Below are 117,448 nucleotides of genomic sequence, written 5' to 3'. Positions count from 1 at the left end.
CCCTTACAGCCCCTGTGCCACACTCCTAGGGCTCAGCATCAGATCTCCCGGGGTCTGCGCAGGACTCTGTGACAAGTGGCGATGCTTCGTGCTTTTGGGTTTTGCCACATCTGGTCATTGTTACAGACATGACCATGGCGCAAAGAACTCAGCATCACACCCAGGGAACAACTTGCTCAGACTAAGGAAATGGGCTTCCTTGTCCTACTGTAGGGCCAGCAAAGACTCCCACTTGCTCCTGCTGGAGCTGGTCTCCCCTTTCACATGTCTGGGTATCCGTCGCCCAGTCAGTGCCTCAATCTTTACCCACAGTACTGTTGGGTCATTTGTATAGAGGATCATTTGAAAGGGTATTTCACCCTAGATAATGGCTGCAGCTTTAGATGATGCCTTAACCTTACCCCGCTCCAAGCAGGCACACACGACACTGGGCTCAGATGCACAGTTTTGCACACTGCATGACCAGGAGCCAGACTGCTGCTTCCAAGAGGGATTCCCCTCCACCCCCGGCAGCCCCAAGGAGCAGTGTGGACAGCAAAGATGTTTTCATTAAATCCTTACAGAGCAAATGGCAATGTACAAATTTATGCCCCAGCAGGAAAGTAGACCGGGTATGCCCAAGGGATGGGGGAGGTACACTGCTGCAGCTGACCCCTCAGGTCATTACACCCAAACCCCCCTGTTGTGGCAGCTGGACACATCAGGCCGTCATCACCATGTCCATGCTTGTATGTCACGGCTGTTTTGGGGGGTGACGTAAAGCACATAGAGGCATGTTCCACATCTGGGTTCTTGGTCTTCACAGGCATCTATGCCACCTACCCTGAACGGGGTCTGCTACATCAGTTGAACTAGTCACTGTTTGGTATCGTAACTTGGCTTTCATGTCTGGCAGCGCTTGTGGCAGCGTCTAACAGTTTTACTTCCTAATTTCTAATGAGGGAAGCTTTTTGGAGTGGATGCACCATGCTCTTTTGATCTGACTAAGATAAAAGGTTAGAAATTGCCCACAATATTTCAACACTTCCCAATCATTCTGATTTACCAGAAACAGATGAGGATAACTGCATAGCGAAAGGAAGCTCAGAGTCAGGGCTTTGGCATGAGGTTATGGTAACACTAAATGTACAGAAGGATGGCAGCAGCTTCAGCAGGGCCAGCTAGCTGTGAGCACCTTTCAGTTCAGAACACACTGAGGGCAGAAATCTGAAGTAATAAAGAAAATGTATAAAGAGCACACACGATACCAGGGGGAGGGGTGGTTTTTTTGGTTTTGGTTTGGTTTGTTTTTTCCCTTGAATCGTATCTGACTGTCTACCTGTTTTGCTGCAGGGATTTTCTTCTAGAGCAAGGGAGTGGGAGGGGAAGGAGACATAACAGAGGAAAGGAACTGTTGCTACAGGCAACTTCACTCTTGCACAATGGTGCAATTTCTGTAGGAATTATAGTACAATTTAAAACTACCTACAGTACACTATTTCGAGGAAAAGTTATTAAAAATGTAAGATATTAGACTAAACCAGGACCCCTTGATATATAAAAATTGGAACCATATCAGCATTATTTTATACATGCAGTATCATTATTAGGCAACATCGTTTTTGTAATTTTTTCCGCCTCCTTCACCTCTGCTCTCCAGCTGTCTCTTTACTGCATGCATTAAATGTATTTTCTGGAGATGGCAAGGGGCCTATTCTAAACCCTCTGTTTGTTGGTTTGGGGTTGGTTTGTTTTTTTCTTTTTTCTTTCTGAAAGCCAGCATTTTTAGAACATGCTAGGAGAAGGAGGCGATAAAATGGTAACAACCCAACTGAAATGAAGGCTGCTGTATGAAGGAAATACATAAAAATCTGCAGTTCTTCCCACACACACTATGGAAGCTGGACTTTAAAGTTATTTAGAAGATCATCATCACCACTACACCATACACTCTGCAATTAAGCTTATATTGCAAACACTCACCTAAAGCTAAGGTAGTCAGCTACCTTGAAAATAAGAAATCAAGAATTTGGTGCGCAAGCTGAAGTCTTCTTAATCAAACTTCTGCACTGAGCCACAGAGGTGTCAGGCACGACTGGCTACAACAATTTAAATTTAGTCTCATACTCAATTCTCTTTCATCATATTTAACATGAGTAACTGTAGGATTTTAACATTTGCTTATTCGATATTGGTCAGGAAAGTCAATGCTTTCACTGCAAAGAAAGCACGGGCAGGCAAATTTTAAGTGTCAATGAAAAAGAAGTAATTGTATGTAAATGACCTTTCTTCCTGCATACCAAGCTAAGAACAACCAAACAGAATGGAAGAGGGCTTGAGTTACACAATGTAGAATTTTATGTGCTACGATAAGTTCTATGGTTTTCCACGTAGGCAATAAAAAATGTGACAGAGGACTCAATGGCAGATAGACACATTTAAAACAAATAGCATCATATTTAAAGACAACCGGACTCTCATTTGAAATATTCACTTGCTTTGATGCTTTATTAAAAAGTGAGCAACATCAACACAACTTCTGGTGTTACTATTTATATTTCTATCATTAAAAAGCAGACCGCATCTCTCAGTAGTTCAGAAGTGTTAGTTGCAGTGGGGATCTCCTGCATACCACTGCCAGGAACATTTACCAAAGTGTCCTCCTTAACTGTTGTTAACGGCTCGTCTTCTCTATCTGTGCATGGGCTGTGGCGTCCTCTCACTGGTGACAGCTCTCAGTCTCCAAAGCAGTCAACTTACCTTTCTAGCAGGGATCTTGCAGCCCAGGTTCATCTGACAATGCAAGATATGAGAAAGAAAACACAAAAATAAATATATTGCAGTCAGTTTTTTAACAGCAAAACTCAGCAGGCAAAGAATTAAAAATAACAGTTTAAAAACTGTTTAAATAGTTCTGGAATTTTGCTTTACTCAAGAAGGTGTGACAAACTGATCAAGCTTTAGATTCTCTGGAATGAGCACAGTTACAGCATTGGAGACTTCCCTTAAAAGTTTTTCTACAAATAATGACTGCAAGCCTTCAGAAAAGCAACACGAGCTTTGTAAAAGCCAACTGTGAGTGCCTGGGGGCTTGAAATGCATGTCTGACAAAATTAAGTAGCCGTCTTTCCTTAGCAAAGACTGTAGAAAGGTGTCTCCTTCCTGGAGTGTTGCTACGCAATATCAACATAATTATATGTTGCCATCAATTTATTGCTATCAATCAGTAAAATTTATCAATATTATTTTAACAGAGCAGCTCAGCAGTGCAGAGGAGTCACATCACACAACACTTTCGTAAGAAAACAGCCACGAGGCAGCAGAACTGAGGAACAGCACTCAGAGCATGAGCTGCTGTGCCAGAGGTTCCGGTGAGGCTCCTGGGTAATGCTGCGATACCCGCCTGCCAATACTGTTCCCAACACACCTTCAAGAACATGCTGCCTGCCACTGCCAGGATTTCACAGGCTTGATGCCCTCTTTAAAGGCTCTTCTACAAAAAGTCCCATTGCCTATAGAGAGGATAAAAGTGACATGTTGGAAGTAAAGAGCAAACAAACATGCTTTCCCTTTAACACCTTGCTGCTTCTCTGGACATTTTCCCATCCTTGGGATTCTGCCTTGGTTGAAATTAGTTTCTAGATTGCATTGTTGACGGAAAACCAGCGGGAGACAGGCACCATCCGATGATGATCATCAAGTCTCGTTTATTGGCAATTAGCAAATATCTTTTATACCGTTCGTTAATTAGCTCATACATATTGCAAAAGCACAGCTCATCATTGGCTGGGAGGTAGATGCCAACTCCTCCCATGCTTATCTCTTGTGTTCAGCCTTGCAATTAGCAGTTACTTGTTTCTCACACTCCTTTACCAGTCAACAACAGCTGGGCCCAAGGTCGCTCCGACCCTGAGCCTGTCCTCCTACTTCAATGCCCGCTTTCTGCTAGCCGTTCCCGGGCTAGAGTCTCCCACATTTCCCCCTTTTTCTTTTTGTTCCTTGAGAAAGGAACACGGCACTCATACTTCTTTCCATCATTCGTTGCATACATTGCGATATACAAGGGACACACATTAATATAATAATAAACAGTATAAATATTATTAATCCCATCTGCAAAATACTCTTGATCCAATTGCCAATGCCCCATCCATTAAACAAGCTGTTAAACCAATGCCATGGATCATCCTGTCTTACAGAGTCTACATCTAGTAATAAGTCAGATAATGCCTTTGATGTGGCATTTGTTTGCTTAGCTAGCCAACACCCTAGCTTGTTTAATGTCGTGAGGCTTTGAGCAGCACCAACTCCAGGAGCCAAGAAGGAAACAGCTATGATCTTTGTAGGATTCCAAAATTCAGCTGTAGAGTCACAGTTATCCTCAAACTTATGAGTGCTCCTTTCGCTTCTCATCTTTCTATGATGTTGATAAATCATTGAAGTGTTAGGGGTAAGAAACGTTAGGCGACCTATAGAGCAAGGCCCTCCCTTTATATGTGACGGGATGCCAGGCCAAGCCCCATCTCCACAAATTAAAAACAAACCTGCAGGTAGCACAATAGGCATATTGTTAGAGCGTGATATATTTACAGAGGTATAGTTACACCAAGCAGTAGCATTAAGAGAGCCCACAAGGGCAAGCTCTTGTGGTTCTGGGCCTACGGGGAGTACATCATCCCAGATATCATACTCAACAAACACCGAAGGGGCGTCACGCCACTTAAAGGGACGCTTCCGAGTTATATTATGCTGCTGTCGCAGCTCTGCTACGGACTGGGTAAAGGTCATAAAGGTTGCATTACTTAAAGGCACCCCAATAAGACATGTGACAAATGGGGAGTCAGGCGTTGCTAGGCTGGCACAAAAGCTAGTTGTATTCAATGATCTAGCTAGCGTGACCCAGATATTTTCTCGTGGGTCAAAAACGTTAGGTACAAAGGCAGTGCTACATACACTTAAAAGGGCTAATACCCATAATTTCTGTTCAGCAGAGCTCATTATCAGTCCGCCTTGTATTCTCGGTCGAAACCAGACCAAACCTCGGGCGCTATGCACCCTCTGGGACCTTTGTTCCTCCTGGACCGTGGTTATTCACTGGTGAGTGCTGCACAGCGCTCCTCTGGGGTTCCTTCCGCTGATCCCAGCCGTTCGGGTGCTGCTTCGCCTGGTGCCGCGGTGGGCAACTGTTCTGCGTCGCGCTGTGTGGGGGAGGTGGCGGGTCTGGCACATCTAGCTGGAATCCATTGTGGCCCTGTAGGGGTAGAAACACAGAGATACCCCCTCCCCCAATATAAAACCTCCACAGGCCCTGACCATACACCCGTATGCGGGTCTTTATATTTGACCCAAACTCGGGGTAGCTCCCGTTCGTCCTTTTTCTGTCTATAGTGAACGATGACAGCAGGCACTCCCTCAGAGCCAAATACACACAAATAGTTTAACACAAACAGTGCTTTTACCAGCCGCTCTTGCGGGTCTTTTATATCTGCATACTTTTGAACATAGGTTTTCAGCAACCCATTAGCTCGTTCCACTATTGCTTGACCCGTTGGGTTGTGAGGGATACCTGCAATGTGTTGTACTGACGCACCCACGCAGGAGGGTTATCGTGTTCTGCAAATAGGCATAAGTGATTTAATACAAACAAAACTTTTGCACAAACAAAACTTTTGCCATTCCAACACCCTTATCTTCTCCCCCTTTTTCTTTTTGCACTGAGTAAGTGCACCCAAAATGTGAGTAGAACCATGGAGTATGGTGAGATCGATGGGGAGATCGGGGTCCAGGCGGTCTACTGCTCTCTGGACGATCTCGGAGCTAAGACGTTGTATCATAGTGTGTTGTTCAGCAGTCGGTCGGACCGGCGCGGCAGGGTCAGTGCCCTTGAACATTGGGCGAAAAACTGAGAGTCACTGATGCGCCACCCAAGGTATTTCCATACCGATGAACGTTGAACCTTCTCTGCTGCTATTACTAGGTCGTGTAGCTGGAGCTGTTGCTGTAAATATAATTCTTGCTGTGCTGAGAAAGGTTGTACTTGCGCAAACAAGATGTCATCCATATAATGGTAAATTATAGTGTCCGGCCATTGCTGCCTCACTTCTTTCAATGCAGCATCTACGAAGAGTTGACACAGAGTAGGGCTATTCTGCATGCCTTGTGGCAATACTGTCCACTCGAAGCGTAAGTCAGGACCCTCTCTGTTGATTGCCGGTAACGTAAATGCAAATCGCTGGGTATCCTGAGGATGCAGCTTTGTAGTAAAAAAGCAGTCCTTTAAGTCAATAATTAGTAAATGCCAGTCAGTTGGTAGCATGGCTGGATTTGGAAGGCTAGGCTGTAAAGCCCCCATCACTTGCATTTGCTGATTTACTGCCCGTAGATCATGTAACAGCTTGAGATGTCCTTGATCTAATTGTTGTTTTATTAATATATGGGCTTGTTGTAGACTTTCCCGTTTGAGCGGTCACTGCCCGACCCATACTGGCTCTTCTGTGAGCCATGTCAGTGGGATTGGGAAAGTCCATGTGGCAGTGACCCTCTTTGGTTACTGTTGAGAGTTTTTGGCTGGACCCAATGGGGCGAGAGCGGCACAAACTTGTTGCTGAACGTGTACCATTCCCTGCCCAACTTCCCTCAGTGCTTCAACTAACATAGCTCGGGGGCCGGGAGGTACCCGACTCATGCGTTCAAGCATCACCTCAATGCCTGCGTCTAGGGGAAGTGTAATTAAAATGCTTTTAGTAGCATGGTTGGAGTTTTCCATAACACATTGACGCAGCAATGGGCCCTTCATAAAAATTTTCCAATCAAGAGGATTGTGGTGTGCGAATAAATTTTGATTGTTAGCAGGGTCCGGTTGATAGATGACAGGGAAAGCCTGAGCTAACAAATCGGCGGTCCCTAGGTCCCCGTTCTGTAATGCCTCTAACCCGATTTTTCGCCAGTCAACCTGGCTACACACAGCAGGCAAAAAACGGTGACTAGATGTGCTCGGCTTATTTTCCTCCACCGGAGAGACTACATCACATAAATTTTCAATATCTTCACCTCCCTTTCCCAAGCTTATTCCTCCTCCGCTAGTTTCTACAGATGTAGATTTATCAGGGGCGGGAGGGGGGGGAATAAGGGGCTTTCGAGGTACGACAACTGGGATCCCCGAGAAGGGAGGAGAGAGATTGTCTAAGCCAATTCCAATCTTTCCAGCATCGGGGTCACAGCTGTCTAGCCGATCAGAGGCGGCTGTTGCTAATCTTTTTTCAGTTTTATATTTTTTTCATACAGTTAATCACTTCCCGCCAAGGTTTCATTAACTTTTCCGCTGTCTTATCGTCATCTATCACCCAATCCCACAAACAATCACCATAGGCTCCCCACTCCTCTACTTCAAAAATCGACTCCGGTTCTTTAAAAAACTCTTTCGCTTTACCCACTGCAACTAATCCTGACAAGTCTTTTAACTGACTTACTCCCCGCTTTTCTAAAAAGCGCTTTAATAATTCGAAAGCTACCTCGACCTCCATCGCCCAATGTGAGGAAAATCAGCGTCTTTGTACGGCTCTCGCTCCCGGGTTAGCTTCAACTGCGGAAAGCGGATCCCCTCTTGAATCCCGAGGTTGGATCCAGGCCGGAGGGTCGGGACGTATCAGAAATGATGCATAAATCGACTCCTCTTTGCCCCCTGGCCACCGTCTGCCAGTGCATCTCCGTCTCTCGCTGCTGTATCCGAAATAATCCTTTTCAGGTGTGGGTTACTAAAGTGTCCTTTCTCGCATCCCCAGCTTATGAGCAATGGTAGTTCTTTGCGTAGATCTATACCCTTAATGCTACGCCTTTCTAAGAGGGATGTAAAGAAATCATATGCTGCTTGCCTCTGCGTTGTGCTCGTCGGCGCCGTTGCAGCTCCCAAGGTCTCGGCAGCACGTATCGGCTGAGCCCACCTATGTGGTCGCCCAGGGCACGCAGACTGAGCCCACCTATGTGGTCGCCCAGGGTACGCAGACCAGCTGCGCTGTCTGTTTTGCCGTCCCTCTGCTTGCAGGACCCGAACCCTACGCTGGACCGTCCGTGGTATCACGTCGGGGTCACCATTTGACGGAAAACCAGCGGGAGACAGGCACCATCCGATGATGATCATCAAGTCTCGTTTATTGGCAATTAGCAAATATCTTTTATACCGTTCGTTAATTAGCTCATACATATTGCAAAAGCACAGCTCATCATTGGCTGGGAGGTAGATGCCAACTCCTCCCATGCTTATCTCTTGTGTTCAGCCTTGCAATTAGCAGTTACTTGTTTCTCACACTCCTTTACCGGTCAACAACAGCTGGGCCCAAGGTCGCTCCGACCCTGAGCCTGTCCTCCTACTTCAATGCCCGCTTTCTGCTAGCCGTTCCCGGGCTAGAGTCTCCCACACATTGTCACAGGCCTGTAAAGCCACCAGGAATGTATTAACTTCTATGATAATTTTTATCATATAAGCAGCCAGGTAAGGAATTACCTTTGCTACTTTACCACCAAAACAGACCAACACAAAATAACCCTTTGACCTGCACTTAATAAAAACCTGACCTTCCTAAGGATGAACGTCAAGCAAATGAAGAGCTCAGTTCAGAGCTTCTTTCTAAAAATGTTCAAGATCTGAGACAACTGAGTGCATGCAGGATTTTACAACTGCCTGGTAATCTTCTTAACCACAATAATCATACAAGAAATTCCCCCTCAAAAGCACACAGAATAGCAGAATGTATCACCTCTGTCATTTAGACTGAGTCTTTGGGGGTCTCCACGGATATTTCTGTTATTTACTGGGATTTTTCTATCACTCACCTACTGCAGTTTTATGGGTGTATGCAAGAGTAGAACTTTTTCTCCCACCTCTTATCACATATTTTATTTTGCTGGTAGGATTCTAGCACTCCTTTCTGAATACTAAATACCAAACACTAAAGACAAACCCATTGAAACTACACTCAGCTTACCATAAAGATATTTTTTCCCTTCATCAATTCCAACCTGAGACATAAACCACATTGTTCAGGATAACTACTCATCGCATGTCATCCACCAAGTTCCTGGAATGCATAGAGGACTGTTTCATGATACAAATGTTAGATGTGCCAACCAGGAATGAGGCACTGCTGGACTTGCTATTCACAAACTGAGAAAACCTGCTTTGTAATATCTCGGTTAGTGATAGCCTTGGCTGAAGTGGCCACAGTATTGTGGAGTTCAGGATCCTGCTGAGTATGCTGAAGGTCAGCTCTAAGACAAGGGTTCTGGATTTTAGAAGAGCAAACTTCAGTGCGCTCAGGGCTCTGTTGGGAGGGATTCGATGGGAAGCTTCCATGGAGGACAAAGGAGCTAGTGAGTGCTGGGAGTTCTTCAAGAATTCTCTATTGGAAGCACAAAGCCAATTTATCCCCTACAAAGGAGAAGGAAGTAAGCGGAGCAAGAAGCCCCCATGGCTCAGCCATGACCTCCTGGGTCTACTCAAATCCAAAAGGGAAGCACACCAGAGATGGAGAAGTGGAGGATTGTCCATCGAGAGCTACAAGGGCATTGCCAGAGCGTGCAGAGATGCAGTTAGAAAAGCAAAAGCCCAGCTCAAATTGAAACTGGCCGTAGATGTGCCGTGGTTTAGCAGCAGCTCAGCCCCACACAGTTGCTCGCTCACTCCCCACCGGTAGATGGGGGAGAGAATCAGAAGGGTAACGCTCGTGGGTTGGGATAAGAACAGTTTAATAATTAAAATTAAAAGAAACAACAACAGAAATGCAATGTAAAGGAGAACAACGAGAGGCGCAAAGCCCCGGGGGAGGGGGAAGGGAGGGAACAAACCGCCAAAACAAACCGCACGTGCCGCAGCCACCCGCCGACCCGATGCCGCGCCGCTCCCGAGCCGCCAACTGCCCCCCCTTCACTGGTCATGGTGTCACACGGTATGGAATGAACCTGCCATTGGCCAGTCGGGGTCAGCTGCCCCCCCCCCCCCCCCCGCCACGCGGCAGAGCGCGGGAAGCTGGAAAGGTAGCCGACCCCCACAGTGAGGAGAATTAACCCCTTCTCAGCCAAAACCAGCACAGATGTCAAAAATAACAAGACAGGTTTCTTCAGACATGTCAACCACAAGCAGAAAAAGAAGGAAAACACAGGCCCACTGTTAAACAGAAAAGGAGAGTCAATCACCAACGATGCTGAAAAGGCAGAGGCCCTCAACACCTTCTTCACCTCTGTCTTTACCAGCACTGTAGGGTCCCAGGCTTTGGGAACAAAATTGCCAGTTGATCCAAACACCGACCCACCATCAGTGAAGGAAGAGTTAGTATATGAATTACTACAAGAGCTTGACCCCCACAAATCAATGGGCCCTGACGCCATCCACCCGAGGGTGTTGAGAGAGCTTGCTGACATCATCGCAAGGCCACTCTCCATAATCTTTGAGAAGTCATGGAGAACGGGGGATGTCCCAGGGGACTGGAGGAAGGCAAATGTTACCCCAATCTACAAGAAAGGCTCGAGGGAGGATCCGGGTAACTATAGGCCCATCAGCCTTACTTCAATCCCTGGGAAAGTTATGGAACGAATCCTCCTGAGGGCCATCACAAGTCAATTGAAGCACGTGATTGGGAAAAGCCAACACGGCTTCACTAAGGGCAGATTGTGCTTGACAAACCTGGCGGCCTTCTATGACAAAGCGACTTGCCTGGTTGACATGGGGCGGGCGGTGGGCATTGTCTACCTGGACTTCTCCAAGGCTTTTGATACGGTCCCCCACAGTCTCCTCCTGGAGAAATTGATGTGTTATGGCCTAGACAAGTGGTCTGTGCAGTGGGTGGGGAACTGGCTGACAGGCCGCACCCAAAGGGTGGTAGTAAATAGCTCTTTTTCAAAGTGGCGACCAGTCACAAGTGGGGTCCCCCAGGGATCGATATTGGGCCCAATGTTATTCAACGTCTTTATAAGTGATCTGGATAACGGGATCAAGTGTAACCTGATGAAGTTTGCAGATGACACCAAGTTGAGTGGGGAAGCAGACACGCCAGAAGGGAGAGCTGCTCTGCAGGGAGATCTGGAAAGGCTGGAGGAGTGGGCCACTCTTGAACATTTTATGTGTTCAAGAACCTTATGAAGTTCAACAAGGAGAAGCGTAAGGTCATGCACCTGGGAAAACATAATCCAGGAGTGCAGTACAGACTGGGATCCACCTGGCTGGAGAGCAGCTCTGTGGAAAGGGACCTGGGGGTCCTGGTGGACAGAAAGCTCAACATGAGTGAACAGTGGCTGCTGCGGCCAAAGCGGCCAACAGGCTGCTGGGTTGCATCAAAAAGGGCATCGCCAGCAGAGAGAAAGAAGTCATTATGCCACTCTACTCAGCGCTCATCAGGCCACACCTGGAGTACTGTGTACAGTTCTGGTCCCCAATGTACAAAAAGAATGTGGACAGGCTGGAAGGGGTCCAGAGAAGGGCCACCAGGATGATCAGAGGACTGGGAAGCTGCCGTACGAGGGTAGGCTGGGAGAACTGGGTTTGTTCAGCCTTGAGAAAAGGAGGCTCAGAGGGGATCTCATCACCTTGTACCAGTACTTAAGGGGTAGTTACAAAGAAGATGGAGACTCCCTTTTTACACGGAGTCACATGGAGAGGACAAGGGGGAATGGACACAAGTTGCTCTTGGGGAGATTCCGATTGGACACCAGAGGGAAATTTTTCACAGTGAGGACAGTCACCCATTGGAATAATCTCCCCAGGGAAGGGGTTGACTTGGCCACGTTGGACACCTTTAAGAGTTGTCTGGACAGGGTGCTGGGCCATCTTGTTTAGACTCTGCTCTTCCTCGAAAGGTTGGACTAGATGATCCCGGAGGTCCCTTCCAACCTGGGATTCTGTGATTCTCATGACACTAACAGCTCTTTTAAATTCAGGAACTTCTCACCAGAAGGTACTTTCACAAGATGCACATACTTATTCCTTATTAAAACTTTGCCAACCCATCGAGTAATGTACAACAGCTATTTTAAAATCTCACAGCAACATGCTGTTTAAGACAGGAAGGAAACACAACATCCATTTCAACTGTAAAGGGCTCTAGAAAGACGCGACTGAAAACCCCATGTAGAAATTTAACCAGAACATGATTCATTCGCACACAGTGCCAAGACAGCATTTGTCATCATGATGGATGTGACTCCATTTTAAAGCTCATAAGAAGTGCACCCAAGTACGTTCCCTTGAAGATCATTACCACTTCCTGGAGCACCCGCCTCCTCCCTGGTATTCAGTCACCTGCCTGTGTCATCATGAGCATTTTCTGGGCATAAATAATTATTCCACTTGGTTTTTTTTCTTTTTATCTGCTTTTGCTTATAGTGAGAATGGGAAGAACAAAAACTGATGCCTCTGGAAATGCTATGCCTGAAGATTTAATTTATATTTCAAATCTTGTACTTTTGTAATTGTTGCATTTATACATTACAATGTACAAATTGTACATTACAATGCCAATTACATTGAATTGTAATGTACAATTTCATAACTAAAAGCAAAGTCACATTTTCAGGAATTCATGAAATAATAACAATGGAAACAATCTAAACATTTCATCACCTGGCGCAGCACTGAAAACAGTATTTGCCCACAGAAAAAAAGCTCGACTAATACAAAACCTTGCAAGTAAGCCCATAAATGTATTTTTGAAAAAGAGTCAGGTAATTAGGCACAAAATAAACCAGCATAGAATAAGTTCAACAGCTAGATCAAGTATTGTTGAAAAAAACTCGTTGCAAATGTTAAAAATGACAATAAGTATGTCTGAAATCAAAAGCCTCACATAACAATTTATCTTGCGAGGAAAGACGTTAACCTCTTCTACATGGTCATGTACATCAGACCGTACATCCAGCAGTCCTCCAGGTGTATTTTCAGAGATGGCTGTAGCTCTGCTGTTGGTTTCATCACCTTCTCTTCCACAAGTTTGTTGCTTGTTCCCTCTATTTTTATTAGCCTGTGAATGAAGACTGGATTAGTAGCTAAGTTCTTTACTATTTAGGAAGACATCCTTAATAGCATTTGAGTTAAAAATCCTATTGTCAGTTGTTTGTCAGCATAAAAATCTTCCCAAAATTGTTCTACTCCTGTCACTATAGCAATTATTACAGCAGCTGGCAGTAGTGGACTAAATTTATTGCTGAGATTTGCACCTCTAATTCACACAGAACCAATGCCCATGCTAAAAGGTTTGCTTTGTCAAGCAAAAGCTTCTGCTTGAGTATCTGTCACGCATTCAGCCTGCTGCAATATCCAACAGGTAACATTAAAACGTTACTCTTTGCAAAGATAGGATCTCTGCAAAGACAGTGAAGTTCTTCCAATGGCAAGAAGTCTTTCATAAGAAAAGGCAATTTGAGACTCTCCTACAGTCTTTGTGCTCTGCAAACACAAACTGAACTGACATCTGGCAAAGCTGAGCGACACACTTATGCGGGGATCACACCTGGTTATCCCAAGAGTTCGCTCACTGCAGTGAACTCGCTTAAAGCATATATTTCTACCACAATTTTTCTTTCAGAAATGCTTCTGAAAGATCTTTGACTTGCTGTGCACACTTCTAGAACATAAGCAAGATCTGTCACGTTCATAACCCTACAAACCTATCCCACCTTCTGATGGCTCCCGGATATGTGCCACACATGCACCTGCTCCTGTGCAAGAGACATCACAGAGCTCACATTGAAGCTGGTTTTGAATCCTGTGGGGCTCCTCTTTCCTCGGTTTCCTGTCTTCTGAACAACGTCTTTCTTCTTGTGCTTTTGTCATTCTAAGTGCTCCTGGTAAGCCTGCAATCAAACAGGGCAACATATTCTTTTCCCTTTCAATGACGGTACTGTTTTTCTACTAAAACACTAAATGGCTTCTGAAAATAAAGGGAAAATTTCCTGAAACACTCGATTAAAAACAAAAAAAGCCTCCCTTTCGAGTCACATTCAAACCTGCAATGTATAAAAAGCTCACAAGTGCTAACAGTTTGATGAATTTCTCCTTTACTCCCTTGCGCTACTGCAAGCACTCACACAGCCTATTCGTTTTAGGCTTCTTATACAAGTCTGGTATTGGCTGCAAGACTTGCATATGGCCAAACATGTCTACCGATGAGCTTTTTGTGGATTGTAGTGAAAGGACTAAACCCCTGACAGTCCCTGACTCAGACCTAATTGTAAACATCCTTGTTCTCCCTTGCAAAGATAGTGTAAGGTATTTGAAGAATGTAACTTGGTGCCTGATAGGATTAAAAAGACCTTGAATAAGCTTGTAAATTCATTGATAACGTAGACTCAGGACATCAGTGCCGAGATAACCATCAGCCTCTTGTGACAGTCTAAGGCCAAAGGACTGATGAGCTAATTCAGTGACTGCATATGGGCAAAGGAAACCCAAAGTTCAACCAGCTGACAGGTGAGGAAGACCATCAGAGACCACTGGAGGACCCCCGAAGACCACTAAAAAGACAACTATGCATGCAGCTTGAGCTTTTACATATGTTAATGAATCCTCGGGAGCCTTATGACTATGTATGACTTTATAGCATATAATCTTTGGAAGTTTACTGAATCACTGGAGCACTCATGGTGGATCAATCCCCAGTGCTGCCCAGCGCTGTAATAAAGGATGCCTGCTTAATAGTGACTTTGTTGCTATTGAGTTTTATTTCGGGAACTTTCTGGATACTCCGCTTCCTCTTATGGGGAAGTTCGGACTTTGAAGGATAGTATCCGCGAAGTTTTGTATCAGTTTTGGCGACCCAGGTGGGACCATCTCTGTCCGGCTGCAGGACCCCTGAGCCGGAGACTCCCTTGGCCGCCCCCAGAGAATTCTCTGGAGGGACTCCCCGATTTGGCGGATCCGTGCAGGGGCAGACAAGGACCTCTGGTAGAATAAGGCATTCTTTTTGGTTTTGGGGACCGGTCATTTGAAGCTACCCACCAGTCGCAGTTTGTGAGAACCCCGCAGGGTAGCATACAATTGCATGTACGATTTGTATTAATCACTTGGTTACTACGTTGCATGGTTGTATGGATCAATTGATTAGTATGGTCGTTTGTTTGTGCATTTGTATCTGATTTTGGTTTACATATGCGTGTGTGATATACGCTATATGTTTGGTATACACGTATTTGAAAGTTTCTGATCAGCCTATGCCAGCATTTGTTATCGGTGGGAGTAGTAGTGGTTATTGTGTCTGTGCTAGTAATTGTTAATTGTGTGTGTTCGTGCCCTAGTCTTTGTCCTTGTCTTTGTGTTGTATAAGTTTTAGAATGGGGAACCAACAGGGTGGAGTTCTGAAAAAGAGCCCTTTGGGCTGCATTTTGGCCCACTGGAAAGATATCGGGGAAACACCTGGAGGGAGTGTGGATCGTAAAACCTTGATAAAATATTGTAATCAGTGGTGGCCTTTATATAAGCTAGATGAAGGAGAGAAATGGCCTTTTAACAGAACTTTAAAGTATAATACTTTGTTACAACTCATTTTATTTCTAGGCCGCGAAGGAAAATGGGATGAAGTGGGTTATGCAGATATGTTTTTCACCCTGCGGAATCACCCTGAATGGCAGAAAGAATGTGGAATCAATCTAGCGCCCCAGGACCCTATGGTTCTGGTGATAGAAAAAGAGAAAAATAAGCAAAAGACAAAATTAAAGAGGTGTTGTTCGGCGTGTAGCATTGGACAGAGATGTTTAAAAGTTGGCTCACAGAATGAAAGGCTGGAGGACTATTTGCCTCTGCCAGAGAGAGAAGGTGATAGGGAAGGAGATGCTGGTGCGGTCGGGGTTAAAGAATCGGAGGCAGGAGTCAGGGAAGAAACTGATATTGGATTTTCTCCCATCACTGCCAGAACTCGGAGTAAAATGGGACCTATTATACAGGCCCCTCTAAGGCAGGCAATGGGAGTGGGAGGACCTGTTAGAATCAAAGTGCCTTTTACTTTAGCAGACTTGGACAGCTGGCGAATTACTGCAGGGAGTTATCAGGACGATCCTGAAAAGGTTGCTAAAGGATTTGAATTGATTGTGAAAACTCAGGACCCCGATTGGGAGGATGTGGATGCAATGTTGGATGTGGTGTTTAGTGAGTTGGAGAAGCAGATGGTTGTGAGAGCAGCCAGAGCTCAGGTACAGGCTCTGGTTTTGGCTGGAACCCTGCCAGGAATGGTGGATAATTATGTTCCAGTTACCAACCCTGGCTGGGACCCCAACCAAACAGGAGCCAGGGATTTATTAGTGAGGTACAGGGAATGGATCGCTTATGGAATAAGAAATGCTGTCCCAAAACCAGTAAATTGGTCTAAATTGTACGAGATAAAACAAGATAAAAAGGAATCTCCTACTGATTTTTTGAATCAGTTAAAAGAAGGAATGCAGAAATATACTCCTTTAGACCCTACCTCCCAGGAGGGAAAGGGTCAGTTGATATTCCTGTTTTTGGGACAGTCAGCAGATGATATCAGGAGAAAGTTACAGAAGGTGCAAGGAACAGATGCAAGAGATTTAGAAAAATTGCTGGAGACTGCTTGGCAAGTGTATCAGAACAGAGACAGTCAGAAAGAGAGAACGATGGGCAGAACAATTGCTAATGCTACAGTGGCTGCCTTGCGCACCACAGGGGGTCAGATAAACAACACTAATGAGGGGAGAGGAGCTATGAGAAGTGGTGTAAGTGCCCCACCCCGAAGAAATCAACCCCTCTTGAGAAATCAATGTGCTTATTGTAAGCAAATGGGGCATCGGAAGAAGGACTGCCCGAGATTGGGCAAACCGGTGACAGTTGCCAACACGGAAGAAAGTTGATGGGGACCAGGGGAATCTTCCCTAGCGGAACCCTTGGTAAAAATACAGCTAGGGAAAGAAGAAAAACCTGTAGAGTTTCTAGTAGATACAGGTGCCACGTTTTCAGTATTAAATCAGGATTTATTGCCCGTAAGTAAACAAAATGTGAATATTGTGAGAGCAACCGGACAGGTCAAGAAAGCTTTCTTTTTGAAACCCTTGAAATTCAAAATTGGGAAGTGTGTAGGGATTCACAAATTTCTCTACCTGCCTGAAGCTCCTAGACCACTTTTGGGAAGAGACTTACTAGAACAATTGAATGCTGAAATAAAATTTAATGAAAGGGAAATTGAATTTAAAATACCAGAAGAAAACCACATGGAAATTTTAAGTTTGACCCTCACTGAACCACAAGTTAGGGGAGAGGAAATTCTACAAGAAATAAAAGACCAGGTATATCCAGGAGTATGGGCCTCGGGAATGCCTGGAAAGGCCAAAAATGCAGAATTGGTTGTTGTTAAACTCAAAGAGGGAGCACAACCTGTCAAGGTAAGGCAATATCCCCTGAAATTAGAGGATAGGCGAGGAGTGAAAAGCATTATAGAAGAATTCATAAGATTTGGATTATTGATTGAATGCTCTTCAGAGTATAACACTCCTATTTTGCCTATCAAAAAGCCTGATGGCAAAACATATCGATTGGTACAAGACCTGCGGGCAATAAATAAGATAGTTGAAGATTTATACCCGGTAGTGGCGAACCCATACACCTTACTGACCAATTTAAAAGAAACCTATGAATGGTTCACAGTATTAGATCTGAAAGATGCATTCTTCTGCCTCACCTTGGCCCCTGAAAGCCGCAATTTATTTGCCTTTGAATGGGAAAACCCTGATTCGGGACAAAAAACCCAACTAACCTGGACAGTGTTACCTCAAGGATTTAAAAGCAGCCCCACAATCTTTGGAAATCAATTAGCTAAAGAATTAGAGGCCTGGGAAAGACCTCCAGGAAATGGTACCCTTTTACAATATGTAGATGATATTTTGATAGCCACAGAAAAGGATGAAGAATATAAAGAATGGACTGTGAGTTTGTTAAACTTTCTTGGGCTAAGTGGTTATCGAGTCCCATTACAGAAAGACCAGATCTTGAAGAAAGAAGTAACATACTTGGGATTCATGATTTCTAAGGGACAGAGACAGCTCAGGAATGACCGGAAAGAAGCCATTTGCAGGACTCCAGAACCGACCACGGTAAAAGAGCTTCGAATCTTTCTGGGAATGACAGGTTGGTGCCAATTATGGATCTATAATTATGGACTTCTGGTTAAACCTCTGTATGAATTGTTGAAAAATAGCCTGAAACACATTGTATTAGGGGGAAAAAGTGCATCCCTCATGAAATGGGGGTCTTGGATCAGCATGACATGCAACACCTTCTTTAGTTGTCCAGTTATCCTGACAGCTGCCTGGGGGCTGCTGGCTTCGCACCAGTGGCAGGTCAAACCAAACACCCCGGCACCCTGAACGGCTGTTGGCCACCAGCCAGCAGACATACAAGTCATCAAGAAAATCTGTCTGCTCTCAGTGATCTGAGAGCAATAAGCATCTCCGAAAGGCAACTCATCCTGGCTGTTGCTTTCTGTTGCCTACAGAGGGAGCCTAGACCAGCTTGCACAGAAGGCAGAGGCAACTTCAGCGAAATGAAGCCCACACAGAGAAGAAAATCATGCAATAGTGATAGAGCAACTGTGTGACATCTATCAAAAAGGTACTATCTGGCAATAGCACATTCAGGTCTATGCAGCGCGGCATTCTGTCTCCAATGGTGCCTACAAGCAAACGCTGAGGGAAGAGGCAGTACAGAATACTCCCTTGCAAGTCCCTCTGCTTCAATTGTCAGCCCCAAGAATATCTCAAGCCTGACATAATTTGTCCTTTGGTAACTCTCAAAACATCTCTCAAATACTTGCTCAGCCTCATTTTTCCCCCCTTTAGCTTTTTGCAGCTGCAGCATCCTTGAGCAAGACTCCTACAGATCTACTGCCAATTGCAAGGATCGTCACCTCCTCTGGTTTGCTTTGAAGCTAGCTCCTCACAGCTTCACTTGCAAACCTGAGCTCATATAGTACTGGAGGAGACAGTGGACAGTCAGTTCCTATCCAGCTGCTTCATCCCATTTCAGATTCTGTAAACGTCTAGTATCTGCTTTAAATCATCTCTGCCAGGCTGCAGAGCCCCAGCCCACTCAAGTCATCCTTGCTGTGAAAGCTGGGCTCCGCTTTTGATCCTCTCTGTCACCAGCCTCAGGCCCTTCCCAAGTCCTACTGTATCCCCTCAAAGACAGGAGGAGCAGAGAACTGCACATCATCGGTATCCCAAGCACAGCAAGCCACTGTCATACAACACAGCAGCATAATGTCTTCTGTCCTCTATTTTTGTTCTCAATGCCTAAGTTTTTATAAGCTAATGCTCAGCACTATCATAAACTCCAAAATTTTGCTCCTGAGCCAGCACAGCTCCTTATATTGTGGAAGAGCTAGGACAGTTTTCCCCCAAGTTTTACTTTGGTACATTAACTATTCAGTCATGCATGAAGTCTTCCTATAATTCCTCTTGTTCTGCCTGACATAACATTAGATTAAGTCACCTCACTGCTCATCTTTTTTTTCAGACAATGAATATACTGACCCACACTTCACTCTGCAGAGTTTAAAAACCATACTGTCCGACTCCTGCCACACCGTATTGCCAGTACTATCCACTATAATCTGGCAGAAAACATCTCCTCACACAAGAGAGGAATTTCAACCTACAATCAACTAGAAAAAAACCCAAATCTCTTCATCTCCAACCGATTAATTCCAAATTTCACTGCAGTTCTGACTGACATTAGTGCATAGAGCCAACTGTGTGCTGGATCGCAGCACCTCCTACAGCAGGAAATTAAGATTCAATTATCATCATACTTATTACATAACCGTAAATGATACAGGTATTCTGAGAAAAAAAATACATACAATTCCGCTTTCCTAACGGTTCATGAGAATTATGGGAGTTGCGCAGTTTTCAGCATCGGAAAGGATTTCTCCCTGTACGAACCATGCAGTTTATTCCAAGAGCTAATCTGGTGGCCACCATAATTCTCATCCCCATCCACACTTCAGCAGGTGTATCCAGCATTTCAAACAACTAAAAGCCGTAACATTTCCAGCTTAAAAAGCTTACTGACAATCTTGGTTTGGGGTAAGAATAGAGAAAGGCAGTTATGTTTAGGTCATCACAGCTACAGACTTGCTATCACTGGTATTAAACATGTACCAGCAAAAGAGTTGCCGCTGTGGGCAGAAGGGCTTATAATTGAGAAACTTGTTTATTATGGGAGGTGGATGACAGCCCTGTTCTCCCTCCGTCCTCCACAGAATGGCTCATCGCTTTCGTTACCATGGAGCATCTAGCAAGGATTACCAGTATTTTCTGCTCAAGCACGAGCGTGTTTACATTTGACTCGAGCTCCTTGGCAGCTCACAGGACTCCTTCCTCCTTCAAACATCCTATCCTGCACTCAGTGGTAATTTGGTACTTGGCCCTACAAATACATCCTTTGGCTTAGGACAAACACCTAAACTGTATTTTCCTTTTATTTTACTTCTTGTTATAACTCCACCTTGTCACCTTCATGACAAAAGATGAACTAGGTCATAAATAAGTATATCAAATGCTAATGACAGAATGGGTCGGAGATGTTACTGCACAGTTTGTATCGATGGTCAGTCTAGGAAGTTTTCTACGCTCCCAAAGCTTCACAAGTTGATATTTCTTCTTCAAGATGTCAAATTTACTCCTTTATCAGCGCTACCAGTCTGCACCTGGTGCAGACAAGCATCACTTTTTCAGTAGGAGAATAAAACAATGATGTATCCACACAGACTAAAAGGTGCTGATGAATCTATTAATCCATGATGCCAAAGCCAAAGTATACCTATAAAATTAAATAATCAAAAGGCTCCCATGAGCACCACTGTCTGCTGAAGTGCTCTCAGTACATAGATTAAAAAAGTAAATCAAAGCAACTTCCTAGTTAAGCAAGCTCCCAATCAGCCTACTAGTTCAAAGCCACAAGTCTGAACAAAAGATCTGGGGTTCTTTTGTTCCTCCCTCCCCCACTCTCCCCCTGCCTCGGAAAGCATTAGCAATGTATGTCCATAATAAATCATATGAGATGTGAAGACAATGACTCACTTCATTATCTTTAAAGCATGAGAACAGAATACTCTACTGAGACAAAAGTCCCTAGGAAATGCTGATATCAGCTGAACTTTGCTCTCTGGTAGCAGTCTCAGCAAGCAAGAAACAATAAAATGATTCTGACAAACTACTGCAGAAACAGTACCGCAGAGGTTGTATGATTTTAATCTGAATTTCTGTGTTATACATGGCCATTTTATACAGTCACATGGCCAGTTATAGAGTCACAAAAAAGCTCCCTTTAAGTAGTAGGCCTGCAAATTCAACCCAAAGTCTCAAAATTAAATACAGCGCAAGGTCAAGGAATAAACATGCCAGCAAAACAAGTTCTGATGGCCAGAGAAAAGTAACCTCTTGGGACACAGCAATCGTTTCTGTTGATAAATCATAGTGGTTAGGTTCAGTACATTCCAAAACCGACACTTCTACTATGAGTAATAAAAACCTGCAAAATCTTCATAACTTGATACGGTGCCAAAACAGGAAATTCCTAATTTAATTCAACCAGAGCCCTCTCTGCCTACAAGCCACATCGCTTTTTTCCTGATGCAGCCTGAGTCCTTATAGTGGACAGGGCTGTTTTATGTGCTCTGTTGGGCAGAATAATGGCCACTGGTGACCAGAACTAATTTCTCCTAGAATGATCAAAAATCCTGACCCTAATCCATGAAATAAACTTAGCTGATGAAAGCTCAGAAACATAACCATAATTCTGTACGCACACATGCCGTGTAGCCATTCCCGAGAGGCAGCGCTGCTGGCGAGGCATTCTCTGCCAGGACTCCTGGAGAATTACTTGCCAGAGCCTAGACCAAAAGCTCGGATTTTTGCACTGCCTATGACTTCCAAAGTTACCTGAGGAGGAATATTCAGCAGTAAAACTTAAGTTCCATTAAACAGTCGTGTGGCAGAGGAAGCTCCAGAATTGGATTTTCGTTTCATTATCCCATCACCCAAAATCCACATTTGAATGCCTGAATGACCTGCATAGGCACAAAGAAAACTGAAGGTAGTGAGGCTTTGCAATTAAAGATTAGACACACAGATCATAAAGAATCTGTCTTGGCTGTGCAATTAGCATAAGCAAATACCATCAATACAGGTTGTCAACTAAAATCAGGTATTAATCCATGTCCCCTTGAAAGTTTGGTGTTAGGACAGGCTGGGGAATAAGTTCCTGCTGCTGACAGGCACAACCGCAGCCCTGCCCCGACTGCGTTCTGACCCGGTCCAGGGGCGACAGTGCAACCAGCCTGACAGCCCATACTCTAGGAGGTGCCCACATGGGAGTTTGCTCCATGGTACAGCTCACTCTGCTGATGGGACACGATTAAACTGTGATGGCTGAATGCTTTAAAAAAAAGAAACAACTGAGAAAAAGTTTTATTTAACAGACCCAGCTTCTATGCATAGAATTTACTGATACCACATTGTAATATCACCCTGCAGGCCAGTCAGCTTACAAAGACTGACTAATGCAGTTCACGTCCATGATATAAAATTAAGGCCATGACTGCTTAGACTAAGATAAAGTCACACAAACAAGCCAGAAAATGCCAATCAATTAACAAAGAGCTACTGATTTCCTAGTAATTAATGTTTTCCTAGTAATTAAGTAACACCAACATATGTATTAGCATAATATATCCAGCTCTGGTTGCCTCACTGATTTTAGCTCTAACACTCTGGGATGCTTTGCAGTCCAAGTAACTGGAGATCTAAATGTGTCATCAATTCTACTTGAATTCTAAAACAATAAAGTGTCAATTCCTTTAGATTTCCAATTTTGAATAGTGTATTTTTCGTCTTTCTTTTTTTAGTAGTACTTGCATTCTCCCAGTAGGACACATGATACTGAAGAGATTCACCTGTTTCAGGTCCCAAAGGGGGTGTGACTCTAATGAGAGGTGAGTCAGAGCTTACAGTCCCACTGTTCACTTTAGGGGACCCTGTAAGAGTACTTCCCTCTGCCACAAATGGATGTTTCCACCCAGCCAGAAGTGGCTTGCCCTAGCTCAGCCCTCACACACAGAACAGCCCAGCACTGCTGCTTAAGTGACTGGGGAACCTGCATTCCATCTGGGAGATACAGGTGCAGTTCATCTCATCCCACTGGTTAAAGATGCCTGTTTTAAAATGGACCGTACAGAACACCAAGCCTTTAACAGGAGAATGCCTCAGTGTTACTTGAAATTGCTAAAGGGCTCCTGCCCAGTGTGACAAGCCCAGCACTGTTCTCTTACTTAGTGTGCTATAAGTTAACAAATGTTGAATTTCTGTAGTGTCATGGTTTTAGCTGGGATAGAGTTAATTTTCTTCACTGCAGCTGGCATAGTGCTGTGCTTTGGACTTAGTATGAAAACAATGTTGAGATAACACACAGATGTTTAGGCTGTTGCTGGGTAGCGCTTGTGCTAGTCAAGGACTTTTCTAGCCTCCCAGGCTCTGCCGGGGGCACAAGAAGCCGGGAGGGGAGGGGGCACAGCTAAGAGAGCGGATTCAAACTGGCCAAAGGGATATTCCATATCATGTAACGTCATGCCCAGTATGTTAACTGGGAGGGGCTGGCCGGGGGAGGGAGGCAGCAGTCACGACTCAGGGACCAGCAGCATCAGTCAGCAGGTGGTAAACGGTTATATTGTTTATGTTTCTGTTTTTTCCCCCCACTTTTTACTATATTATCATTATTATCATAATAATCAATATTATTATAATTTTATTCTAATTATTAAACTGTTCTTATCTCAACCAACAACTTTTCTTTTTTTTTCTTTTGCTCTTCCAATTCTTTCCCCCATCCTACAGGGGTGGGGGGAGTGAGCAAGTGGCTGTGTGGTGTTTAGTTGCCGACTGGGGCTGAACCATGACATGTAGGTACTATTTCAATCACAAAAAAGCTGCTCTCTTGTCTATGCAGACATAACAGCAGTAGCTCAGGCCCCATGAGTCACCATAGCCAATGCCCATGTCCCCTGAAAGAAAATACAACCCTTCAATTTCTACCTTGTGAAAGTTTTATTGCAGACCTGGTTTAGAAAGCAAATACATTTTCTTTTCATACATCCTTAAGCCATTAGCTTACAACCCTATTTCTGTATTCAGAAGTTTTAGTTTGCTGTTACATTTAAATTAAAGCATGAGCCACACAGTGCAGATAAGCTTCCCCGCTGCAATAAACCAGCTTATACCACAGAGATCCAAAACCAAAGGGAGAAAAATATTATGGTTCATTAGTTGTAACGACTAACAGAACAAGTTCCCTAAAATGACACTGTTCAACTGCATGAGGAAAACTGACTTAAGAACTTGCTCTAAAAGCCCTTATAAGATCATACACTTTCTCTCTTTACCAAGGAAGTTAGAAGACTATTAGAGCATTCCTCCTCTCCCTATACCTCCATTGCCTGTGCATATATTATTCTGAAGTCATGGTGCACCTTAACATCCAAATAAGAGAGCTTTTATTTTTTAAAAGTCAACATTTACAAAGATTTTTTTTAATAGTTTATAATGCCACTTGTTTCCACACTCAGTTATTTAACTACATAGGTGAAATTATGGTAAACAAAGTCACTTTTTCCAACTTCAGAAACCATTAAAATGGAGAGTCACTGGCAATAGCTTACATTTAAACTGAAACACTTTAAAATTCGGTCCTAGTATTACTTTAATAATTACAAGCATTAGTTTCCATTCAGTGAGACAAGCCTTGAAGACAGAAACAAGAATCATCATGCCTTGTAAAGATACTTCAAAAGATACGGTAGAGTTTGTACACTCAAACATTCATAAACTCAAAAGCATCATGCCACAAGTCTCAAACCCCTAACAGCCTCCCATCCTCACCAGAAGCAGAATTTCGTCATTCAGAAAGAAAAGCTGAATCTATATCGTGGCATTGACTTAAGTTTATTATCAGATTTAGCTCTTCAAATAAACCAAAACTTTGAAGTGCAGGCATCTTCTAGAGAACAGGTGAACCCTTTAAAAAATAAAGTAATGCATAGGTGAACATCATCTAACTTTTATCAAAGATTAAATTTTTTTAGTCACATTGGCTTTTTTTTTTTTTACACAGTACTGTTCTCAAAAGATGTTTTAGAGTATTATCTTAGAGGGTATTAACCAGAGTGCACAAGCTTAACACAAAGTAGGGCAAAAAGTATTCTTTATTGTTGTCAGGTAGATCCTAAAGCCTGAAGCATCATGATTTCTCAGGAGAGAGACTTACTTTCTCCAGAAGCTTACTGCTCACCCAGTTCAAACTATAGTGAATCTTTTCCTACACCATGTCATACAGGCAGCAGAAGCAGCACCTACATCTACTGCTGAACTTTGGCTAAAACTTGAGCAGTCACATTAGAACTCAATCATAGTTACAGGACAACTAATTACCAAGTCATGTAAGACCACTTTAATGTAAACATGCTACAGCAAACTCAGCACAGTTGGGGGAGAGAGAGACCTTCCCAATATCAATAGTGGGATGTAACGATATCATCTGAAGGCCACACTTGATATGCCTGGGGCCATTCTGAATTGGTTTTGGTCATACCTGTCTGAGTCCTCACACATGACCATGATATGCCTGAACTTAAACTGGGTATGCATTTTCCCCAGTTTTGACTCCAGTGCTTTTTGGCATCTCTAAGCTGTTCTTAGGAGGGATTTTTGAAAGACAGGGCTTGGGCTGTTGTTATTACGCTGATGATACATACCTCCTGACAGTTGTAACACCCAAGATACTCAGGATTAGATGACTAGAATTTCTGAAGTTAAACCCTTTAAAAGGCACAAATAATGTGAACCTGTGTGAGTAGATATCCTTAGACATCCTGCCTATTAAAAAAGTGTTCAGCCCGTAAACATATACAAAGTATAATATTGGAAACAGAAAAAACCAAACCAGCTGTCAGGCACACTGCTAGAGAGCCACACATCAGCTGGCACTTTGATCGGTTGACTGACAGACAATCCCTGAAGATCTTGCACTTCACTGTATAATGCATTAAGCTAAAGGATTATCTAAAGCACTTACCTTGAAAATGCAAAACTCTACATGTTTGGGGATAAAACCAGATCAAGACTACATGTTGCTTCACCATTTGCTGCAAACTGGTATGCTTAGCACAGCAATTACATTATCCTTTTCCACCAAGATTCTGATGTAATTTGACGCTCCAGCTTTCTCCAAACTTCAGTGCCTTGCAGAGACTCGTGTTGCTACAACACGAGACTCAACAGGGCTTTGAGGTTTCAAACTTTCAAACATTTTTAGGTATAGTCATGCCTTTCTCCATAAAGCCCTGGTGTGTGGAATTTTTTTTGTTGATTTAAGTGAAGTTTGTGAAGACTGTGGGATGAATGTATATTTTAATGACAAAGTTTCTCTTCAAAATCTGAAATACATCCTTGAAGTAGACACTCAAATTCTAATAACACAGTAATTCTGTAATGCATCATGGCTTCCATGATGGCAATAAGAGACACTTAAAACTTCTGCAAGTGCCATAAATGTTCAAGCCAACTAATTACTTCATAAAACCCAGGAAATTCCTATGGTGTTCATATCGCCACATTTTCTGTATTTAAGACCATTAAGAATACATGCTCTGGAAACCACAAACCTCTGGCAGTGAAAGCAAACCATTCACATCAAACGTATTAAAATATATTAAAAACACAGAGCACTACAAAATTGTTGTTGGTTCAAACAATCTTCGAGCCAATTTTGGCAGTAGTATGACTTACCATTGCTGAAGCATGCAAACTAAATTTGTGGCTTCAATAAGGCAGTTACATCACTGTGAACATTTGAACCATATAAGAACAGATCAGAAAATCTATTTCCATGTATTTGTTTTGGTGGCCCGCCGCCGCCAACACCGCGCGCTCGGGCGGAGGCCGCGCGCAGGACCCGGGGGCACGCGCCAGGCCGCCGCCGCGCCGCGAGAGGTCCGCCCCTTGACGGACGGACAACCGAGCCAACGGGGCGCGGGACACGTGCGCGCGGCAGCCAACGGGGTTCGGCGGGCAGGGCGGGGGCGTGGCCGGCGGCGCTGCGAGCGGCTCGTTGTCCGCGCTGCGGAGCCCTTAGCCTCCCACTGCCCAGGCTCTACCGCGCCGGCGACAGGTGAGGCCGGGCAGCCGCGGGCTGCGGGGCGGCGCCTGCTGAGCCCCCCGCGGCTCCCGCGAGGCGGGCGCGGGCAGGAGCGGGTGGCGAGGGCCGCGCCGGCGAGGCCGCAGGCCTGGGCCTGCAGGGAGAGAGCTGGGGCATGTGGGGGGAGGGGCCAGCCGGCGAGGAGCGCGGGCTCGGGGCGGCTGGGCGGCGGGCTCGGGGCCGCGGCCTGCGGGGCCCTGCCGGGGTGGATGGGGCGTGGGAGGCCGCGGAGGGGCCCGAGGCCTTCGCGCTCCTGGGCGAGAAGGCCGTGGGTCTCGCCGCCCGGCGCTGGTGCGGAGGGGGCCGGCCCTGGGCGGCCGGGGCGTTGCTGGGGTCCGCGCGTTACCTCGCAGCCTTTCTTCTTCCGGCGAACGTCCTTGTCTTTCGTATTTACTTTGCCCGTGTCTGCACGAGTGCAGCTTTTAAATCTCTCACATTTGTTAAGACTGGCGCGTCTTTATTGACTGGCAGTCTCTGAGGGTGGGCTTCCTAATGAGGACAATATGCGTTAATACTGATGCTAATTTAGGCCAGCTAGGAGCAGGGTTGAGTAATGCTGTGCTAAGTGCTTTTGGCCGGAAGAAATCGTCACTAAAGTAGCAGTCCACTACTGTTAGTACTCGTGGGAGGCTTTTAAAAGTATAGCATTTTACCCCTTTCTAGTGATTGGAAGAGGCAGGAACGTACTGGGGGGCGTTCGGTGGGAGGAGGTAGGTGAAAGGAACGTGGGTAGAGGTAGCCTGGAGGAAGGGCCGCTGGGCTCGGGGGGAGCAGTTGTGTGTGGAAGGGTGTGCTGGCTACCATGGTCTGTAACGCCGGGTACTGGGGTTGGGCAGGAGCTTGTATCTGAGACTTGCTGAGAAGGGAAGCGTGTTCTGCTGCATGAAGGATTGGAACTGTGATCCTGTGAGCCACTTAATGAGGCACCTGTGGAAAATAAAGGAGGAAAGAAATGGGAAGGGTAGAGATTCATTCCCTTTATTAATGCCTGTTGTTGTTGAGATTTGATCACTTTTTGTGGTCTCTGTAATTCTGTCCCTTTTTCCTTTTATGCCCTGAACGTAGGTGTCGATTGCTCATATCAGTCAGCTCTTACCTCTTTACCAGCCTGGTGTTCCCCAGTACTCAGGTTTTAACCACTTTTTTTTTTTTCTACATCTGTGGGAACAGTGTTCTCTGGCTTGTGTCTCTCTCTTTAAAACTGGGGCGATGCTTACATTCCATAGGCTTGTCGTGGTTTAACCCCAGCCAGCAACTAAGCACCGCACAGCTGCTTGTCTGTATGGTTGATATGACTTCTTAGATTTCTGTTGTCTCTTGGATTATGTCTGTGTTGTGCGATAGATAATAAAGTCTAGATTCCTGAGCTTGGAAGTCTATGCAGCATGACATGTTACTCTGACTGTCCTAGTTTTTGTTCTGAAGCAGTGTAACTGTATTTGTATAATGATGCAAATGACTCTGGGACTTCATGATTCAAAGTGTTCAGCAGTCCTGAGTTATGGAACTGTGACCTCTGCTTGCAGTAGGCTCTCCCCTTGGCTTGGTTGGAATATGAACAAGAACATCTTAAGCTGGTATGGTTGTTAAATATATTGTATAGTGAGTTGTTAGCCTTAGTTATTTAGCCCTGATGTGAGTGGGTTTGCAGCAGCAGATAAATGTGGCTGTACTGCTTTCCTGTGAGTGGTCCTAGGCAGTGCCAGGTTTGTGGGAACAACAGTAACATAAGTACAGTCTAAATGGAGACGTGGGTATTGTGCACGGCATCTTTCTTAACAATGTCTATTGAACATGGCTGGTGTCTAGTGCTGACATTATCTTACCGTGAAATGTGTTCTGTGCTCCTAATTAAAGCACTTTATTTTCTGTTTGCTGGTTCTTGCATGTTCTGTCACTTTTTCTTCCTGAAAAAAACCCTCCGTCTTGACCTGTCAGAGACATGTCATTTTACTTTCAGAATCTATTTCTTTAAGCTGTTGTGCCAGCTTGCTTCCTGAAGCTTTGGTCTCTGTCTTGTTTCTTGCTTGCTTGTTACGAGCCCTCTGTGAATTGATTACAGTAAAATGTTGTTAGTTGTTGCACTGACTGCATGTCTTCTGGATAACCCGCCTGGGAAGGTGGTAGACTTTTAGCTACAGAAAACTCAAGCTTGCTGTATTTGCAGATTTCAAAAAGATGTGTAGAGAAGCTGCTGTTCTTGCAGTTCCAAATACTTTAGAGAAAGCATGGAAGGGAGCTGCAAGAGATTATTCCTGCCAATTTAAGCGTTTAGGGAGAGTGACATAGTCCAGCAAACAAGAGGTGTTAAGTTTTGCCTTTTGTTGGAAATTGGTATGGGCACTTCTTTTTGATGTGCAGCGCTCTCTGTGATCTAGGCACCTGCAAGCTTCAAACTGCTGGCCTAAATGATCCATTTGATTATACAACCTTGTTATATGTAGGCGATGTATGCAAAAATAGATTTTAAGCTGCTTTTGGGTGTTTTTTTTTTTGGGGGGGGGGGTGGGTAGGGTGAAAATAAGCAATGCTGAGAAGGCAGAGGCATTCTTCATGTGTGTGGTTTTGCTGCCTTTTTTTTCCCCCTAATATTAGTAGCAGTGGTATAGTAAGTATAAAGTATAATTCTCCTCTCATCCGCTGCTCCCATGGCCTCTTTGCAGGAGTGCAGTAGCAAGTTGTGGTGTCTCATCAAGCCTTTGGAGCTGGATTTCCAGCTACTTGTTTTGTGCTGGTGAACGAGTTGGGTGCTGTCTCCTCCTCCTGTTACTTCGCTTGCCTTCCTGTCCCACCAAAGTGAAAGTACCAGCTGCTAATCCAAGGATGGATCAATGCGTAGGGCAGCTGTTGTCAGAATATGTCTGGAATCCATACCTCTTATGTCTACTTCTCAACTACTGCAAGTCTCCTGTGTGTAGGAAAGGAGTTGCTCCCTCACAGCGCAGTCCTTTATCTCCAGGTGTTTTTTTTGTAGGTGAAAAAATTACCAGAGGCAATTGCTGGACAGGCTGACACTGTCTAGAACAAGGAAGAGAATAACTTATTTCTTTTTTTTTTTTGGTATCTGTTTATTGTAAACCTGTCCTTTTTAAATTAGCAGTGCAGAAGGTGAGATAGTCTCAGCTGCAGAAAGTTGTCCAGCTGTCTCTTTTCTGCTTAAGAACTCTCTCATGTTAACTGTTGGTGTCTTTGATCCAGGGACAAAACATCTGTGGAAGGTGTTGACGTGAAGCTCTGAGCAGAGCTCTGAGCCTGCTTTCTCTGTCAAGGCTAACTATTAACCTTGAAAGATGGGGAAATCACAGATCTAGCTGCAGATGGTTAGTATCTTGGCTGCACAGTTTCCAACTAGCCCTTGTTTGTACGTATCATGCAGAGATGGTGTCGGGAGGCCCTGATCCTCCCCCTTGTGTTAAAGCAGCAGTGGATGGCAATCATGGCCGGTTGGTATCTGATTTCTGACTGCATCCTAACTATGATTAATTTTGTTCCTGTGAATTGAGTGTAGTTCATCAGTCTGATGGTAAAATGAGGTCATTCCTCTGGAGAATGCAGCTTATTTTTGGCCTCAAATACTTCTGTCTCTGAATGGCAACATAAGCATTGACAAAAACATTTACCTTGATGTCATTATATGGATGTGAATAAAAACAACTAAGAGAAGCATTTAAAGGCTTTTTAGACAAATCTGATTGTTAAAGAGTATGTAAAACTACTTTGTTAAAATATTAAAGTTAAGACATTTGAGATTTGTTAGATGAGTAATATGCTTAAAACTAAGTTTATGCCCAATGTTATATTTTAAGCTCTTTTTTTTTGTTTTATGTTGTACTAGAAATCGTTGATTGCGTATGGAAATAAGGTTTGTAGCTGGAGTTTGTGTGTGGTAGAAGATTTTTAATAATAACCAGTTCTGGTGTTGAGAGATTTTTATTGTCAGAACTGACAAAAATGTTGGAATCTTAAATTTAGTCAAGGTAAGAAGAAAAAGGGCAGTGTTTTCATTCCAGCTTCACAAAGGAGGAGATGAATCGATAACAAAGATGAGATCTATTAACCCTGAAAAATGTGAAGGACCGGCAAGCAGAAAGGATTTATTTGGTTGCCAGATTTACAAACAGGACTTACACACTAGCGTGGAAGGAACATACATGTACAAGTTAAGCAACTTATGTGGTTTAACACTTAAAGTTTCAGTGTAAAAGAATCTTCCTGTCTAAAGCAAAACTATATTTTTTTTTGTGACATGCATGCATGTTTTTTTCATGCATGTTTCAGTAGACCGAGTTGCTCTCATTCTTGGAGTGGGGAGAGGGAGGAGAGTACAAATGCCAAATGAATCCAATGGGATATTGCACTGAAATTTCTCCTGTTCAATGATTTAAAATATTGCGGCTGTGGGTGAGAGGAATTTGGATGAGACAGCTACATGGGAGAGAATACGGGTCTATTGATTGCTGTGGGATAATAAAAAGAGAAATAGGGTAACAGTACAGTTTGTGGGAATCAACCTCTGATGCCTTGCTTCCTGCCGTAAGTTTCCTGATGTACCCAAACATCATGCATCAAAGTTCAGGAAGATGGCTATTCCAAAAACCATAAGATTCATGCTCAAGAAATACAGTAGCTGCTGATCAACCTAAGTGAGCATAACAAGCAAGAAAAAGTGAGATCAAGATTCTTCCTTTGTGTTGTGGACTTGGTTTTTGGAAACAGCATCAGGCAACTCATCTATTCTTGAACTGAAGAGAGAATCTGTGGATTTTGTGATTTCCCCTCTCTCCTTCCCCCCAGTTGGCTTTTGGTGTTTGGTCAAGATTAAATCCTCTGCTATTTGAAGTAATGTTGTATGAATGCAGTGTGAGTCAGATAGCAATGGGTCTTGCACTGCATTGTCATTGACCTGTCATCTGTATGGATGTTCATGGGTGCAGCGTGGAGAGCTGTTGGGGACATGAAGGGAGTTTGTGTAAAGAATAAAAGGGGTTTTCTTGGAGATTATGGGGAAGGAATCTGTCTGGATTGAGAGAGATGTATTCTGGTTGTGGAGCATTGGGAAACTCCCCCCCCCCGGAGGCATGTAGGCCTTGTGGAGGTTTTCCTGCTGGCATGGCTTCTAAGGTGGACATATTCAGTTCCTTACAGTGATTTCTGAGAAGAAAATGTGGGTGATGTGTCGTGTCCCTCCCCTCCACCCCAATCTTTGTCCCTTCAGGGTCTGGATTAAACTCTTGTTTCTCAATACTGCCTTGACAGCCGGCTGCAGTGCACCTCTGCATCTGCCTTTTGCAGCTCTGTGGAATGGTTTGGCACTTCCCTTGATGTAGTAGTGTCCTTTTTGTTCCATTTCAGGTGTGATCTCCAAGGAAGACTGCTCAGCAGCTTCAAAATTGAGTGGTAGAGCAGTGTCCAAGACAGATAGCTAAATTGTCCAAGACAGATAACCCCCGAATCAACCATGAATTGCAGAGGGGGGGGATGTCAACAAGTATCATCCATGTACTGAAGAAACAGGAGGAGGTCTCTTCTTTGTATAGCCCTGAAGCTCTACTTGAAGAACCCCATCAGGATTCTTGAGGTCAGCCAGTGTATTTAAGAATAAACGCTTGAGACTGAAGTCTGAGTCAGTCAAGACAGTTCACCAGCAGAACTCTGCCACATTACTTGTTTCAGTGCAGGATCCCTGTGCATTTATCAGTATTAGCCCCAACAAGGAGACTTAATCAGTTTAGGGACTCTCTGGGACGCTGTCTCTTGAAGCACTTCCTGTGTAGCGCGTCCCAGGTGACGCTAACTTGTGCTTCATTGCAAAGAGAGGCTGAGGTGTTGGGCCAATAACCCGTGTCAGCAGCTTCAGTTCTTCTGTGGTTGGAGAACCGTACAGTGCTCAGTATGGCCTGTTCCCAGTGTTCCCGTGGAGGTGCCACAACTCTGTGCCATGATAACGCAGTCATCTGGCTCTCTTTGGCCAAGTGTCAGGTATTGGGGTAGTCTGTGTGCTTCTGGTAGCAAAGACAAGAAATAAGTTCTGAGGTAGCTCTGCCCTTCCTGTGTTCAGCACAGCTAGTGTTAGCGCTCACCCGTGCATCTGCAGCGCTGCATGGCTTTCACTGTCCAGAGAACTGTATTGCATGAGTGGTATCAGGTCACTTGCTGGAGGGATAAGATCTGCTGCCTGGATGTTAATGAAGGTGCTGATTGTTGGCATGAAGGAGCACAGAGCTCATTGCTCCTGGAAGAATTGCCTGTCTTAAGTTTTGTAGTAGTTAAAATGTTCACATTATCTTCTATCACCTGTTTAGGTGTCTACTTTCAAGCTTGTGATCCCAGTAGTGGTCTGGTGCCTTTGCAGACCTGTGAACAAGATGAATAGTATACTAAGCCTCTTGCCTGATCTTGGAAGACAGACGAGTATCTTTCTTGCTAATGTTTCTGTTTCAGGTTATCTCCTCAGATTTGTATAAGTCTTCCTTCTTAGCAAACATTTCATAGTGAAAGACTTGATAGCATGGTATCCTAGAATTCTGGATGGAGATGCTGAGTGTCATTTGGAAAAAGCTTTATTGGTCTGTTGCCAGAACCATTTGTGTCATTTTTCTCTTAAACCTTCTGGGATCTTGTGCACCTTTGTGAGAAGGTGATTGTCATGGTCAGTGCCACGTTTCTGAAAAAAATACCTCGGAGAGCCGTTTCAGTCCAGTCCTGAGAATGCAGACCGGGCTGTTGGTGAAGGAGCAATCTTTGAAGCAGGTAAGTGCTGGGCTATGTGAATTTGAGCACTTCCAGAATTAATGGAAGGCTTGGGCCCAGTACGTAGGGTTCTCATCAGTTGCTCGATGCATCCTTGGCATCATAAATTTGAGGGCATCTCATGCAAGGAAGAAGGAGGCTGCCTTTTGAAACAAGCTGTTGCAGGGTTTGGTTATTTAAAAAAAATTCTCATTTTAGGAACTGCAGTGCAAAGGAACTTAGTCTTAAAATTTCTGGTTTTTGGGACATAGAATTGAAGGCTGCTTTTTTTTGGGGGGGAAAAGGCTGTGAAGTCCCAGTCTCATTACAGGTAGCCTTCCCAAATGGAGCTGTTAGGTCTTTTTTCCATCCTTGTTCTGTCTGCTGAGAATATAAGTGCGTTCAGACTTCTGATTGATGTCAACGTGGATTGACAAACGTCAGTTAATGAAGTTATAGATCCAAGTTAGTTTCTAGGTCTGGTTCTCAAGTCTGGAATATTTACTGATATATTTTGATTGTTCCCTATTTGGTAAAGAAAGATCGGGCGATTCCCTCGACATCTCTCAGTGAGAGCAGAATACAAAGCTTGCTTTCTTATGTAGCATCTCTCATTTAATCTATACTATTTTATACTGCTTTTTCTTTTTGGAATTCTTTTCAGTATGCAAAGGTTGACAGTTCTCCAGGGGCTGTTTTTGTTCTCACTGGCATGAGAACTGTTCAGTGCAGTGGTTTCCCACTAACTTCCACAATGGCCAGAAAGTGTTAGTCTTGCAGTAGATTGTGTAAGTTCTTGGTGAAAGACTAGGAAGGACATAATCTTTATCAGCACTCTGCTCCTTTTCCTCTTCTCTACTATACCTTTATTGCTTCTGCATGCTTTATTCCTGGTTGCCTGTGAAAATGTTTGCCAGGCCTTTATGCAAGGGCTTCCTATAATTTTTTTAATGTCTGAAGAAAAGCAGATGGAAGGCTTCCTTTGCAGTTCTAATTGCCTCTGAATCACCAGTGCCCTAGGTCCTCCTCGTTTATCATGGGGAGATAGAGATGGTAAGTACTGCAGACAGTGAGATTAGAGGTTGCGGGAAAATGATTTAAAGTTGATAGCCACTTGCCAAACTCCTGTCAATTTTGCTTAATGCCAGATATAAGTCTGGTAACTTGCCATCACAGTGTGCTGGGGAGTTTCTGTGCTTGGTGTCTAGCTGCGCTGCTTCCTTTTTAGGCAGCAGATATACCTTGGAGGATAAGGAAAATAGATGTATTTTTAAAGCTTTTGGTTTTGGAAAGTGTTAAAATATATAGCAACTTCTTAAACTTGGCAGGGGGAGAATCTTGACAGCAGGAAGGATTTGTATTGTATCTTTGGCAAATTTGGTTGAAGTGATGGAAACTTAAACTTGTAAAGCTGGAAAAATCTCAACATTTCTTCCTTTACTTAATAAATATTTGTAATTGTACTGTACGGCTTCCATACTCATTAATGTATTGGTGCATGGTGCTTGTAGGGCTTGAATTTTATACAGGACAAAGGGAAGCAAAGTTGCCTTCCATTAAAACAATTTTGAAAATGTAAGTCATCTGGTTTTGTAGCTTGGAGATGTTGAACAAAGATGGTTCAGCAGTTTGAGTGTCATTTAGCAGAACAGGAAACTTCTGAGGTTGTGCTCAGACGGTTCTGACAGAGCTGGAAGGGAACGAGTGTTTAATGACGCAATTTCACAGTACAACTGAGACGACCTGGCAGCTTCAAATCATCTGATGGGGGGAGTCTCTTCCCCTGCTTCTAGCTTTGCAGTTTCTCCTCTTGGTCTCCTATCCTCTGGCATTATCTCTGGTCCTTTTCTTGCTGCAAGGAAGGCAGATTAAAACTGCTGACACAACAAAAAGTGCTTCCCTCCTGGTGTAGTTTTCCATTGCTTTCATGGTATAAATTGGTTATCCTGTGGGCAGAAGGGTGTTGGATTGCTTGTGTTGACATGTGAAACACAGAAATGGAGGGTAGAAGGCTGATCGGGGGAGCAAGACCTCTCCTTCTATAGAAGCTGACGGCTGTTAATGCTTCAATGCATACTAAAAAAAAATTCAGTTTAAGCTTCTACTGTGCTAAATCTCAAATTAACCTAAGTCTAGTTGTGGTTTATTCTAAAATGGTGTACTCTGTTATTGCCATTTAAAACAAAAATCTGACCTTCACAAGGAGAAAGTATGAAATGAAACGCCAAATGTGATTTAACAATGGCTACTGGGGAGGGGACCGAAAGTCCCTTCCTGCAGGTGGCAATTCCTTTCTAGACTCAGGATTTCTAGCTGCTGTTCCTGACTTTTTCCATTATTCAACTTCTAGTTGTCAGTAGCGGTGCAGTCCCAGGAAAGGCTCATCCTTTAGTAGATCCTGATCTGTAAAATAAAGCCGGGTACCATTGCTGCTCAGGCCCTTAGCACAGAGGGCAGCAGTGCCTGGAGTTTCACAGAAAACACAGTTGTCTTGTGGTGTTAATGGCTGTAAGTCAAAATCACCTTATTTGAGAATCATATGTGGTTGTATGAATGCTTCTGACCCATCTTAATGCAAAAATAAATTGGCAAACGTATCCAGTATTAACTACATGGTGCTGTAGGGCTTGCTGGCTCGCTCTGCATTGAGATGATCTAGAAGCTTTTGCATCCTCTGAACACCTGACCTGATGTTTTCGTGATGGCTGAGAAGCAATAATATCTTAAACTGTTCTAATTCAGCTCAGATCGACTATCCCCTGAGGCAAGGTTAGCACTGTGCTAGTGATACCTGCTTCAGACAACATGCTCGGTTCTCAAGCAAGCTGCAGCTAGAGGAATTTTAATACTAGTTGCTTATTTACAGCATCTTATACATTATTCTTTTGGCCAAATGAGTGTAATGGCCAGAAGTTCCATTAAAGTAAACGCAAAGTTCATCTTTGAGCCTGTGGTAATTCTTCTGCAGTGGCACTGGGAGATTCACCAAGAAGCAGATTTCATGGTGAACTTGGAAGGTTTATGCTAAACTTTAAGGTAGACTTGCAACTAACTCCCTCTGAATTTCATCCAAAAATAAGTGTTTGGTCTTATGCCAAACACTGGTGGAGTCTGAGTTGGAAACACATTCGTACTTAGACATTACTGCAACTTTATGGTGTAAATGGAGACATCTGTATGCTGCCAGAGTGTTTGGATTCTGTGGTAAAATGCACGAAGAGTGATGACTTAAGAGGAGGAGCGCTGAACTGAGCATCAGGAGGCCATGAATTAACTTCAGGGTTTTAGCAGCTTTTCTGTTAATTCTGTGTGCTTCACAGCGGTTGTTAAGAGCTGTTAAACAAAACCATGTTGTTCTGGAGCTAGAGATGTTTAGCACTCTTGGGCTGAGAGGATGAACAAAGCCGCAGCAGCAAGCTTGAGAACCAGAGTCTGGAACCATACAAGAAAATAGCTTCCTGGTGGTGGTGTTTTCCAGAAAGAACATGCCAGTCCAGGCTTCTTGAATTTGCTAGACCTCATTTTTCTCCTGTTGCAGGAATAGGGTTTAGGTATCCTGATATTGACAATTTCAAATTAGTTGTAAAAGTGCTTTAAAACCTACTATTCTGGCAGGCCATGAAGGAAGAGTGGCTTGGGTCTGTTGTGAGTTGGAGTTGTAGATGTCCCCTGTATCTGAAATGTCAGGATTTGGTCCCTGCTGATGGCTGACTAAGCCAGAGAATATCTTCTTGTGATGGAATTTCTGGATGTTTTCTCAAGGCTTTCTTTAAAAACGTGCAAAACCAGGAAATTTAGCAAAAACTCAATATGCACAAAAGTTAGTGTTCCGGTACAGATTCATCTGTTTCGTGTATGCAATTAAGCAGTCACCCAAAGGTAAACATTTAACAGTAACGGGGCCTTAAGATGCGTGATAAGCAATGAGTAAAGGAGAAACATTTAGAAAATAAATAGTCTAAAGTTGAAATACTGAACTGGGTCTAGTAAATCTGGCTGCTGCTACTCTTTTAAGAGTTCTGGGCATAAGGTTGTAATTAAGGTTGAGGTGGCAGTTTTGATTCTGGCCAGCCAAGTACCTGGACATGGGGAACCTGATTTTAACTCAGCTGTTGTGAACAGTGTTTACATGAATATGTACAAAATCTGTCTGGATGGTTTTTGTGAACATGGGGGGGGGGAACCAAACCCTTAAGAGCTCTTTAATGGTACATAGCTTTGTAAAATGCCATGCTTGTTTGAAAGAATGAATTGTTCTGGAATTTTCAACAAATAATGTTTTGTTTTTGTGAGTGGAAAAAATGCGTAGTTGAAACAGTTGCTTGTTCTCAGTTCTCTAAAAATAAATATTCAAACTTATTTCAGGTGGAGAAAGTTTGGCTTATTGAAATACAAAGATCTAGAACTTATTTGGCTTTTTTTCTCTTTGCAGATATTATAAAATGTCTAATGGTTATGAAGATCACATGGCTGAAGATTGCAGGGATGATATTGGTAGAACAAATTTAATTGTGAACTACCTCCCTCAGAACATGACGCAAGATGAGTTACGGAGTCTATTTAGCAGTATTGGCGAAGTTGAATCTGCAAAACTTATTCGGGACAAAGTTGCAGGTATAATGTAGTATATAAGAAATTTTTACTTTGTGGTAGACTGCTCAAGCAAATACTTAATTGAATACAATTTTAATGTAGAAATATTAAATATTTGTGTGTGTAATCAAACTATTGAAAACTACGCGTATAACTAGAGTAATGCCAAGACTAGGTATTGAGTATTTGGAAGATAGAATACTTAAGGCTAAGTTAATGACTGTTTTGTATATGGTTAAGCACTCCAAGACGTAGAGTTCCTAAATTTGAACATCAATAGTCATGTCCAAAACTAGTTTGAATTTGGTGCCCAACTTATTTATTCTTCCTACAGTCTGAGCATTTTTGACTCTACCAGAGTCCTGAATATGCAAACAAACCTTTTGATCTGATTTTGATCGGTAAAATAAAGGCGTGGCATGCGTCTGAAATGGCTGTAGGCCTTATTGCTCTTCAGGAATTTAACTTGTAAGTTCTTTAAATAGGATTGTTAGTAGTAGCTTTAAAAAAAATGACAGGAATTAATTGCTCAGATTTGTGAAACTTAATGTTTCGTTGAAAGCAAACAAATGCTGGTAGAGCAATTTAGTTGCAGGAGCTTTTTATCTGCTCTGAAGATGTTTTAATCCTTGCACAGTTAAAAATCTTTATTTACAAATTCTGGTTATTCTTGTAAGAATTCACGGAATCTTAGATTTAGTGGGAGAGCATGGTTGTTTCTGTAAGTAGAAGTAATTGTGTTGTTAACGCGCTATGCATGCATGCTTGTTCTCAGCCTGCGGACGATTGCCTTGTGGAATTTTCTGCTGCACATGCTCAATCTTGTATTTTAGAATGTAGCAGTACTGACTTACAGATTAGATAATGATCTAACAAAACAGGTCTGAAACTACTTCACCATCTGTAAAAACTGCATGGAAGCTGATGAAAGACGTGAGAATCCTTTGTGTGTTATCTTAACTGACTGTAGTACTTCATTTTATACGCTTGAGAATAGGCATGACAACTGAATAATTAAAAACTTTAGAATTTACTTTCAAAATGGCTTCACTGATTCCCATGTCTTTAGTTTTCCTAATTTCTTTCAGATGAAGTTTCATGTGATAGCTGTCTATCTAAATCTGTACTTACGGAATGTGTATGTAAAATCATTAACTAGTTAACATAAAATACTGATTTCTTTGATAGCCTTGATGTTGTCATACAGTTTGAGATGCTTACAGGCTTGCTCTGGAGGCTACTTTTGCAAGGAAATAAGATCACTTGTTTAACGCTAGCAAGCCATTCATCAAATGTCACGGCTGATCCACACTTTAGACTTTCAAATAAGCACAAAATTGTCTGTGTGGGAGGTAAGGGTATTTTAAATGGGAAACAAGACACATCATGACGTGAAGTTTGAGCCTACTTCACACTGTTCCCTATAGCATCAAATACTTGGTAAAGTCTGGCTGGCTTCAGCTTGGAACTTGACAGTGCTGAGTAGTTTAAAGTCCAAAGCGTATGCTTGTGTGCTTCAGGTTTTTCTTAACAACTCTCTGAAGAATCAAAAGTAAAACTCCTGTTAGTGTTGCGTAGAGCCCTTGAGTGCCTGTGGACAAAATACTCCTTTTTCTTTACAGTGATTGCAAGTGTTTAATGCTGCATGGCTACGTTGGTCAGACCACTTCATTCTGTTGCTGCCTAATTTTTCATTCACTTGCAACACTGCTAGGAGCAGTTCCCAGTCTCTCTCCATGCTCACTGATAGGTTTGGAATATCAGTAACTAAAAATTGGCTTCTTCAGGAACCTTCTAAAAGTACCACTTTTTTTTTTTTTCTCTTTTTTTGCTTTTCTTTCCGCCCCTTCACGTTTGCATCAAGATTTGTGTTGTAAAACTCCACTCTAAGCAGATCTGATGTTTGGCTGTCCCTGAAAAGAACAGTCCTGTGGCAGAGTTCAGTTTTCCTTGTGCCACCACCTGCATTTTTCCAACCCTGTGGCAGACCAGCAAACTAGAGCTGCAGCAAAACCTGTGCAGCTTCCTGACCTTGGTTTCTGTGAGGTCAGATAAGTCATAATATCGGCATGTAAGACATAGTGGGGTTGAGTGGCCTGGACAGGAGGGAGGTAATATCTCCTTTTGTTGGAATTAGACTTTTTAGACCAGTTTAGTTCTGTTCAATGAAATCACAGGTTTGGTGCCCCCCGGACATTCTATTAAATGAAAACATTTTGCCTTTCGAGTTGTCGTTATAGACTGTATTTGAGAGTTAAAATCAATGTTTGTTTGATAATGCTTATTTTTTTTGTAAAATGATGATATGTATTTTTTTCCTCAATTAGTTCTCTATTAAAGAAACATGTAGGGCAGAAAATGTCTTCTGCCTGGAATGCAATTTTTCATGGCTTCTTGAACTAGCCTTAGCTTTCTGGACACTATTACTTTGGTTCAAGAATCGATTTGAAAGCTGAAGTTTTGTTTTGTTTGAGCAAAGTGTATTTCGTGGTGATCAAAGTATATCTGTTGTTGGGTTTTGTCTCAAATACAGGGCGGTGCTGAACAATCTTATGTTCTATATTAGATTGTGTTTATAAAACTTAGAGAAACTTTCTGAAACCACTAGACTACTCATCCTTTATTTTGTTATTGGTGAATGCTATAGGAAGTCGAACGTCGCAGCAAACAATGGTGTCAGTTTACATTCCTCACTGAATTTTCTTTGTGTACACATGGATCACAGCAGTGACTGTATGCATACAACTGCATTTGTTTTGTTTTGAGACATGATAACTTTTTCTGTTTTTTCCAGTAACTGTAAAGAGAAGCTTGTGTACAGTAGATGAATGTTAGACAGGGTGTAGTGTCCCTTTAGCTCTTCCTGATCGTACTGGAAAGACAGGGTGCCAGTCTCTTCATTCTCCAGTTTGTGCATTACATTCCTAAGCACTTCCAGACATGGCTTTGCTTAACTTGTCATGAGTGAGTCAGTACTTGGGGTCAGTGGGCAAATGTTGGGTTGTTGCTCTGTTACTCTTGTATTTATGGTGAGTATGTCTTAGGCACCCACAAGTTTTGTAAGAGAGCTGTAGAACTCCTGTTGGAGATTGTTCTTCCTCTTCTTCCTCATCTTCCTTTAGACTAGCACTAGCCATACCTTGGGGCTTTGAGCCCTGGGGAAACATTAGACTTGACCCAGTGCCATACTATATTGGGAAGCGACCCTCTAAGATGTAACTTTTCACTGTTGTATCTCCTGGCCTTTTGTGGTAATTGCTGAGGCTTGTGAGTAGCCATTGACCCAAATTAGCTGATGAAATCTGCTCTTCCTGTGGCTCTGGCTCATGAGGCTGAGAGCAAGGGAGAGTACTGGGGTTTGCCTGATCAGCCTGCACTGGTCAGACTGCAGCCCTCTAGCGCTGCCTTCAGACACAGGGGTGTCAAACTTGTGCTCTGTGCTGATTTCCTACCCAGCAATGGGTATAGTGTTAAATGTCCTCTTCCTTGGAGCCACTGCCTCCTACCATCCATGATTCAACAGAAGAAATAAGTCCTCTACCGTATTTTACATTGGGGGTGCTTGACTTTGCTGGAACATTCAGATTCTGGGGTCTGGGTTTCCAGCTAATATGCTGTGCTGGACTCCTCTTACAGGTGAATATTTTTAAGGTATTTCTCCTCTGTCAGTACCTGTTAAAGCAGAAACCCAGGCCTTTGTGCCACTATAGTCTTGCTGAATTTCTTGCACCACAGATGCGGACAACTCATTGTGTCAGGACTCTGCACAATGTGCATGCTTCTGATCAATATCTGTAAATATTCTCAGAGAACTTTGTCATATTTAGTCTGCTGTTCGTGCAGGTGTATGCAGACTTTTAGTCCTTCTGGACCAAATGCTAAAGTTGAAATTCTGCTGTGAGCGTGATATTTTTCTGTTTTCCCCTTTATCCTGCTGAAGTGTTGGTACTTTCAAACTTGGCTGACCTAAAGCTTTGAAAAGGTTGGGTTAAACTTTTCCCATGTGTTTAGGGTCTGAGACTGCTGTGGGATCTGTTTACTGCTTGTGACACCCATAGCCCTGCTCTGAGTACCTGCGTGCACCTCTCTAAAAGTGTTATGTCTGATGGCAGTTGATTTTGTTAGGGAGACACTGAACTTCTTGAGGGTTCTTGTTCCCTCCCCACACTTTCTGTGCTGCTTGAGCAGGGAATAAGGTATCCCTGTGATACTCAAGACAAAATACTTGTGACTTTCTACTTTAGGAAATCTGGGATATGATCCTTCAGACTGTGCTAAAGGCTCTGTGTGTACCCATCAACTACCAAAACACTGCCATCTCTGTGCAGACACTGAAAGGAGACAGTGGGCTTCCTGTGAGCTGCCTGCATTTGTTTATCATACAATCATCGAATGGTTTGGGTTGGAAGGGACCTTTAGAGGCCATCTAGTCCAGCCCCCCTGCAGTGAGCAGGGACATCTTCGACCAGATCAGGTTGCTCAGAGTCTTGTCCAGCCTGCCCTGGAATGTCTCTAGGGATGGGGCCTCCACAACCTCTCTGGGCAACCTGGACCAGGGTTTCACCACCCTCATATAAAAAATTTCTTCCTTGTATCCAGTCTAAATCTAGCCTCCTTTAGTTTAAAACTATCACCCCTTGTCCTGTCACAACAGGCCTTGCTAAAGAGGTTGCCCCATCCTTCCTGTAGTCTCCCTTCAAGCACTGTAAGGCTGCAATAAGGTCTCCCCGCAGCCTTCTCCAGGCTGAACAACCCCAGCTCTCCCGGCCTGGCCTCACAGCAGAGGGGCTCCAGCCCTCGGGTCATTTCTGTGGCCTCCTCTGGACCTGCTTATGTACAATTGAGCTCTGATGGAGCTTGCTAATGTTGGGCTCCTTGATCAGCAGCTATCAGGGATAAAGGCATCGCTCCACTGTTGCTGAAAAATGTGGAGCAGAATGGATGTTTTGGGGTGATTTGTTACGGTTGTGTGCAGAAATCTGGGGTCCATCTCCAAAAACCCCATTGTTATGGCTCACTTGCACTGCAGGTGTGCATTGTGGCATGTTGCTTACAGGACCAAAAAGAAATCACTTCTAGGTAGCTGGAGTTCTCAGGAATCGGGGGTGCAACTTCACCTTTTCCCTGTCTTTTCATGATGTCTTCTCTGGAAGACTCACAGAAATTATGCAGCTGAAAAAGAAATGAATGGCTGTGTCCTTGTAAGCTTTTAAAGCAAAAAGGGAAGGAAGATTTTATTGCATCACTTTCAGATGATGAAAGGCAGTAAGTAGCGCTCTAGCTCACATGACAGAGTAACTCTATTCATGTCACTAGTGCAGTGGACTCGGGTCTAGAAACAGAATTCTTAAATACTTTCCACAAAACAAGAACATTTAAGTATTCTCTTTGGCTGAAACTGTTTCCTTTTGCATGGAAAACAACCGTGAAATTGCTTATGCAGTTTTGCTGTTAACTGTTGTCATGGTTTTAGCAGGGATAGTTACTTTTCTTCACTGCAGCTGGCATAGTGCTGTGCTTTGGACTTAGTATGAAAACAATGTTGAGATAACACACAGATGTTTAGGCTGTTGCTGGGTAGCGCTTGCACTAGTCAAGGACTTTTCTAGCTTCCCAGGCTCTGCTGGGTGCACAAGAAGCCGGGAGGGGAGGGGGCACAGCTAAGAGAGCGGGTTCAAACTGACCAAAGGGATATTCCATATCATGTAACACCATGCCCGGTACGTTAACTGGGAGGGGCTGGCTGGGGAAGGGAGGCAGCAGTCATGGCTCAGGGACGTGAGGTGGTGAGCGGTTGTATCGTTTGTGTTTCCGTTTTTTCCCTTTTTTCATTTTCCATTTTATGATCATTACTGCTATTATAATAATAATTATTGTATTTATTTTTATTGTAATTATTAAACTGTGCTTATCTCAACCCACAAGTTCTTTTGCTCTTCCGAGTCTCTCCCCGATCCTGCAGGGGTGGGGGGAGTGAGTGAGCGGCTGCGTGGTGTTTAGTTGATGACTGAGGCTGAACCACGACAACTGTGTAATTGGAATGCATCATTACCCCTGGATTTTTTTCCTAGTCTTTTAGTCACATTTGGTTGTATGTAATTTCTTTAAATGTGCATTCAAGAATGCCTAGCAACAATGGTTAACTTAAGGAAAAGTGCAAGTGGTTTGTAAACAAATTGGCCAGATGCTGAGAATGTTAACACCCTTCTAGCTTTGCTGGCTTCACTTAATTTCCTTTATCATAAGGTTGGCCATATAAACTATCTCACAGGTAATAACTGAGTTATAGCAAGGGTATGGGAATACACTTAATATAAAGGTTGGTTGGGTTCTTTAAGCGGGTTCAGAGCACACCTAGCGGAAGCAGCAGCTGGTGCAGCAGTTCCTGGGTTCTGCTTCTAAATGTTCTGGGAACTTCTAGGATTGCCAACGGACTTCTGATAACCCTTTGAACAACTGGGGTGCTTTCTGCTGCCAGGAAACAAGCTGTAAGGAGACCTGGACTTCTAGCAAGGAGCTCTGAGCTCTGTCAGGTGTACTTGATCAAAGAGAGGTTGGAGCTTTTGTTCTAGTTGACCCCTGGTTAGGGAGGGCCAAGCACCTTTTTAGCTATTACTTAGGACAGGCCTGTATAACAGCCTAGCCTAGAGCATAGCTCCCAGAGTGCTGCAAACAGGCAGAGCAGCACAGATGGAGACCATGGACTGTATTGCGATCAGCCTATATGCACTCAGGAGCAGTGGTGGCATGCTGCACGATCTCAGCAGTCATTGTAGCAACTACCCCTGTAACATCAGAGGCCTTGACCAAAAAAGGGGGTGCAGCTCTGCAGGTCTTGGACTGCAGGGAGTGCCTGGGGCCTCTCACTTAGGCTGGGTACAGAGGTGTGTTCTTATCGCTGCAGGCGGAATTCCATGCTGGAGGACCTGTGGTTGGATTGAAAACCAATCTCTTAGGTTGGTGATGAGCAGCACAAAGTCCAGCTGAAGGCCAGCCGCTAGTGAAGTACCCAAAGGTTTGATATCAGGTCCAATTCTGTTTAAAACTTTCTTTCATGACACAGATGATGGGACAGATTGCGCCCTAGCATGTTGCAGCTGATACCCCACTGGGAGGAGTGGCTGGTGCACCAGGTGGTTGTGCTGCCATTCAGAGGGACCTCAGCAGTGTTCTCTGGAAGCTTTAAGGGAGGGCTGGCATAATGGAGGATGACTTCCTACTGTTTTAGGGTTGTGGGTATCCTTTTACTCTATCTGGAGACATTGAGTGTTAAATATATTAATGCTTAGTATCCCTCCTTATGATACATAGGTGCATGAAGTCAAAAAGGCCAGCGCAGTTGTACTAGCCATTGCATGTAGCACTCTGCTTTACAAAAGCTGACATCTTCACTCTGTTTGCCTTTCTTTTTCCTCATCAAGCCATAAAAATGAGCCATACAGCAAAATCTTCAGTTGTACTCTTACTATTTCTCAATGTGTTTTTAGCGGGAGTATTCCTACATGTATTCCTAGAATACATGTTTCTGCAGAATTTAGTTCAGCTTAACCTGTGATTGTGTTGACTCTGAACACTTGCTGAGGTTTTGCAGCTAAAAAAGTGTCATTATTTGAAAGCTGAAGTGTCTTCCTCAGGAGATGGAGGAAGTGGATTTTTCAGCCCTCAGCATCTTGAATAATCAGGTTTCTGTTCCAATCACAGATTAACAAAATCTGTCCTAAAGTTTAGAGAAATGAGACCTTAGAGTAAGTGGGCAAGGCTTTTTCCTCCCAAAGACTTCCTCAAGAAATCAGCTTGTGTTTGTGCACAATTTTGGGCATGGTATTTTCTGTGTTCACTTTACAAATCCTTTTCACTTCACAGCATCTAGGATGCTGGCAATTCATTTGGAAAAAGAGCCCTGGAGCAACTTTAATTTTGATAGAAAAATGTTCTGGAAATGAGAGAAAGGAAATAAATATAAAGAGAACATATAGAAATAAGTATGTGGAAGGGTTTCATTAAATGAAATGAATTACTAAAAAAAGTAAACCTTCTGTTTTCAGGATTTAAAGCTGTCAGTCTTACTGCATATGGTTGAATTTTTAAAACATTGTGGAGATAGTGAGATCCCTGGAAGCTCTCTTTGCCAGTAAAGAGCAGACATGTCAAGTTAGCTTTGTAGCTTTTGACTTTTTTCTGAAGAAGTGTCTGTTTGAATTGCTTGTAGTCGTCTTTGTTTCAAGGCAAATGCCATTTATTTTGCAAATGGAGGAGAGGCCACTTCATTTGTAATTCATAATGTTTTCCTGAGTAGTTTGAAGATCAGGCTTTCCAAACCTGTCAAATGTGACTTTTGCCCTTAAACTTCCATAAATGAGACTCTTCATCCCTTGGCCAGGGACCAGAAAGTGGCTTGTGTTCTGGTTGATAAAGCCAAATGAAGCAGTGGGGACATGTTCTGTACTTGAAAATTGTTACCAGTAAAACTAGATATTATTTTCTTTGTTTTATTTCTAGTTCTTTTGTGTTGCAATCAAAAGTCTTTCCAGTAAGATAGCAATCTGTCTTAGGCAGAGAAACTGGCTAAGTTTTGGCTCCGGGCCCCAACATTTGTTGAGCTACACTAGATTGCATTAGTAACATTTAACTATTTATTCCCTGAATCATAGTGATTGAATACTTGAGATGTTTGTTCACATCCAAAAATATCATTTGACAAAAATCCTTCAGGAAGCTGTTTTTTTTTTTTTGGTAAGGACACCTTGTAGTATGAAAACAAAAACTGCCAAGGGGGTAACAAATAGCAACTGCTTGTCCCCAAAGTTGAGCCAAGCAGTGCATGTAGAACATGTCAGGGTCTGAAGTTGGCATTTGGAATATTGAAGTGAAAGAGTGGTTAACAGTTACAATGTGGAGCAGGTTTAATATTGGGCTGAAGGACATAAGGAGGAGCTAGAGACCAGTGGAGAAAAAATGACAGAAGAAAACTAGTGGACACCTACAGAAATGAGTTTTCACTCAATTAAAAAAACTGTGGGAATGGGTGCTTCCAGAAATGTGTGACAGAATAACTCGTCCACTGAAACTTGGCAGAGTCTGTGTTGCTAGCCATGTAGCAGTTTTGGTAATGCCAGGATTTGGCTGAAGGGCTACACTAGAAATAAACTAAAAATTTAGAAATGGTTCCATGAATGGGAAAAATTACTGTGAGGGAAAATAGCTGGTAACTGAAGAGTGTGTCTCAGGGAGCTGGGAAAGGAAGCAAGGACATGGACAGAAAACCAATTGATGCACAGAAAAAAAAAAAGAGTTCCCCCTTTCATGAAAGGGCTTTTTATCATGGACACAAAACTAGATTCTTTCTGCTGAAGGAGTATAGTAGTTTGCTTAAAACTAGGTTTTATGGTCACTTTGTTAATTATTCATCCAGATAAGGACCTTCTTGTTTCTTTTTTTCATCTTTGTCTCTTGAGTAGATTTGCATGTATGTATACGCAAACTTTTGAAAAGTTGGGTTTTTAATTACTATCCACTAAAATAGTTTGAAAACTGTTCCATTACTGCCTTCTTTAGCACAACAGGTTTCTAGCAGGCTCTTAACATCATGATAAAGCGAATAACTTGTCCGCTTGCCTGGGATAAACGCTTGACATAAATCCTAATGCTGTATGAATGTCGATTCCGTATGTATTTTCTGGTGTGTTCTAGAAGGAAGGTAGGTTGTCCTGTTCAGGAGGAAGGAATATGGACTATTCCCGAAGAGTGATCTGTCAGGGGAACGGTGTGTTAGATATCCTAGCTTGCTTAGAGGTGAAAACTAGTAACTGAACAGTAGAAGATGGCTGAGACTGATGGTATTAAGTATTTAGAGCAAGATAAGTTAATATATGTTGTCAATTTTGCGTGGGTTGGCTTTTTTTAGCATGTAAGGACTGTAAAGTCATGTTATACTGATGTAATTTAAAGGTGCGAAGTATAGGCTAAGAGGGAAGGTCCGTATTCTATTTTTTTTGTAGCGAAAGATAGGTAATTGATATTAACTTTTACCTGCCACTAGATAACAGGACTATAATTTCTGGGTTTTAGTATGAACTTACTGTCAAATGCCTACAGGGAATATGAGAACACCTGGTAAGTGGTGTAATCCTGCCACTTCTCAGACCCTTTTATTAATATGTGTTTGTTTCTGTCAACCCCGTTACATTCCTGCTCTCTTTTCCCAGGGCTTTCAAATCCTTTGATAAGGAATAGTCATTGAGCAAATTAGAAGTAGAGAACGTGCAGAATTTTGCTCAGACAAAAACAGGAAAGAAGGCCAAGGGGATATGGTCACTGTGTGTGCTCTGGGGAACAGGCACTGGAAGGATAACCCCTGCTCAAGGGCAGCACTTGCACAGGAACAAGTGGATATAAAGTATGGAGACCTGCATTTAGAAAAGGAAAGCATTGGAGGGGGTTGTAGAACATGCTCAGAGTGTCTGGGACAAAAATCTGATTGCTTTTAATGGGAAGCTTGTGTACATTCTAGGGAAAGGGAATATGTGATTACAGGGCCAGGACCCTTTTGGTCCTGTGTGTCAGTGAGTGCTGTTACTTACATACAGGATAGACCCAAAACTAAGTAGCTTAATCTTCCTTGTCACTGATCTCAAACAGTGCATAGACATAAAACCTGTCTGATGCTTTGCAAGCAAGCTGCTGGGTGGGTAGTGGTTGCACACCTACTGTGTTCTCTGGGAATCTGCAAGAAAATAGTGAAGAATACACACTTGCACTGGTCATAGGCTGAGCCCTGATCTCCATGACTCAGAGTACTAAAGATAGCTTAATAAATTTATATGGTGTGGAATTCTGCTCATCCTCTGCCAGTCACCCCTTCCCCAGTGCAGCGCCCACCTGGGGAGTGACAGCCCTGACTGCCGGGGCTCAGTGGCTCAGACTCAGAGGGATTAGTCTTGTTGAAGTCTCTTTCCCTGGTCTTTAAGGGCCGAGTTCCGTAAAGTTTTTTAGGACCTGGTTCTATTCAGTAGTTTGCTGGAATATTTGTGTTTATGTAGCTTTCAGGACAGAATGAAAATAATCTATGAAGCAGGTGGTGCTCTGAGCCTTCAGGGCAGGTGCTGGCATGCTGTACCTGTGAGCAGTGTTAATGTCTGCAAAATCCTGATCAATGTTATCTGTAGACCTTTAAAGGTGTGGAGGCTGGTGTTTAAGATCTTGCTTTTCTTGCATGCATTTGTTTCCTGTGCAGAGTTAAATCCTGCTTGGCTATTGGAGTGGTTTGCTGTTGCAGTTGTGCAGAGGCTATGGCATCATGAGGGTTTGATCTCTGTTAGTGGAGATGTGTTAACACTGGGTCTGTAAGAGAACAGGATATTGTTCCTGTACGAGGGTTGAACACAAAGGGGATCTGTCGTCTTTAAGAGCTTTAGCAGACAGTAAAAATTAACTGGGACTGTTTATACAAGGAGAGTATTAGGAAACAGGCAGTGACATTATTTGGGTTTAGATGAGTTACTGGTTGTCGTGGTTCAGCCTCAGCTGGCAACTGAACACCACGCAGCCGCTCGCTCCCCCACCCCCCCACCCCTGTGGGATGGGGAAGAGAATTGGACGAGCAAAAGAACTTGTGGGTTGAGATAAGCACAGTTTAATAACTACAATAGAATGATGATGATAAATGATTATGATAATAATGACAGTAATGTTAATATAATAAAAGGGAAAAGGAAGGGAAAGGGAAAACAGGGAACAAAACGCAGAAACACGACCGATACAACCGCTCACCACCCGCCGACCGACGCTGCCCGTCCCCGAGCCGCGATTGCTCCCTCCCTCCCCCGGCCAGCCCCTCCCAGGTAGCATACTGGGCATGACGTTACATGATATGGAATATCCCTTTGGTCAGTTTGAATCCACTCTCTTAGCTGTGCCCCCTCCCCTCCCGGCTTCTTGTGCACCCAGCAGAGCATGGGAGGCTAGACATGTCCTTGACTAGTATAAGCGCTGCCCAGCAACAGCCCAAACATCTGTGTGTTATCTCAACAGGTTGTTTTTTCCATGCTAATTTCAAAGCACAGCACTATACCAGCTAGAGTGAAGAAAATTAACTCTAGACCAGTGTCATGGTTTCAGCTGGGATACTAGGATTCACAACAAAGCAAATGCAAAGGATATGCCAGGGAGTTGTGCTGCTGCAGTTGTTCTGCAGTCAGTCTGTCAGGTACGCTGTTAGTAATAACGCTGTGAGGGTTATTTGGAGCTTCCTTCCATCCCTTGTGTCTTTTCGACTCGTAGGTCTCAAATCCTTCAGTAGTGTCTGTTACAGCCCCTTTCTTTAGCCCTTCCTGACATTTTGTGCTAGAATAATCACCACTTCATTCTCTTTGTCGTTTTTTTTCCCTTTGGTTTTCTGAAAACTTCCTTGCCAGCTAAGGCTATCACGGAGCCATATTGTGTGATTAGGGCTACGTTTCAGAAGAGATTCCTCTACTATAATGATTAGTTGTGTCTTCTACTGTTCTCAAGCCTAACAATGGACCTTAATAGTAACTTAAAAATAGTATATTTTAAAAGTAAAATATCGCATTCTCCTATGCACGCTTACAATTTTCTTCAGAAAATCCCATAGATCTGGCTGAGACAAGGAGAAGTTGTCTGAAAAAGGTGTGTCTCTTGTTGAACAGGAGTCGTTTTATTGTACTCCAACAGTCTTGAAAGTATTTTAGTTATTTTTAGGTCTACAGTGATAAGAGCTTGGGAAACTGCAACCCAAAATAATCTTAGTGTGCAGTGTTATAATTGCTAGTAGCATCTGTGGAGGTTGGAGATAGAAGCAGAACAAATAAATGTCCTTTGCTGTAAGATTTGTAGTATTATGCTCAGATTCTTTTTGTAAGCATGAATTGTCTGCGTTAAAGAGAATTTTTCACTCTTCAGTTTCATCCTGTGTTTGGGAGACTTGCTGCTCATTAGCTATATGAACATATGAAGGATTGAAAACTTTTCCCCTCTTGTCTCCAGGAGAGAAGGTTGGAATAGCCACACAAACGAGTAGCCTGATGATTTCTTACCCAGCAGTTCATCCATTGACACTTGATCGCTTTCTGCCTCTTATCCACAAGAGTTTGTACTTGTGAACTTTAAGTTCTTGCCTTTGTTCCACGCCCATTAAGTTCACAAGACTGTTCAGAGTTGGTATTTTAGCCTTGAATATCTTACTGTTGATGGATCACCTGCGGCTGTCTGATACACGCTGTCCCTGAATACAGAGGGATGTCCAAAGTGGCAAATGCAGTAACTCAGAGCTCCTTCATGTGATATATGCCAGCCTTGACAAAATTCTTTGGCTTATTTAAATATTTGCTGTGTGGATTATGTTTATGTTGAGTTCACTTTTTCTCATTTGCATTTCCTTTAATTTTGATGATGATAACTTTCTTTTGTTAGGATTAATTTAAAAAATGTTCTTCCATGTAGGACACAGCTTAGGCTATGGCTTTGTGAATTATGTTACTGCAAAAGATGCTGAAAGAGCAATAAATACACTGAATGGCCTCAGACTTCAGTCAAAAACTATCAAGGTAGGATGTCTAAATTTTTTTCGGTCTTCTATGAAAATGGCATTCTAATGAACTTCATTCTGGTGGTAAGGCTTGTGTCCCTCCAGCTGCAAGAAAGGTGGAATCTGGGAGAAGAGTAGTAAAGTGAGCTGCTTGAGCCTCTTGGGTTTTGTAACAGCTTTGTATTCAAAGATTCCCCTTTTTTCACTCCCACCATTTTTCCCATCCCAGCAGTAGGTGGGATCATTCCAAATTGTTGCCAGGCTTTTGAACTCACCTATATTTCAGATACTTGATGATCTCTATTTTAAATCGTGTTAATACACACGCGCTCCTTTTCCAAAATAGCTAGTACTGTATGTGTAGGAAACCACACCTGCATAGGTGATATTTGTAACTTTATCTAGTAGCAGAAATTAAGATAGAAACTGCACTCTAGCTGGTAAAATCTTTTTATGAGGCTTTAAAAAAAATATACTGACAGCACAAGCTCTTGGTGTGATCTGTGGTTACTGCCAGGTCCGGTATCCGAGTCAGGACTTCAGACAGGGATTCTTCAATGTAGCAAATCCATTTGTTGGAAGCGTTGGTATTAGTCTTCTGCTGTCTCTTTATAGCAATGCCTCTATATTCTTTAGCTGTTGGATAAGCCCAAAATTAATGGAGTGACATAGGGACATCACTCTTCCCTTTTTTCCTGGTAATTTTCCTCCACCTTCTCCCTGTTCTGCTTTTTGGAACTCTGATAAAAAATGCCTGCATTGTTTAGTGGGGAATAAATGAAAGTGACTCATGACAAAATAAATGACTCTCTGCTATTTACACCCTGAACATACTCCCCCCCCCCCCCCCCCCCCTTCTTTTTAAAGGTTTCCTATGCTCGCCCAAGTTCTGAAGTTATCAAGGATGCTAACTTATATATTAGTGGACTACCAAGATCAATGACACAGAAAGATGTAGAAGATATGTTTTCACGTTTTGGACGCATCATCAACTCACGTGTGCTTGTGGATCAAACTACAGGTGAGTTCTGTTGCACCAGCTTCGTAAAACTGTAGCATATAGAATGTTTAACATTTTTCAGAGACTGGTAGTTCCTAAACTTAGACTTTCACAAACTAACCATGACATCTGGTGTCAACCACTGAAATAATTTTACTGGTGTATCCTTTTTAAAACACAGAATGACTTGTGCTGCCTCCTTTGCTAGCTTACAGTCTAAACCTCGTATCATATTTTATGTTCTTGTAGTCAGTTTTACCAGGCTGAGCTGCTGACTTGCTAAATCTACTCTCTTTCTCTGACACTTGATATTGCTGTAGTGCAGTGTGCTTCTGGGCAATGTTTGTAACCTGGAGTGCTAACATTACCTTTACACAAATGCAGCTATTATCCACAGGTAAATTCCAGGCCATAGTTATATATTAAAAAGCAAAACAATAATGTGTTTTGGCTTTTATACCTGCTTGGAACTCACTCACACGATTTCCTCATATTTTAAAATATTTGAGGTGTCTTGCAGTCAGTGCTCTGTGGTTACTGCTAACCAAAAGAATGAACTTAATACACTTAGTGCTACCCTCTTGAATTCTCTGAATGTATTTTGTTTGTTTGTTTGGTTTTTTTGTTTTTTTTTTTCTTTTAAAAAAAGGAAGAAAGAAAATGGAGAAGTTGCTTAGTTAAGTACTCTGCTCAGGAGAGACCAAAGTTAAGGATTTCCTTTATAATGTTAATTCTGACTCACTGTTACAATGTGTTTTCACAGAGTTTTAATTTCCTGCCTAATTATTCAAGACTGTATAACTGAAGAGTATGGCTTGTAACCTTAGGCATTCTGTGGTTTTTTTTTTTTCCAGTAGCCCATGTCATGTATGAATTTGGAGAGAACTTCCGCAAATACACTTTTTCATTGATTATGCATGTCCTATATTAGAATAGAAGATAATCTAATTCTAGCAATTGCACATTTAACACTTTTATATGGTAGTATGGACATTTATACACAGTCATTAAGCACCAACTTCTGTGCTCTTTGAGGAACTTACTGTAAGGTAGAGTAGGCCATCAGCAGCTTTTGGTGGGATTGATGCGACTGAATGCTAAAGTCTACAGTGTTAAGTATCTCCATCAGAGGTAGCTCCTTGCATAGGTGCCTGCTTTTCGGTGTTTTGATTTGCTCAGACAGCACTGTGAATGGGATTGCGTGTAAGAAAGGAAAAAAAAAAAAATCTGAGGTGACCAGGTGAGATCTGGGTACTGACACTGTACATACATGTTGAGCAAGGAAAATCCTATCCTTCCTTTCCTAGAGAGAAGGATTCATTTTGTCCGACTGATACCTGTGTGGTTCTGTCTCTAGAGCCAGTTATCTAGGTGAGAACTACAGGTAGAAGCAAGAAAGACTTCTAGAGCACAGAAAACTTATTAACACAAGTGTCCAAAATAGTCATCTGTCTCTGGCTGCCAGTGGAGTATAGATAGCGAGCATCTGTCTTTGGCGGAGCTGTGAAATGAGATGACAGAAGTCATACAACTAAAACCTCTCAGGAATAATATAGTTTTCATTGAGTGTGCTGAGGCATGATTCTGTCTAATTCTGTGTCAGCTCAGAATATACTGCTTGCTCTCAAATAACCTTAATAATGTATTGTTTGAAGAATGTATTCTGTTTATGTTATAAAGCTTAATGCATGCACAGCACTTTGCTTCAAGAATGTAGGCATGCCTTGGCTTTAAAACCTGTGTTTCCTATCTTGATCTAGTCCCAGTTAGGACAAATTTTAACTTGTGCTACTAGATGTACCTTCTCAGCAGAGGCTGTTGTCTGCCTTTTGAGAATTAATCTGTTTTAAAATATGCTTTCTAGGATATTTATACTTAACCCTATGATATGTCAAGAGACAAATGCTAAGATGAACAGTGTGGAAGTGGAGAAGTAACAGTATGTTGAGCTTTTGGGATAGTCCCTGCTGGCTTCTGGGTGATGCTGCTGTCCTGTGCCTTTCCAGGGTGGGGTATATGCTTCCTCCCAGCACAGAAGGGTAGTCTCAATGGTATTGGAGCATATAGTGCCATCAGCTCTAATTTGATGAGCCAGTCTGGTACAGCCCCCTGGTATGGAAGTAACCAGCAAGAAATAAAAAAATGAAATAACTTCTTCCCAGGTGAACTCCTTTCCAGATCACTGTAGAAACACCAGCTGCACAGTTGGTGCTAGCCATCTCCCACTGTTCTTCTGCAGTTCTTGTCTTCAGAAAGTGCAGTGACTTAGGAAGTAGGCTATCTCTGTGTGACCCTGCATACTTAACAACATGCAGTAAACAAGATGAGTTGTTATTTATGGAAGCTCTCCCAGTGCCCGAAATGAAAACACTCCTTTCCTAGAGACCATTCTATGGGTAGTCATAGGGGCTGGATTCCCTTTTGCTCAGGTTTTTGTCATGCTGCATTTCCTTCTGTGAAATACAGGAAATAATGTTCAATTGTTATAAACAACTTTTTGATTTATCATAAGCTTAAACACCTTCTGTAACAACCTCTGAAGATTGCCCTACGTGGGTCTAGAGTAGAAACAACATGAAAGTATTTGACATGGCCCTTTCTGGAGCAGAGCTGGTAAAGTCCTAGAATTAGTCTAGCCATAACACCTGCTTTGGAATGAAAGGTAAACAAAATGTACCCTTTTAGCATCACTGTGATAAAGAATATTTCCAGATTTGTGGTCAAGTCACAGATGAGAAGGGATGGGGGGTGGAGGTGGGAGGTGGGAAGAGATAAGGCGTAACCTCTACCTCAGTCGGAAGGATAACAGCATCCAGGGCTTGAGGTCTGGGACTGGAAAAAAAAAAAGATGCAAATATTTAACGGCAGTGTAATTGCTTCAGTACAGTTACCATGAGGTAATTCTTACCTTATTTTTAATTCATTAAAAATTGATTATGTGACAGCTAGAAATAATGGCCATGATGTAGATGAAATTGTGATCCCTTCATTACAGAAGGTTAAACTACTTCATTAGATGAGGGCATGAAGGTCTGACTCTACAAACCAGAGTGTGTTTTCAACATGGAAAACTGAAAGCATTTGGAAAAACCAGTGTCAATTTTGTGCTTGCAGATGCTTTTTAGTGATAAAGTAATCAAAGCTAAGGGATTTGGTTTTGTTTTTAACTGACTGGAATTATTTTTTTTGTGGAATTCATTTTAAATGTTGGGAGGCTTTTTGTTAATGGAAATGTCAGCTGGTGATGGATTTCATGGAATTCTACTGTATTGTTTTTTATTTTTAAGTGTTTTAGTCACTGTGGTTGTTATAGCTGAAATTAATGTGTTAATTTGTGTTTTATTTCTTAATTTTGTACTTTATCCTCTAGCTGCTGAAGAAACATTAGTAAATGTGGAGAAATTAAATATTTCTATGGTCACAGCTTTCAACTTTTTTTTTTCTTTCAAAGTTATTTTGAGTTTACCCTGAACTTCAATATATTTTTTTTTTTATTGGTTTGGTTAAAAGGTTTGTCCAGAGGGGTCGCATTTATCCGGTTTGACAAAAGGTCAGAAGCAGAAGAGGCAATCACAAATTTCAATGGTCACAAACCCCCAGGTTCCTCCGAACCCATTACAGTGAAGTTTGCAGCCAATCCTAACCAGAACAAAAATGTGGCACTGTTATCGCAGCTGTGTCATTCACCAGCTAGACGGTTTGGAGGGCCAGTGCATCACCAGGCGCAAAGATTCAGGTAGGTTAGGAAGAATAATGCATTTAAGGCTGTCCTACTATTCCTGTGTCCCTCTGGGAAACTGTACTCATGCAGCTGTGCAGTAATAACTTCATTGCAGCATGTGTGAATGAATATAGTGCACTATATGTCCTGCAGTGTTATGTAAATAAATTGTTGAATTAAAATATGATTAAAGTAAAATCTTATTGTACAATTTATATTGAAGTTAATTATGTAAAGGTACATACACTATGGTGTCTATTTCTACAACTGAGTGTATAGTGAGACGGTAGATAGCAGCCAATTCCAGATGGGTGTTGGTAGATGCCTGTCTCAACAGATCCCCATTCTGTAGTTCATATCTCCGAATGCAGATACAATTTAGCAATGTAATTAAAGCTCTGAACCATTGGTTCCAGCAGGGAGGTGCCATAACAAAATAGGAAAATCTTATTTCTGATTAAGAGATTCTGTGGGATTTCTTCCTACATCTTGAGCTGTGCAGTGTTCTGTCTTTCCTGGATTATTGAGTAATTGCAACATATTGTCTGCTTCCAGAGCTGTGGAAGATGATATGCATTTTGCCTTTGAGAATTGCCTTAGTTGCTTTGAAAATTAATTGCTTGAATTTGAATTGCATTAGTTGCTTAGAGGAGGGTGTTGATAGTTGGTCTGTGTTCTGGAAAAGGCATTGTATTTACTGTCTTGCACGTAAGTAATTGGCTTTGTTTTGAGATGTGTTCATGAGTTTCTGAGAGTAGTGTTTCCCTGCTGAAAACTTTTTTCTTTTCCTCCTCTGAGCTATCCAATTAGCCTAGCAAAATTGGACTAAAAACTCAAATAGCTTTTTGCAGTGCTACTGTTCCAGTATTGCTGTGACCTTTCCATAATGCTTTAGTTCAGCATTTTAAGAACAGCAGGTGTAATGTGTCTCTAGTGAGAATTACTACTTCATAGTCATCTGTTGTTTTACACTAAGGGTGATTGAACAGGTTGCCCAAAGAGGCTGTGGAGTGTTCATCCTTGGAGATGCTCAAAACCTGGCTGGAACGGGCCTGAGCAACCTGCTCTAGGTGCCCCTGCTTTGAGCAGGGAGGTTTACTAGAGGATTTCCAGAGGTCCCTGCCAACCTCAGTTGTTCTGATTCTCTTCTGCTGTAGCCCAGGCAAGTTTAACGCAGGCAGCTCCTCAAACAAGATTTAGTTTCCCTGAAACACTTGTCCAGATCTCTGCACCCAAACCTTCTAAGCCACACCGAGGAATGAAATTCTACACTGTTGGCAGTTAGGTGAACTATTAAAAAACTTACGCATTTGTCTTTTGTGTCATCCAGGGCTTCAGTGTGTGCTGGTCCTAGTAAAATCTTGAGGCTTACGTCTCATGTTTTCATTCTTAATGTAATTGGACATTTTCATCACCATTCTTGCCCTTAAAAACAATAGCAGACTTAAGATCTATCAGAATAAGCAACACAAATAACTGTCACATCCATAACTAAGATACCAAATAACTTTAATTCTGTCCTATAATGATCACTCAGTAATAGTAAAAATGATTAATGTATATGTTAATAGCTGCAGGTGAAACTAAATTTTAATGACCAGTTAGAATCATAGAGGCATAGAATTATTTAGGTTGGAAAAGACTTTTAAGATCATCAAGTCCAACCGTTAACCTAACACTACAGGCTCTGCCTCTAAGCCATGCCCCTCAGCACATGTTTGTGTCTTTTAAATGCCCCCAGGGATATGACTCACGCACTGCTCTGGGCAGCCTGTTCCAGTGCTTGATAACCCTTTTGGTGAAGAAATTTTTCCTAATATCCACCCTAAACCTCCCCTGATGCAGCTTGAGGCCATTTCCTCTCATCTTATCACTTGCTACTTGGGAGAAGAGACCAACCCCCCCCTCACTACAGCCCCTTTTAGGCAGTTGCAGAGAGGGATAAGGTCTCCCCTCAGCCCCCTCTGCTCCAGGCTAAACAATCCCAGCTCCCTCAGCTGCTCCCCAGCACACTTGTGCTCCAGACCCTGCCCCAGCCCCGCTGCCCTTCTCTGGACACACTCCAGCCCCTCAATGTCCTCCTTGTCCCGAGGGGCCCAAACCTCGAATGCTGGGCTCAGGTGGGGCCTCCCCAGGGCCGAGCACAGGGGCCCCATCCCTGCCCGGCTCCTGCTGGCCACACCAGTGCTGACACAAGCCTGGATGGTGTTGGCCTTCTTGGCCACCTGGGCACACTGCTGGCTCATGTTCAGCTGGCTGTAGATGGACACCCTCAGATCCTTTTCCACCAGGCACTTTCCAGCCACTCTGCCCCAAGCCTGTAGCGTTGGGTGGGGTTGTGACCCAAGTGCAGGACCCGGAACTTGGCCTTGTTAAACCTCATAAAATTGACCTCGGCCTGTTGATCCAGCCTGTCCAGGTCTCTCTGCAGAGCCTTCCTACCCTCAAGCAGATCAAAACTCCTGCCCAACTTGGTGTCTTCTGCAAACTTACTGATGGTGCACTCGATCCCCTCGTCCAGATCATTGATAAAGATATTAAACAAGACTGGCCCCAACACTGAGCCCTGGGGAACACCACTTGTGACCAGCTGCCAACTGGATTTAACTCCATTTGCCACAACTCTTTGGGCCCAGCCAGCCCACCAGTTAGTTTTTTTTTTTTTTATCCAAGGGTGAGTATGCTCATGCAAGCCATGAGCAGCCAGTTTCTCTAAGAGAATGTTGTGGGAAACTGTCAAAAAGTCAAAGGCTTTACTAACATCCAGGTAGACAACATCCACAGCCTTTCCCTCCTCCACTAAGAGAATCACCTTGTCATAGAAGATCAGGTTTGTCAAGCAGGACCTCTCTTTCACAAACCCATGCTGACTGGGCCTGATCGCCTGGTTGTCCTGTACATGCTGCGTGCTGGCACTCAAGATGATCCACTCCATAACCTTCTCTGGCACCAAGGCCAGACTGACAGGCCTGTAGCTCCCTGGATCCCCCTTCTGGCCCATCTTGTAGATGGGCATCACATTTGCTAAACTCCAGTCAACTGGGACCTCCCTGGTTAGCCAGGACTGCTGATAAATGGAGAGTCACTTGGTGAACACTTCTGCCAGCTCCCTTGGTACCCTTGGTGGATCCCATCTGGCCTGAGACTTGTGTGTGTCAAAGCGGTGTAGCAGGTTGCTAACCATTTTCCCTTGGATTATGGGGGCTTCATTCTGTTCCCCATCCCTGTCTTCCAGCTCAGGGGGCTGGGTACCCTGAGAATAACTGGTTTTACTGTTAAAGACTGAGACAAGGCATTAAGTACCTCAGCCTTTTCCTCATTTCCTCATCCTTTGTCACTATGTTTTCCCCCATATCGAAGAAAGGATGGAGATTGTCCTTAGCCCTCCTTTTGTTGCTGATGTATTTATAGAAACACTTTATTGTCTTTTGTGGCAGTAGCCAGGTTAAGTTGTAAATTTTCTCCCTGCATAACCTCAAAACATCCTTGTAGTCTTTCTGAGTTACCTGCCCCTTCTTCCAAAGGCCATAAACTTTTTTTTTTGTTCTCTCTCCTGCGTTCCAGCCAAAGCTCTCTGTTCAGCCAGGCCGGTGGTCTTCCCTGCCAGTTTGTCTTTGGGCACATGGGGATGGCCTGCTCCTGTGCCTTTTAAGACTTCATTCTTGAAGAATGTCTAGCCTTCCTGGACTCCTTTGCCCTTCAGGACTGCCTCCCAAGGGACTCTGTCAACCAGTCTCTTAAACAGGCCAAAGTTTGCCCTCTGGAAGTCTAAGGTAGCAGTTCTGCTGACCCCCCTCCTTACTTCTCTGAGAACCAAAAACTCTATCATTTCATGATCGCTATGCCCAAGACTGCCCCCAGCCATCACATCACCAGCAAGTCCTTCTCTGCTCGCAAACAACAGTCCAGTGGGCACCTTCCCTAGTTGGCTCCCTCACCAGCTGTGTCATGAAGGTCTTTTCCACGCACTCCAGGAAACTCCTAGGCTGTTCCATCTCTGCTCTATTGTAGTGGTAAGTTCAAGTCCCCCACGAGAACAAGGGCTAGTGATAGTGGGGCTTCTTCCACCTGCTTATAGAATATTTCATGTGCCTCTTCATTCTGGTTGGGTGATCTATAACAGACTCCCACCATGATACCTGCCTTGTTGGCCTTCCCCCTCATTCCTACCTATAAACACTCAACCATGTCGTCACCATCAAGTTTTAGACAGTCACAGCACTCTCTAACATGCAGAGCTACCCCACTGCCTTTCCTGCCTTGCCTTGCCTATCCCTTCTGAAGAGTTTATAGCCATCCATCGCAGCACTCCAGTTATACAAGTCATCCCACCATATTTCTGTGATTGCAACTATATCACAGTTTTCGTGCTGCACAGTGGCTTCCAGCTCCTGCTGTTTGTTGCCCACACTGTGGGCGTTGGTGTAGATGCACTTTGGTTGGGCTATTGATCCTGCCGCCTTTTTTTGGGGAGGAAGTCCTAGTTCCTACATGACTGTTCTCAGGCACTTGCATGGTTTCTAATACGTCAATAACCCTTGTATCTTTGCTGTTGCATGGATCTCCATCCTCTACCTCCACTGAGATGGCAGACAGAAGGACCTTGTTAGCACACCGACCCTCAAACATTGGTGTGCTGCCCTCAGGCTTATCTCTAGCGAGCCTGGTTTTATCCCTTTCCCTCTTTCAGATCTAGTTTAAAGCTCTTTCAATGAGCCCTGCTAACTCCTGCGCAAAGATCCTTTTCCCCCTTCGAGACAAGTGCGCCCCATCTGTTGTCAGCTGGCCTGGTGTCATGTAGACGGACCCATGATCAAAAAAACCCCAAATTCTGCCAGTGACACCAGGCTCAGAGCCAGGTATTGATCTGCTGGCTCTGCCTGTCTCTTCCCTCATCCTTCCCTGCAACTGGAAGGATAGAGGAGAACACTACTTGTGCTCCTGAGCCCTTAACCAGTCATCCCAAGGCCCTGAAGTTTCTCTTGCACTCCAACTTCTTTTAGCAACTTCATTGCTGCCTACCTGAAAAGTGAATAATGGACAGTAATCTGAGGGCTGTGTCAGGGCAGGAAGTTTTTTCTTTGCATCTTTAATCTGGGCTCCAGGGGGGCAGCAGACATCCCAAAGAAGGTGGTCTGGTCAGCATGTTGGGCCTTCTGTTCCCTTCAGAAGGGAGTATCCTATGACAATGACCTGTATTTTTTTTCTTTATGGAAGTGGTTTTGACGCAGGCCATAGGCCAACTTAACCTCGACGACACCTCCAAGCTAGACGAACCATTGTCCTCGCCATTGTTTGGTTCCACTTTGGTTTGTTCGTTGTTCTTTTATTGTACCATTAAGAGCAGCGTTAATGGTATTTGCGTGCATTTTCTGTGTTTCTACAGGCATGAGTTTTCACAAGTAGGTATAAAATAAAAGGAAATGTTCTGTCTCTCTTTCATTCCTGCTTCTGTGGTAGCTACGTCTGCTTAAGTTGTCTGTGCCCAGTGCTTATTTGTGAATGCATTTTGGCCAACTTCTGCTCCTAGTTGTAGGCTTGCTGATGGAGAAAGAGGTGAAGATTTTTAGGTTGGCACAGGTTGATTCATCAGTTGACTCGGACAAGAACTGTCAGTCTCTTTGTGTCTTGTCACAGACTTGCAAAAGCTTTAACACTTACTCTAAAACGTCCTTTCCTCAATCACATGGGCATGCATGCACTTATGCACACATATGCACAACGCATGTACCATCCCACAGCCCTTATTTTTCTTCCTGCTTTTGGTGTTAACTGCAAGTTTTTTCTAGTGAGTTTTCCTTAAAGATGCTGAACTTTGTGAGTTATAATTATTCATTCTGTGGTAGAGTTTAGGAACCTTAGCTTGGACTGAGTCTTGTTTGTTTTGTGTAGTGAACAAAACATGATGGAAGCATAAGCTGCTTCTGAAGAGCTCACAGCCTGTATAAATTACAATTGTAGTCTCTGCTATGTAGAGGTTGAATACTTAAACTGACATTTTGATTACACTTCATCTCATTCCATTGTATCCCCGTAAATCCGGGATTAAGCCTTTAGTATCTCTAATTTGTAATTATTAACTTTCTACAGATACTGATCAGACACTTTCTTTAATGTTTTGTTAATCTGTTGTAGTTCCAGTGGTATTTGTGGCTCATATCAGGAACTGATTTTAATGCCTTGTCCCTCTGCAGTGCTAGGTTGGCCTGCTAATTCTGAGACATGGTCCAAAGCGCTCTTTGCTTCCATGCAGGAGGGTTGACCCTGCAGCATGGGATTGTTTGGAGGATAGATAAAACACCTGGGGTGTTTTGTGTGTGTGTGTGTGTGTTTGTTTTTAAGTTGTTTACTTAAATGGAATAGCAGGTCTTTTGGTGTTGAATTCTGATGAAATTAAGGAGTTTCCTAAAGCTAGAGAAGGCTGGCCAAAGTCCCTAGAAGTCATGTGCTTGTACAGTTCACCAGAGCTTTATGCTAGAAGAATGTTTTTTCAAATCTCAAAAATATTCCCAGTTCAGCTGGCTTTGCTTTCAGACTTGTTCAGGGTTGGTGCCAGTTCCCACTTATGCTAATGGCCATGCTGCTATTGATACCAGAGTCCAAATGCCTGAAGGGGAATTGTTATTTCTTGATAATTCTTTGGTCAAGGGAAAGTATGAGAAGACTCTAGAGTGTTCAACCCTGTCACTGACATTATTGTCTGGATGGCTCCCACGCACCTGTGTTGTTTCACTCCAGTGAAACTGTTCAAACTTTCAACTTTTAAGTCAATTTGTAATTTGGATGCACGTTGTCTGTGTTGGGGATGCTGGGAATGTCACATAAGAAAACATTTCAAGCAGAGTAGTATTTCATCTGAGTTCTAGAAGAACGTGGTGCTGAACCCCCTTATTTCGATTGCTGCTGCTCTCTGATACATGGCTGTTTGATTTAATACCCTGTTATTTCAGACTTAAAGCTTGTGTCACTCAATACTTAACAAGACTTGTTCTGTACAGAGTAGATCATTCCTGTCTGCATCAGGTTATAGGGGAAAAAATTGCTTGTGGGGAAAACACTGGACATGGCCAGTGTCAGTGTAGTTGAACTCCTGATTTTTGTGGAACTAGTCAAAAATAAAAAGATGCCAAGCTCATGTGCAAAGGCAGTGTAGGCTACTATTAAAAATAATATTATTGCTTATTAGCATTATGTAAGCTGTGGGATTGCTTCCACCTGTGATGCTGTGTATAGCTGTTCTCAGATTGCAGTGAAAAGAATTCAGCAAAAAGAATTTAGAGGACTTTCAGAGAACTAAAAATAAATTGCTAAGAGCGTCACTTCTGAGACATGTCCTCTAGTGTGTTAAAGTAATCCCAGAATCTATTAAATGAAGCAGTCTGTCTCATAACAGCAGAGCAAAAGGTCGCTCATATGAGAAGCTTATAAAGTGAAAAATATTAAAATTTTAAAAATACTTATACTGTGTTAATACTTAATGTCACAAGATGTTGGAGTTTTGAGGTTAGCATGACTTAAAAGAACCATCCATAGACAACATCATCTAGAGATGCTTAGGGAGGATTGAAAAAGCAATGTGGAAGAGAGTATAAAAATAAATGCAACTAAAATGAGGACACCAGCAGTAAGTGTAAGACTGAGATTGTTCAAATTACAGTATTAATGGAATTTAAAAGAAGTTTTCTCTGAAACACCTTGGAACTCTGTGGGCTTTAGTGATGTTTGCCCAAATCAGACAGGCTTTTAAACATACCTGACAAGTATAACTTCCTAAGAGTCATCTCAAATTTGTGTGGTCGAAAAGATCTTTTCCTGTAGGACAAAGAGGCATTACGTACCTGGCTACGCACAGGCTGTTATCCCAAGCTAACCAGGAGGTCGCACGTCCGTCTTGTGCGGGCCTTCAGTCCGGGCTAGGCACAGAGATTTATTGGGTCAGTGGAACTGCAGTAGGAGCCCGCTTCACTCATCGTGTGAGTGGTCTCACTCATGCTGGGTGTCTTGTGTGATGCTTCTGGCTGGATGCAAGTCTAAACGTTAAATTTAGCCTTCCGTATAGGTCTAATCCTATACCACGTTTACTGCAGCTTTTGCAAATTTCTTTTTTGATGGTTGATTTTTAACTAGCTGGAAACTTCTGTGAAAGGTTTCTTTGTCATGTGAACTTGCAAAGTATAGCTTCACTTTAGAATTGTGGTAGATCTGGGTAAGAGAGAGATTGTGTGTGAGGTGATTTTTCCTACGGTTGGTTTTTTGAAATGACTTTTCAAGTCTTCTAGGGGTGGTTTTACCCCCCCCCCCTTTTTTTTTTTTGTAATAAACCTGTAATGTTTTTGAGTCAAAGCAGGAAGAGAGGAAAATCTGTTAGAAAATCAGTGTATCCAAAGAACAGAGGTACTTTGTATTTTAAATTACTTTGCCTGTAATATGCATTTAGATTTGTTGTCTTCCTGCGTTCAACCCCCAGCCGCTCTTCTACAAGTGTTTCCAATCCTTGAAGTACTGTTGATCTGGGCTTGTGGGCAGACCCTGAGGCTTTATAGCAAGCAGGTTCAGAGCTGCGCTGACTGCTGGAACCAACGTCATGCAATTCTGAGCACAGTGATTTTCTGCTCCCTGTACTTGTGAGCAGGAACCCAAGACTGGTGATCTGTTGAGATGAAAACTTTCCGGATATTAAGATAAATACATCCTACTATCATTACTCAAATGGAAAGAAGCTAGAGAGCTGAAGGTGTCTGTCAGAAAAAGTAAGCGTATAAAGCATGCAAACACAGGAACACTTTATATAAAAACAAAATAAATAGTAGATATGTCACATAATCATTCAATCACACGGGTTAGTGTGTCTCATTCACATTCTGATACTCTTAACTGCTTTTTCAGTTTTACTATAGTACAAGGATTCCCAAACTTGGATTTGCTTGGGGCTGGCCAACAGTGGCAGCGGCAGTGAGTATGTGCAGCATGAGCTCAGGTGTGTCTGCACTGTGCTCTGGAAACACCAGCATCAGGTAGTGGCTGGGCTGCAGCCTGGCTGAACCAGGTCAGCTCTGGCCAACTCCAGGCAGTTGGCAGCAGCTATGCTGTGATGGAGGGGAAGGGGGTCTGTACTACCTAGAGTCCCCCTGCTCTGGGTACAGGAGGGCCTAATAGCTTAGGAGTCCAAGGAAATGAACTCTGAGCACTGGAGAACCTGGGGTGGGGGAGACAGTGACTGAGTGGTTCTCTTGTATGAGTGCATTGACCAAAGTGCCATGCTGAACATGAGCTGACTTCCCTGCGTGAACGTGTGTGCTGCTGCAGCTCTGCTCCCCTTCCTCTGATACACGTTGCCTTGAGCCCCACCCTTCTATATAAAGACAGCAGCAGCTCCTATCTTTATGCAGGGCAAGAAAAAGTCAATGGGGAAGTGTTTGGCACTTAATGCGGTATTCACTGCCCAGACATCCATTCCCTGTTTTCTCCAGGTCAGCAGAGAATCAGGAACTGCCACCGCCATGTTCTTGGCAGAGAGCAGCACGTGTACCGCTTTTAAGTGGTTTGCATATCACCAGTGGTACACCACAGTTTGGGAACCCCTGGTATAGTATAATTATATTTCTACAATCACATGACCTCAGTTTTTAAATAATACATAAGCACAAGGGAACAAATTGAGTTTTTAACTTGTAACTTTCACATTTCCTGACCTTTGAGTGCTTAGCTGTGCAACCGTAATATTGCATTGAAGTACTCTGAAGCTTTTAATTTCTAGGATGGAGACCAGAAATAGAATAAAGGGGAATTAAAGAGGTGGGTTATAGGTTAAAAGAAAATAATACAAAGCAAGGCATAGAAAGGAGAGGGGTTTTGCTTTTTGTTATGTATAAATACTGCTGGGGTATTATGTAGGAGGCAGAGTTCAGGAAGATTGGGTACGTGATTTAAAAAAATCTACTTCAGAAAATTTTTCTTGGTATGAAGTTGGTGTAAAGCCAATAAGAAGAAAACCATATATGCATACTGAAATTGGAAAACTGTATACTTAAACATGGTTTACTAATTTGATGTTTGGCAGCTACTGCAGTTAAAATAGCTGCATAACTGGTATTAAGGAATAAAACCCCAAGATTTAAATTCTGTAGCTAGAGATGTGGGGCATCCCAGCCACTGAGAATTGACTGAGGAAGTGCCAATATTTCCTTAGCTGCCTAATAGCTGTGAGTATGCATGACTGTGGCTTATTTAGTAGCCTGCTGGTATTGGGAGTGTTTGCCTGCACCTGCTGCCTTTATGGTGGGAAAGGGAGTAGGTTTTGTTCTGTTCCACAAAAAAAGAAATTTCACTTAAAACACATCAGCTCTACTCCTAAAAACTAAACGCACACCCACACCCAAACCCAAAGAAACCCTTTGACTTAAGAGTTCCCAATGTTTCTTAAGGGCAAGAAAAGGAGGCTATGGGGGTGCAAACTACTTGAGTGAAACAAGTTGGAGATGCCTGAGGGTGGCTTGAAGCAAGCTGGGGCCTCTGGGGAGGTGCTGCCCGTTATCTTCACTGGAGCGATTCTGCACCGATGCCATGGAGCACTCTTAGTGGAAACCCAGCCTAGCTGAGTTTCAAAGATCGATCCAGGTCCCCTGTGAAGGTGATCACGTAATCTTACCTTGCAACTGTTCTGTTGCCTACCTATTTCTAAAGATAGTTCCCTATTGATACAGTAGTTGGAATACTTAACTTTTTTTTTCCTGGCAGCTGTCAATTTGATTGTCAATTTGAATGGGGAAACATTTCTTTCTGGCGGTTTTGATGTCCATGTAGAAAATATTCATTCTCAGTTGCTTCCCATTCAAGTTTATTTGCTTAATTGAATTGAACTTTTACATGAAATATTGTGCTTTTTATTTGCTAGGTTCTCTCCTATGGGTGTAGATCACATGAGTGGGCTTTCTGGTGTAAATGTTCCAGGAAACGCATCTTCTGGCTGGTGTATCTTCATCTACAACCTTGGTCAAGATGCTGATGAGGGAATCCTCTGGCAGATGTTTGGCCCCTTTGGTGCGGTTACCAATGTGAAAGTTATTCGAGATTTCAACACCAACAAGTGCAAAGGTTTTGGTTTTGTGACCATGACAAACTATGAAGAAGCTGCAATGGCCATAGCAAGTCTTAATGGCTACCGCCTGGGGGACAAAATCTTACAGGTTTCCTTCAAAACCAACAAGTCCCACAAATAACTTGCTCGTGCTTTTTGTATGGAATAGATAATTGAGTGACAGAAGTAGAAACATTTTTGTTAGTGTAAAACTCATTTTGCGCCAATTTTCACAAGTGTTTGTCTTAGTCTAAATGAGAAGTGAAAAAGGTTTTATATTCTGGGATGCAACTGACATGTTCAAATGTTTGAAATCCCACAATGTTAAACCAATTTTATGTTCCTTTAAGTTATTTCATTTAAAACATGTTTAAAATCCCCTGAAATCTTAAGTAGATTGCATTAACTAGACCCTCTGGATGGTGGTAAAATTGAAGCATGCTTTCACTTATGAGACTAACACTTGTTCCATTGAATGTTGTCTGCAAAAACTGGAATTTTCTGAAAAATATCAGGCTGAATTCATTAATTTTCTTGGGTTTTATGTTGTTGTTTTTCCTACCCATTCCCCTGATCTTCTCTACCCCAGACTCAGTAGTATGGAAGAAAAGTTGAGAAATACTAATGTTTTAGTTGGCAGTAAATTGTTTGATCAATTAATATTCATTACTACATATATAGTTGAGGATTAGGCCTTTAAAAGTCAAGGTCTTGTAAGTAGTAGCATGCCAGCATAACTTTTAACACCATTGATGAGGTAAGTCACACTGAGCAGTGGCCAAGCTGTCAAATTCAAAGGTTTTAGAAACATTACTTTTAAAGTCCACTTTCTAATAGGAATGGACCAAAGAGTTTCAAAGAAACTCCAGGAGGATTTCAGAGTCAAAATGAAACTCCAGAAAGAGAGTGAATATATGTTGCTACTTTATCAAACTGAATCTCTTCTGTCCAAATATTTAATGCATGGTGCACTACTTACTGGTACATTATAATGCAGCCAAGATACTTACTCATTTTCAAAGAGCATTATAGTTTGAATTCCTTTGGTAGTTCTATTTTGTAAAGAAAAAAGTTATAAACATTTGAGCATTGTATTTCTCGCATCCCTTCTAATGAGTGCTAGATTTTTCTATTTTAATAGGATTTTGTTTTGACAGCTAGCTTTACTTATTGAACACTCAGCAGAAAAGTACTTACTACTTGCAAGTTAGATATTAACAAGAAACCCTTTGATTTGTAGATTTAAAGATTAATCCCCCAAGTTTTCTGCAGACTGCCTTGAAACTTTGAGTTGTTCTGTTTCTGTTAATTTTCTTTTGCTTTTTTGTGTTTTTGTTTGTTTTTACTTTTGCATTTAAGAACATTAAATTTGATTTTGTTTTGCTCAAATTTTGTTTTGTTTTTTTTTTATTTTCTGTTATTTTTTTGCTAAGTATTGCACAAAGTGTCCAGCTTTCAAAGAGTGTTGTTTTAAAGAACTGTAGTTCCTCTTTAAGAGTTTTCAGTTGCTCCTTTGACAGTTGAGTAGAAGAAAAAGGGTTGTGAAACAAGAGCACTACAATAAATCTGTCACATAGAAACTATGTGCCACAGGCTGGTGTGACCCTGCAGGTGGTGTTTGCTGAAAAGGGCTGCTCTGTCAGGCGAAGGCTGTGTAAGGATACTGTGCACGACTAGAGACTTAACCTGGGCAGATTTCAGGTCTAGTGTTTATGTTCAGTTGCCTGAAGGTAGAGCAAACGTGCAGATGGGGAGAGTGGCAGTTTTAGTGCAGTGTCTCCTTTTTTTACGTGAACCTCTACCAGTCCCAAAATTTACCCGCAAATTCCAGAGGCCGTTCCATGCTGCCTGCTCGTATCGCTTCATCCCGAGCTGACCTTGCCTTGTGCTTGCAATTGTTTCTCTTCTTCCTGTGATAGGATTTGCCATCTTGCATAGCCCACCAATGTCTGCATCAGCATCTCTGTGTGCTGTCGCTGAAGGGTGGCTGAACTAGCTGCCCGTTGCCATGAATTAACTTCAGTGCTGCCTAGGAAACGCTGTTGCTGATATTTCTGGAACTGCATATGGCACACTCAAAGTCATATAGATAGGCCTTGGCAGAGTGAGCAGCCTCCCACTGGTTTTGAGCTTGTGTGCAGCGAATGTAAGTGGGATTTTTGCTATTAATACATTTAGCCTTGCCTTACCTGCCAGTCTGGCTCACTCTACCATCTTTTGAGAAGCTCGATGGTTGGTAAAACGGCAGCTGTGACAAAGCAACCAACTCCAACCCCCCAAAGTGTCCGTTCCAGTGTCTATTCCTGTCTCGAGACAGAGGTCTCCTGCATTTCCCATGAGATGCAGCAGGCTCACTAAGGTGGGGAATGTGAGAAGGTCTTGATTGCTGCATTAGGGCATGATCAAATTTGAAAGACTGTGGATTTGATGGTCCATACTAGCGATGTGCTACAGAAAATAGCTGCAGCGGGAATGTTTTGGGGCCCTTTAGAATAGGGTAGAACCCCCAGGCACCTGCTTCTGAAGGATCAGGTATAGTTCCTGATGAAAACACAGAGTTACGGCCATGCTGCTATTGCGGGGTCTTGTGTGTAGATATCGAAAAGAATCATGACAGGGCATGGTTTTTTGTGCCAGCATTTTGGAAGGGACCGATCTGGCTCTTGTGAACCTGCAGTTTGGGTCACACCGTTTCCTATTTACACTTACTTGATCAGTCAGAAAAATATGGTGACAAAATGAGAAGTTTATCTGCCTGTGTTTAAAAAGAAAAGGGGAGAGAAGGCATTTTCATTAATCTCCTGGGGGGTTGGGGTAGCTAGCCTCAGAGCTGAAGGTCTGCCAGGTGGGAATACGAAGGGGAGATACTGTTGTCAGGCTTCGTCTGGGCTCTATTTTCCAGTGGACCTGCTTGCTTTGTGTCTAAAACTCATGTGCTTTCCAAAGAGAGAACTTGTTTGCATGTGAATGCTTAGCATTTCAGCAGAAACTGGCCTTTGCTTCTCAGCTTTTTCTGGTGAGTCGCCCTGGGTTTTCAACTTGGCTGGCCGTGAGCTGTCCTGTTGGGAAGGCAGTCTGCAAATCGGTCACCTTTGAGCCTTGGCTTCTGTGGCAATAAAAAGGCTCACAATGCAAGGGCAGGATCATATGTCAGGACTTGATCAGCCTTCAGGACTTTGAATGTGAAGCCAATTATCTTTTTCAGGTAATTTTACCAGCTGTTGAATGTCTGGTGTTATTCTAATTATTGCTTTGTCACTTTTAGCTTTAAAATCACTTTGTTTTATCTTGGTATTTCTTTTGAAAGGGAAGCTCTGCTGCTCCTATTTGGTACATCTCCTTTCCTCCACTTTTTTCAAGTACTTGTATCTGGCACTCCAAGAAGGCTCTTGCCAGGCCAAGGCATGGCTGCCTAAACACTCTTGTTATGGGGCTGCTTCCAAAACTGCATGTGAGCAGTCTCTGTTCTTTGCAAGACTGTGGAGTTTCACTCTAAAATGAGACAATGCCTAGTTCAGAGCAAAACTGTCCTGATGGTGGTTGAAGACCGCTCTGAAGATGTTCTGGGCTTTAGTTGTGTTGTAAGAATAAAGAAAAAAAAAAACCAAAACAAAACTCAGACCAAACAAAAAATTAAAATAAATGAATTGGATTTTCTTAGTATGTAAAAAAAAATTTGAGTTTTGTCAAAATGAAAATTCCCTGAAGGCTTTATTCAGACTTGGTCTTTTCCAGTCTGTTGATTTATTAATAAGTTTTTATTCCTGCTCAGTAACTTACATTTGCTTCCCAGATTTCTACTATGAATGGAGTTCACCCCTGTGCAGAAAGCTAGCCACAAGCCTAACCACAGTTTAAACCTTCTGTTAACCATTTGCAGATAGGGAAATCTCACAGAAAATAGAGAAAAGGAAACTCTAATGTTGCTGTGTACTTTGTATAAGCTGGCAGAGGCAAGTACATTCCTTCAGATGAGGAGATGGCAACATCAGAAAAGCTGTAAACATGAGCAGAATCAATGGAGCTTAGTGTGCTTAGTTCTCTTGTGATTCCATTTTAGACGGTGTCTGTGTACTGAAGTGTTGAATTTATTTTGTTCTTCAAGCTATGCCATCATAAAGTTTGTTTACTTGAGATGCTGTGCTCTACTCTGCTGTGTAGAAGGAAGGGAACCAAGCCACTGCAGTTAATGTTGCATCCTGTGCCGAGCTTGTGCCAATCCCTTCGCTTCTGCTTTAGATCTGGGACTGAGGAGGACTTGAGGATCCATCTTTTAGGGTGGAAGAAGTCAGGAAACACCACTGTCCAGAGCAGCATCCCCATAGTGGTGTGTGTCCACGCATCTTTTTCCTTCCCTTTGGTTGGTTGTGGTTTTTCAGTACATCTGTATCGTGATAGCATGAAACCCATGGAAAATTCACATAAGTTACTAAAGTAGGACAAATTTCTCACTGCAGTAAGTACTAGTTGGTCAGTTTATGGTCACTTGTCCAGATGACCAGAGGGTGTCAGTATGGAGAGGACACCTATTTTTGCAGGGGCCTTGAAGGTTGGAGTAATGTTGTTTATACAAAGCAATTAAAAATCTTTAAAAAAAAAAAAAAAAAAAAATTTGGCATAGCTACATTTATAGAAAGAATGTTCAGCAGTTAAAACCAAAATGAGGAAATAACTGTAAAGGTGATCCATTATTTTGAATGTCAAGTTTTGGAACTGAATAGTCCCTAAGGTCCTTAAACATTTATTATAATTTTATGTTGCTTTAATGTTCTGGGTAAGGTCAATAAAGTAGAGCTTCAAATATTTCAGGAGAGATTTTTTCAGTGTATTCTAAACTAATAACTACAGTTACTTGTTGGATAGTTTATAGTTACACACGTGCTTTTTAAAAAAAGAAACCACACAAAACCATGGAGAATGTCCCCACGTTTACTTTTTTTAACAAAATAAACAGGTCTTATACTAAAATAAACTGTTTATTGAAAGTAGATCCTTTGATATATCTACCTGCAAAACGCTAGGGTGTTTGGGAGGTTTTTTTAACATACAGCTTTTTGTGAGCTGTTGACGGTGATCTCGTGGTTCAGCCACACAAGTCAAAAACACAGAGCAGTTTGTCCTAATGCTACCTCTGTCATAAGGTTACCATATTTTTGACTTCCATAATGAGGAAATTTGTCCTTTGTAACACTGTCAGTGAAGCACCTTATTGTAGCATTTCTACTTTTAGGCTCCTAAGGATACCTTTAGGGTGAAGGGACCAAATTCCCATTTAGCATAAGAAAACACAGCTCCCTTTGAGCTCCCTTAGTGGAGCTGCACTTGGTTGGGTTCCTTCCTTCCTGCCCCCCCCACCCAACTGCATTTGTCACCCTGGGTACTTTAATCTCTGTATTTGGAAGCAGAAGAGTCTTTGTGTCATAGGCAAGTTCCTCTGACGTAGCTCTGCACTTCAGTGTTGGATGCACAATAGAACTGATATGTATGAAGATCAACAGGCTAGTGTTTATTTTCTATGTTTATTATACCTTATTGGTTTTCTACTTATTAATTTTTAAAATATGGAGTTTGTAAGAAGGGTCGTGATTACCTCCCTCTTGCCATTAAGAGGGGGTACCTGTGTACTGAACGACTTCTCCATGACATGGCTGGCAGGAATGGAAATTGCAGTTAATTTCTAAAAGCAGATATTCTTAGATCCATCAGGTACAGACGAATTTTTGTGATTACTTTTTTTGTAGTAGTCTTATGTAGTAAAACTAAACAAAACTTTAAGTGTAGCTTTCTCCTTCTGCATGATTTAAAAACCAGTCGAAGCTGTTATGATATCTAAAGCAAAACACAACACCCAGTGAATGGATTTGACTTTGAATCCTGTCATTGTTTTTGTCAGTCTTGCTGCAGTTATTTGTTATATATCACACTTGGTAAAACATTTACAAAGGTTGAACTAGAAATATTTTTCTGTTGAGTGGAATTTTTAGAGCTTAAATTTTTTTTTTATTGATAATGATGGAAAATCAGTAATGGTAGAACTGCCATCTGAAACCTGGAAAAATTGCTACTGTGTTCACGGTTTAGAATCTTTTTCCTCATACTATTGTTTTTAAACATTTTTGAGCAACTTTTCAGTGGTACGGCTGAACTTTTTCACTTGGTCATTGAGAAGAAAATTACTTGAGACACTGGAAACAATTTGGGATAAACCTTTATTTGACCAGTCATTTTGAATAATACTGTACTTCTAGTATTTTTATTGATTTAATTTCCCTTAACTTATGTAATCTTTTGTTTATAAATTAATCTGTTTGTGGGACGGAAAGCTTTATCAATTGTTTTCCATACTGTACAGTATATGGTTAAACATTTTGTATATTTAGTGTGTTTTTAAGTTATTGATTTGTTTTATATCAAATAATTTATTTTTCAGGTACCATTTTCATTTAAACTTTGTTTTTACATGGGTTTATTTTAAATAAAGTATGACACTGCTTTCCAAATGTCTAAAATGAAGTTGAATCCCCTTGTGTTATTTTGAGACTACTTATGTAAATTAACTTATTTTAGAAATAACTGCAAAAGTGTACCAAGTTCATACTTTGCTTGTGCTTCAGTTCAAGTGCTTGGAAATTTTCTGCAATGATTTTTGAGCAATTTGAGAAATTGGAATCTTCATATTGAAACAGTTCAAAAATTTGTTGAATGAAGTAGCAGCTTTGTAGACTCTTGTGGATGGAATTATGAGCATTGTTTTCTACACGATATTTTCAAAATTAAATGAAACAATGCCTAGATCTTTTACGCTAGTGTTAGTCCTTAAATGAAGTGATCTGTCAGTAGCGCAAAGGAGTTTTGTACTTTTGCCACATGTTCGTTACTGTTTTTGTTGAGTACGTGTTTGGAACATGCTCATGTTTTTAAATGGTCCATGATGAAAGGGTGATGTGCTTTGAAATAGAATTAGGCTTTTACGTAATTGTTCATATTTTTGTCTTTTTTTTTTCCTGCAGGAATTGGATTATTATTGTGCAATTTGGAATGACATTTGTTTCAGAAGAATCTGAACTGTGTTCATGAATAGGCTAATCAAGCTTGCTCCACTAAAGATTTTGTTACTTGTAGCCTTATTAGAAAGATGGAATTAAAAGGTGGCACACGATTTCCTTTTTACTTTTCAGGGAAAAAAGTTGTGTTCTCCATCTTACGGTGTTCATCCCGATTAAACCAAAACCAAAGCCCAGCTACGCTATTACTCAGAAATATGTATTGAAACTTTTCAAGAGAGCTCTTGAGAACAAGAAATAGTCAGTCTTCAGGTCAGGCAGGGCACTCTGGTTCCTCTTGGCCACTTGCAGCTCCGAGGCAGGATAGGCACCCTGACGTAACGGCCGCAGGGGAGGTTGTGTAAGTGACCTTTTTAAGGAATGCTCATGAAACTGTGTCTCTTCAGCCAAAGGAACCTGGATAATGCTGTTGGCTCTGAACAGATGGTATTCGAGTGTTACTCCCTTTTTCAGCAACACTTTAAAAAGTTTTGATAAATTGAAGTTAGCTCCGGCAGCGTTTCAGCAGGTGCCTTGCTGCTGCATTCTGTAGTCACAGAAATTAGCCATCTCTTTCAGAGCTGGGCTAATTATCGTACCTTTGGGGCATTGGCTCTGATTTTTCTCTTACCTTAATGACTTACCTGTGAAAAGGGATGTGAAATAAGAAAAAAAGTGTCTCACGGGATAATATGGGATGGATGACGATACTGTGTCAGCTCAGGCATCTTGATGCAGTGGAAAACCGGTTTTCCAGTTATTTTTCTCTTGTTATGGAAACTGCTCAGCCCAGCACTGTGCACCAAGTTAGAATTACTCTTTGTGCTAAATTGGTGTAAAGAGCAGAAACGAGTATTTTCTGTTACTACCAGTATAACAACAGATTGTTGAATGTGCAGCATCTGTTGTAATCGGGAATGCTTAAGCACCAGTGCAGAATTTTAAACCTTTCCTGGGTTTTCCTTTGGATGGAGCTGGGGCAACTTTTCCATTCTTACTCCCACCAGATGCTAGCCCTGTGTTGATTCACTTCGTGCAGGTTTATTCTGCCCACTGTTGTATTTTCCAGCTTTTTCTTCTATGAAAAATCATGAGCAAAAACGTGTATTAACCACCAAAAAGCTTAATAACAAAATACGGCCATGTGAAGTATGGGCCCTGCTCGGAAATGGCTGTTTTTTCAAAAGCAAAACAAAAAGCTTCCTGTAGACCCATTAAACCCCAGGTGGAGGTTCTGTTTTTGCAGAATTCCCTATAGACTCCCTGGCTTTAGATTCTTCCCCTACTTGCTCTGCCACGAGGACTGCTGGGCTAGTCTACCATTGTTTCACCCCCTTCATTTCCAGAGTACCAGGGGAGGGGAAAAGAGGAGTTGAACTGCACTGATTTCTGTCTTGCTGGTACATCAGGAAACAGTGGAAAAATTTTCATCCTGTCTTTTATATTTTTCTCTGTATCTCCTACCTTAAAAAAAAAAAACATGGAAAAATACTAGTATAAGGCATGTCCTCCTGGGTCATGTTAATGGTGCGCGTAGGTCAGGATTTTGTCTCCAGCAGTGGCAGTAAGAGAAACTATTTAAGGAAAGCACGTTACGCCTGGCACCATCCCACCATCCCTGCATTTCCCCATGTGCTTCCCCAGCATGCACAGTAGTTGGATGTCAGAGGGGCCCTGCCTACTCCCATTATAACTCCTCTCCTTTTGCTGCTTGACTTTTGAAGCAACCCTCCTTTTCCTTCAGCTGTCTCCTGCTTTCACCACTTGCTGGCAGCAGGAGGCTGGAAAGAAAAGCGGGACGTTTGGGTTAACTTTTTTACGTGTGTGTTCCCAGTGCAGTTGAATGAAGGTGAATAAATAGTGATGTTTTACGCTTTGCACTGTGACATAATTTCTTTTTTTGAAGTATTTATGTATAGAAGCAGTGAATTTAGCAAAATGGGAATCTGAACCTAGTTTGTCAGAAGATAACTTCTACTAACATCTCATCGGCAGATATTTTTTTCTTTGCCACAAAATTAATTTGAATAAAATTTGGCAAAGTTAAAATGCAAATTTGATTTGTTTGAATTTGAAGTACAGCATGCAACGCTTTAAATGTTGAACTTTTCAAAATGGGTTGACTTCTTTTTGCAGAGCTGTAGCTGGAGCGCTTATTAAAGAACATGTTCTCAACTTAAACTAGAACTTACAGGGAGCTTGACTGAGTTTAATAAAAATTTAGCTTGGTCCTTCCTGTGTTCTTTGAGTAGATAGCAGTGGACTTCTTAAACTTAGTTTAACTGAAATTCTGTTTGAATGTGTTGGAACAGATTCTGCCCCCAAGTCCAGACCATGCATGCTACAGAGAGAGAGCAAAGCAGAAATTGTTTGGCTTAGGAGCAGTGTTGAGTTGGTATAAACAGTGCTGAGCTGCTGCCTTCTCGTAGACCTCAGTAGGCTCCAGCTCAGGTATCATGGAAGGAAGGTGCACTCGTGCGTTCAGGATTTCAGGGATGTATTGCAGCCTACGAATGGCGATGATAAGTAAGCTTGTGTCTCTCTGGAGTTGTGGCATAACTGGGCTTGGTCTCAGTCAAACCAGACTCGCAAAAGTTGGGGTGAAACACTTTTGCGACCGTATATCCTACTTCACCTTTCTGTCCCAAATTGTTCCTCTGCTTTGCATTTTTCAAGAGATAGTGTACATATACATTTATGTGTATACACACATGTAATACCTGTATGTGTGTATTAAAATGTATGTAGACTGTAATCAGTTTGTTTAGACTGCATTTATGTATCTGTTAATTGTAGGTATTAGCATTGTGCATCTGCTGTATATGCATATATACACTATTTCATGTGCCTACACACTATAGAAGTAATTAATATAAAGATGTATAGCTTTAAAAATCCAAGTTTATAGAAAACTTTATAGTTATATGGTATTGTTAACAATAGTACAGTAAAGCTATTGAAGTTTTAGAAAATTAATCTTCAGCTGGGTAAAAACCTCCAAATTTTTCCAAACTTTCTCTTGAAATAACTCTAGAGAACAGCCATGTTCTATGTATTGTATCTTAACATCTCTCTGCAGTGGTCCTGTAACACGCAATATTACTGCTTTTCAGGGAACACCTCCCATTCATTTCTCCCTGTGAGACAAAATGCTGTCGCTTCTTTGGGAGTCGGCGACTTCTGAAATTATTTTCATATTGTTTTAAGCCACCTTTACTACATTTTTTTTTTTCCCCCTTGCTGTTTTTACCATATTTCCTGGGCTGTAATATTTTAATCCTTTCTTAATGCAGGAATGGAGGAAGGAAGACAATTCAGCTTCGAGAAGGATTGTGATTCTAGTGAAATGGCAGTGACTGACCGTGTATGCTGTGGCACACAGCGTAATAGCCTGGGGTGCACCGCTGGGCCCTGCTCCCCCCACCCCTATCACTGGATTCCAGGATACACGTCCTGGCTGCTTGTGCTAGCTTAGATAAAACGTATTGAAGCCTTGCCCAAGTGTCTTAAGTGCTTCTTTTCTGAACAAGGCAAAGTTAAGATGTGAGGTACGACGCACTTTGATGTCTGTGCCTTGTTCAGTCAGGCAGCTGGGTTATAAGGACTTGCATCATTTGTCTCCTTCCTGGGTAGCCGTGTCTCCAGTGCTGTGGTAGTTCCTGGGGAGTGTTTTGGCTGTCCTGATTTGTATCTTAGGTTACTTAAACACAGTAATTCTCAAAGGCAGTGCAAGAGATGCAGCACAAGATGGAGTTTGTTTTGCAGCTTTGTGCTTTCCTCCCCGTCTCAGCGTACAGCATGCTCAGCTGGGCAGCTTTGAGCCTCGCGTGCTGTTGGACTCCGGTGGCCTTGATGAAATAATGTTTGCCCTGAATCGGGCCTCTCCATGTTCCTATCACAAATACTGACCTTACAGAGGAACAGCTCTAACATCCACTGTGCAGAATCTGATTTCCCAGTTCCTTTGTCAGCGTTCATTCTAGGTTTGGGTGAGGGAATAATGGAAGCTGGTCACATCCGAGAGAGAATAAAAAGGGAAAAGGACAGATGTTTTATTTAATTGGTGAGATTAAGGTGGGCTGATGTGATTTGTGAAAGGCTCCTTCTGCAAAGAACAGCCCAGTGACAGTCTCGTAGCTGCCGCGTATTAAACGCAGCGAGAGGAAGGTCTCTCCGTGCAGGAGCATTGGTGGTGTTCTGGGGTGGGGTGGACAGTCCTTTGGATGGACAGCAGAGGTGTTCCACCCCTTGGCTCAGGGAAGAAGGTGGGCGTCATCTAATCCTAAGCAAACTTTTTGTTGCACAAGATGGAGGAGGAGAAGAGGTGTGACACCCTAACGTGAACAAAGATGAAACGTTTTTGCTCGGAAATGTTTTCATCTGGTAGTACACATGCTAGGTGGGTTCGTCTCCCCTGCTGGCCAGTGCTGCTGCTGGAGCTAAGCCCCATCTATCTCCTGCTCCTTACTGGAGCTCGCTGAAGGAGAAATTCCTTACAACGCTGCCCTTTCATACTGTCGGTGCTCAGATCTGTGTGAAAGCTTAATAGGTTATTAAAATGATGTGATATGGCTTCAAAAATGTTTTTGTATTGCGAGAGGATTTTAGATATTCAGGTCCTAAAAAGAACCCCCAATAATAATAATCAAATGTCATAGATATACATAGATAATATAGATGTACATAGATAAGACCCCAAAGGTTGAGTTCTGGGTATAGTTTTAGGTGATGGTGTCACTATGAATGCTCCAGTCTCCAGGATCTTGTACCAACCCTCCACCATCATCTTATTTGTGCTGATAAAACTGTTGGTAGGACTTATTTAAATGAAAGATAAGCCTTACCCGTGGTTACATTAGACCTGGGTCAGTTCTTGGATGTTTTCCATGTAGTCCCATGGGGGTGTACGTACCAGCATCGCTAAAGGGGCAGTTACAGGATGGGATCAAACAGCTGAGCTTGGGGCTGCTACAGTGGCCCTGTCATCAAAAGGTGCACTTGACCATGCTTTGGGTGATGGAACCATAGGAACTATTCAGGGAAACCAGCTAGTCTACAAGGTGGACTGCACGGACCTGAAGGACAGTTGGAGTTATTTCAAATGCAAAAGGGAGGTGGGGGAGGACCGGTGAGCAACAAAAGATCGGTGTAAAAGATCAGGGAGTGAAGGAGTTGTTCACGATGCTGTGAGGTGGGGTAGAGGCTTCATTTTCAGCCAAGGTGAGAGTGTGGTGTATTTGGCAGAAGAAGGATGGGTGATGAGAGTAAGTGTAACTGCAAGGAAATGACTATGCTAGTGGGTGCAAACCAGAAGAGACCAACGTGTTCTAATGTGCAAGTGCATTGTTAACGCTGGAGTTGTGGTAGTAAATATATAAACTTGTCAGTCCTGATGGTATCTTACGAGAGGAAAATGGCAAATAATTGGCAAATTAGGGGAATGTGGCACGGGCAAGTACAACCCCATTAATCTGATGGCTGCACTACGCGACATGTTTCAATAGACAGGGCTTTTGTCCCTACAAAGTGCTAAACCTAGGAAATGAAGGCTGTGGCAGCCTCTTCCAAGGGGCTGTGCGCTGAGGAGGCTTGAGCCCACCAAGGCGTAACCTAAAGAATTATTGTAAAGCTGTATACTTCAAATTTTGAATAACAGATTTAAAGATCCAGAGGTAAATGAAATAGCTCAAATCCATTTTGTCAGAGATTGTCACAGATTTTATCACAGACTCATTAATTTGGTGGGTTTCTTTGAGAAGTTATTTATAAATAAAAAAATTTCATAAATATATAAAATGCAGTAACTCCTATTGCCTGGACTCTTGTAAAGCTTTTGATATGGTATTGCATAACACTAAACAAACTTGGATAATCACAAATACAGGAAATGTAAGGTGGGAGTCGCTTTAAACAACAACAGCGGCAGGGAAGGTTAAACAGGCAACTTTCAGCTGGGGGACACCATGAATTTCTCAGCTCTTTGGGATGCATTTTTAGCATTTACTTATATTGAAATATCCCTTATGTGCTATGAAATCCTCAGGTGCAAATTGCCGAGAGATGCTGTAGCTCTCTCCTAACTTCCCCCTCCCTCACCCCTCTCCAGTATTTCTTGAGTATGAGGAGAGATTCTGGAGAGGCATGAAAAGTATGTGTTCTTGCACAGGGCGAGGCTCTGATGTGATGAAGAGGAGGGCACGGACATGCCCATTCAGGACCTGGGTGTGCAGAACTACTGCCGGTGATAACATGGATGTGGAGCACTTATGTGAAGGGGAACCTTTGGGTGTAAATTGTGCAGGGACCTGTAGGAGTGGGAGAGTCCATGTGATGAGTCAGGCGAGCTCAATTGTGGCATCTTGTGGCACACAGGACTGAAGCTCTCAGAAGATGGTAGTGTGAGGGGGTCAGTTCACCTCTGCCATTGGTCTGTGTCCTGTGGCTGGGACATGCATGAGGCTGGGAACAAGGAAATTGTTCTGGGACAGGATTTGGCAATCTACTGTCCACCTCATCACGTGTTCTTTCATGAAAATCTAGTGGAAGGCTGTTGATGAGAACTTAGAAATCTCAATGCATCTGCCTGGTCGGGGTTTGTCACGTGGGTGGCATGGGAGTGTCGGAGTGGCCTGTTAGCAATGTCTCTCTTCTAAACAGGCTGGTGTCAGCCCTCGCAGAGAAGCTTTTTGGATGTCCTGTTCCCAGGTGCAGTGCATAACAGTGCCGTTGAGCTCTTCTTGCTTACGAGGGAATAGCTAGAAAGGCCCAAGCCTTTTGACATCCTGTTCGTTTTGAACTGAACCGGCCTGCTTTTCTTACCCTATCAATGAACCAGCTGAGCAATTTGGTGGTTTTCTGGCTGGGGCTCGAGTGGAAGTGAAGGTGTCGTGTAGGTTGAGGATGCAGTGAAATGAGTTGTGCATGCACAGAAACCTATTGAACTGCCAAAATTTCAACTTCAGGCAGTTTAACACCTCTCTGAAGTGAAGTTAGCGATGGCATTGCAGTGATAACAGGCACTGTTGTCTGCTGTCCAGAGCCAGCCAAGGAGTTGAGGTGCTTGTTGTTGAATTAATATCCTTCTCAGAATTATCTTTGTAATATCTGGTTCAAGCAGTGTGTTCCTAATTGAGCTGCAGATTAAAACCAGCTGGAGGCTGTATTTGGTGAGGAATGCAGAGGCTTGCTTAGCTAAACATGCGTCTTGCTGTGTGGGGCTGCTGGGGGTGGCAGGCGCTCGGTCGTACAGCCCCATACGGCCCAAGACCTGCTCACCAGAGATGGTTTTTTCTCTGCCCGTGACTCATCGCCATAGCTGGGTCAGTAGAGGCGCCTCAGCCTGGATTCTTCGTTACAGAACAGGGTGTTGTTACGAGACTGTTTTCTCTGGGCACCAGGATGCTGGAGTTTCTTGTCCCCAATCCCAGCCTGGCTCAGAGTACCTGCAATCACGTGGCCATTACACAGTCAGCGGTGTGCATTCTTGGTGGGTTTGAAGGTGCTGCGGTCCTCTTATGACTTCCTGATTTGTTGCTGGTGGTGTTTTTCCCCCTCCTCTTGCTGTGATCCTGGCTAAAACACATTATTGCTATTTGATTATTTTAAGTCCGATGGCTGTCACAGTTAATCTCTTTGTATAATGATGGTGAGTGGTAGTCGTAAATCCAGCTGTCAGGGCATTCCAGGTGCCTTTGTATCTCTGCTGATTTTCAAATAAAAGTGTTTTCTGTAGAAGCATAAATGCTATGCCTTTCTAATTCCTTGCTGAGCTGTACCTTGTTATGCTAGCAAGAGCATATAGAAACTCAGAAAATCCAGAACATCAAACAGAGCCAAGGTTTGTTCTTTGGATTGCACTATTTCTTAAGGATATTGTCAGACTTTTACATGTTTTTTGTAAAATAAGGCTGCCTCTATGAACTTCGCTTCTGTTTTATTAGGCCCCTCGATCAGCTTCCAGAAGTTGATGCTGTAGTTTTGAAAGCCAGGACTGTAGAGCATAAGATTTAAGGGGTGGGTGGATGTTTAACATTTTTATTAAAACAAGAATCCATGCAAATGAAGAAATAATCTTCAAATTCTTTGAATGAAGAAATAGGAAGATACCACTTGTAAATTAGGAAATGGTAGAAATTACGAGCTTGCATAACTGAAATGCTGAGCGCTTCTGTGTTTTGAGTAATTCTACATGTTCATAGACTAGTTTTGTTGTAGTTTTTTTTTTTTTACTTCCATTCTCAAGAACTTTTGTTCAATAAGGAGGTTATATGCTTAAGTCAGTGACATCTGAGAGCTGTAAGCAGGGGGTCAACTAAAGCATATACTTTGGTTTTGAGTCTGGGCTTTAGAGTACAGGGCAGTAGTGCTCTTTCACACCAGTGAGTTTGAATAGTAATGTCAGAGGCTTTTACCTTAATTTTACATTTTCCACCAGGGTCTCCTTATGTAGTACAGGCCAAGCTACCTGGATTCTTCTGATTTCCTCTGTTTCTGACATGTTAGATATTACAATCTGATTTTTTCCTATCTTCCAGAGTTGGGGTGTGGGTTAATTGTTACAATCTCGTTAGTACTTTGAACTTAATCTTTTAGTTCAGGTAATGGTTGGTAATTAGAATAACACACAGTTGAGGAAGTTATCTCCAGACTGCTAAGCCAGCGCATACAGCTCTGGTGCCTGTGTTCATCCTGTTCCCAGCCTCCGTCTTCTGTAGGCGGAGGGAGCAAATGCACCTTCAGCTTCTCCCATAAGGTATTTTCAGTAGTTGTCTCCGGAGATGGGGAGCAGTGCGCTGCTGCTCAGTCGCGTTGATCTCACTAGTGCGCTGGACATTCCCTGTGGGGATGTGCTAAAGAGAAGCAGTCAGCAGCCCAGAGCTTCTGCTTACGTATCGGGAGGTGAGAAAATATTATCTTGGGAGAGCATATCTTCTGTTGGGCCTTATGTGAAGAGCTGTGTGTTTGGATGTTTTGAGGAAGGGATGGGGGAAGGAGGAGGGGACGTGGTTGTTTCATGTCTGCCTGTTTACGGGGGTTTTGCACCTTTCTCTGTACATCTGGTCTGGCACTGTTGAGGCAGGAGCTGGCAGACTGAAAGTGCCCTGGTACAGCTGCTTGAGGAGCTCCTGGTGTTCAACCCTGAACAGCGTGACTCGGCCGGCTGCATCTGTTGTCTGATGTGGCGATTCCCGACACAGACTCCATATTCATGCACAAGCAAAGCCAAAAGCTGTTTATTCACAAAAGAGCAGCCTTAATATAGTCTGCCTCCTGAGCTAGTATTTTTCCCTTCTCACTGCCTCTGAACGTGTTCTATCGCACTAGCTCCACGTATGGTATAGACACAGATAAGCGTGCTCTCCTGCTTCGGTGCTCCAGCTGTGCCCCTGACCTTCTGTCCCACATATCAAGGCCTCAGTTCTGTGTTTTTGTGGGTTGTTTTTCTATCCCACGGCTTGCGTCCAATAAGGGCGATGAGATCTCCGGTGCTGTCACAGGAGGCCACATTCACTTACTCCACAGTCTGATGCCCTGCCATGTCACAGCCACGATATTTGCCTTGGCTCCTGCACACTGAGTTGCTGCTTTTGCTAGGTTATGAGATGAAAGGGGAAAGGGAGGTTCTACGGTTGCAGATTCAGAAGGTGAAATTATTCTGGTCCATAGGTGGACAAACATTCTTACTAGTTCCTTGAATGTATTTTTTTGTACCTGGTTGAAAAAGCGAGGGTGTGAATGAGTACAAAGAGAGATTTGTGCTTTTGTAACTCCAGTTGAGAGCAAGTGAGTAATTGTTACTTGCAAAGGGATACGTGTGAATGTTTTCATTCATTCATTTCCTACTTAAGACTTCATGTACAGGAAATGCAAATTGGTGCTCAGGTTGGAAGAAAGCATGATCTTGAAGACCAACTAATCTGAATACCAGATGACTGGATGCAGGAATCCTCTCAGGAAGAATTGCCAATATATGAGCAGTAGAAGCTAACAATTAAAGGTCAGGATTGGCATTTTGTTGTCATTAGGAGGAGAATCGTGAGGAATTAATCCTTACTAGAGCTGTGAAATCAGCAGCAGATGTCATCTGCCAGGCTGTCAGTGCAAAGAGCATTCATTCTGTCTGTCTCCAATGATTGCAGCCTGTCAAAGCAAGTAACTGTTTGGGATCTTGCATTTGGAGGGCAGACAAAAAGACAGCAAAATGGAGTTAAGATATCTAGAGACAAGACAGTATTCTGAAGGTGTAGGGGTCGTGATGCTGCTGTTGTTAATACTTTAGCACCAGAATGTGGTTTAAGGGGATGCTTTGCAGATGATTGAAGACTTCAGGAATACTGAAAGGGAAACAAGGAGGAGAATGGCCAAATACCCATGTTGTGGTTCTGCTCAAGAAAGGACAGTGAGTAGATGATCTCTGAGGTGAGACAGCCAGGTAAGTGAAGCAGCAAGTTTTGGGTTGGGTGTAATGCTTCAGCCCTATCGTTCATTCTTGTCTGTGGTGAGCTGTGGTTTGGGTAGTCCATGTCTCAAAACCAAAGCCAAAACCTGGTCTTACAGAGTTTGAAGGCTCAGTATTCTAAAAATAAATATCTCTGCTCAAACATGTAATTCAGAGTGGGATTCACCTTACTGACTCAAGCAATTAAAAAATCTTAGCACCCAGTCCGAGCCCGTCAGTGAGAGATTTCAGAAGACAATCTGCTCCTAAAATACGTGAGATTGTAAAGGCGTCTGTCTCTCACTGTCATCCGCAGGGGACTTCATTTGTGTAGTCTAAATGAGGTGCATAACTTCTAGGAAAGGTAAGTGTACACGGCACACTCAGGCACCAGGACGTCTGCGCTTGCACAAGACGAGCTGACTCGTGACAGGGATTTTGGAGCATCTTAAACCTGGGATGTTTTGGCTTCCTCCCTACATTGAGAACCTAGGAGCCTTGCAAACAGAATGGCGAACCCAGTGAGATGCAACCCGGTGCAGAATTGCCCAGGCTGGTCAAGATCCAAGCTAATGAGTCTGTAAGGAGTCTCTGCATGGTGCTCTGTGCTTAGCTGAGGACTAACGCACTCTGCCGGGTGGCTGCTTCGCTCTGCGTGGTGCTGGTGGTGATCTGAACATAAATCCTGGGTGCCGAACAAAGTTGCAGGTGCATTTGAATGCTGCATAAAGAAGGTATAGATCTGAACTGTTGTTGTGAAACAGTTTGCAGATTATATTATGAACGGAGGCGTTGCCGTGCCAGGTCGTACCGCTACATCCTCAGTAGGATCTGCTGAATTATTTGTGGGGGGAGTAACTGGTGGGTCATGGGGTGAGGAGCACACAGGAGGAGCCTGCAGTAAGGACTGAAATGATTTATTCAGATTTTCTGGAAAGTTTTATTATCACATGAGCAAAATGAGACATTCCTTAAGGAAATAATAAATACGTACAGTAAATCAGAAGGGAAGCAGCAGAGACAGACAACTCCCAGCGCACAGGAGGTATTTACTCCTTAAAGGAGTGTTTAGTGTAGGTTATGTGCTGCTAATTTAAAAAAAAAAAAGTAGTTAAGCCATGTGTATTGCTTAGAGCTGCGTTGGAAATCTGATTTTGCAGAGGAACCTGGTGTTTTAATAGATTTAAATAAAGACTAACCTTTGTGGAATGGAATTTTCAAAAAGTTATTCTAGAAAATTCGCATGGAATAATTTTGAAACCAAGAGTATTTTAAATTAAAAAATGGGAGTTTTGGGCTATTTTTCACATGTGATGTTTTGATTTTATTTTGCCATATGCTACAACATTGAGTATTTTGTTCTTTTTTTTTTCAGTTTCAGTAAAACACAAGCCAAGGTACATTTTGATTTAAAAGACAGGAAGGTAGCAGTGCACTCTACTGACTGTAGATACAATTTCAAATGTTACTGTGCTACGCTGCTGCTATGGTCACTCTATAAATCCTAAAAAGATGTAAAAAAAAAAAAATACCGAAGTGAAAGTCCCTGATCAAAACTCAGGTATGTAGAAATAATTCATGCTCTGGAAGACATCTCATAGCACAGGAAGGAACCTGTTCTTTAAGATGAAGGCAACTTAATAATGGACTGCAGAGACAAGCTGGTGTCGCTTGTGTAAAGCTTACACTCGAGCTCAAGGGTCAGTTTGATGCAGATTCATTTAAGCTTAGTGTTTATGGTTTATCCTGAAATTCACCAAAACCTTTGGGGAAATGTCGTTCCCTAATCAAAGCTCGTATGGCGAAATAGGTGTGTTTTCTGCTGGTACTTGGGAGGGGCCCTAAAGCCAAGGGCTGCTTCTACTTTTCCTTTTGTTTAATAACCACACAAAGCCCATAAGTATCTTTCAGAGAGATTCTGGTTTACAGAAGTAACTTTCTGTAATGGTTTTCTCAGTGGAAATAACACTTGTGTTAACAACCAAGTTCCTTTCCACAGTTGCTCTCCAACTTTATCACGATATTATACACACGAGCCATAATATGGAGAAAATCTATATCGCAATGTCAGCTGAGATTTTTGTATTTGTAAGGAAAACAAGGATTTCCAAGGAAGAAACTTAGTTTTGGAGCTTGCGTTCTTTCTGAAGAGTGGATTTCAGTGTCTGTTCGGTATGTGTGCCTTGCGCTGCATGTACGGCCTCCAGTTGCATGGAAATACAACAAACAGATTTACGCTTCCATTGCTAGAACGGAGAGAGGCACCTTTTTTTTTTTTTTTCCCTTACAGGTATCTGGGAAAATAGTCTAAAATACTATGAAGGTGCAGTGGGTCAGTTGGTAGGATTTAATCATATTTGACCTTTTTTGAGGCTGGATAGGTAGTTTTCAATTTGCTGAGCAATATGCCTTGATTTGCCCAGTGTGGAGCAACATGACTTCGCCTCCCTCTGCTCCTGGTGCTCCTGAATGTAGTCAGGACAGAATAAAACTCCTTCAGATGATGCCCAGTGACTTCGTCCAGATTCTGGTACTTCCTTGTCTTCCAGAAATCTCTTCTGGAAATCTCTTGTCCCTCAACCACTGACAAGTTTTCATTATTCTGTGTACATAAGGTTGTGCAGACATTTGAGGGTTAGATGGGTGCCCACCTGCTTCCACTTTTGGCAAACCGAGGCTGCTGTTCCCTGCTGAGCAGCAGGTACAGACTGGTGTCAATGGTCCCCAGCAGCAGATTACTGAAAATACAAGTGGGGTTGGGATGATGCCATCCCAAGGCCGTCAGGTGAGGCAGTGGATGCCTCAGTAGCACTTAACGCAGGCACTCGGTAAATCTGCTGCTTTAACTTTTCCACTATTTCTTTTTCCTGTTAAAAGCTATTGAGCTGCCTCTTCTTTGCCTGTTTGCAGTGCTGGAGAAGATGGACTGTCCTTGCTGCCTTTGGCTTTTCACATCAGTAATGATGGCTTTGCTTCTTACCAGACCACAGACAGACTTTCAGAAGCATTTGAAACTTCTATTTCCTTGTTTTATCCTGTTAAAGGGCAGAGTGACCACAGCCCAGTTTTGAGATGGCTGAGCGGTTAAAGCTCCTTTCTGTCCATGACATAAGGGACGAGGCTGTATTGTTTCTGACGCTACACCTTTTTTTTTTTTTTTAACCGTAATAGAACCTACGCCCTTGCTGCTGATTTCACAAACCAAAACTTCTCTGCTAAAATGGATCTCGCCAGATGCGAGATGTTACCAACACTTGAAAAACCACAGTACTTACAACTCCTGAGGCAAGCTGTGTGGAGCTGTGTGTGTTTCACCAGCTCTAGATTTATTCCCAGGATGATACAATATTCAATTTTGTCAGTAATAGTTTGTTCTTCCCCTTGCAGTGAGCTTGAGGATGCACTGGTTTAAGTTGTTACTAGTAGGACTGCAGCCTCTGGAGGCAGGGGAGAAAGTCCGGCTGCTCTGCAGCAGGTAGAGCGCTGTGCCAGGAGTGATCGCCCGGACGCCCATCCTGCAACCCACCAGTGGCCTAAGAAACCTCTGTCATGGACATTCAGTCCTGTCTTATTGCAGGATTAAGATGTGATGTCCAGCGCTCATTAGTGAGAGGGGAATGTGTGTGAAAAGCAGGATTCATTCGGGCTGCCTTTTGGTGCTGGTTGGCTGGACTCAGCCAGCGTAGGACGTGGACCCTTCCAGGCCCAGTTACTGCCCTGTAAAGCATCTAAACAGGTCTGATGAATTATCCTTTTAATCTTGCCTGTCTTAAATGACTGCCTTGGAACAACATGCTTCAAAAGCATCCGTTTCCCCAGCTGTAGCTTGAGGGCTGTAGATAACTGGTGCAGGCAGATGCCTGTGCAGGGGCGAGCGGTGCTCGTGACCCTGCCTGAGCCGGGGGCTGCCTGGAGCATCCACAGCGTCTCCCCATGGGGGTTTCTGTGTGCCTGAGCATGCTCTGGGCAGGGAGTGACAGCCTGCAGCCGTGAAGTTTGCAAAACGCTTAGCAGACAGCGGTGCCAAACACCGATGTGTGAGACACATCCAGCTGATAATAAATGACATGGGGAGGGAGGGGTGACCTGGGATGCCGCAGAGATCTCCTGTTTAAAATGGGATTGTTTTTGAAATGTGATTATTTTTCTTTTTGCAAAATAAAGACATAGATGATATTAAGACATAACTGCTCCTACTGAAGAACAGTTGGATGGTCATGTTTAAGAAGGTATAAGAAATAAACCAACCTCAGAGGAAGGGGAAAGAAAGGCCAAAGTTAGCAGTACCTCAAGCTTTGACTGTGATTCTGATGCTTTGAAGGCTTTTGGAAGTTAATAGGGAGAAGACTAGATTTTGTGAAAAAGCTGGTTTATGATATTTAATAACATTGTCTTTTCATTTGGCAAAACTGGAATTAATGTTTCTTCTAAATTAGAAAAGATTAAAAAACCCCTGACTCCAGCACGAAGGATTATGCACAAGAAATTTTTTCTTAATGTGCAATTGGAGAATGGTTGAGTGATGTTAGTGGGGGCTTAAGCTGCTTCATGAGTCTTAGCGCTGTGGCAGTAAAGCCAAGAGGGAGAGAGGGGATGAGATGGCATTTTGAGAGAGAAATTAATTCAGTGACATGAATCATTGATGTAAAAGGCTTTTGTGGAGAAGGCTGCCCTGGAAAGCCTGGGTTTTAAGGCTGTAATTGGAGTTTGAACTTAGGGATGGATCCTTAGCTGGGAAAATCAACGTGGTTGCAATTGGGCCAGGTCAGTTAGCTTCACTGTAATAAAACAGCCAGTAAAAACCTGTGTGCAGCTGGTCTTTCCATCCCTGCAGTTAAAATGAATCTCGCTGTCCATGCTGAGAGTGGAACCGGCTGCCTTGTCTTTGTGCAGTGGCTGGGAAATCCAGTTATGTCCAACTTGGATTTTGAGCTCTAGACAAAATTTGCTTAATCTTAGTTTTTTAGATGAGAACCTAGTAATAATAATGAAAAGAGCAATGATTTAAAAAAAATAATTTCTGTAATAAAGAAAATGAAACCTTACCGAGTGCAGCCTGGCCAGCAGATAGGGGCTGCTGACCTAAGGTGCCAGATTTTTGTCCTGTCTCTACTGCTTTCTCATCTAGTCCAGTTCCAGTTTTCTAAATCCTGCTCACCTCCCTAACCTTCACAAAGAACTGAGCTTGAAAAAATGGGAGGTGTTAAAACCTTCAAATCCCAGCTGCCTCAGATGGTCGGGGCAAGCTCCCAGCTGTACCCTCAGTTGTAGGGAGGAGTCGGCTCCCCTGAACGGCAGAGCTGTGCTGTTTGGGTGCTGGAGAGTCCCAGTCTTCAAAGGACAGAGAGGATTTTTCCACTTTTTGTGCCAAGTAAGGCCTTTATCTTGCAGAGCATCCATATTCAGCAGTCACAATGTCAGTGTTTAGCACCAAGGTCCCATTCCCGGAGCAGGAATGCTGTGATCTACACCTGACAGATGTTATAATGAACTCCTGTCTGATCGAACAAAGTCTTCAATCATTCTGATCACATTATCTCTGGGATGCGGATGTGAGGTCTCTACAGGAGACTTGGCCGTGGTGCTTACTGGATCTTGCTGCAAAAAGAAAAAGTACAATTTTAATTTCTTAAACGAGCACATGCGCTGTGGCTGTTCAGTCATCGCACCTCCGGCATCCCCCTGCTCTCCCAGGCAGGCTATATGTACCGCTGGGGGCTTTGGGGCAAAGTCTTTCTCACAGACATGTGCTATGATGCTGGCAGCCAGAGCATCACCAAGGACGTTGGTCATAGTTCGAAATCGATCCCTAGATGAGAGAGCGAGCTGTGAGGATGCCGTTTGTGGCCACAGCCAGTGTGCCCAGGATCTTTTATGGCTCTGAAACCTGTCAACCTCCATCCCTAACATCTCTGCCACTGGTTTTGCTAAAGGCAAGTTGAGACAAGTGCAGTATTGTTCTTGCAAATAGAAGATGGTACACGCAATGTCTGTGTGGGCCCAGTATCGTGAAGGCGATGGGACTTCTTTTGTCTCATCGTGCTTGTCTTTTCTGTGCCGGGACCTACCCGTGCTGCTTCCCAAACTGTGATGCATCGTCAGCATCTTCGTTCAGTGTGGGATGAGCTGCCTCAGTGGGTCATAAAACTCCTTGAGACGCCTCTCGGGGAGGAAATCTTGTTTATCCAGTCACAGCACCTCTCGTCTATCCAAGCACCTCTCAGCAGTAGAAAGTGCCAGCGCCTCGTGGCAGGTGATGGTGCTGGGTACCCTGTGATGCTCAAAGACTGAACTTGTGTGTGTTCTGGTTTTACGAGTTTCAGCTGAAAAGTTAAACTTTTATGTGAAAGAAAGAGAAAAGCACCCAGGATACTCGATGCTGTTTCCTCTCTGTCCAGGGTGACTGTGTAGTACAAATCAGCCACCCACGTGTCAATTATGTAGAAGTCAGCGTCTATTCTGTGTGTTTTTTCACCTAGCTAATTTGCTTCATTTTTATCTTAGTACTTTAAAATGGCACATTTCACAAACTACCGGTGTTTGACATCTGTTTGCCTGTGACAAATGTAACCAAGCATTGGTTTTTGTCTCAAGATCAATCTGGTCTTCGTCCATCAAGATGAAGACAGTCTCGTTGGAAGATAGACTTACTCAGTGGTGGATACAGTCCTTTGAAAATGTCACCCTTACTTTTAGAAACTCCAGGGATGTTTTTGTTCCGGTGCCATATGGGTTTGGGAGAGATTTTGCTTATTAAGTGCAAGAGGGGGTTTTGCTACATCTGTTCAAGAACTGACTGACTTACTGCTGTGATTTGGTGCCCAACCAGTTTGTACTTTATCTTGTTACTGGTTTGATGTGACTCTATTTCTCTCTTCTTTATACTTTTTAACTGTGAAAATGCCCACATTTCAGAAATGAAACAGCAAATTGTACATAATTATCAGTGGTTTATAGTTTATTATTGCTGTCTCTGACGGACTTTGTTTTCCCTGGAGATCATGCTTTTTTCCCTAAACAATTGCATGTTTCCACCTTTTTTGTCCCTCTCTCGTTGTTGTTAGCATCTTTCTGGCTAATTTTCATTTCTCCTCATCGGAAGCCAGATACCTTTCACCCTGCCTTACCAACCTCCCTCCTCTTCCAGGGATAATATTCCACCAAAACAAATACCGTACCGTCCCCTACTTCGCTTTGACTCTTGAGCTGTCCATCCTCCTTTGTTCACAGAGTGGGCAGCTTGGAGAAGACTTGGACTTGAGGTATTTCTAGGGAATACGTTAACTAGCAGCCTTACACCATAATGCTTCGTGAGGATCAGACTATGCACCTGCTTTCCTCCTTTTCTACCTCTCGCTACGGAGGAAAGTAGCATCTTTTTAATCTTTTAAAAGTATAACGATATTTAAGTTTCAGAAAGCTAGATCTTGTTACTTATTTGAGACCTTCAACAAAGATGTGTTGTACAATCAGATAGGAATTTAGACAACAGATCAGGACAAGCTGGTATTTCAAACTGGGACCTTACTGGAGAGAGTGGCTGGACACCATCACCACTTCTTCCATGCACAGTCCTTAATGAGGTACTAGACAGCGATGGGCACCTCAGAGCAGAAACGCCTCAAGTCAAACACTCCTTTAGGAGACTGTTTGCCTATAGTTATTGTGGGCTATTTCAAGAAAATAATTGGAAAATGAAGAATCTCACACTTGGCTCCTGGCCTTGTTCTGTGATCCCTTGCTCTCTGTTTGTCTCCATGAGAGCTGCTTCAAATGCATCACAATGAATTGGCACTTGGCACCCGCCCGAGACATTGCATCTGGGAAATACTTACAGTGCCCAGTCGACTGCGATGATGAGTGTGATATCATCGGTCAGCAGCCCGACAGAAGTTAGCACGATGACCATTGTAATGAGCCCAGACTGGGGGATCTCGGCCACCCCTATGCTGGCTGCTGTCACTGTTATGCTGTGAAGAGAAGGTGGCTGTGCAAGTATTGTGGAGTTTTGGGTTTGGTTGCTGTTTGTGGGTTGGTTTTTTTTCTTTTTTTTTTTAAAAAATCAAGCATGTTTGATGGCAAAGTAAGTTATTCCTGTGTGGAAAGATTGGATTGGATCTGGTTTCCTCCACTTTCCTGCTCCCTGATGCTATCCTGGACCCCTGCACATCATGGCCGAGGGCTCGCAGGAGGTACTCTTGGCTTTGTGCTTACACAACACCCCTCTGCAGTCCAGTGGAGGTAGCCCCTGCCTAAAATTGCTAAATATTTGCAACTGTACTCCCTTATTTTTATCTAGACAGGTGGTTTATTTCCCTGCTTATAAAATTAGGATATTCAGTTCCTGAAGGGGAGTAGATCATACCTGCACAAACCCTTCTATGCTAAGATAATTCATCCGCACTGCAGGCGTTGACCTGTTCTAGCCAAGCTGTTAGTTTGCAGTGTGGCTTTTATTTACAGGCAAAGTCTTTGATTCTGCAGGGAATTCTGTGGGTGCAGAGCCTGAGCTTTCCCTGGTGCACAGCGCAGGGGGCTGGTACATGGCACACCTTTCCCTACTCTCAGCTTTCCAGCAAAGTTCACTCTGTGCAGTAGCAAGAACTCTGCCAAAAGGGAAGAACGTGAGAGGTGGTTACAGTGTCTATAAATAAAAATAGAGAGAAATAATTCAGCTGCTCGCAAGAAACATTTACCTTATCGTTATAATTTGTCCCAAATCCAAGTCATATTCATTGACCTGGGCAATAAAGATAGCAGCCACCGCTTCGTACAGCGCTGTGCCATCCATGTTGATGGTGGCACCGACAGGGAGGACGAATCGTGCCACACGTCTGTCTATTCCATTGTTTTCCAGGAGACACTTCAGGGTGATGGGCAAGGTTGCTGAGCTGCAGAACAAGAAAGGATCAGTAATTCTATCATTTGCGTTGAGCTTTATAAATAGGAACCAGTGTAACAGTACAGAAATACAAGTCCTCCTGAGGGTAAATGCAGCAGCAATATTATACAAATTGCTATAGCAATGAAAGTTTCTTCAGCTTGCGCTACCTGGGGAATACATGTGATTAGCCAAGTAGTCAGTCAGCCGCTGTCAGAATGTCATTTCAGTGGCCGAAGGCTCTGTGATGAACAGCTCTGCGTGGTGGTTACAGCGTTGTACATCCCTGGTCCCCATGTTAATCCTGCAGTACCTCAAACGTTGGTATGGGGCAGCATCTGCCAGTACCGGCTGTGGTGGGGTCCAGCCAGACCCTGTTGTTCCTCATTCATCTCCGTGCCACGTGCACAAGGAGCAGCTGCCTTGGCTCTTGTGCCCCCAACTTTTCTCTCTTGTTTCTGTGTAGCATGAAGATATGAGCTGTCGTGCAGGAGTCGGGATAAGGACGCGGAGGAAGAAGACCGAGTGGCAGATAGGAAATGAGCACGGAAAAGAAGTCGATGGGATTGCAATAGACTCTTGGAGGCAGGGGCTGCTTTTCCGAGAGGAGCTGGCTGCAGCACAGCGCGATGGCCCCCAGCACCTGGCGCAGAGCATGGGGCTGGGGCAAGGAGCAGAGCACTCTCACCGCCCTCCCTAACAGCCCTCCAGCCAGCTTAGGTGGCTGTAGAGCAGAGGGGAAGGAGGAAGCCTGATGGTGACAGAGCTGGAGACCCAGGTTCAGGAGGAGATCAGGTAGTTAAGAGTAGCAGAAGAAACCTGCAGTGGTGGGCGCTGGGGGAGGGAGGCAAATCCTGGGTGGTTTTATTGGGATTATGTGAAGAAGCAACATTAGGGGGGGCTGGAAAAACCCTCTGCCTAGTCAAATGTTTTAATTTGTGTGTCTTCCAGAAAGGACAGTAGTTTCTAATGTAAAGTTTGTTTGTTGTTATAAAGAATGCTTTTCAATGAAAATAAAGTAGATAGAAATAATCTCCAATTATAAAATCTTATCAAAGTAGACAACACTTTTCTTTGGAGGAGCTTGGGATACACAGGAGTTGATTTAAGCTTTTCAGTAAAGTGTTCAGAAGAGCTTTTGATGTTTTCAATTAAAACGCAGGATCATAACCCCACACTGTTTTATAAAGCACCTACAACAGTCCTCTTGAATTCTTTGAAAGAAAACTGACTACAGCAATTAAAAGAAGCACACACATGCACAAACATTGCTGCTTTGCTCTGGGAAAACCGCAGGAGAGGGTGAGCAGAATTGCAATGCAAGCTGGCTGGGTCTGAAGACGCGCTGAGGCTCTTCCCACTGAGGACCAGGGCAGTGCCAAGCATCCACTAACTACTAAAACTGGAAGCGATCTCATTTCAAACAGTACCGGGTGCGATTTCTCTTTGTCTGAGTTATGCCTGTTCTCCCACGGCTCACCTGGCCATACGCACAGCCACATCTCCCGTGACTAAACCAGATGCCTTCGCGGCCATGTCAGCATATTTCAGCTGCATTTTCATACCTGGAAGATGTAGCTAAGGCAATCAGCAAGGCTTGCAGTATCCCCTGAATGAAAGCAAAGGGGTTTTTCCTGGTGATGAGTGCAAAAAGCAGAGGTAAGAGAATGAGTTCATGGATGATTAGCCCTGACGCAACTGTAATGACATACAGTCCCAGCTTCTGTCCTATAACTCATGGATCTTCCATATCCAGAATCTTTCCAGCTATGAGAAGTACAATGCCAAAGGGGAAGTACCTGCAAAGAATAAACAAAAAATTATTTATGAGGATGCAGCGATCATTGAAGCACTACACGATGGCCGTTACAGTATTTGGTACCATGTGGTATGGTCATATGAAAATAAATCCAGTGCTCACAATAGATACTTTCGGATGTATGACTGGCATTACCATTAGACAGCAGGTAAGAAAATAACAGAATCAATCAAAAACAGATTTACCAAACTGCCATCGAGACAATTTTCATAACTGCTTCATTCAGACACTGGCACATGTTCATCAGTGGAGTTCCTCACTCGCCCATTTTCCCCAGGAGAAGTCCTGCAACTAAGCACATTGGTTTATGTTACTCAACGGTACCACGGGAGCAGCATGTGTCATGCTGAGTGTCCTGAGGCTCTGGTGGGCACAGAAGGGGTTTCACTGGGCAAACTCACAGCAGATCAGACTTAATAGACATTTCCACGTGCTCCTACAGGTCACAGTAATTCTCTGCTCCAAGCAAATACAAACATCTGACCTTTTCTCAAAACCCCCCACCAAGCCCAAATCCAGGATTTGGACTATTCCTTGCACAGATAACTGATAAACTCTTCACTGCTGGAAGATTCCCTTCTCAAGGTGGACAAGCTGTCTTTTTGCTATTTGATAATACAAGAACTATGCAGCTCCAGAAACAACTTTTTTTTTTTTTAAAGGATAAAGCTCAGTGGGTTTATATATAGCTGATGGTGTGATGATATGTTGTGTCCTTCTCCTTGCTCTGGACTGAAGAGCTGCACACCACACCTGCCACTCGGATGCAGTGCTTTGGAGGTGCTCGGATTTGCCCTGTCTCCATGGGTGGTGGCGGTTCTCAGTTCCCCTGTGGGGTGGGCTGTGCTGGTCACCAAGCAGCTGTTTCACACTGATGGCTTTGTCGGTAGCTCACGGGCTGTGCTGTGGTGGTGACAACACACGTGGCTGTACAGTAATACACCAGGAAGGATCCAGCTGAGTAGCTTAGATACAGGCATTAAGCCTCCTGTATTAACTCTGGTTTTTTCTTCTGGTGTTGTCATATTAACCTAATTCCAGTCCAATTTTCTGTTGAAGGAACACTAGAGCAGAAATACATGAATGGTTAGAGGTGTTATGGTGCTTTCTGGTCTGCCAGCACAAAATTGGCCAGTGCTAAATCCCACTGCTTTCACTGGCAAGGAGGTTTCGAGGTACCTATTGAGCAAAAGAAAAATGAGTCTCTATTTGCTCATCTTGTTTCCAGCCTGGTGCAGGTACTTTCTGTGTGGTCCCATTAGCTAAAAATTATTTCTCAAGCACTCTACAAGTGTCCTGTCCCTCTCATCGTTCTTCAGTCTTCAGGGCTGAGGACTCCTGGAGTTGGATCTCTTGGCTTGCTCAGAAGAGAGGTGAGATAAGGTCACCTTTGCCAGAACTTTCAGAAATGAGACGAGGCTTGGTATATTTAAATCTCAGCTCTGTGGATATTCATCCAGTATCTGGTGGCCATAACATCTGGGTTGAAAGAAATCCATTTCTCTTCAGGCCTTACAGACAGCTGATTTGGAAAAGATCACCCTGGCAAATGGACAGCTTCCTTCAAGTAACTGTAAATCTCTGCCATTTTCTGGATTTCAGAAGCAACGGGGAGGACCGGAGGTGCTTGGTGCCAGTGGAGAGCTCACTGGAGCTGCAGCAGCTGTGTGGGGTTACCCTCCACAGCAAAGCCACTCTGGGCAGCCAGTGGGCACTGCATGGATGCCTTGGTTTCAGTCCCACAAACTGTCTAATTTTCATATTGAACACAAATACCCTTTGCTGAGATCTCGACCAGCTTCCACCTGGCTTCCCCCACCTTGCTGCTAGGAGGAACTGATCCCCATTTCCCATGGGTTGCCTGGACTTCCCTGTCCCTCTCCTGTTTTCTGCCAGGCAAACCCCATTAATTCACCCTCACCTTGCAGGTGAGGCTTTCTGCAGATGTACGGATGCCCTTTTCCAAGCTGCCCATCCCTGGTGCAGGTGGTGCTCTGCTGGTCTGCAGCTTTGTGGAGCTCCAATCCATCTCGTGCAAAGGCTGGGGAGGGCAGCTGGGCGGCCAGAGCTCACTCAGGTGATCTCCCGCTGCATCCTAACTCGGTGCTGATCCTCACTGCCATGCTGGCAGGGTGGTGGGGTGATAATCTCAGAAGAGAAAAGTGGATTCTCCTCATTTGTTCGGCTGGGCCAGAGGAGGGCATGTGTCCTGTGACCAGGATGTTCTCTGAGCGTCTGTGGTCTGCTCGCCAGGATGGGAGGCTGCCATGGACATCTCTTTTGTCTGCAAGGATCTTTGAGTGGGTCTGTCTGTGCCTGGTCTCTGGCCATCCCCTCCAGGCACTCACTCTATTGTAACCTTTACAACTGGCTGCTCTCCCCTGGCTCTGATGGCAGCCTCGTGTGCTCCAGTGCTGTGCTGGCTACGCTGCCTCCATCCCTCAAATCCTCTAGTTGGACTTTTGGTTCCTTATACACTAAATTCAAACTCCTTGCCCTCACCTCTTAATCTACACATAATCCTGCCCCCATGCTCATCACATCTCCTCCTATTCTTTTCCCTCCTGATTTGTCTCCTCCTCCCTTTCTCACTCAGCCTTGCACCCAGTGTCCTTCTATCTTATGCTCCAAGTTCCTCCTTCCCATTACTTTCTCTGCTTCAAACCTTCTTCCTCCCTATCCCTTGCACATGTTCTCTCCATCTAGCCTCTCCTCCTTCCTCCTGAAATTGCTGCTGAGCACCTTGTCCAAGCAGGACTGCAAGCTGTTCAATGCAGGAAGCTTTCTTGCCTTCTTCAGAAAGTCCTGTTATAAATTTGCATACATTTCTGACAGGCACTAAGCCTGACCCAGCTTTCACCTGCTGCCTGCTCAGGGAGTTTGAACACTGCCAGCGTGAAGGTTTGGACTGTTTGAAATGTGCTGTGTCCCAGGTAGCCTCTGCAGAAGTTACGGCTCATTTCAGTAGACTTCATAAAAAGGATCCTCCAGCCTATGTGATGATTTGAAAATCTTTTGGACCCATGCTTGGACTGTGAAGGCTCATACGGAAAATCTGGGGAGAAAACAGCCTTTTCAGTGCCTAACACCTTTTGTGAGCTCCATTACGGGTGGTACTGATGAAGGTGTTGGTACGAGCCCCATGCTGTGCCTGGTTCTCCAGGGACTTGAGCAGTTAGAGATAAAATAACCTTGTCCCACTGAGCATCCCTACCTCAATTTACAGCAGAGTGGCCACAGCAGTTACCACCCTGGGTTGCAACTGCTGCTCAACAGCCTTGCGAGCTGGGTTGGGGCATGGCACAGAGCCTCATTCTCTATTGAGCAGATACCTATTGTTGCTGAGAAGATGACAATTCCCAAGACATTCATCTCATTGCTGGTCCCGGGCAGGGTCCTGTAGGTCATCTCGGGCAACAGCATCAGCTCGAGGAACACAGGCCGATGAATCTCAGGGTTTTTGTCGTTGGGTGCAAAGTAGATAAAACTGAGAGATTTCCCTGGGATCTTTGGAAAGCCATGTGACTTTACCACCAGGACAAGAACAGTTCGATACTGGAACAAAAGCAAAGCAGTGAGGTCAGTGTCCTGTCAGCAGTGGGACCCATCCTGCTCTGAACCCAGAGGCAAAGCCATCACTGGGCCAGGTGGTCCTGGAGGTTCAGAGTTTGTTTTTAAAGCTGGTGAAAAGAAGAGAAGCAAGGAACAGGCCAGGGAGCTGCAGTTGTTCCCTGCAAAGCTCCGCACAGCCATCTTTGGGCAAGGCTGCACTTCCCCAGGCAGACGCATGGCGTTTGAGGGTCAGGTCCCTGTGGGATCCTGGTGCATCACTGGGTAAGTGTTGTGGTCTCCACAGAGAGGCCCCTCCACCCCCATCTCTCTTCTTCTGGGGGCTTTACAGAGGTTTTCTCAATGCCATGAGTTTGCTCATGTTCCCCTCACCCCTCCACCCCATCTGGCCCTTCCTTGGCCTCTCTCCTTCATCCACCCCAACCTTTCCTTCAAGCTTTCCTACCCCGTACCCGCTGCCTGCTCACCCCTCTGCCTCTGCTCCCCGATCCCCAGGGACTAAGGCACCACACAAGAGCGGGGTCTGGGCGAGGAGACGTTGTGCTGCTTTTGTGCAGGAGCCACCCTGGGCAGAGGGCAGGCAGGGGTGTCCCTGTGAGTCCGTGACCCCACCAGCACCCCCCGCCTTTGGGTGCCCACCCTGGGGTGAGCTGAAAGCAGCCAGGGAGCAGGCAGGGTGGGGAGAGAGGCAGAGGGAGGGGAAGGGGCTCATGTCCAGGCTGTGGGTGGGGAAGAGCCCCCAGATTGGGAGAGCAGCCCTGTCTGGAGCTGAGCACCATCCCATCCGCCTGCAGCGGTGGGGCTAGGTGAACTCACCTGCTGGAACGAAGCTTCAATGAGATTAGAAGGAAACATGTTTCTGTAAGAGAGCAATTGTGCAGGGGTTAAAGCATGTCGTGGGAACAACGTGGGAAGCACCTCTGGTGGACATGAGGCCAAGCAGAGGCCCATCACAGCCACCACCAGCTTGATGTCCTCTGTGCAAACTGAGGACGAAGACAGGCTGGAAGGCGAATGAAGAGCAGGACTGCGAACCACGTGTGAACTGGACTCATGGAAAGCCAGAGGTTGGGAGGGACATCTGCCATCTCCAGCCCCCTGCTCAGAGCAGGACTGCCTGCAAAGCTAGAGGATGCTCAGAGCCTTGTCCAGTTGATCAAACACCTCCAGAAATGGAAGTTTTCCCCCAGCCCCTGGGTCTGTGCTGCACCCCCTCCCCAGTTAACTCTCAGCCACTGCTTTAATCCAGCCCTGGGCCAGCTCCTGCTCGTTTTTACCTTTCAAAGCCCAAGGAGCTGCAAGGCTTGGCATGTCATGGGGCTGCAGAGGGAGAACCGTTGAGCTTTGCAGGGAATTTAAATCTTCCTGTTCTCTGCTGCCGCACCCCTCTTTGCTGGTGGCTCTGGGAGGAGCGTGGCCAGAGGGACATGCATGGGGAGAAATGAACCCCACGTCTCAGAGGTGCTGGTGCCTGGTCAGCGTGGACAATGGTTCTCCTGTTTCCCTTGAGATCTCAATATCTCTTGGGAACTCAGTGCCTCATGGGAAGACCTTGTCTGCGAAACACCATCGTAAACTTGGCTCCTCCTGAAATCCTGCAACATACCTGATTAAATCCAGTGATGCATCAGCAGATCTGAGCACCACTTTCCCCACAGAGTAGTTGTCCTTCTGGGCAGCTGCGCCGGGGTGGATGGTGACCACAAGGATGATCCTGACAGTCACTGCCACAAAGGTTGTCCAAAGGTAGTAGGTGAGGGTGATCACCCCCATCTTCCCACAGGCCTTGGAGTCCATGGTGGCCAGCCCAGACATGAGGCTGCAGCAGAAAAGATTGTGGTCAGTGTCTGCTCCCAAAACTGCACAAGATGCACTTTCCATAGATTTTTTCTTTTTAAGCAAGGCTTAAGGGCATCATTGAGCTCTTGCACATTCATGTGCCTGTGCCCACGGGATCTCACACCCAGGATGGGCTTGTGGCAACCCAGGCTGAGCTATGAAGGGCAGGAGACACCTCTCTGAGTCCCTTTTCAAGATCTGGCCATGTTTTCTGTTTTCTCCAAGGGATAAGAAGTAAATAGTGTATTTTGATGGTGAATAACTAATGCTGCTTTTTTTTTTTGGTGATACTGTTCTCTTAAATCTCCAACACCCTGTGCTGCTGCTGTGTGTCACTGTGAACAGCGAAGGAAGGTATTAGCAAGGTTTATAAAATCCTCATGGGGACAGACCCCACTCCCCCAAGGAGAGAGCTGCTGGTTCAGGCTTCACATACACATAAGCTTTCCTAAGAAGTAGCCCATAAGCTACTTTTAAGCAAAACTGGACTAAAACTTGAGGCGGTATTACAGGCTGCACCAGCAGGGAGAGTTGGCAGGTGGCAGTGCTGTCACTGGGAGTCAACAGGAGCATTTGGGGGCTGCAGTGTGCCCCGTGTGCACCCCGAGCCGTGCTGAGCTCCTGCCACTGGTTTTCACTGCTCCAGCTCTCCTGGGGCCCTGCAGAGCCCTGGACAAGCCTGCAGCAGCATTTGGCAGTGGCCCGATGGCCCCCAGGTGGGCCGTGATGGAGACAGAGGCTGCAGTGGTTAATGTGACCCTTGGGGACACCCAAGGTTGAGGTGAGGGCCAGCCCACATATCTGATCCAGCAGCCACTTGTCCGGGAGGAGAGAGACCCTGGGAAGCTCAAGAGAGGCCACAAAAGCAGCATGGAGGTGGGTGACGCTTTCCAGTGTGAGGATTGGGGAGCTCCAGAACTGAGCCCCAACCTGGACAAATCCATCCCCAGAGCACGTCTGGTCCCCGCTGGGACAGTGCGGAGGGAAGATCCCACTTCACCATCATTCAGTAGAATAAGAAAAAAGCCTGGTTTAATTCAATGTGCAAGAAAAATCCTGGGAGCCCTGTGCAGACCCCACATCTGCAGGCAGGAGAACGGTTGGCTGGGACAAGCCAGCATCTCTATGCTGGCCAGGATGGAGACCACACTGCTCCCAAAAATAAACTAAAGGCAAATGGAACAGCAAGCAAACTCTGAAAAACACAATAGTGAAGTGATACATCCTCAAGGGAATGAAGAGCTAATTGCTTGGGTATTTCTAATGAGCGTGTGCCAGCGATTGTTTAAACCATGTAAATCCTTGTAAGCTTTTCAAGAACTTGCTTAGGCTTGAGAGATGGCTCTATTTCTTATTTCTAGATTTGGACAGGTTGATAAAAGTGGGATTTGCAAACATAGATGCAAGACAGAGATGCTTGTGGTTTCTACCTGAACTTTCTCAAAACCCTCGAAATAAGGAAATCTGCTTTGAGTTTAAACAGCTGCCCATCATAAACTGCCCACAGATGATCCTGGCATCACCAGCTGGCTGGACCCAGAAAGAAGGGAAGCAGCCCAGCAAGTGCGGGTATCTGACCTGGGTGCAGGTGTCTACCAAATTCAGGTGAGGATTTGTCCCAGACCATTGCTGGGAAATCATGGGGTTTGATGGGCACCAAGCCAGGGGATGCTGCTTGGTTGCTGGATGCTTGGGGCTGGGGTTATTCTGACCCCAGGAAGTTTTGGGGTGACCTCCTCCATGGGGGATCATGGGGCAATCTCCTCAATGTGATGGAGAGATGGTACTTTAGAAGCAGAATATGATTATCTGGAGGTGATCAAGGGCAGGATCAGCATCTTCAGCATCCTCATGAGGAGCTCTCCAGAAAAGGAAAAATACTGCTTCTCCTGCACAAAGAGCAGAACTGTTGTGCCAGGTGAGAGCTGAGAAGTGGAGGCTGATTGCAGGTTAAGGGCTCAAACGTGATAAATTTGCCTTTTCTCTAACCAGACCCAGCTCTGACCTTGGTTCCAAGCCAGCAGGCTCTTCCTTGCGGCACTCAGAGACACTGCTTCTCCAGCTGTCCCTTACTGGGAGCTGGGTCAGGGATGGGAAATACTGGCCATGGGGGAAACCCAGCTGTGAACTGGAGAGGGGCATGTGGAGCTGATCCCCACCCAAAACCATCCTGGGGTCCATCCCCCTCTAGGGAATGGTCCCCACGGCCCCACCGCTGGCTCCGCCCAACCATCGTTGCACTTGTTATTGGGGAGCAGAGGCTCCACTGCACATGCAAAAGTGCCCCGCAGCTGTTGGGTGCAGCCTGGTGCCGACAGCAAAAGATGGAAATACCGTGTGTCTGCAAATGGCGAAGCCGAGCTCAGGGAGAGCCCAGGTGTCTGCCCCATCTGTGGTGCAGCCTCGCGGTGCACTGAGGTTTCTGCCCCGTGGCATCCATCCACCCCCTACACTCCTCACATGGGTGTGCATAAGGGCTGCCTGGAGAGAGACCCCCAAAGCCCAGATCCCACAGCCATGACCAAGGGCAGAGGGAGGGGTCTGTGAGACCAGCAGCCACCTGGCCAGCATCCCTCCATCCATCCATCCATCCATCCATCCATCCATCCATCCATCCCTCCATCCCTCCCTCCCTCCCTCCATCTCCATCCACCATTGTTCTGGCTGCTGAGTTCCTTCCATCCATCCCTCACTCCTTCAGTCCCTCCATCCACCTTCCCTCCCTCCCTCCCTCCCTGCCCCCCAATCTTTCACTGTGCCACTGTAGAGGTGTCAGGGATGGGTCTGAGATGGCCCCAGGCCAAGCAGGTACTTCTGGTTACTCCAGGGTAACCAACACCACGGGCTTTGAGGGATGCCAAGGCAAACTATTAAAATAAATTCTCCACACTGCTGTCCCTGTGCTAACTCCCCACGTGGCCTAAACATGGCTGATTTCCCCAGGAAGCTCATACAGAGCGGAGCCGCAATAGCTCCAGCGGGGTGCAAGGAGTAATAACAGATTTGTAGAGCATCTCTTTTGTCAGTGGGTTTCGCAGCTCCATGACACTTTCCCATCGCGGGGACCAGCTGTTTCTCCAGCCCTTCATCTGCGGTGTGGATTTTGAGCAAGTCGTCTCTAACGGGGAGAAGTGGCTGCTGTAGGCCATGTGCAGACTGTGGTACAGGGCAGGACAGGACTGGGGCAGAGGATGGATGAACTCGGTGCATGGCAGGACGAGGGGCAGGAGCCTCCAGGCTCTGCCAGCCTCAAGTCCGACGTGGGAGGCTGCCGGGCTCTCGTGGGCGCATGCACTGGGGTGCAGGGAGGTTGCGCCCGGCTTCAGCTGAGTAACAGGATCATCCCTGCTGCGGGTGGTGATGCTGAAGGGCATAACTGAAGTGACAAGACTTTGCTAAATCCTTGCGGGTGACATGGGAATGTTCTGGCAGTGGCCAAGCTCTCCCTGAGGCAGCATCCCCACTCCAGGCTCAGCCAGCCCAGCCGAAGATCAGGGCTGAGCCACAGCCAAGATGCCTGATGTCATTAAAGACGCTTAGATTTTAGAGTGGTGGCATTAACAGTGCGATGCTCCTGGAAAGTGCCAAGTGAATGCACCTTTTTGGTGCATTTTCTCAAATGCGCTTGTCTCCAAGAGCCCTCAGAGGAAGGTGACTCCTAGAACCACCTGGGCTCCCACCAACCCCGTATTGATTTGCTGGGTCTTCTCCAGAGAGCGGGAACATGCTTTGGTTGAGCATCTGTGCAGCTGGGGAGAATAACTGGAGAAGCCCATCCCTGGGACCCCGATGCTGCTGTTTGTGTTGGGGGGAGCCTGTTACTGAGCAGCCGAGCATCCATTCCCCCCTTTCCCATCCCCATCCCACTGGAGACTCTGGCAGCCCCACGGGGTCCATCCTGGACCCCCTCACTCCCAGTGGAGGGTTTGTCCTGCAGCTTTGGCATTTGTTGGCAGCTTTTCGGTCCAAAAAAAAAAAAAGGAGAAAAGGTTTTCTGCCCTGAGAGGTGGTTTTCTTGGCCAGGAGCCTTTGCTTTTGGGGCTGTGCCGATCTGGGCCCTTGATGGTGATGTCTTGCCGGCACCAGAGCCGGTCGCCCCAACCGCCCTGCTCCATCCCCCTCCTCCCATCCCCATCCCAGCCCTGGCCAGGCTTACCAGCTCCGTCAGCTCCAGCACCCGAAGCAGGAACCCCAGAAGGCACCCGGTGGCAACCGACAGCATTGACAGGGTCAAGAGGCCATTTTTACGCCAGAAAGCCTGTACCCACTTCCAAACGCGCAGGAAGGTCGTGGACAGCAAGTTCAGCAGAGCTCTCCTGACCTGCTCCCACATGGTCATTCTCAGCTGCCCAGGCGATGCCCCTTGGAGCAGCTCCCGGCCCTGTTCATCGCTCTGGGCACTGCTGCGCTGATGGACCCCTGCCCTTTGCTGGGAGCTGAGTGTGCCAGCGGCTAATCCCCAGGACCAAAAGCTTTGGGCTATTTGGGAGCCTTTCCCGTAATGGAAAGTGACGTCTTTGGTTAATCTGGGCTTGGCATCCTGCCGGCGTGGGTGCCGAACACTCCCAGGTTAACCCTCCATCCCCTGGGATCGGGGCTGGGTGCTGCAGGCTGAGAGCAGGGATTCAGCCCCGCAACTCCCTTCCCGTCACAGTTCCTGATCCAAAAGGATCTGGGTCCTGCTGCTGGAGGCTGCCACGGGATTTGTGCTCCCACCAGCTGCGAGTGCACCCCCTTCCTGCCCCACGTTGGTGAGGGCTTCGTGAGGACAAAGCTTGCAAAGGAAGACTGTTTCCCAGTTAATCGAAGAATTTCCCATGGTGATCTGCACAGACCGTCAGCCCAAGGCATCGACGGATGATTCTGAATGTACTCACAGGAACATCTACCCCAACAGATCCACCCCCTCCACCAGCTCCGGAGAGAAGCTGCCTCAAGGCCACAGGATGCTGCTGGGATGCCTGGTCTTTGCTGCCCACAATATTTCAGAGTATTTCTATGTCCAGTTTGACTCTGGCTCAGGCCAGGAGTCTCACTGGGGCAGGAGAGTGGTGCAAAAGGCAGCTGAAGGATGGGGTGGGTGGTTTTAGGGATACAGCGCTCTTCCCAGGCTGAGGATGCTCTGGGAATGGGGAAATATTAAAACCTCTCTGAATTAAAACCTCTCTGGCCCAGATTTTAAACCCCTCACCCACAAATAAGACCATGAAACCCTCCCAAACCATTGCCATATTTTACACAGACAAAACAAAGCCAGAGAGAAGGCTTGACTTGAGGATCTCTTTGAGCCCCCTGCCCCTGTGGGACAGGATTCTTGCAGCCCTGCAGGGTGCTGAATGGCCTCACCACTGTTTCAGCAGGGACATGGCAGCTTTCAGAGGCTATCTCAGAGGAAGCAGAGCTCCTTCCAAAGCAGGAGTGTGGCATATAGTGCTTTTCATCTTTCAGCCCTTGGGGAGATCTCTGTTGGTGCTGTCTTGTGCCTTTGGCTTTAGCATGGATTGCTCAACCTGCCAGGAAGAATTAGATAAAATGTTTGCTCATTGGCACAGCTAAAATGCAGTTGTCTCTATTCAGCTCCATCTTCAGAGCCATCTGCGAGCCAGGGGATGGAGTTTGCATGCTGGGAGTGAGCAACTGCTTAGGAAAAGGCATCCTGAGTTTTCTGGCGGATCAGGGACATCTCAAAGGACATTGAAGGGTCCCTGGGGCTGGCAGCAAGTGGAGGGAGCAAGCTGAGAAGGGAAAGGGTGCAGGGAAGTCCAAATAATTAGGAACGGAGGAACATGAGGACGTGTGGGGAGCTGAGAGGAAGGGCAGGCTGTCCCAGAGAGAGGGAGAGGGGTCCCAGAGAGGGAGGGGACAGAGGACAGGTAGGGAAACGCCAAGGGGACAGGAGGGGAGGCCCTGGTGCTGGCATGGGAGTCGCTGCTGCCTGCTCCTGCCAGGGAGTAGCACCCAGCCCTTGGCAAAGGGGCTATGGCAGCAGTTCTCTCTGCACCTACCGTAAATCTCAACGTCATCATAGATGTCAGTGTCCCTGTGAGGAAAAAGACGGGGTGCTGTGAGCAGTCTGGTCTCCCATGTCCCCACCTCCTCTCAACATTGAGGCAAGGGCCAGCTCCCGCTGCCGCATCTATCCCATCTCTCCTAACATGTCTGTGGGCTCTGGTGTCCTCCACGCAGCCCTGTTCGCTTCCTCCCAGCCTCGTGCTTTCCCCACAGAGCTGGGATCCTCCAGTGCGAGGCGAGCACGGCTCTGGCCCCTCACGTTACACACAGATGGTGGCCCCATCCCAGGCTGCTGGGAGCTGCAGACCTGGCCGTGCGGAGGGCCAGTGCGGGCCTCTCATGCTGTGCCACTGGCAGCGTCTGGGCAGGTCTCGTGCAAGGGACCACAGCTTGGGGAGGGCTCGCAGAGCCCCAGGAAGTTGGTCCCAGTGCCAGAACCTCTCCTGACACCAGAAATGGCAGCTTCTGCCCCCAGGGTAACTAGCCAGTGTTATGTTTTTGATCGCTGCCTGGGTTGGATGGTTTTGATTTGGCACTCAACGGCCAGGGCTGGTTCGGTGCCGAACACTCACTGGGCAATTGCTACAGCTTGTGGAGTGGGGAAGAGGGGGCCGGGGAAGAGGTACTCACAGGTGTAGCATCACTGCCCGGGGCACGTAGCCATCTGCAACAGAGCAAGGAAAAGCGTGTCAGGTTGTGCCAGGGTGCGGGGGGTGGGGGTGGGGTGTGTCTCAGCCCAGCACCTGCCCCTGCCCAGGATGGGCAGGGTTTAGCAACGTCTCGCATCCCCAGGGAGAGCTGGGGGAAAGAAGGAGCTCGGCTCAGGGAAGCTGGGCTGGACCCTTGGGAAGGACCTGCTTGGGGCAATGCAAGGAACGAGCCTGCCAGGCTGGGTGGCAGCTGGCTGGGAAGAGCCTCATCCCTGTCTCTCTGCCTGGGGGATCTGCAGCCCACTTCACCCGAGCATCCTTCAGTGCAAATATGGCTTGTGGCATCCGTGCCTGTGGCAGAGCGTGATGTGCCAGGCTGGAGGCTAAGAGGGTCTGGGAACTGCAAAGGCTTTTAGCAGAGGGAGATGACAAGCGCAGCTAACAGCAGAAATGCTGGTGCTGAGTGGGAGGAAGAGCAGGATGTTTGTGCAAGAAGTGGGAACATTTGAGACCCAGGGTGCATGTCAGGTCTGTCTAACGGCAAGGAGCTGCATCCTGCTGTCTGGAGGGGTGTGTGCACATGAAGAAACTTGTTCCCAAAACTCTGTGTGCTGTGATCCCCACTGCAGGCAAAGCCTCAGCCCCCACAGACTTACACCTCCTCTGGCTGTTTCGGCAGAGGATTTGCTCCCGATTTGTAAACTGAATGACATCAAGGATTTCTCCTCGTCTCAGCGGCAGGTTCTTCCCTCCACCCTTCTTCTCCGTCACTGCGGGGTCAACCATCATCTGAGTCAGGACGATGATGCTTCCTTCGAACTGGAACACAAACAGCAGTGCTTCAGCTTGGCAGCCGCCCCAGAGCAGCGTGAGCTCTGGCTTCAGCTCTGACTGCTCTCCCTTCTCAGGAAAAGCAGATCCCTCTCTAGCCAGATGGTCTGTGGGACTGTTCTGATCTGGGGATGTTTCAGTGGGGACCAGGGCAGGGGTGACCTGGGTATTGGCTGGTCTCTGCAGAGCACAGCTCCCCTCTGCCATTGCGTTGTGCCCTTCCCGGGAGGTGAGGGGGAGCTTAGAGGGATAAGCAATCACTCATTGCTGCTCACCTTGAATTTCTTCTGAAACTCCCTGTCTGCCTTCTCTTCCTTCTTGCATTCCTTGAGTGTCATTGGCTTAATCTTCCAGGAGACCTGGGCTTCTCTGCAGAGTCATTGCGAGTCACAGGAAAGCTGGGGTGAGCCCATGCTCTGCTCCCTCCCTTCCCCTTTGTGCCCCCCCAGTTGCTGCCCCATCGTATTTCCCTACACCAGCTCTCCCCGGCGCCCAAAGGTGCCTCCCTCCAGGGCTGCTGGGGCTCTTGGGTCAGGTTTAAACCTGCCGCTCGTGCTCTTCACCATGGACATTTCTATCTCAAGCCCAGCAGAGACCATTAAACAATGAGCTTTGTCAAAGCAGCAAGGAGCCCTGGCCATTTTGGAACCCTTAGAAAGAGTAAAAACCCCTGTTACCTCTGTGCAGCTGCCAACAAAGCAACCCTGTTAGAAGCTTGACCGGCATCTCCACCTGTAAAACCAAACCCCGGGAGAGGTGCTACCGTGAGGCTGCTATAAGGTGTAGCCACCCACTGAGACAGGACACAAGACTGAAACAGCAGCAAGAGCTTTCTCCTCCTGGGACCAAACCCTGAGTTTGCCCTCTGAGCATGGTGAGGATCAGGGTTTCCCATGCCCATTTACAAGGCAGCAGAGAAAACCATTGCCCTCCCATGCATGGGAGCAGCAGGCTCAGCGTGGGCTCCACTGCTGCCCAGGGCTCATCGGGGCCTCGAGGCTCCCTAAGCCACAGCACTCACCCCAACCAGCATCCCAGCCCCTCCTGTACCCACCTCCTCTGGGGCAGGGGTGCGCTGGTGGCTGGGACACGGCGGGCAGCAGAAAGCCTTGGTCACTCCTGAGCAGCCCAATGGGCTCTACATCATCATATATCTCCTCTTCATCCCTGTGACGAGGCAGCCAGTGATTAAGAAGCCCTGTTGCAGCGACGGCACTGGGAGTCAAGGGCAGGATCGAGGCTGCCAGGGGGAGGGTGAGCAACAGGCAGTTGGGCTGCCCATGGGTTGGCCCCGGCTCTGGGGCAGAGTGGGACAGCAGCTCTGTGCCACGTGCCAGCAGCTCCGCACAAGGCTCGGCAGCGCAGCACAGCAGCCTGGGGTGCAGGAGGTGGGGGGGTGGGGTGCGACAGCAGCAGCCAGACCTGTGCAGTAATGCAGCCCAGGAAGGACGGTGCTTTGCACCGTGGGAGCTGCCTGCACAAGGTGCCGTCCCACGCTGGGCTCCAGGAGCAGGCAGAAGAACCCAAGGATGCTCTTGCTGTTCCCTCTTATGCCCTTCCCACTGGGTCGGGACAGCCTGGAAGCCACCTAGAATAAAAGTGCTGCTTCAGTCCTTACCCTGTTACACTGGGAGCACCCTGTGGTGGGAACTGTGCCGGAGCTGATGCAACATAGCCTGGTTTCAGGTAACCTGTGGTAAAAAGAGGAATGGGAGGGAGCAGTGAGGGATTATTTCACATTTCTCCTTGCCTCTATCACCCACCCAGAGGGTCAGAGCCGCCCTGGGCCAGATTTAGCGCAGAGGAATACGGGGAGATAAAACTGACTGCACATCTGGATCTGGCGAGGCGTTTTTACTCCATAGCCCATCTGCAGATTTTCTTTCTTCCCAGCACACTGGGGCACGGCTTGTCAGGGAGCTCACTGGGGAGCTTTAATATCTACTTTCCCATTTTTATCTCCCTAATGTTACTTTCTCCCTGGACCAGTGACAAAAGGGGAGGGGAAGAGGCCAAAATGGGTATTTTGAATGTGGTATTTTGAACCCTAAACTCCAGATCTGTACCAGAGTCAGGGCAAGTCCTGGATATCGCCATGTGCTCAGGAGCATCATCAGCCAGGACATGCTGCTGCACCTATATGGTCGCTGGCATAGCTACATCCTTGCTAAGATCCCATTATTTTTATCACCAGCCTCATCACTGTCACCAGCTTGGTCAACCAAACCAACCAACAACCGGCGCGAACATCGCAGCTCTGCTGGGTTAGTGTACCAAGTAATGCACAATCATGTACCAGGCCTTAAAAATCATAAGATGGCCCTAAAAAAGTAACAAAAATAACCAGATCAGGGCAGGGCTGTAATTCTAGATGTTCAAACTTTCCTCAGTACCCATAAGACAAATAAATCACAGAATCACAGGTTGGAAGGGACCTCCGGGATCATCTAGTCCAACCTTTCTAGAAAGAGCAGAGTCTAAACAAGATGGCCCAGCACCCTGTCCAGACAACTCTTGAAGGTGTCCAACGTGGCCGAGTCAACCACTTCCCTGGGGAGATTATTCCAATGGGTGACTGTCCTCAGTGTGAAAAATTTCCCTCTGGTGTCCAATCGGAATCTCCCCAAGAGCAACTTGTGTCCATTCCCCCTTGTCCTCTCCATGTGACTCCGTGTAAAAAGGGAGTCTCCATCTTCTTTGTAACTACCCCTTAAGTACTGGTACACGGTGATGAGATCCCCTCTGAGCCTCCTTTTCTCAAGGCTGAACAAACCCAGCTCTCCCAGCCTACCCTCGTACGGCAGCTTCCCAGTCCTCTGATCATCCTGGTGGCCCTTCTCTGGACCCCTTCCAGCCTGTCCACATCCTTTTTGTACATTGGGGACCAGAACTGTACACGGTACTCCAGGTGTGGCCTGACAAGCGCTGAGTAGAGTGGCATAATGACTTCTTTCTCTCTGCTGGCGATGCCCTTTTTGATGCAACCCAGCAGCCTGTTGGCCGCTTTGGCCGCAGCAGCACGCTGTTCGCTCATGTTGAGCTTTCTGTCCACCAGGACCCCCAGGTCCCTTTCCACAGAGCTGCTCTCCAGCCAGGTGGATCCCAGTCTGTACTGCATTCCCAGATTATGTTTTCCCAGGTGCATGATCTTACACTTTTCCTTGTTGAACTTCATAAGGTTCTTGCTGGCCCACTCCTCCAGCCTATCCAGATCTCCCTGCAGAGCAGCTCTCCCTTCTGGCGTGTCTGCTTCCCCACTCAACTTGGTGTCATCAGCAAACTCCATCAGGCTACACTTGATGCTGGTATCCAGATCACTTATAAAGACGTTGAATAACATTGGGCCCAATATCGATCCCTGGGGGACTCCACTAGTGACAGGTTGCCAGTTTGAAAAAGAGCTATTTACCACCACCCTTTGGGTGCGGCCTGTCAGCCAGTTCCCCACCCACTGCACAGACCACTTGTCTAGGCCATAACGCATCAATTTCTCCAGGAGGAGACTGTGGGGGACCGTATCAAAGGCCTTGGAGAAGTCCAGGTAGACAATGCCCACCGCCCGCCCCATGTCAACCAGGCAAGTCGCTTTGTCATAGAAGGCCACCAGGTTTGTCAAGCACGATCTGCCTTTAGTGAAGCCGTGTTGGCTTTTCCCAATTACGTGCTTCAATTGACTTGTGATGGCCCTCAGGAGGATTCGTTCCATAACTTTCCCAGGGATTGAAGTAAGGCTGATGGGCCTATAGTTACCCGGATCCTCCCTCGAGCCTTTCTTGTAGATAGGGGTAACATTTGCCTTCCTCCAGTCCCCTGGGACATCCCCCGTTCTCCATGACTTCTCAAAGATTATGGAGAGAGGCCTTGCGATGATGTCAGCAAGCTCTCTCAACACCCTCGGGTGGATGGCGTCAGGGCCCATTGATTTGTAGGGGTCAAGCTCCTGTAGTAGTTCATATACTAACTCTTCCTTCACCGACGGTGGGTCGGTGTTTGGTTCAATTGGCAATTTTGTTCCCAAAGCCTGGGACCCTGCAGTGCTGGTAAAGACCGAGGTGAAGAAGGTGTTGAGGACCTCTGCCTTTTCTTCATCATTGGTGATTGATTCTCCTTTTCCGTTTAACAATGGGCCTGTGTTTTCCTTCTTTTTCTGCTTGTGGTTGACATGTCTGAAGAACCCTTGTTATTTTTTATGTCTACAGCCAGTTTCAATTCAAATTGGGCTTTTGCTTTTCTGACTGCATCTCTGCACTCTCTGGGTATGCCCTTGTAGTTCTTGGTGGACAATCCTCCACTTCTACATTTCTGGTGTGCTCCCCTTTTGGATTTGAGTAGACCCAGGAGGTCATGGTTGAGCCATGGGGGCCTCTTGCTCCGCTTACTTCCTTTTCCTTTGTAGGGGATAAATTGGCTTTGTGCTTCCAATAGAGTCCAATCGGAATCTCCCCAAGAGCAATTTGTGTCCATTCCCCCTTGTCCTCTCCATGTGACTCCATGTAAAAAGGGAGTCTCCATCTTCTTTGTAACTACCCCTTAAGTACTGGTACACGGTGATGAGATCCCCTCTGAGCCTCCTTTTCTCAAGGCTGAACAAACCCAGCTCTCCCAGCCTATCCTCGTATGGCAGGCTCCCCAGTCCTCTGATCATCTTGGTGGCCCTTCTCTGGACCCCTTCCAGCCTGTCCGCATCCTTTTTGTACAGCGGGGACCAGAACTGTACACAGTACTCCAGGTGTGGCCTGATGAGCGCTGAGCAGAGTGGCATAATGACTTCTCTCTCTCTGCTGGCGATGCCCTTTTTGATGCAACCCAGTTGAAAACTGCTGGTTTGTAGGGCATGCAGGGAGCAGATCACTCCCTCCTCTGCCAGGGCCACTCAGCCCAGGGCTGGGGCCTGTCTCGCGTGAGCATCTCCCAGCACAATGGCACATCCAGGCCTGAGAAAGGCCTCCAAGTGCTAATGCAATAATAATGTCTTATAATAACATAAACCAGGTAGGTTTTGCAGGTCTCATAAGGAAAGGAAGAGAGGCTGTACTCTCATGGTTGCCCTCTACCCCGTGGCTATGTCATGTATTGGTTAATTAGGAATGATCCTTTAAACAGGGCGGTGAACAGAACTTAGAGGAGTTGAGGAAGAAATGGGATTTGAAACATGTTTCGTCACCCAGAGTGTGGATTAGCAGAGTGGCAGCTGTTAGAAACCAACAAATCTGCCTAGATCTGGAAAGCCACCATGGAGCGTTGCAAGGTTCATGCCGAACAGAGAACCACCATGTCCAAGAGGCACCAGGCACTGCATCCCATGGACAGCTGGTAAGGAAGGCACACCAAGCCAGCACCACGGCCCCAGTAGCCATAGCTCTGGCTGCGTCTGTGGGGTCTCGGTGGCTCCCTCAGGCCTGGAGGTGGATGGTGTTGCAGGCAACATGCTGCCAGCTTCAGAGAGCCTCTGCCCCTTGGCCAAAGGCTAAGTGCTTCTTGCCCATGGGATGGAGACCGGCTCTGCTTCTCACCAGGCAGGCTTGTGTGTTCACCACACGAGGGTGGACTGGTTGGGAAGAACCTCTGGAGTATCATCCAACCTCCCGCTCAGAGCAGGGCTGGCCTCAGAGCTAGGGCAGGTTGTTTAGCATCTCATCTTGGTGGCAACTGAGTGTCTCCAAGGATGGAGATACCCATCTCCCTGGTGCCTGCCGCAGGGCTGCACCACTCTCACAGGAAAGAGCCTTCTCTTAATACCTAACTGGAATTTCCCCTACTGCAGCTCATGTCTGACACCTCTGGTCCTGCTCCTGAGCACCTCTGGGAAGAGTCCGACTCCATCTCCTCCCGTTAGGTAGCTGTGGGCAGTGAAAGAATCTCCCCCTCACTCCTCTCCTCCCAGCCAACCAAGCCTGGGTCTCAGCCTCTCTTTCCCCATGTGCTCCAGCCCCCAACCATCTTTGTGTCCTGCACTGGGCTCACTCCAGTTCGGCAGCATCCCTCATGTTACTTACTCCAACCTTACTGTTTACAAGCACCCCAGAGCCTGATATCTGTCCCCAGCCAGGGACAGGGCACTTGGACCCCTTAGTTTCTTCACCTGCTGTCCTTCTCTCATTCCCTTCTACATGCTCTGCCTATAAAAGCCCCTTTGGCATTACCAGCCCCCACCCCCAATATTTCCATCTCCCAGGAGCTCCAGACTCTAACTTGGGAGATTTTCCTTCCTGAATGAGCAGCATCCTTCTCTCAGGGACGGGCAGGTGACTGGCCATACCCAGCTGAGCACTCCTTGGTGGCTCCGTGGCAGGATGGATGGGCATCCCAGGACGTGCAGCTGCACTGAACTTCTCCAGACACACAACAGGAGGGCGCCTGGGCTTGGCCGGCCTCGCTCCCAGCACCTTGACGTGCGGCAAAGGCTTCCTCCGAGGCGGACCTGAGTGGCCTGACCCATGGGGGCTTCCCACAGCGTCCAGGGAGGCTGCAGCAGACGCACCTTTGGCAGGAACCACCGGAGCACCCTTGTCTTTGGCAAGTGGCCGTGTCTGCTGGGCTGGGTTTCTCTGGGGAGGGTCAGAGATGGCTCCCACATCCTTGTTCAATACAGCTCCTCCTCCTGGCTTTGCAGGGGCTGGGGGGAAGCTGCTGTCTTGAGCAATCCCCTTCTTCAGTCGCACCATCCATCCCGGGGTCTCACAGACAGGATGAGAAGGCAAATGCTGTCCTGCACTCTGACCTTTACTGTGAGATGGAGAAGCTCTGCTGAAGTCCACCTTCCTGGTCCAGGGGGACTCAGGAGGCGGCTCACCCTTGGAGCCTGGCACAGGGGTCTGTCCCAGCTCCATTGCAGGAGGTGCTGCAGAGTGACTCTCCGACCAGCCACCCACTCCAGGAGGGTCATTCCTGTTCCCTTGGAACTTTGCCTGTAGGTGCCTCACCATGGCCTCTTTCGCCTCCAGATGTGTCTGCAACCATTAAGAAGAGCTCCAGTTAAAACACTGTCGTGGTTCAGCCTCAGTCGGCAACTAAACACCACGCAGCCGCTCACTCACTCCCCCCACCCCTGTGGGATCGGGGAGAGAATCGGAAGAGCAAAAGAACTTGTGGGATAAGCACAGTTTAATAATTACAATAAAATAATAATTATAATAATAACGAATATGATAATAATAAAAATAATGATAATATAATAAAAAGGAAACGGGAAAAAGGGAAAAAAACAGAAACACAAACGATACAACCGCTCACCACCCGCCGACCGATGTTGCCCATCCCCAAGCCATGATTGCTTCCCTCCTCCCCCGGCCAGCCCCTCCCAGTTAACATCCTGGGCATGACGTAACGTGATATGGAATATCCCCTTGGCCAGTTTGAATCCGCTCTCTTAGCTGTGCCCCCTCCCCTCCCAGCTTCTTGTGCACCCAGCAGAGCATGGGAAGCTAGAAAAGTCCTTGACTAGTACAAGCACTACCCAGCAACAGCCTAAACATCTGTGTGTTATCTCAACATTGTTTTCATGCTAAGTCCAAAGCACAGCACTATGCCAGCTGCAGTGAAGAAAATTAACTCTATCCCAGCTAAAACCATGACAGTAGCCACCCCTTATTCCACATCATTTACATCATGCTCAGGTCCCATACTATCCAATACAATTTCAATATCCCCTACCCACCTTCTCATCCTTTAACAGAATATACAGATTTCATTTATCATTCCCCTAGTCTATGGACCACCCCTGTAAAATATCTGTGAACTGTCCATTGAGTTCATTTAGTCCATGACTTTGGGTTCCATCTATTGTACAATTCTTTCAGAGAGGTGCTGTGCGTGGTGTTGGATTGTTGCATGCTGAAGTCAGTCCTCATTCCATCACTGCTGCACTTTGCTTGGTTCAATTGAAAGTTCTTTTTTTTTATTATTAATTTGGGAGATTCCCACCATGATACCATTGATACGGCATATAGCAACCATAGTAGTGATAACATACAACATTATATAGCAATTATCAGCATACTATTCAGTTCATTGGCTGTTTTAGCCCAAAATCAAAGCTCCTTGAGGCACACACCGGACTCCATCCTCCTGCATCACCCATCAAGTGCACCCAGGTCCTCGAGCAAAAGCAATCCCACAAATGGGTTTGCCTTTGCCTGAGGCAGGAATAACCCAGACTGTTTTGCCCAACATATTTTCTACGTGCACTACAGGGACTCTATCCCCTTCCACAGTACGTGAGGGTTCTGATTGGGCAGGGCCAGCTCGATTGGCAGATGCCCTAGTGCTGACTAACCACGTGGCTTTTGCTAAATGTGTATCCCAGTGCTTGAATGTCCCACCCCCCATTGCTCTCAGTGTAGTCTTTAACAGTCCATTGCACCGTTCAATTTTCCCAGAGGCTGGTGTGTGATAGGGGATGTGATACACCCACTCAGTGCCATGCTCTTTGGCCCAGGTGTCTATGAGGTTGTTTCGGAAATGAGTCCCATTGTCTGACTCAATTCTC

General features: G+C 44.9%; 3 protein-coding genes, 1 long non-coding RNA gene and 1 pseudogene across 7 annotated transcripts; 1 reads left to right on the top strand and 4 right to left on the bottom strand.

Moving 5' to 3' along the window:
* Positions 1–2,284: 2,284 nt before the first annotated feature.
* Positions 2,285–26,975, bottom strand: LOC135316275 (uncharacterized). The gene is made up of 4 exons (XR_010375692.1): positions 26,803–26,975; positions 13,639–13,815; positions 12,810–12,983; positions 2,285–2,772 (listed from the first exon to the last, which is right to left on the bottom strand). It is a non-coding gene; the product is annotated as an uncharacterized LOC135316275 (long non-coding RNA).
* On the bottom strand, positions 22,656–24,452 carry LOC104052259 (uncharacterized; annotated as a pseudogene).
* An 82-nt stretch (positions 26,976–27,057) lies between the features above and the next one.
* Positions 27,058–69,266, top strand: ELAVL1 (ELAV like RNA binding protein 1). 4 transcript variants are annotated; one of them, XM_064469628.1, is made up of 9 exons: positions 27,077–27,184; positions 32,564–32,789; positions 33,514–33,620; positions 38,371–38,554; positions 51,995–52,098; positions 52,947–53,100; positions 56,590–56,815; positions 66,271–66,384; positions 67,695–69,266. In XM_064469628.1, exons 4-9 carry the CDS (start codon positions 38,383–38,385, stop codon positions 68,017–68,019), a joined length of 1,095 nt encoding a protein of 364 aa, XP_064325698.1. In that variant the 5' UTR covers positions 27,077–27,184; positions 32,564–32,789; positions 33,514–33,620; positions 38,371–38,382; the 3' UTR covers positions 68,020–69,266. The 4 variants fall into 4 exon arrangements, with proteins under 4 accessions (XP_064325701.1, XP_064325698.1, XP_064325700.1 ...); XM_064469630.1 differs by lacking the exon at positions 33,514–33,620 and having other exon boundaries at positions 38,373–38,554; XM_064469632.1 differs by lacking the exon at positions 66,271–66,384 and having other exon boundaries at positions 27,079–27,184.
* A 21,557-nt stretch (positions 69,267–90,823) lies between these two features.
* LOC104047060 (excitatory amino acid transporter 5) lies at positions 90,824–105,800 on the bottom strand. Its single transcript, XM_064469968.1, is given in 12 exon segments — positions 90,824–90,869; positions 90,871–90,956; positions 91,068–91,167; positions 93,194–93,328; positions 94,055–94,249; positions 95,805–96,038; positions 96,244–96,343; positions 99,391–99,613; positions 100,445–100,487; positions 101,235–101,447; positions 102,548–102,633; positions 105,624–105,800. Coding segments are annotated over 12 exon segments (1,638 nt in total).
* Positions 105,801–106,689: 889 nt separating this feature from the next.
* Positions 106,690–116,234, bottom strand: LOC135316386 (PML-RARA-regulated adapter molecule 1-like). The gene is made up of 10 exons (XM_064469627.1): positions 116,187–116,234; positions 115,220–115,910; positions 110,579–110,651; positions 110,015–110,127; positions 109,638–109,692; positions 109,236–109,329; positions 108,786–108,948; positions 108,110–108,143; positions 107,473–107,507; positions 106,690–106,977 (listed from the first exon to the last, which is right to left on the bottom strand). Exons 2-10 carry the CDS (start codon positions 115,884–115,886, stop codon positions 106,973–106,975), a joined length of 1,239 nt encoding a protein of 412 aa, XP_064325697.1. The 5' UTR covers positions 115,887–115,910; positions 116,187–116,234; the 3' UTR covers positions 106,690–106,972.
* Between the last annotated feature and the right edge of the window lie 1,214 nt (positions 116,235–117,448).

This window comes from Phalacrocorax carbo, chromosome 19, assembly GCF_963921805.1.
Source record: "Phalacrocorax carbo chromosome 19, bPhaCar2.1, whole genome shotgun sequence".
NCBI lineage: Eukaryota > Metazoa > Chordata > Aves > Suliformes > Phalacrocoracidae > Phalacrocorax > Phalacrocorax carbo.
The sequence above is the reverse complement of the archived record's forward strand: the minus strand, read 5'-3'. Positions and strand labels throughout refer to the sequence as shown.

Excerpts from the sequence above, each read along its gene's own strand:
- LOC135316386 (XM_064469627.1), bottom strand. The coding sequence starts at position 115,886 with ATGGTGAGGCACCTACAGGCAAAGTTCCAAGGGAACAGGAATGACCCT. Across the intron at positions 110,128-110,578 it reads GGTGCTCCCAGTGTAACAGG|GGATGAAGAGGAGATATATG; the intron begins GTAAGGACTGAA and ends GCCTCGTCACAG. Across the intron at positions 107,508-108,109 it reads CGGGCAGTGATGCTACACCT|GGACACTGACATCTATGATG; the intron begins GTGAGTACCTCT and ends TTTTCCTCACAG.
- ELAVL1 (XM_064469631.1), top strand. The coding sequence starts at position 38,383 with ATGTCTAATGGTTATGAAGATCACATGGCTGAAGATTGCAGGGATGAT. Across the intron at positions 38,555-51,994 it reads TATTCGGGACAAAGTTGCAG|GACACAGCTTAGGCTATGGC; the intron begins GTATAATGTAGT and ends TCTTCCATGTAG. Across the intron at positions 53,101-56,589 it reads GCTTGTGGATCAAACTACAG|GTTTGTCCAGAGGGGTCGCA; the intron begins GTGAGTTCTGTT and ends TTTGGTTAAAAG.